The sequence below is a fragment of the Vanellus vanellus genome (assembly GCF_965231255.1).
Source record: "Vanellus vanellus genome assembly, chromosome: 3".
In the NCBI taxonomy this organism is placed as follows: Eukaryota; Metazoa; Chordata; class Aves; order Charadriiformes; family Charadriidae; genus Vanellus; species Vanellus vanellus.
In genome coordinates, this window is record NC_138907.1 from 66681351 (window position 1) to 66825529 (window position 144179).

Sequence of the window (144179 nt, forward strand, 5' to 3'; positions counted from 1 at the left end):
TTGCTGACATCACTCATGTCATTTCTTAATACTAAGGATTTTAATTTCCTTGCTTTCTGTCATATTCGTTTCAACTTTATAGTACTTGTTATTCTAGATTTGAAACTTGATAAAAGCATCTATGACCATGATAAGGAACTCAACAAATCCAGGAGAAAAATACAGAGATTTTAATGATGACCACGTTAAACACCGTATTTTGGAAATCTTATAGTAAACTTACCTTCAAATCAGCAGGCAACAATCTCGTTCCTCAACCTGTGTACACTACATAGGCATACCCTTTATACATAAACTCCATATTTCAACAAAACCTTTTTCTTTGTTTAAATACAAACCATCTTGTCTGTGTGTTAAGTGTTTGGGAGGGTGTGTTATATATCTAGAGGAGCAAAATGTATTGCAGCAGTTCTGAGTAAAACAACTCAGCTTGAAAGTTTTAGAGATGGATATTTATTTTTTTTTCCACCAAAGAATGTTTTTCTGCTCAAAAGCAAAGTTACTTCTCCTGTTTGCTTTGGGAATTTACTACTGATTTTAGTGGAAATGGGACTGGGTTCAATAGTTTGCTGTGCTGAAAAATTCTGGAAACTTGTATGTGATGGTGTAGCTGCGAGCGAATCTTCATAATTCTTTGGGAGCACAGATGTTACCGTACTTGTCCAAAGGATGCAGTACGTTTGGCAGCCTCTTTCTGCTACATTTTTCTTTCTTGTGCAGCTGTTTGCACAGAGGGTAGGGCACCGGGACGCTCTCTGCCTTCTGCAGAACAACACATTCCCCCAAAAGCACCAAGTTTCACCTCCTGCTCTCTTTCTGTTTTGTTTATTATGCTAATTTTGACATTATAAATAAGAGAGAGAAATTAAACGCAGAGGTAAGTTATGCCCTCTGAATTAATTGAATTAATCTGTCCAGGTAGGAAAAAAAGAAGACGACTGTTCATTTAGATTTGGAAAACTGGGTGCCTTTCAAGCTTTGTGAAGGCTGCCCAGGAGGGATGGTCTTCAACTTCTTATAGAAGTCACACAGGTTGAAAACCTATATCCACCGGTTGTTTTCTGAACTACAGCGAGCAAGAGAATAAGGCAGCGAGGGGTAAGGATTGGGAAGAGCCTTCCTTTCCTCCAAGAGCAGCTGTGTTGGCTTCCACTCAGCCAAATCAATACATAAGATGCAGAACAGCAGTTACGGGCTTAAATTGCTGCTACGAAGACCAGCCACAGAACAGAGCTTTCTATTGGGAAGAACGGTGATGGATTGGAGTCGATTTTATGTGAAGGGAGAAAGAAAGAGAAGAAGAGAAAAAAAATCTGAACTGATGGACATCCTAAAGGAGAGGTTCGACAGACATCTCCTGGGTCTGACACAGGTAAATGGTGATCCTGCCCTGGAGTCGGGCCTTTGCCTAGGTGGTCTGAGGAAGTTAATTCTCACCCAGGAAATGCATTTCTCTGATAAAGACTTTAATTTTGATTTTAGACAGTCTGTCTTAAGGAAAAAAAATTAAAAATCGACATGTCTATTCTCATTCTGACCACTATTTGACAACCTGCATTATTTATTTATTTTTTTTTTTTAGTAAAAGAGATGTTAATAATAAATCATTATTAATCCATTAGCATATACTGTCTCTTAGAAATTTGGTATTATGTGGAGATAGCACCAGACAGCATTTAATTAACCAATAATATCTGTGATAATGTCTCTACTATCTTGTTATAACCAGTAAAAAAGAAGTTGAATAACCTTGGTTTTCCAGATTTCTACTCATGTTTGAAATGATAAAGGCACAGCAGAGAGAAGCAGTTTAAGGTCATCTTTTGCACTGGTGTCATTGTGGTGAAACTCCACCTGGCACCAGTTCTTCTTCCTGGGGCCGGCTGGCTTCCTGCACTCTGCCCATACTCCAAATAAATGGATTTATCTAGCCATACGAGAGGAGGAGTATAGGAGATATTTTTAGATGAAGAAATATTAGAAAAGAGGAATTATTTATAGTGTTTCATCCAGCCAGATGCTCTGTGTAATCACCAAAATCTTTGGGATGGAATTTTTAACGGGTCTATGAGAAACCAATTTAGAGGTGTACCATAAAACACCCAAAACCAGAAGCATCAGACTCCTCATTTGCTTTGAAAAATTAATGTACGCAACTCTAAATTTTGTTTTTTAAAATTTTCAGGTATGGTTTGTGTGTAGTTAAAGTTGGAGAGATTTCTTTCCAAAATACGTACTATTTTCATACTCATTATATAAAATTATTTTCTTGTTAATTCAGGCCTGCACGTTACAACTGTAACATCTGTACATAAACTAAATGTGTTTGGCAGATGGTAGCTAGTCCTGGGAAATAAGAGATGCATTTTGCCTCCTCGTGCTACCCTGTTGAGGACCCTGTCGAGGATGCTCCTAGGTGTTGATAGGAACAGATATGATCGGTGAAAAGAGAAAAAACTGAGATGCAGACGGGGTGCCGACCGCAGGAAGGTTTGTGGGTTGAACTTGATATTGAAATGCTGAGCCAGCAGGACGGGCTCCTAGGGAACATTGCTCCCAGCACATATAAAAGGAGCTGGAAAACTCTTCTGTCTTAACCCAGGGCCAAGATCGCTTCAAGAAGAGGAAGGTGGAAAAGTTCCACCTGTGCCTCTGCCAACACCAAACATTTCCCGGGGGACACGCGATGACCTGGCTGCTCTTAAACATTTGTTTAAAGTATTTAACTTAGACCAAAAAACCCCCAAAGCCTTTAAGTTGGGTACAACTGTTTTGTCTTAACTTACTTGATTAAAGTTGGAGCAAAGAGTGTCATGCTTATTTTATTGATGTTTATTAAAGTTGCACTTAGCAGAACAGCAACATGGCCATGTAAATACACCAGAAGTTGTGTTATTTATCCTTCCTGTGCGCTCCTGTGCCTTTCTAAAAAAATATCAAAGGCATTGACTAGCTCTGAGAGGGGAAATATATGACTCCATTGTGTCTTCTGAAAAATGGAAGCCCTCTGAAAGAGACATATCAGTCAAAGTGGGGCTACAAGCTCTCCGGCATTTCAGTATATATTTAGTCTGCAATTTGCTTTATTAATTCATCTTTTGGTCTTTAAAGTTTTTTTTTTCACCTTGTCCTTTTTCCACCCCATCCCTCAAATACTTGAAAATGATCTTGACATTGTAAAGTGGAAAATGCCTACAGCTTAATTGATCATCATAAACATAGTAACTGCATGGAGGCTTTTATACATCTTTTTAATTCTTTTATGATGCATTTTATGTACTTGTTTTGCATTTTTCTTTTGCTTGGGGTAGTAGAGAAGAAGCCATAGTTGTTTTCGTTTTCAGGTTGGCATACCAAGGAGGTACAAATTCTTCTTATGAAGTAATATACGTTGGTCTTTGGAGCTGGAAGCTGTTTGGCACCAATAGCAACAGAGGTGGAGCATTTCTACCTTTCCTTTCTTGAAGAAACCTGACCCTGGCTCAAGTTACGATAGTTTTGGAGCTCTCCTGTGCTACCTACAACCTACGTCTTTAAATGCTCTGGTAATCTCAAACTAGTATAAATAAAGGCTAGTACAGTTTCAGCTCTTGTGATGAGTTTGGACTCACGTCAGTCGATGTTTTAAATGACTTGCCTGAGGACGGAAAAATAAAATCAATTATAAAAAAAAAATTATTTCCCCGATCCTGTGCTCAGGGCAGTAGCAGAATGATTTAGCTTTCTTTTCCACACTGGCAGGCTGGTTTCTGCAGACGTTGCCAAATTTCCAAATACCTTGACTCAAGTTCATAAAAACTTCTTACTTCTCTGGGGAGAGAAAATTGGAGGGCAAGAGTTTTATTAGACCAGTTGGAAAAGCCGACGAGCTTTACAGCAAAGAGTCTCTCATTTCTCTTGGTTGTGGTTGTTGTCTTTTCCCTTCTTTTACGAGTACCCCTGCGAAAGGAGGCACTTAGCTGCTGTCAGTCGTGCAGTGTAATACTGGGAGCTGATTCACCGTGAGTGCCACAAGGGGAAACCTCAGCAACGGCGTTTTTGCACAGTCGTACCTCCTCGGGTGTTGGGAAGAATTCATTCCCTTTCATTTGAATTGAACCCAATCTCTTTTTTTTTTTTTTTTTACTTTTCACTGATCGTATCTGTTCTGGCCCTGATCTTCCCTGAAGTGGAATACCTTTTAACGTATGTATCTTTCAGTGCAAGCACCATTTTAAACTGGTTACTTATGCTTCATATATATTTTTACTAAGTTAATACACATATAATGATAATTCTACCTGCCTGTCCATCTATCTGTCACACAGAGCATACACACAGCTTAAATGCTTTTTGCATGGGTTCAATAGCAGAAATTTTTTACAGTAGTTGCTATGTTCTGTTCTTCACAGCATTCCGCACAGGTACTCGGAGCCACGCTTGTATGTCATGTATTTCCATGCATTTCTTGCAGGACCATCAGATGAGTTTGAGATATCAAATGTTTCTATACCAATTAAATGAGGGGTGTCTGGCACGGGAGTGTTTTTCAGGTAAGTGGTGTGTTTGAGGAAGACAGTCGCATTGTTGCTCTGGATGAAACCTGGCATCGCTGTCAGCTCCAAGTGACTTTTAAGTTTTTTCTTACACAGCTTAGTTAGCTCACTGGCTGAGGGCCAGCTTTCTTCTGGGTAGTCACAGGTTGTTGTTTCAGCTGTGCCACGTTCTTTCTTTCCTTACGGTTTTGGGAATTGATGGGTGGAGTGTCTCCTATAGCGAAGTGCACTGGTTTGTATCAAAAGATGTCTACATTTTTGGCAAGTTTTTAATGTTTTATAGATCTTGTGCTTTTCTTCTCAAATATCTGTGGTATGAACAAGAAGGTGTCATTTTTTACATGGTATTTTAGTATACGAACCATGGTGTGTAATGGTGTGAGAGACCAGCCAGCAAGATCATCTTCAGCAACAGTAATAAGAGATTTTAAAAAGAAAAACACTTGCTGAATCTTTCTGTGCTTGGTCAGGTGACTGCCTTCCTCTAGAAGAGAAGCGGTGGGATTGAGTTCAGCCAGGAGAAGGTGGTAACCTGATGTTGCCCTGTGCCCCTGCCAGCAGCATTACGTGTTTTCTTCATGAGAGTTTGGTCTCTTAATGAAGCAAAAACTTTTTGGTGAAGTCACCAAAATCTCTTAATGTGAGTTTTGGGAACTGTACTACTCTGCCCACAAAGTGCCTCTTCTAACTCTACTAGGAAAGTTTTATTACATGAGTATTGTTCTTAGGATTGTAAACAGCAGCAAGCTGAGAAAGGTCGGTTTTGTCACCGTGTTTGTAGATCAAGCGCACAGCTCTGCAAAACCGTTTGGATGGTGTGTTTTAATGGAAAAATATCTGCTGGAGATCGGAAAGCAATAGGGCTGCGATTGCTGTACTCCTACTAGTCTAAATGTAGCCAGCGTGATGGGGCGAGCAGGGATGCCGAGTGCAGTTCCATTGCTGGAAGACAGGTTACCAGCACCCCCATGTATTGGTAAAGGGTCACAAGGGCTTTGGGAATAAAGGCTTCAGAGCAGCTGAGATGCAGCAGACTGACCCTCGAGCTGTGTGGAAAAAAGATCATTCAGTCCCACGGGAGATTTCAAGAACTCGAGTATTGTTTCCATTCCATCTTTCAGCCTCCAAAATGTCATTTTTCTCCACAAAAGAAAATAAAGCCCGGGAGCAATCTGGGGTTAGCTCCAGAGCTGTGGAACAGGGACGCCCTGGCCACAGGCTTTGCTGGCACAGGACACCCACATGCCAGGCTGTGGGGGGGCTGTCCACCTTCCAAGGCCGCTGCAGCTCACCAGAAATACCAGGCTGATTCCTGTGAGTGTTACCACTTTTACCAGACCCACTAGAACAAACCTCTGGCTTATCCTGTCTGAGGTACTGCAGTTTGTCCAGGTCACTAGATGATCCTGCTGCCTTGGCTTTTGGCTGAATTACTGGAACAATCTCAGCTAACCCCAAGTTTGAGTTCACTGGAGCCTGTTGTTCTGTTTTCTGTCTGTGCCTGTTTGCTGTAAGAGGAGCAGGGAGTTGGACAGAGGTGGAGGCCGGGTCTCCATAAGAGGACATACGCAGCTCTTATTGACAACAGCCTCCATGCTCTGGCTCTGCTTCCCTCAAGGCACCCGCATCCAGGTTGGCTGGGGAACCCTATTTCTGCTTGCCATACTGTACAGCATACTGTGTTCTATGGGATATTCCATCACCCTTCTCTATTGAACAATATCCAATGTTGCGTACTAGCTTCCAAAATGTTGTCAGTACCATTTTTACCAAACTGAGACATCATGGAGTACTTTAAAATGAGTATTTTCCATTTTTTTTACAAACATTTAGACAGCACATGCTATAGAAAGCACTAGTTAGACCTTGGTGACCGCTGTTATGGTTGAAAGGCAGTGGTCCTCCTACCAGATGTGTAATTCAATCATTCTTTCTGAGCGTGACGTTGTCATGTCCACATGACTGAAACTCTATCTCAGGGTTTCTATTATGCAAGAAGATAATATTCAGTCTTATAAGAAAATGAAGAAAAAAGCTAATTTTAAGAAATGTCTTTCATACCTTCTTTGCCCCAGCCCCCAGAAAACATAAACATACTTTTTTTTGTAACTGTCCTAAGGATCCCTGCTTTAACACGCAGTTTTACAATGGGTGTACCCCCACAGTCGAGTTCTGAGCACACATCTTTGGCTTTGAGAGGTATCATGCACTTGCAATTTCTCCTTAAATTAATCCACATCCACTCATAGGCATTAGCAATTTTTTTAGAAGGGAATCTAAATACTCAGCATCTCACCATTTTCTGTTTTGTCAGTCATCTGAGTTTGCACCTTTGAAGTTACTGCTATAATTGGAAGAAAGGTCATGCCAATCTATTCCCTTTAAAAATTATTTTCATTTCACCAGAATCTAATTATTGTTTTACTCTCATTTTTAATGATGTTTTAGGTGAAAGTAATTTTTGGTGCTTGTCATTTTTTTAAGCATTTTCTTGTCTAGTTGTTTTGTAGTTTGATGTATTCCTCACATCACAGTAGGTGGTGATATTCTGGAAGCCCCAGTGATATTTGTGATATATTTTGGTGCAAAAGACTAAAAAGGAAGCATTACTAATTTCCCTTATGTACTAGTTTGATTGATTTTCATAGAATTAATGCTTAATTTCTGTTGAGTGCCAGGCTCTTTCTCTTTTGTATTAACATGAACAAAACGCAACTCAAACAGCAGAACTTCATCTTAAAACTGATTTCCGATTACTTGGAGCTTTCAAGGGCCATTACGACTTCTTCTGGTCCGTGACCTTCCCCCTTTTGGGTGCTATGCTATTTTTTCTTTCCCTCCAGATCTGCAGGGGGGTGGGGAACATTGCTCCAAAACCACCTTTCCGATCTTTACTTTCCTACCGGAATGGCGGTGGAGTTGGCGGTGCGCGGAGGGGAAGCGGGTGCATCTTCTCCGTCGGCTGTGTTGGGGACCGCACGGCCGGGGTGGTGATGGCACCGGGGACGGGCGCGGGGGTGTCAAGGGACGCGGGTGGCGTTTTGAGCTGCGGTTTCGGAGCCGTCTCGACGCAAATGACACTGAGGGCCTTCGTTTTCCACTTACGGAGCAAAAATAACTCTCCCGACGGGGGACCTCCTGCTTCGCCGTCCGTCCGCGGCACCGCGCTCTCTCTCGCACTAAGTGAAGAAGCGGCAGAGAGCTGCAAAGCGCTCGTTTGCCTCCGGGCTTCCTCCCGCCGACTTCTTCCACTGCAGTTAAAGCTGCCGTGGGGCCGGGGGGTGATGGGGGCTGTCCAGAGCGAGCAGCGGGGGACCCCCGTCCGCCGCCTCCTCTCCGCTTCCCCCGTCAGGAGGAGGCTCGTTAACGCCTGCTCCGACCGCCTCGCCGGGGAGCCCCGGCAGCCGCGGCGAGCGCACGGCAGGTGCTGCCGGCGAGGCGGGGGCTCGGCCCGGCCCGGCCCGGCCCCGACGGGCGGTGCTGGCGGGGGGTGTGGGGGGAGCAACCGGGAGGGGGGCGGCCGCCAGCGCCGGTCCGGGGCGGGGAGCGAACAAAGCGGCTCCGACGGGGCCGGCCGGCACGGTGCCGCCCGCAGCGGGGGCGGGGTGACCGGGGCACCCGGCCCCCCCCTCCTTCTCCGCGCACACACGGACACGCACACACGCCCGCCGGGGCACACGCAGAGGCACAAGCGGCCGCCGGTGCGCGGCGGGAGGATGCGGCGGCTGCGCCCCTGGCCGCTGGTGCTGGGCGGGCTGCTGTGTGCCGCCGCCGCCGCCGCCGCCGGGCCGCCGCCGCGGAGCTACCCGCACAGCGCGGTGCTGGACGGCGCGGCCGCCTACCGCCTGCGCTGGGGCCGCCGCGGCAGCGCCCTGGCTTTCCGCCTGGAGGTGCGCACCCGCGGCTACGTGGGCTTCGGGCTCTCGGCCAGCGGCGGCATGGCCTCGGCCGACATCGTGGTGGGGGGCGTGGAGAGGGGCCAGCCCTACCTGCAGGTAAGGCCCGGCTCCTGCCCCGCGCCCCCGAGCGCCCCCGGCACCCCGCTCCCGCCCCGCGTCCCGCGTCCTCTTTGTCCGCCCACCTTCCCCCCGCTGTTTCTTTCTCGGGACGCCCCTCTTTCCCTGCCCCTCTTCTCTTTGCAGCCTCCTCGCCCCTCATCGCCGCACCTCTTTGCTTCTTCCTCCCAGCTTTTTGGTTATCCCTATTGTTCTGCGTTCCTCTCCCCCACCCCCGGAGGAGCTATTCCTTTTCGGTCCGCTCCCCGCCAACCTTCCCTCTAAACTTCTACATGGATTTTGTCAAAGGTGTCAGGTTTCCTTCCTCTTCATCCAGAAAATGCAACGGCCCTTTTCGCTCTCCTTGGGCACTCTCTCCCTGCCGGCCCTCTGAGCCTGGACCCGAGGAGGAGAGGGGAGGGATGGCAGAGTCTCTCCTGGCGAGGTGCGGCACCTTTTCCCTCCCCCAGCCGTAGCTCCTCGGTGCAACCAACAAGTGACGGAGCTTGGCTGTCCTGGTGCTGCCTGAGCTTCCTCGTTGTAATCCCACTGGCACGAGGGCACGATCCCACCAGCTTCCCAGCCTGTTGACCTCCTCATCTGCTGGCGCACAGCCGGTGCTACTTCTGCCCTTGGTGTTCCTTTCCTCACCTGGAGGTGTTTCGATCCAGATACCGAAAAGGACTTTCAGAGTGGCTCCTGGTACTTGTCCTTGGACTGTTAAGCAGCCTTAGAGGAGCCCAACTGTATTGCCATAATTCTCTAGGGATGTTTCTGTAGTTGTCTATATAGTGCCAGGGCTATGGCTGGGAACAGGAGTGTGGGACATAGGCTCCACCAGAGCTTCTCAGCGAAGCATCCCCTCCAAGAGGCACCGGTGGCTGGTGGGGTAGGAGCCGTGAGAAGGGAAGGGACCCACACCTTCGGTCCCCTCTGAGCAACCTGAGATCCAGCCTGGAGGAGTTGCTCTGGGGCACGGGGAGCAGGAATGGCTTGTCCCATGGGGGAGTGAAAGGGGAATCAGGCCCGGCATGATATCTTGTCGCCCTCAGTTGCCTGAATAATAACTTTTAGAGAGGCGATTTAAGAGCAGAGTAACACCCAGTTTTTAGAGTATGGTCTAGGAGGAGTTGTCTGTCTTTTCAGCATTGTGTTAGAGCTAGTTGATCTTTGAAGCTGCTGCTTAATTTTTGAGAGCTTTTTCTTTAAGAATATGGATCTTTATTAACATTTCACCATAAGAAAACTAAATGCTTAATATGCTCTCCCTACTATTTGTCAAGATTTTATAAAATCAAATTTTTTTTCAGAAAAAGGGAGCTTTTGTTTCCTTTTGTTTCTGTTGGTTTGTTATATGAAGTTTAGCCAAAAATGTATCTCATCTAAGTTCAGACTGATGATTTTCAGAGTATTTTTTTCTCCATATTACAAAATGAAGATCATTTGCCCCAAAACCTCAGTCTAAATAAAGCACTAATAGTAAAAAAAAACCTATTGAAGGGTCATGAAGCAATGAGCTCTTAGCTCACAGAGTGTAAGGCTTTCTGGAGCCTTACAATTCAGAAGATACACCTATTAACCATTAAAAGAAACCCAAACTTTGCGCTCCGTTAGTTCATAGATCCTGTTAGGGTAAAGCAAGCAAACCTAGTGTAAAGCCATCCAGGATCCATCACTTCCCTTGATAGTTTGTGGCAATGGTGAGTCTGTGCTTTTCCTGATTTCCTGATTTATTAGTTTGGGTTCAGGTTGCAGCTATGTTATTTTCTCTAATATATTAAAAACTCTCTTCCCTCTGCATACCACCTCCATAAAGCTATTTATACGCTGTAATCAAGTCACTCCTTATTTTTCTTTTGCATAAAATAAATAGATCGAGCTCTTTAAGTACCCCATTTTCCCCAGAGCTAAAAGCACTTTTGTGGCTCTTTTCAGCACCCCTTGCAGGTTTCCAGCATCCTTTAAAAATGGCCGCATACAAATTCCATTCTTCTTCCAAAGATTTTATTCACTGGCATCCCGTGACAAACACAACTGACACAGAAGAGGGAAGGACTGTAGCAAGTGCCTCCTGTTTCAGAACATCCAGTATTTTTCCTGAAACACTGATTTAGAACGTAAACATCTGCTGTGCTAAATGCTACGAGTTATTTTGTTGCACTTTTGAGGAGGTGAGGCACAGAAGAAACACTTCTGTTAAGCTTGGTTGCCACATGAGGTTTTCTCCATCCCCATTCCTTCTTCAGTTCTAGGCAGCAAAGTTTCTTTTTAAATCGTACTGAGGTCTTTTAAAAAGTTGCTCAGTTAAAATATTTCCGTACTTGCACCAACAAGGAAAAGCCAGAAACAAAGACAATGGAGAAACAAAATTTGTCCAAAGGTTTTTTTTCTGGCCGGTCAGCGGGGTTTGCTATAAACTAAGTAACTTGTTCTAGAATGCTATTTCAATAATATCTAATTCTTCCCTTTACTGGACACACAAATACAGTTAATATTTTAAAAACACGTTCTGTGTTAAATGTGTATCATCATCATCATCTACATTACTTACTGCTGAAAAAGAATTTTTCATAGATAGCAACCTTGAAAGTATGTGGTTTTATGCCTAGCTACACTCCATAAAATATGTACACGCTCTAATGAAAGAACTTACTTTTCTTTTCGGTTTTAGAAATATGTTTTTATTCCATGATCATCAGTCGGAAAATGTGCATCGTGGTCTAAACTCTTAGAAGGGTCATTTTTTGGTTTCTTTGAAAGTTTTGAGATGCTTGTTAGTGGCCTGATTTTCAGAAGATGTTCTGAAACACCTTTACAGCCTTTCAAGTGGGCATTGAAATTGCTAGTCTCTTGGGAGAATTTAGCCTCTTTTTCTCCCTTAAATTCTCTCTCCTTTAAAAATAGAAAGCGTTCTCAGAGGGTAGAGTCCTCTTCTGGGAGCAACCATGTAAATGTAGTTAGGCTACAGCCGTTGGTAAAGGTACAAGCAGATGCTTCGTAGGCTGTGCAATATCCATGTAACGAGGTAAAGGAAAACTTTCAGGTAGTTTTCAGAGAAGAAAACATATTTCCTCTGGCATTTATTCTTCATCCTCTCAGAGCAAGTAGATGCCATTCCCACTGTCAGCATGCAGTGCTTGCCTTGAAAAAAATCTGGTGACTCAGAGTTCTGGATATCTGAAATTGGGTTTTACTTTCTCAGTTTTTAGGTGTATCCTGAACTTGGGTGTAATGACTTACTTGTTTTGGTTTGCTTTTCCATGTTTGAGCTGTATTTAAGATAAAAGAGTGTCTGGCATAAGTAAAGGCTTAATTGGTTTGAAAGTCTGAGGTTTAATTCTCTCTAAATATATGAAGGTGAAAAGTGTTACCATGTCATGAGAGCAGAAAAACAGACCTTCATGGTGTACCAGAGTGGTTTTTTGGAGAGCATTTGAATGATCAGAGAATTATAGGTTTACTATGCTAAAGTTTCAGAAGTTTGCTATTTGGAACGGAAACCTAGACATATTTTGGGAGGATGTAGAGGACATAGCATGAGTGCATACATACATACGTGTATAGCTTTACTGTATTGTCGTGAGGAAAATACCTCTACCAAGCAGGAGAAAAAGAGGGAGAGCAGTAAACAAATTATTCTCCCACGTTACTGAGAGGCTTGTGGTGACCAAGGGGCAGATTATGTGGGGTGTGGGTAAGTGCGTTTGAGAACAAGTAGAAGATACCAAATGGGGGCTGGTGTTGGAAAGCCGGGAGCTGCCTTTGCCTCTACGGGGAGGGGGTGGACTTGGAAGGAGAGTTCATACTTAGCAAAATGTTACCTTGAAATATTGCCATGGTTGCTTGCAGCATGTGTTACTCTTCGTAAAAGTTCTTGGGGCAGCCTTAGCTTTTGCATCTAGTTTTCTTTCCTCTTTTTCTTTCTTTTCTTTTTTTTTTTTTTTTTTTTTTTTTTTAATGCATCTCTTTTGTGCTTATGAATTGACACAGCCTGCATTTTCCATGCCTTTTCCCTGGTCTCCACCCCTGTCTGGAATTGTGCATCCCCACCCACAGCACGTAGCTGCTGAGAGCCCCATTTTGGGGAGAGTAATCCTCCTTGATGAATGCCTATTTTGTGCAAGTTATACAAGAGGGTTGCATTGTTAGAATCTTCTGTTGAACTTGCACAAAAATAGTCCCTACACAGGGTGAATAGGGACTGTGTGTCTCTAAAAAGTACTTTATTATTCATTACAGCCTTGCTTGTTAACTGTCACCCAAACTAAAGAATATCTGTTATCAAATGTATCCCATAGAGTTAGCTTAATTGCTCATAGGGAAGTACTTGGAAGAGATTTTAAAGGACAGAAAACAGTGAGCATTCTCTGTACTTAACGATATGCTGCTTTTAAGTGCACTCATGCCAACAGCAACAAAAGAAGTGTTTAGAAAACAACTTGAAAGGCACCAAGAGAGAGATGCAAAGCGAGTGCCACACTGACATATCTCAGTTGGTGCTTTGTTGGAGGTATTTCATGCCTTTGGGCATTGGGGCAAAATCTCCAGATGACTAATGAGTCCCTCTTGGCTTCCATGTGGGGCATAAAGAGACACTCCAGCGTACATCTCCACTGGCTGGGTGCTTTGTTGTTCCCTTTCAGAGGTACAATGGTTAGGACAAGGAAGCAACAGTTGGTGAACAAAAGGTGAGAAGAATTCTGTAGCTCTTGTGTTTTGCAGGCTCTGGGGAGCTGTTTTGCAAGGGGTTTTTGTTCTTTATGGCATTTTTTCTTGTCCTTCGTCGTTTGGAAACACCAGGAAAATGAAATTTTCATACAGCTCCCCAAAAATAGGTACCTGGGGCAGGATGGAAATGTAGCCACCGTGAGTGATGCAAAGGCTTAAAATAATGGGGATGATTTAATTCTCAATATAAACAAGTATCTTAGAAGTAGGAGAGGGAAGAGGGGAGTTTTTCTGAGGCACATACAGAAATTTTGGGGAACAAGTATCACTAATGGTCGTGCTTGAAAATCCCTTAAGTGTTTATAAAACTTCCTCATAATTGAAGTAATTAAAATACTTAAAACAAGAAAACTTGTACTGGTTAAATGTGGCTCCCATGTAAGGAATGTTCCTTGTGATAAAGTACAGTTGTGAAGTTGGATCATGCAGTATCTCCTACTCACAGGTTTTCTTTCCTTTAAAACACTTTGCAACATGTTTTGTCTAGTCTGTCTGTGTTAGGACAGCCTTTAATCTAGCTTGATAGTTTCTGATATACTGGAATATAACCTCTTAAATCAACATTTACCCTTGACGTAAAGACTGGAAGAAGTCCTCGGGACTGTGATGCAAAGTCAAATTATCCATGCCAATAAGCGATGTCGTATTTCAACTTCTAACTGCTCGTGCTTCTTACACCTTTGCATGGTGAGTTAGGGAGCTCTCCACATTTCAGTGTTTTCCAGCCGTATCCTGGGCTACCAACCGTATCCTGGGCTGCATCAAATGAAGTGTGGCCAGCAGGTCAAAGGAGGTGATTCTGCCCCTCTACTCCACTCCACTCTCGTGAGACCCCACCTGGAGTACTGCATCCAGCTCTGGAGTCCCCAGCATTAGAAAGACATGGACCTGCTGGAGCGTGTCCAGAGGAGAGCCATCAGCATGATCCGAGGGCTGGAGCACCTCTCCTATGAGGAGAGGCTGAAAGAGTTGGGGCTGTTCAGCCTGGAGAAGAGAAGGTTCCGGGGAGATCTTATTGTGGCCTTGCAGTACCTAAAGGGGGCCTACAGGATTGCTGGGGAAGGACTTTTTACTAGGGCATGTAGCGATAGGACGAGGGGGAATGGCTTTAAACTGGAAGAGGACAGGTTCAGATTAAACATTAGGAAGAAGTTCTTCACTCTGAGGGTGGTGAGGCACTGGAACAGGTTGCCCAGAGAGGCTGTTGAGGCCCCATCCCTGGAGGTGTTCAAGGCCAGGCTGGACGTGGCCTTGGGCAACCTCGTCTAGTGGGAGGTGTCCCTGCCTATGGCAGGGGGGTTGGAACTCGATGATCTTCAAGGTCCCTTCCAACCTAAACCGTTCTATGATTCTATGATTCCATTTGTGTGTGGAGAAAGCGATATTTTTATATCTCCTTGGAACGCCACAGAAACCAAGGGGTGTCACTGCCGGCTGTAAGCTACCGGGAAGCTGCCCCAGGCAGCATTTGACAAGATAGAAGAAAACACTGAAGTGTATTGAAATGCCTTACAGTTTGAATGAGGAAAGACACGTCTCTAAGTAAATAAATGTGTTTCATGTGTAAAAAATACACACCCTCTTTTTGCAAAGAAAGTATGTGTACATGTACACACACACACACACATGCATTATCTGTTTCTGTAAATACACAAGTGGAAAATATGTGTCTTTCCGTATATGTTTAAAATACAGACACACCCACAATTATTCATTACAGATAAAATTTTTCTGTCCTTGTTGAAGTTAGTAGTACACCTGAAGGAAATAAGCCACGTTTACTCCAGTGTAATTCAGTTTAATTGGAATTGCACCAGGAATTGCACAGCTTCTGGGAACTGCCTGCGTGAGTGAGGTCCAGGCTTCCTAGCGAGGACTGAACCACTACAGCGTAGGTAATAAATAAATAAATAAATCAGTAAATTAATTGCGAACAGACTGCTCATGGGGCAGCAGCTGAACTTACTGATCCCAGTTACTTAAGGACCTTCTTGCAACTGCTTGATTGCTGTCACTATATCATTTCTGTGGATATCCTTTCATTTGGGGTCAGTCCTAAGATTGGATCAGTCAACTGGAATGCTCTCAAGGTGTTCTTATACAGAGCAGTGATGCTTTCAGACTCCTGCTTCACGTTAGTTTTCTGTGGGTGGGCTCTGCTTTTCCCTAATGTAAGAGCATAGTAAGATCTTCGCCTGAAACTAAAGCTGAATGTATTTGAGGTTGCAAAAAAGTTTGGTTTACTTGTTTGTAAACTCATGCTCTGTTTGCTTCTTCCCAAATACAATGTAAAACCAGCTTCTTTTTGGGGGTAACATCCAGTGTGTGCTGCAACCATGAGCAGCAGGATTCCATCTAAATTAAATGCAACAATAAAAAAGAGAACTGTTAACCACAGTTATTTTTTTGGAAACCCAGAAAGGCATAGCTTGGTGCTTATTTCAAACAAGCGTTTTGGTCGGTTCTTTTGTGTACTGTAGCAATTTATCCATCCTATTTATACTCAGATAGATCCTCTCCTACACCAACTTTCATCTTGGTTACAGCTTCTCAGTTCCTTTGCCAAACTTTTCTTCAGCCCTGGACATCAGTTTGGGTAGTTCGAGGATGTTCAAGACGCCATGGGCTTGCTACAGACTGCGGGTGAGGACTAGTTGCAACACGGCTTGCTTTTCCCTCATTTCCCATTCCTGACTTGTCCTTTTACTCGCTCGTAAGTTCGTGAGTGTTAAATCACTGCTGAAATGGAAGCGATCTCCTGATTAGGGAAGGGCAGCATGTACAAACCCTGGCGGCAGAGCAGCTCACAAGTCGAGCCCGCAAAGCCATTGCTGGATGGGGCCACAGTTTGAGAGTTATTTTATTCTCCTTGAGGTTGAAAGGTGCTGTATATAATTTAGGATGGGAAATGGATATCATAAACAAAACAATCTTGTACATTGTAAAGATCTGGGGAGGGAGTCCCATAAACACCTGTTGAAGTCTGCGATGACAGCTGGTGGGGCTTTCGGGGTCAGGCTTCCCTCTGCAGCTGTGCTTACATTCTCCAAGGATAAAACAGCCTCTTTTCACATCCTTAAGAAATTATTCTAACTGCTTGTAGAGCAGCAATCAGAAACCATATATGCTGCAAACCATTTTTTTAAGAAAGAGAGAGATTAATGGGATCTGAAAAACGGTATAACATGATCGGCTTCACATCTGGAAAAGAACATAAAATAACTTGTACTGTTGAGGATTTTTAATTTTCCATATGTTGTTTCAACTTCTAGTTAATGTGAGGAAGGAGATACCTAATTATTTGACTGATTGCACCACTTAGTCCAGAGTTTAAAATGCCAGTTTATGCAATATAATCATAGGCAGTGCAGAAACTTTAAATGTTTCAAATGTAAGCAGTTTGCATAAGCAAATTTTGAAATAGAAATAACATCTTTGTTATTGTGAAGCATGACCAATAACACTTCTAAACCTTTGTTTTAAACACTTACTGTTTAAATAATCAAAATAAGTTCTTACTAGAAAATAGTAAATTTTTAAAAAAATAAAACTGAAAAAATAGAGTAATTTCAGCCTTATCTTCTCTTTCTGTAGCTGCTCAAACTTTTGTAAAGTTGATGTGAAACTTGGCAACTTTATCTTCATTAATATATGATACATACTTTTGTGTGTATAAGAAACCAAAGAATCCGGATGCAAGTGTTGAATCAATACATAAATCCTTGTTTTCAGGTTTCTGCTGTGATTGTTTCAGAAATTCATTTTTAAGGGCTTGATAACTATTGCAGATCTCTGCTGGGACTTCATGAAATTCAGGGGGACTTGTGTCACTATAATCTATCCTACAAAAGACACACATTTTCTAGCTAACTGTATGGGATGGCAAAACCAAATCCGTGTAAAAGAGGTCATCGCATTAGAGCCTTTTCCTGCCTGGTGGGAAGGATAAGCTGTTCAAATATGAGGCACATCTCAACCATCTCTGATAGAGACCAAAGCACCGTAATTCTGTTGATGAAAAAATTGCACTCCCTTCTCTACAGAATTAAATCAGTGAAACTTGTGAATTTAGATGAATTCTGTCTTATGGTAGTCTGGTCCTGAGAGAGTTTTGAACTGTATTTAAATATCCTCCGTTCAGCTGAAGCCAACATCCCCTCTCTGGCCCCTGGTGGATCCATCCTCTGTGCTGTCCTTTGGCCTTCTAAGTCACTTTTCAAAGGCCTTCAGAGGTACGCAGCTTTCCCCTTTGACTAGGTCCAAGGACTTAAATGGAGAGCAGGCTGTCCAAATGTGGTGGGTTTGATTACATTTGTACCAAAGGAGCAAGACTTTTATTTATTCTTATTTTTCTGCTCTGAAAGGAAGCGTAGGAAATGTATAAAGATACAGACATATATCTATAAAGATACATCTACAACTAACTTTTTCTTACTTTTCCAAGATGCTGCTGAAAAGGATGTGGCATCACAGTTTGTCAGCGTGTCTTCATTTCTGATAACCTTTTGTTCATTATGTTGTGTACACAAACACGTGTCTTAAAGGCTTTTAAGGTCTGATTGGTAGGTTGAGCAGTGTCTGCGTAGTTTGATTTAAATCTTTGTGAACAGAAAGTCCTTGGCAATGTGGCCTTATTTTGTTTTCAAACTGGTAAACAAACCATTTTCATGCGAGACGTTGAGCAATCAAATTCTGAGCTGTTCAGAAATTTTTTTTGTTGTATTATTTGATTTTATTTTTGTGATGAACATCTGGATAAGTTTCAACAAAGGAAATACAAATAGCAACAGAGGCAGTTCGTTAACTCCTAAGTAGGTCCTGGCAAACGTATTGATGCTTGCTTCCTCTAGGGCAGTCCCACTGTACTCAATGGAGCTGTCGGATTTGGGGAATAAGTGGACACATCTCTGTCTTCCTGGGTACTAAATAAATTTGCTTCCCAGGTATTCTCAGCACCCTGATGTTCAAGGACTGTTTCAAGGTGGCATGTATCAGGCAGGCAAAGTAAGCAGAGACAAGGAATTCATTACTTCACAGAAATTTTCACATGGGAAAGATTAACGTTAGTCGGTCAGATTAGCATCTACCCACAAAATAATTTAAAGTGAGTCACGGAGCGTGGTGCTGTTCAGTGTTGACGGCAGGGGCAGGCAGCGTGCGCCCAATGCAGCGCTCCCAACCCAGCTCTCCTCCTGCGGGGAGCAGCGTGGTCCTCCCCTGGGGACTGGGATTTGGGACCACCTTCCCCAAAACATTCACTGGCAGCCACGCAACGAGCCCCTCGCAGTGAGCCAGAGCCGTGACCTGTCTTTGACTGTCATCCAGGCGAGCGAAATAATTACACTGACAATCACGTTATCAAGGCACATCTGAGCTAATGCCTTAATTACACAATTTCTCTGAGTTATTTTTGCATTCTCCCCGAAGGCTCATGGAAGTCAGGGCTATATCATAAGAGGTTTTTTTCGGTTACAGCTGTGCCCTCTAGACTTGCTAAGAAATGGTGAAGTTCACCAGGAAAATACACACCTAACTCTGCTACTCTGCCTCGCATTTCTGAGCTGTCCTTCACAACAGTTTTAGGCTGAAAAGACTTTCAACCTGTTCGCATGAGGAAAAGCTGTTCTGGAATTTGTGTTCCTCAGTAATTCAATGGGTGGGTGCTTATTCCAATACAAGGGTGCCTTTCTCCAATTTAATGTAACATTTCAGCAAAGATATCACATTTTAATAAAAGCTGATGTTCACAAGGTTACGTCTCTCGTCCAGACAAGCCCTTACTATTTTTATGGTGGAAGCAGAGATTCCATAGACAAGTGTTTTCAGAGCAGGGATGGTGTTGCATGTAGACATATACTGCCTCTTTCCAAGCTCTGACAGAGGATTAAAGTGGTGCATTTTGATTCCATAAAGTACCCGTTTTCAAGTACCATCCCAGAACAGGACCACTACTCCCCTCTGGAAAAGCAAATCCAACATTCTTTCTCTAAACAAACATAAAGCATCAGTTCCCTTTCTTTCAGCATACCACTTCAGGTCCCAGACCCCTCTTTTGTTCTTTTTGAGGGTTATTTTTCCATGTGTGTATTCTTTCACATATGCACTCATTCATTTGTAGTCATGAGAAGTGCTGAGAGGAAAAGAAGGACTCTTTTCGGTACCTTTCAAAATTTTTGAAATTTAGATTTGTTGCAGAACTGAAAAAATCCAAACAGTTTCAGTAGTTTTGGAAAGACAGAATTAAATCTGAATATTTTCATGCTGATAAAGAAATGGTCAGCTTTTTACTCTTTTCTTCCTTGAAACTTCATCATGACTGAGACGATTTTATACAAACTTTCATCCAAATTAATATAACTTAATGAAATGTTTGGGCATGCAGTTTTTTGTACGTCTATAAAAGGCAGACCGGCTTGTGAACTGACTGGCGTGCATGTGGTCTCCTGCGCACACACAGATTTCCAGGGTGGGGTTGAGTTTAAGATTACAGCTCCTAAATGATCCTTTAGCGAATTAATAAGGTATCAGCTACTTTTACCGGTATCAAAAGGATCGGACATAAAATTTTATGATTTTTCAGCTTGGTTACCTCCAATTTAGCAAAAGGGGAAAGTTAGAAATCTCTCTAAAAGTGAATGGAGGTCCAAATAGCCGCAGAACTAAATGCCTTCAAGGAACAGCTGGCATTGCATTCTTCTGCAAGGATGCTGCCCGATTCATGGTGTCTGCCGGTAGCCTGTTCGGCATGAGAAATATATCTGTTAGTTAAAAGCCCCTCCGAGCCCGTCCCAAACCGGGCAGAAACAGCCCAAACCTCAAAGGGGGGTGACCGGAGGAGGTGCATCGGAGGCGGTGGCCAGCCCTTTCCAGGTGGCCGGGGTGGAAGAGGAGGGAGGGCCGGGTCCCAGCTGCGCGGGGCCGCAGGAATTTGGGGTGAGGAGGTTAATGACCCGGCATCGCTGCTGCCGCCGCTCCTCCATTGCACCGCGCCTCTGCTGAACCCCAGCCGGGGACCATCTTTCTTACAAACAGCTCTTGCCTCCCCCGCAGAACAAAACCCCAACCCCAACCTAGCCCCAACCCAGCACCTTTTGTACAAACGGAGCACTTTCTGTGCTATTAAAGGCGGAGGGTTTCTGGTTCTGGGCGGTGTTCATTCAAGAGGTTTGCTTTCTGTGGGGAAATCAAAAGAAAGAAAAAGTTGTGTTGATGTGAAGAGTGAGTGAAATTCGTTCTCTCTGTAATTCCCCCTGAAGTTCATGACACCTCGGTCATCGTAAATTAGGCTTCTCGGTTGTTGAGTACAGCTGATATTTCTGCAGTTATTGCGGCTAAAGTTGCTCACAACATCCTTCAAGCTGCTTTTCCTGAAGATTTTTAATCAAAAAAATGTTCAGTGCCACCTTAAATTTATCATTTGATACAAAACTGTGATATTTCAACATTTTACGTAAAGATGTGTTTGAAGAGTCTTCAGTATTGGAATAAATTTTTATTTTTGGTTTAATATTAGATTTTAATAATGCCCCATCTTTCACTTTCAACAGGATTATTTTACAGATGAAAACAGAGTACTTAAAAAGGACCCTCAACAGGATTACCATCTGGAATATGCCATGGAAAACAGCACACATACCATATTGGCTTTTAGCAGAGAACTGCACACTTGTGATACAAATGACAAAAGCATAACGGTAAGACGCTCTGCCTATCTGTAGTGAAATGAAGTAATTAATGCAGGCCAAATGTATACGTGGTTATGGAGCTGGTTATTCATCTTAGCAAAAGGACCGAATTAGAGAAAGTCATTTTCCAAAACATCTGTTAGGTCAACTTAAATTAACCATGTAAAATACTTGTGCTAGTTTTATTAAGCTCTTATATTAAAATTTCAGTTTTCTTTGTCCTTCTACTTTAATGCATAATGTCTAACTTCTAACACAACAAGTGAACACAGGATTGAAACAGGTACCTCTGGGGCATCAAGTCCCGTATCCCACAGTTACAGTCATTCAAGGGATTCCAACTTGTGAAACACTTTTTAGGCCTTACGCTAACTTGTAACTGATCCTAAAGATAGACTTTTAGAAAACATTGGAGCGTATATATTTATAGTATATTTTTGGTTTATTTCTTTATTGAAAATGAAGAAGTTGAAGAGTTTTCTGATAAAACTCTTTCCATGGTAAAATACTTTTCATGGTAAATTCTCCCGTTGCCCTAGGGACTGCTGTGCTGTTTCCTAAGTGTAATTTTAAATTATATGAAGTTGATGCCTTTTGTATTGGAAATGACAGACAGGTTAGAGAAATTTCCAAAGCTTTCTATGCTTTGGCTTGTTTACTACTCATTTTGGAAGCATTGCTATAGTAGTTCAACACTATTTTCATTATCTCTGTTTTTACAATATATGCAATTAATAACAACGTGCGGAGCTGAAAGACGCAGGAAGCAAACCGCAGCTGTATAAACAGTCAGATTTCCAGGCACTCAATGGATCTATGGTTTTTGCACCTGCTGCAAATTGGCTCAGTATAGTTTAACATTCTGGGATACTTCAGGATTTATTAGATTATTTTGTCTCAAGGGTGATTATTGCAATCCGAGAATGGTTTACAGAGAATTGACCTGTGCTGTGGCTGTAGATTGATTTTTAAGATGTAAATCTGTTCTGTAATTGAATGTCTATCTTCCCTAGCATGTAAGGACAGCAGTTCACAGAAGGTATTCACATCTTTACAGAGCTGAGCCTGGGAACTGTTTTGGGAGGAAACCTGTTTGCTGGCCATGAGTGGCATGTCTAGAAAATTTTTTTTTATGTGTTTAGTTAGTTACCTCTTTATGAGTCTGTTCTGCTATTTGCAGATATTATTTAAATTTGCGGCATTAATGAAGGCATCTGTCCAAGACAGACTGAACTTCTGCAGATCTACAATGAACCCTATGAGTATACAACATAATTAATTTTAAAAGCAGTAGGTGACTGCTCCTCTGGTATACGTTGTCATTGTTCAAATACAGCAACACCTACAACGTACCCATCTCAGGAATTATGTGAACTATGCAAGGAAGATCTTGTTCCTATTCCTCATGGCTTTCTTGGTTGTTTTCTTTTTTTTTTTTTTCAGGAGAGCACAGTGCGGGTAATATGGGCCTACCACCACAAAGACTTGGGAGAAGCAGGTCAAAATTACCATGGGTCTAATCGTGGTACAAAGAGCCTACGTTTACTGAATCCTGAGAAAGAAGAAGTCTTGTCCGCCTCTTTGCCATACTTTGACTTGACAAACAAAGACGTAAGTTACTCTGGGTTTTGGGTTTATGTGGAGATGCGGATAAGGTAGCAGCCAAAGCTTTGGGCTTATGCAACAGGGTAATATGACTTTTATAATATTGCGTTCTTGCCCTTTTTATTAAGACAGGTGCCTGTGCCAGACAAGGACACAACATATTGGTGCCAAATGTTTAAGATTCCTGTACAACATGAAAAGCATCATGTGACAAAGGTGAGTGATTCTGGCTGAGCAAATTTAGAGGAGTTTAGATAACGATTACTCTTCAAATCAATTCTTGCACTTTCAAAATTTGTTTCGCTGCTTACTGGAGTGAAAACAGGACCTCGCGTCTGTCTTCACAAACATGGGTCAAGTGTATGTGTATGTGTGCCCAGGACCTGATTCTGGTGTGCCCTGGCAACTGGCACGCACAGTGACTGAGCCCCTTTCTTTCTCTTCTCCTATGTCCTCTCTCTTCTTGAGAAAATGAGGTTGAAAATTATTTCTGTCCGTAAACATTTTTGGTAAAACTGTCTAAAAGCAGGTTCCATCAAGTTTCTACATTTACATAAGAATGTCACGAATTTCTTTTAACAGAGACTAATTTTAGATTTAAAAATAATTAAATGATGAAGTTTGTTAAAATAAAGGGCCAGGTTCTTCTTTGATTCCAATCACCTCTCTTGTGATGACCACAGTGGAGTTATGCTGTGTTACATCAGGTGAGCACAGGCTTCATTATCTTCAGCTGTGTAAAAGCCACGTGTTATGAAAAAAGAGATGGATGTTGTAATTTAAGATAAATGAAAATGTGTAAACATCTACACAAGGTTCAGCAGGATCCAAGGTGATTTCAAAATCCACATGCATAAACGTGTTTTTCTAGAATATATTTTCTAGCTTTCTTTCAGTTTGGAACTGAAAGCTTAAGAGTGCTGGGAGAAAGACGGTTCTCACATTCCTTCCCAGAAGCAATATACTGAAGACCTCCTAAAAAGACAACTTTTTATTATTGTTCTAGACAACTGTTGTGGTTTGGGCCGGACTGACCACTGAAGATAGAACTGTGAGATAGCTCTGGTCCTTATTTTTATCTTTCCTTGAACACATTAATGTGTCTAAGTATACAATTCTATTCCATTTTTTGGATTATTGCCATTCATATTTCTCCAATGCATTCAATAAGATGAAATTTTAAATTAACTCAGAGAACTTAATATGATCTCCAGTATGTCTGAGAAATACAGATAGTTATTATGAAATATTGTGGGTTTCCACACCTTATCAGAATGGACAATTGCAAGGTCCAAATTTCTGCCTTCATGTATTTGATCTTTAATCACATTTGAAATTTGTCACAGCTACTTTCACAGATCTGTATGAAAAGCAGAATTTGCTTGTAATACAGTATATATGTCAGGATTCCTATCTTTCTGTTTCCAAGCGAGACGGCTTCAAAACTGTAGTATCAGAATCGTGTTTTCAATGTTAAGTTTGGTGAAAGTTTTAGATACATGCTGTTCTGCTAAAAAGTTCACTGGAACTATTTATTATTTATATTTTCTGAATTTATTTTTTAAGTGTTTTGCCTGATTGAAGGTATGGTTACTCGTTTTTTTAAAAATTGTGGTTGGTTGAAGCTAAAACAGGGTTTTAGCTCAGAAGTACATGAATAATTTTTCAGAAAAGTTTTATATTCTTTATGATTTGCAAAGAATATTACAATTTTAGAAATCACTTTATGAAATCAGCAATTTATTTTGTTTCTATGAAGTTAAAAATTAGACTAGAATCCTCAGTGATTTTCCAACTTTAGAGAAGCAAAAAAATTTCATCCCGCCACTTAGAAAATATTTAGAGAGAGAAAAATTACTACAGAAGGAGAGAAGAATTATGCAGGAACCCTTCCTTAGCATTTCTTTTCAGGGGCACAGCTTATATTTTCATATGTGTGACTTTTGTAGGTGACGCATAGAGACTTGTTGTGGAATTGTATCTATGCACTCTTGCAAACTGATTAAACATTTCTGAAAGCCTACTGATGCACAAGGAATGGGGCTTATGGCTACTCAGGAGGATATTAGCTATGCAAACAAAGATTGAATTTCACAAAGGGGAGGACAGATGAATTATTTGGCCTGATCAAACTGCTTGTGTTAGTTAAGTACTTACGTACATGTTGATTCTGGATTCGTTCTGTAGCACTATTTTCATACAAACCTACACATCTCATTTTTACAGACAGCAAAAAAAAGTTTAGAAAATGGTACAAATTCCTGTCTACTTAAGTAGTGTACACGTGAGCTGATTTTGGCCATTTCTGTCCTCCCGTATGATTTTGTGGAGTACTGAAGTGCAGTTCAGCCCTTGTTGGACAGTGTGTGCCATCAGCTCCATGGAAGTGTGTGCTTAGCTGTGCCTATGTGTAAATCTGCCGGTGGTCTGGAGTCTCAAGTAGGTGCAACAGCCACAATAATTTTTTTTTACGTACTATTCATCTGTTCTCTACCATTCTTATCTTCCTGAAAATTGCTCTGAGCATTTTATAATAATGTTTTTTTTTTTTTTTAATATCAGTTTTCATCAGGAAAGCACAATATTTTAATGAAGGAAACTGTCTGTGAAAAAATTAGACCTATCATCAAAGGAAGAGGCCAAGACTTTTAATCGTCTCTGGTTAATGAATGCCAGATTCTGAAGCCAGATTCTGAATTAAAAAGCATTTTTAACTTCCATTGACCATGCGTTATTTTAAAAAAGATTAACTATATGCTGTCAGGCAGAACATATTCAAAGCATTTACAAATATATTTTGTAAATACAGTCTCGTGGTGCAACAGCTGGGTAAGCGGTAACGCTTGGTCTTAGAGTGCATCCAGAGCACTGTTTTAGTTTGGATGAGAAGCATACTTCTGAAGTGAATCTTCAAGTTATTCTTGCCTATTTCGGCATGGTTACTGCCATGGAGCAGTCGTGGAGCTCGTGAACTGAATCCCCTTGGGTGCAACTCGACAGGAGGGTGCGCGCCAGGAACGCAACAGAAGTCCCCAAGATGGAAATAGGCCAGCGCTTGTACAAATAGAACATTTCTGATGCTGGATAGTGAGGATGTTCGGAACACACCCTTTTCCTCTTTTGCCCTTTTTCTTCTCATGGAAAAAAAGTTCCCCAAACTGAATGACTCTCTGGGCAACGAGAAGCTTTTTTTTTACAGATGTCCCAGTGTGCTGCCTTTACCTTTCAGGTAGCTCAGGCATGGTCCTCCACCTAATCGCTTGCATGAGCAAGTTGTTGATTTGGAGTGAATCAAAGGGCTTGTTTGGGTAGCGGTTGCAAGGCCTGGGTTCTTCTGTTAGCACAAGGTGAAGAAATAACTAGCGTAAGAGACCTCAGAATCAGTTGAAGGTAAATTATGTAAGACCTTATGTCTTTTCTTTCTCTTTACATAATACTCATACTACTTTCCAAGAACCTCAGCTAATGAGAAACAGCATATTTTCGTTGGCTCTTCTTGATCAAGCTGCGCTACATGACATGTAAACGTGCAAGAGATAAGATTGTAATCTTGCATTCATCTCATAGGTAGAATAAGGACATGGATAAGTAATTTCTCCTTATGCTGCATTTACTAATGGGGAACAGAGCTTCGCTGCGATAACGGGGCACCCAGCCAGGGTTAGGACTTCTTTGTTTAATCTTCCTTTGTTTCGTATCTCTTGCAACTTCTTCCCTAGGGAAGAGACTGTGTCTTCCTACGTGTCCCTACAATGCCTTCTGTTACGAGACCTTCTCTGATGCCTCCGGGAACTCCTGGAGAAATAACTCGTAACAACATTATGCCTGCTAAGAAATAAAAGAAAATAAGGTGATTTCTCAATAGCTGGACATAATAGCCATAAGAGTTATCCAGATACCAATACCAGGCACGGAGCTGGTTTTGTGGCTCTGATGGTATACATCACTCCTCAGCTTCAAGCAGCGGGGGCTGCTTGGAAATTTGTTAAACTTCTACAGGTTTTCCCTCCCCCGTGTTTTTTGTCAGCAGAACCAATTATCAGGGTAATAGATCAGTTTTGAAAACAGCAATGTGCAGAACAGACAAAAGGGATCGCTTGGAGGTAATAGCAGGCGACCCTCTTTCTTCAAGTTAGCTGTTTGCAGGATGACTCTGCAGTGGTCCTGGAGCGGTGGACCTTGGCTGTTCTTTGCGTGGGAGAGCGCACATCGCAGCCTGTCTACAAAATCCTCCTGCAGCTACATGTGCATTGGCCTGTTTTGCTGCTTCAAGCTTCAGGCTGTGGTATGTGCCTCAGGCTTAGTACCCTACAGGGATTTTTATTTTTTTCACAAGCGGAAGTTAGCCGGGAGCTTTCTCAGAAGTAGCTTGCTTAGGAAAAAAAGCATTCTACTTATTAGCCCAGACTTTCTGGAGATGGTTTTAAGGTTATTTCTTGCTGGGATTTTTGCAGTGCTCTGTAAATATCGTTATTTTGACTGGTCCTGAATATGCCTCTGACTTGCACCCCCAAAGAAAGTTCGCTGGTTTCACCGACTGCACCTGGGGAAGGACCTCCTGCTCCAGCAGAACCTCTCAGAAGGAGGGAGGGGGGGACCCACTGGTGGAGCAGACACACAGGCATGTCCATGCACCGACCGCTGTGTGAAAAGGTTTCTGCGTCCCCGCCGAAGCCGGGCGGCGGGCAGCTCCCTGGGTGTGGAGAGCCCTTGCAGGCAGAGTCCCTGCCGCCCCGGCGCTGGGAGCGGGGGCTCGCGGGGCGAGAGGTGCTTGCCGAGAGGAGCACCCATTGAAAAGGGGAGTCTCTGCAGCACCATCCCTCTTGTAAATCGCCCGTTTTAAGCGTCTCTTCCTTATTTCTCTTTCGGTTTATCAAAAAGAAGTTATTCAGTGGCAGCACTCTGGAGCTTCTGAGATCCTTTAATTCTCATACCATCAAGATGTCTGATTTTCATGATGTTCAATGTGTGTGGATACACGCGTGCTGACACGTCTCTCTCTACTTTGACAGTTTTAAGACTATTTGCTTGTGACTGTTTTTTTCTGCCTATTTGCTGAATTTATTTTTTGCTTACCGTGAGCTAGCATCATGCAGACATTTACTAACAGCATAAAAGGGAAAATTTGTTTCACATTAATGAGAAATAATTCCCTGTATTTTGGTAAATACGGCTTTTGCTGTGTTTTCAAAGCTTGTTTTTACTGCTCTTTCTACTTGTAGTTCTACAGATACGGCATTTTTATTACTGTCTTCAGCTTAGCTTTCAATAGTCCATGTCTTTTATTTGTTTAATTTAGTTGTATTACTCATTAATATAACTGCATCTGCTAAAGATTCATTACTTTGGCTTCACATTAACAGCAGGTCTCCTATGTGCTCCACTGTTTTTTTTCTGCAATAAGAAAACCTTAAAATAAAGTATTTCCTCTAGTGTCTTTAGATTTTCTGTGAATTCTCCATACCTGTGGTCTCCCACTACTCCTAACAAATTGTTTAATGCTATGTGTAAACTTCTGAAAATGTACAGTATTTACTGGTTAAAGAATGGTATGTATATTCTCCATGCCAAACACGCCACAATCGATTTGTGTGAAGCTTTTCAGCTTCATTGTATAACATGTCTGGGCTAGTTTCAACACTCCATAAATTTTCTCTCTTTATTTTCTTAATTTCTTTGAAATATACTGTGTTTTCCTCAGGGAAAGTAGTTCCCCAGGCTTCAGTAGTAATAATCCCACAGACAAAAACATGTTGGACACTGAATTTCACTATTAAGAGCAGGAAAACAAATACAATTGGGTCATGTATCTGTATCTGCATGCCTTTTATCTAAGAATTATTCATTTTCCTATAGTTCCAAACTTTCTGGGTTTTTTTGAAACTAGTATAGACAGAGGAATACTGGCAGAAAGGCTGCGATGAAGCTGTGCTCAAGAGCATAAAATGTTTCAGATTCTGTAAGAGCACTTTTTTAATGGGATGCTCAGTTTTAGAGGGCACTTGGCATCGGAAAGGAGGATAGTAGGTTGTATTTTGTAAGCTTATGAGAATGGAGTGAGCAGGTTTAGCGCTGCTGAAGTGGGGAAGAAGCCCCATGCTGGGGATTAGACTATGTGGTGAAAATTCAGTATCTCTTAAGTGCACCTCATGCATACTAAATTGAACTTAGGCAACATATTAAAGACGGTAAATTTCCAACCACAAAGATGGGCTTCCTCTCATCTAACTTGTCTTATCTACAGGTCTGAGCCAGCTCTGTAAATGACCTTACAGTAGCAAAAAATAGCCATTTGTATCATCCTAGAGGTGGTGTCTGAAATATATAAGATCAAGCATCCCCTGTATGGTTCAGTCTCTTTCCTCACTGACTGAAGAGAAAACCCAAATAACCAGCCTGTATTACATATGTAGCTCTCGGATCGATGAGTCAGGGGACATGTGTCCCACCAAAATGGTCAGGGAACAGAAGAGATTGTGATAGCAGCAAAAATTGCAAAATAAACCTTTTTATTTTAAATTTGCCTTTAGGAGAAATGGATTTTTCTCAACCATAAGCCTATGTAGTTTTTTGGCACTCAACTTAGGATGTGACTAGGGGAAACAGGCCAAGCATATCACCAGAAAAAAACTTAATTATTTAGCATTAACTGAGGAGCATTACATTGGGCATATTTTTATATAAGCACCAAAGTTTTCCATCGTTGATCTCCTTAGAACGGGAGCCGCTTTTCAATTAAAGAAAGAGCTGCATTAGAGCCCACCAGCAGCTGCCTGTTAATCTTCATGTTCAGTTTCAGAGCAATCTCTGATAAGGAAGTAAAAACTCCAAAAAAACTTGTTGCCAAGGGTAACTCTGCTTTTTGACAGTGGAATGCTTTAGTAATACCAAAGACCCCAGTGTGAAAATACAAAGGGACTCCAGTTTAAGAGACTGATTGATTGAAAGCCAGAAGGGCAGCCTGTAGCCTTCAGTACCTAAATGAGGGCACTGATTTTTAACTTGAGTGATACCAGACAGTAACTGCTTGTTGCTCTCTGGCTTGAACTTTTACGTTTGGCTAAATGTGATAACTGTAGCAAATTGCATCATGCAGCCTGACGTAAACAAATGTTCTGTATTTTCCTGTATGTTCCCCTGCAAAGCAATTTCAGCCTCGGTAAATTAGATTGGCAACCAGACGATCATCTTATGCTGCAGAGCTTGCAAGCTATCTGCCCTTTGATCTGGAGGGCTGTCTCTTCAGTGCAAGCCTGAATCGGCCCATTAGGCTTCTTTGCAGTGTTAAAGAATCATATAATTGAACTGGCTGGAAATTAAAAGTTTCCCAAGCAACTCTCTCAGGGAACAACGGAAATACTGTCTTCTCTCATATTCTGCTAAATTATTTCATATGTAAAAATTATTTCATATAATATTTCATTCTGTGATCAAAGATGAAACTACATATGACCACAGATTTTACTGTCACACCAAACTTCATATTTCTTATTGAAACATATTCTTATTTTGTGGTATTCTTCCTTCATTTCACTTGTATGTCTTTACAATACTTAAACTATGCAGCTATTGCTGCATTATTTATACCGTACTGGTATGCAAAAATAAATCTACTTCATTTCTGTCATCATCAAACTTGAACATCTAGCTAATTTAATCCAGTTTCTTTAATTTTTCTTTTTTTAATTAAAACAACAACCATCCATTATGGCAATGTATTGACTACGCCAGCATGTGGTTGGAAAATATGTATTTTATGTGATTTTTCTGGTTAAATGAAAGTCAGAAGTTATGTAATTTCTAGTTACATACAAGTGTTAGATGACAGGAGCCTTAACTTGAAATGTCACCAACACCGCGCTTGGAGAAGGGGAGGGTACAATTTCTGTGAAGCTCTCTGAGTTTCACCTCCCAATTCTGAGATGATTTGTGGAGTGATCTTCAGGAGAGGATTGCTATTGATAAACCCCACTTTGTCTTGTACCATGTCTTTGTTTCTTCTTCCTCATCCTTAGCTTTGTGTATGGTTTTAGAGTAAGCCTGTGATCAGGTAGTGCACTGGAAAGATAAGAAAATTGTGCCTAGGTGTTGCCTGCAGCCAACCGATCCACACTTCTTATCCTAGCAGGCAATAAAATATTTCAGAGTGGAACTGGGCCTTAGATGAGTGATTGTAAGACAGCTTCTGCGCAAATACCAGAACAGCAGGTTCATAGTTAGTAAAATCTGACTTGATGGGGCTTGCACAGTGTGAGGTGTCTGGATGCATCACAGAACAGATCTACCTTGGTCCTACTGACATCTTGACGTTGCTTCTTAAGATCAACTTTCTAATTCAGACAAGTCATATCGCAGTAACACCTTAAGCAAATTTTCTGTGGGGCCACATTTAATTGCTCCAATGTCATTTAAATGGGGAAGAAATTTAATTTCCGATCTAACTGTTTAAAGTGTTTCTCTTCAGTACTGACCTCTCACTCTGCAACCCCAGCATTAGCTACTGGGGTTAGTTTTCAGAGAATAATGTCAGGATACCCTCTCCATCTCTGCTTCCACTTGCAATGCACAGTAGCCGCAGTTATGTCCAGAGCGTAGATTCCTTTACCCCCAGGGGTAGAACAGAAAGAAAGAACATTAATAACAGTGGAAAAATAGACAGACAATAGTCAGACAATACCACTTCACCACATCCACACATAGCATACATGACATCAAAATCCACATGGATGGCAACTGAACCACAGGCAGATGGTGCATAGTTTCTCTTTGCACCAAGACTGAAGTGGTTTTACCTGGTACGAAAATAATTTACATTTTAGATCTAACTAAAATACACCAAAAAAACCCCAACCAACCCCAAACCCAAAACACCCTAACCTGAGAAAACATAAATTATTATGAACTGCCAACTAATGCTCTGAAGTCTCCTTTCTCCGACCACTCATTTCAGTGACTTTTCCATTACTATCTCTTAAATTGCTTGGACTGGAATTGTGTCTTTGTGTTTTATGAAGTGCCAATTACAGTTTTGGTTTCTAGAGAATTAATACAGTCTCAAGAGACTTCAAAAGAATTATGTCATCTGAAAATGGGCCTTATTCTGTGACTTCATGGGTGCCGATGAGGGGTGTTGGAGCCCTACACAAGGGTACCAGGGTCTAGCTCAGGGTGAGAAATTGCAGAAATCATAGTATTAACATAGGCATTACCTAACCACACTTATTTTGTAAGCCAGCTCACGTTTGTATGTTAACCCTGTAAATATCAATTTTTAGAGGGTTATGAGCAATAGTTCCCGAGATTTGTTCTGCTGACTCAGGAGGCCATGTCATGTCAAAATCACGAGCCTTGTGGTTATTTTATCCCATGCTTTCCCTTCAGCAAACTTAGGTGCCAGAATGTTGGTCCAGGTTGGTGACTGTTGTAGAAGCTCAGTATCCGAATCTTGTATTTTGTAGCAGCTCAGTATCTTGTAGAAGCTCAGTATCCTGAGGGATATGGGTCAGGGGAAGAGTAAAGTCAGGACCCTGAATTTTAGGACAGCAAAATTCCAGGTCTTCAAGGAGTTAGTCAATAGGACTCCCTGGGAAACTGCCCTCGGGGACAAGAGAGCAGAACAGAGCTGGCAGATCCTTAAGGACACTTTCTATTGAGCGCAAGAGCTCTTGATCCCCAGGTTTAAGAAATCAGGAAAGGAGGACAAGAGACTGGCTTTGCTGAATCGAAACCTGCTGGTCAAATTAAAGGGCAAGAAAGAGATGCACAGGCAGTGGAAGCAGGAACAGATATCCTGGAAAGAGCATAGGGATGCTGCCCGATTGTGTAGGGATGGGGTCAGGAAAGCCAGGGTGCAGCTGGAGCTGAACTTGGCAAGGCATGTAAAGAATAATCAGAAGGGCTTCTACAGGTACGTCAGACAGAAAAGGAAGGTCAAAGCAAGCATAGTCCTCCTGATGAGCAAGACTGGCTAACTGGTAACAACAGAGGAGGAGAAGGCTGAGGTACTCAACAACTTTTTTGCCTCAGTCTTCGCTGCCAACCTCTCTCCCCACACCTCCTTAGTGGATGGAGCAAAGTTCCTCCCGCGGTAAGAGAAGATCAGGTTTGTGAGCACCTGAGGATCCTGAACATGCAGAAGTCTGTGGAACCTGATGAGATGCATCCCAGAGTCCTGAGGGAATTGGCTGATGTAGTTGCCAAGCCACTCTCCATGATATTGGAAAAGTCACGGCAGTCAGGTGAAGTCCCCGGTGACTGGAAAAAGGGAAACATTGCACCCATTTTTAAAAAGGGTAGAAAGTAGAACCCTGAGAACTACTGACCTCTCAACCCCCCGTCTGTGCCTGGGAAGATCATGGAACAGATCCTCCTTGAAGCTACAGTAAGGCCAAGGACGTGGAGGCCAAGGACGTGATTTGAAACAGCCAGCATGGCTTCACCGAGGGCAAGTCCTGCGACGAACCTAGTGACCTTCTATGATGGAGTGACTACATCAGTGGACAAGGGAATAGCTATGGCTGTTGTCTATCTGGAGTTCTGTAAGGCCTTTAATACGATCCCCCACAACATCCTTATCTCTGAATTTGAGACGTATGGATTTGATGGGTGGACTGTTCAGTGGATGAGGAATTGGTTGGACGGTTGCATCCAGAGGGTAGTGGTCAATGACTCAATGTCCAGATGGAAATCAGTGACAAGTGGTGTCCCTCAGGTGTCCGTATTGGGACTGTTCAGTATCTTCATCAACAACATAGACAATGGGATCGAGTGCACCCTTAGCAAGTTTGTCGATGACACCAAGCTGAGTGGTGTGATTGACATGCCTGAGGGATGGGATGCCATCCAGAGCGTCCTGGACAGGCTCCCGAAGTGGGCCCATTTGAATTTCATGAGGTTCAACAAGGCCAAGTGCAGGGTCCTGCACCTGAGTTGGGGCAACCCCGGTATCAATACAGGCTGCAGGATGAATGGATTGAGAGCAGCCCTGCCAAGAAGGAATAGGGGGTACTGGTGAGTGAAAAGCTGGATGTGAGCTGGCAATGTGAGCTCGCAGCCCAGAAGGCCAACCACATCCTGGGCTGCATCAAAAGAAGTGTGGCCAGCAGGTTAAAGGAGGTGATTCTGCCCCTCTACTCTGCTCTGGTGAGACCCCACCTGGACTACTGTGTCCAGCTCTGGAGCCCTCAGCACAAGAAAGACATGGACCTCTTAGAGTGGGTCCAGAGGAAGTCCACAAAAATGATCCGAGGGCTGGAGCACCTCTCTTATGAGGAAAGGCTGAGAGAGTTGGAGTTGTTCAGCCTGGAGAAGAGAAGGCTCTGGGGAGACCTTATAGCGGCTTTCCAGTACCTAAAGGGGGCCTACGGGAAAGATGGGGAAAAAATTTTTAGCAGGGCCTTTTGTGATAGGACAAGGGGTAATGGTTTTAAACTAAAAGAGGGTAGATTTAGACAAGATATAAGGAAGAATTTTTTTATGAAGAGGGTGGTGAAACACTGGAACAGGTTGCCCAGAGAGGTGGCAGATGCCCCATTCCTGGAAACATTCAAGGTCAGGCTGGAGCACGCTGATCTAATTGAAAATGTCCCTGCTCATTGCAGAGGGGGTTGGACTCGATGGCCTTTAAAGGTCCATTCCAACCCAAACTAATCTATGAATGCCTAAGGCCTTTCTTGTGTGTGTTCCCTTTTGGTAGTCCTTCACAGAAGTCAGCATTTCCTTGTCAGAAAGCACACTTCCTAACAGTATACCCCAGTATGTGTAAAACAAGAAGCGGACACCTGTAAATTCTCACGTGCTCTGTCTTCGGGCAAAGCTGCGTGTTCACTCCCAAGCAGGAGGAGAAAAAGTATAATCTTATTAAGATACACGATCAAAGGGAATATTTTGCAGTCATACAAAAGAATTAAAACCTCTTCCATTGCCATCTCAAAGAAATGGATAGACATCACTTTGCATGAATGGTGATTTCATGAACAAAAGGGAGTACCTGCATTGACTTTATTATTTATACTATTCAAATTATATTTTCCTGTTGAATGTATATAAACTCTTTATAGACTACCCATTTTGGCTTTAGACCTGGAATGTATTTGGTTACATATTACTTTATTATTATATTGTTTTCGCAAGAAAGTAATGATGTTGCTGATTAATTGCCCATTAATTCTGCTTGGTCTGTGTCAATTGTGCTGAGACTCTATGGCCGTACCGAATACCACAACCACTCTGCCGGTGTCTGTGCTGCTTAGGAGCGCAACGAGTGTATTGCCAGGAAGCGTAACCGAATGAAACATGTTCTTTCTTGACCTGAGCTCTTTATCAGATTGCTCCTCAGGGTTATACTTTTTAACTGTTACTAAACGCCTTATCTTAGATCTTCAGACATACCTCAGGCAGAAACAACGTTTTATGAATATTTCTCTGAGGTATACTTCTTTTGGGTTTAGTCTAAATTACTGCATGCCTTTAAAGTCTGAAACTCTATGAGTGGTAGAGTTCCAGGTGAATTAATTAGGAATAAGAATTTAGGAATGGACTTGACGGCAGTGAGAACAAGAAGCCCTAAACCTATCTCTAGTTCTTATTTTTAACTGTTTGCTTTTATTCGGTACTGTGTTGTTTGATTCCTCTTTCCTAATTAAAATACTTGTTTTGCACAGTGAAAAATGTGAAATTCTGGATTTACAGTGTAATCATTAGCAGTAGCATGTGGGGACAGAAGGGTTTGTGTGAATTTAGAAATACAGCCTCCTGTCTATGCTAACAGCCCAGCAACAGTAACTTTTACCTGAAAGTACATATTCTTTTCCAGTAAAAATTCTCCAGCTTGAAGTGGAGGTGTGGTAATTGCTTCTTAATGCGGTATACTAATAAAACTATAGTAAGAGCCTTCATTGAATAACGCAGTCACGGAGTAAACAGATCCTTTCTTCTTTACGCCAAGAACAGGAAATATCTGTGCTTTGAATAAGGTTTTCCATTCATGTGGTAAGGACTTTTTCTCCACAATGATGTTAGAATTTTTGTTCTGCATTTTAAAGTATACCCAAAACCAGTTAAACCCAAATGCCAACAATATAGCTTAAATAAATAAATAAACAAGTCAGCACTGTTACTTCAACTTGGGATTATGTCTTATATTTGAATCTTGCTTTGGAAAAAAACTCCTCCACACATATTAAGGACAAATCATGCAAATTTAAATGCCTTAAGTTGTATGGAACCTCTATTTTTGGTCTGGAAGATTTCCATCCTCCAAGGAAACCTTACCTAATCACATTATGAGATTGGGGGTGGAGATGGTTGCTGTTGCCTGGACCTTTTTCTCATCTCCATCTCTTTTGTATTAAAATACAAGAAGCAAGATATGTCACAGGTTGTATTTTCCTCCAACTGGCAGATGCGAAAAATGTGTGTGAAAATAATTTGGATGAACATTTTTGTGTTTGAAGGACAACTCAAGTTAAGCAGCAATGCTGCCCGTGGTACACGACTATCAGTGAACCAGAAAGAGTGGCTTTGATCCGCCTCCTGCAATTCACTCACCAAAATATACACCTTTTTAAGTGAGCAGCACAGTATAAATTCAGAGGCGCTTGGGACAGACAGCAATTTAAAGGGCTTTGTTAGTAATGAAGACTGATTTAGGATTTGGACTATACAGTGAGAAACCCAGCAATGGGCACTTAGCTGTGTACATGCAACCGGTACGGCTGATCTCAGGAAAGATTATGGGAGCCAGTCCATGCTAGACTGCAGCCGGGTGAGCACTGGAGGTATCTCTTTCAGCCCTAACTACTCTGTGGCATTCACTTAATGCTTTCTGACATACGGTATGGGGTGGGGGCGCTGGGAGGGTGGTCCCTGCCTGACCCCGGGATGCCTGAACTCCGGGCTGAAAGTCTGCAGCAGATTAGTGTCCCAGACGTGACGCTGGCCTGGGCAGGCTTTTCTCCTGACATGAGATAGCTGTTAGGTTATTAGGGTTAAAATCCTAGTCTGCCCTGGAGTCATGGACTTAAACATCTACCCCAGCTCAGAGGCATGTTTACAGCTCCTGGGTTTTTGCTCAGCACACCTCTGGGTTGTGTGCAAGAAGCAATGTTAGGCAGAAAGCAACTAGTGTGTTTCTTTCAGAACATTTATATGGCAATAAAACCATATTATTATTGAGGGTTTTCTTTCTGGAATACGCGGAGTTTTTTGCTGAAAAAGACCCAACTTTATTAAGCCAAGTATTCTAAGTATTTGCTTTTCTGATGAAAAATCTAAAACCTTAAAAGAGATGTTTTAGATAAATATTTGTTCATTCCAAAACTACACTTCTGAAAAGAAAAAAAAAAATCATAAAAAAATCTTGATGATTCCTAATAAGAAGACATTGTGTCTACCTTTTTCTAAGTTAGACAAATATTTCAATGGATGTAGGTGGTACATGTTTGTGAAACAAGTACAAAGACCATAGTAATCAGTAAGAAGGTAATAGTTCTTCCTGAGGACGAATATAGAAAGCAGAGACCCTATAACTTGATCTTTTGCTACAAAAATTCTCTCAACTAAACTCAGCCAGTACTCAGTTTCACAACCATCACTTTTTGGTCTGAGTTAATCATGTACGTGGCAAACTTATATACATAAAATAACCAACCACAGGCTGGAAACTCTCTTAGATGCAACAGTGCCAGAACAAAATATTGTGTCAAATATTTGCTCTCAGATTTGAGATTATAGCATAATGTTTTTTCCCCGTGTTACTGCCAGCTACATGCACAAGGTGTTGTATAAGGCTGTGGCCTTAGTCAGAATCATTTATATGGCAATATACCATCCCACAGCATCTTTACAATGTAAGATTAACTTGAAGCTACCTTTCAAGACGGAAAAAATCATATCATATTTTTCATTGGCATTTCAGTGTAGAAGCATCACTCCAGCAAGATAAAAAACCTGTTGCCATTTTTGTATATAAAAATAAATTCAGTGTTTTGTTTTCTGGAGTTCAGTGGGCTATATTTTCTAACAGGGACGCTATGGGGAGACTGTGGATGTAGTTTACTACCTTTCATCATTTGCGCAAGCAGGCATGAAGAAGAAACCACAGCTGTTAACATCAAATAAAGCAAAGCAAATAAAAAGGGAGAAAAACAGGAATAAGCAAGAAAGGCTTCCAGGTTTCTGGAGATGTTTTTCCCGTGTTGGGAATCTAACTTCTCGGATCATTTGAGCTGTTTGCATTTTCATCCTGTTTAATACACATCCATTAGTATGCTTATTAGCAGCTTGAGATGCAAGGGTCTATTATGTTACAATTTTGGCTTGTTTTTTTTAAGAAACAAAGACATGCGGTGCGTTCAGTTTGTGCAGTGGGCAAAGGGATAATAGGAAATACAGAAGAGAGCAAGAAAAATTGAAGCTGAGTAACCCAGCACTGGCAGATATAAGCATTTTCTTTGTTCATGCGATGTCAGCCGGTTGACTAGAATAGAGCTTCTGTTAAACCAACAGGTGGAAAGCACATGTCTTATCTGTATCAACTAACTTGATAATAAATGGAAAATGTGTTCGTTATATCCTTTGAAATTCAGTATTTTGAGAAGTGCTAAGAGATACAGTACAGGAGCTCTGTAAAACCTCTCAACCTGCCTGATGAGTACAGGTCATGCTAATCCCACACCGTAACCGTAACCCATAATTTTGGTTGCAGAAGGCAGCGTCTGCGTTTTGCATTTGAATGCAGTGTATTTTAAATACCTCCATCTTTGGAAACCCTGATTTGATGTGGTGGTGGATTAGAGTATATCTATTACTTTTTATCTCTGTTAGTGGGAGTCAGATAGGTTCATATATGTCAGTGTGGTCGGTTAGAAAGATCTTTCGCCCAGGCTTTCAAGAAAGGTAGAAAGGATGCAGAAAGTAAGTCATCATGAATAATAAAACAGGAGCTTCTTTCTGTGGGTTTCATGAAAAGCAGGGGAGACCGTGTCTCGTTGCACACGCTTATTTTTTGCAGTCCCAAATGCTTTCAGCATTTTGATCTATGGTGGATATAGGCTTTTGTTATCTGAGCCTCTGGCAGTCAGGAAATGTCAAGCAGAAAATGCACTTTGCCTGCAGGGGAAGAAGTCACCGAGGTGCCCCGGTGGTGCAGTATCTCTGCAGGCTCATTCACGACATGGCAAAGAGATGAACCCTGACAGCTGGGTCTTCCTTGCATGTCAGCAACAGTGAAAGCGCCACAGATGAACCTCAAAGAATGAAGCAAAACGGGGAAAACAGGTGGTTATATGCATATTCCCTTTCAGTCTCATTCCAGCCTCTTTCTTGACTCCCTTGGCTAACAAGAGGTGGGTAGGAATTACGGGTAGGAATTACCAAGGAAAGAGGAAGGAACTACATTTCAAAGTCACAGGTGTCCTCATAATTATTGAAAGTGAAAGGCGGATTCCAATTTTCACCACAACTCATCTAAATTGCTCAAGTTATCGGTGGCTGAAACCGTCATTTGAGAGTCCTCTTACACTATAAGAACAGAGTAAACAAGGCTATGTATAAATAAGAATCCAAATAAAAACTAATTGTTCACTTAAATCTGCCTACTATGTCTACTTTTATCACATTTTTTTCTGTATTTCTCCTTTGCCCTAATTTACCACAGTAAATTCATGAGTATTCTCAAAGTTGCACTATTTCCCGAGACAAATTAACAAGAGTCATGGTGACCTTTCAGGGTTCCTCCACCAGTATTGTGACTGGAGATCTGCAAAAGCAGACCTTAGTTTAGCTTAGCTTTCAGTTGTGTGATTTGGGGATTAAAGACTATCGAAGAACCAAAAAGTTTGTGCTTAAAAAACTCAAATAACTGGAAACTTTGCACGTGTGCATTAATCAGTCCAGGTTTTAAAAAAGAACACCTATAGTTAGGGATCAAGGCTGATAAAGGGCTGTTAAAATAGGAATAACCTTGTAGGAGGTGAGCCCTTTCAAATTGTGTTATCATTCATTGAGGCTGCAAGTAGTCTGGGAATCAGGCCACTCTGATCTAGATATTTAATTGTAGATACCTGCTCTAGCAACTAATTTTACACCTGTGACTACTTACGTGCACATTTAAATGCATTAGCGATTTGCTGAATTTGGCCCCCTATTTGAGGAACTCGGTCATTGTTCATCATTGTCCGTAAGGCTGGCCGGAAAACAAGAATTTTGTTTATTTGGGAAAAAAAAAAAAAGGTTTGGGAAATTCTGTTCAGCTTGTAGCAAACTAAACTGCACAGATGCTCTTTGTGGAAAGTGAGGGAGGAAGAGGGAAGCAGCCTAAACAGCCAACTTATTCTATAAGCTAAAATAACAAATGGCTGAGTAACTAGGGCAGTACTCACCTGGGATGTAGAACAGCAAGTTTAAATCCCTGCTCCAGTTAATCACTACACTAGAGAATCAAATACTATTTCTTAATTTTCTTTTCTGCTGAAGTTATTCTAGTGAGTAAATACAGTTAGATATTCACTGGATCAGAGAAAGGGAGTCCAACATGTCTAGGGGGTCTGCTTCTCTTCCTTCTCTCATTTTGACCAGAAATGATGCTGTGATCCTTAGGGAGATGGCCATTAAGATATTTCCATACGTTTCTGGGAAATGAACAATTTGTGATTAATGAGATTTTCCTAAGATTTTTCTTCATAGATTTTTCACCAATCCGAATAGTTTCTTTTTTTCTCTCTGTTTAAAAGGGGAGAGAGAAAGGTGGCTCCTCTTTAACCAAGTTGTAATAAAAATGTGTAAAAAGTGCAACTTCACTGCTGCTTTTCGTTATTTATTTGTGCATCTGAAGAATATAAATTGTCCTACAAGATGCATCAGAAAGATGCTTAAGGATTTGTTCTAGTTTTTTTTTTTTTTTCTTTTCTTCAGTAAAGAAAGCTGAACAAACCTACTTTTTGAAGTGCTGTTATTGTTTAGGTAACCGACACTAAGAAAGCGATGACAGGATGTGAGTTTCTAATTTTGGTGATGTCCCATTGTTTTGAGGGGAAGTTGGTTTTGAAGTAGTGCTTGTAAGCACAGCAGGTGCTGGGATCTTGTAGCAGCAGGCAGAACTCTCACATGTTGGGACAAAAATAATCTTTTTTCTTGGTAGATCCAGCGATAATATTTCCATAACCGTTTCCCTGACATTATGTGGAACCTCTGAATTCTTGAGCTATATACTGCTATTTAATGTATAGTCTGTCATGATCTGAGTATGTTTTGGTTGTGCGGTATTTGGATAAATATGCAGGTATACGAAGGAGCAAAGGGAAGAAGGAACGTGAAGCTGAAATGAATTTCTGAATCTTTGTCAGTCAGTCTGATACATTTGGGAATAAACTCTTATCTGATGGGAAAACTGATGCTTATCTCCTTCAAGAATAACTTTTATAGCCATAGTACAGTAATTCATGGCGATGGTAACGCTAACTGAAATAGGGATTACTGAGAACAGTACAGAAGATCTCTTCTGAAGTATTTCAGTCTTGCCATGAGAACAAAACTTTCATGCATCCGTGTAAATTGGCATTCTTCCACTGACTTCTAAGTGCAGTGAAGTGGGTGGTTTTGGGCTGTGCACTTCTTGGACAGACATGCAGGTACTCAGCAGCAGCTGGACTCCCCGAGAGCCCAACTTCAATGGTTTTTTGCAGACTCATATCAACGAGGGTGGTCTTGATATGCACGGGCTCTGGTTGCTTCTTCCTGCCCTTCCTCTTTTGTAATTGGTGTAGCAGTTTGAACAAAGTGCAGAGAGATAAATTTCTGGTAACAATATTGTGCTGACAATATTTTAATAGTGCAATATACTGTTCTTGCTTACCCTGTTGTGGTTCTCTGGTAGCTGGGGTTCATGTGCGTGCAAAACAAATGGATGCAAAGTTAAGATGTGTATACATTTTTTTGCCTGTTTAAAATACCTTCTCTTTCCTCGTATTAAAAGGCAATACCACATCGCACCCTACATCTTAAGAGTTACGTTGCCAAAGCTTTAGTTTTCTTGTGAAAACATTAATGTTTATCTTATTCAACTTGAAGGTAGGTATGGTAGAAAGGGATGCAATCTTTGAAAGTAAAGCAAGTGAAAAACTTTCATTTTAATACTTTTTTCTATCTGCTGATATTTTGTGGAATACGATCTTTCTGAAAAACAAAATACTTTTTTTTTCAGAAGTATTCATGTTTGCCCCAGGGATGTCATCTCTGACAGAGATGATTTAACATCATCCATCCAAATAGAGAGTGAACACTGTTTAATGAGAATGAAATAATTTCAGCTTACCCTAAAGTTCGATGGTCAAATTATACTGGGGGCACTGGGGCACCCCTGAGAGCCCTCCAGCTCATGACTGCCATAAACAGGCTGGAGCACCCAACCTCTCAGGAATGACTTCATGTTAATAAAGTCTTTACAACTGAGTGGATTGTAAAATAATTCTAATTTCTTGTAGATGTCAGAAAGATGTGAAAGTCCATCTGGAGCTGCTGAGGAACGTGGGGTATACCTCCAGGCTCGCCCTAGATGTATGGAATCTCTGGGCAGCTCTAGCCTGAAATAGTACAAAAGAGGCAGAAATGAGGATGAAAAGTTCTGAGTAGTTCAGATACCAAGCTGGTTTAGCTGAACAGACATTCAGCTGGTTTATATCCCCTTCATGCTGTAATGTGGCTAAACAAGATTGTGCAGGGACAAAGACAAGTAACAGTGCCAGACTGGAGTGGGAGAAGAGAGAGCAAGACAGATGGCAACAGAGGTTTCGTCAAGATGATAGAATTTTCTTCATGTCCTCTGTTGATGCTCTTGGGCAAAGACATCTTTAATGCTTCAGGATGCAGAGTGTTGAAGTAACATCTCAACCTAACTACAACCTAACGGCAACTCTCCTCTTTTAGAATAAATGCACTATATAATTTTTAGTTCCATCTGCATACCTGGATTGAAGTAGTCACATCTGAGATGTGTTTTCTTTCTTTTTCTTTTTCATTTTAACATTAACAGGTTGAGCCATTGATCCAGAAAGGCCATGAGAATCTGGTGCACCATATCCTGCTCTACCAGTGCAGCAGCAATTTGAATGACAGCGTGCTGGACTACGGACATGAGTGCTACCACCCCAACATGCCAGACGCTTTTCTTACATGTGAGACGGTCATTTTTGCTTGGGCCATTGGAGGAGAGGTAGGATGAATGTCTGTCTAGCATGGTTCATCAATGGGGCTTTAGGATGGTGTGTGTCATAATGAAGCTTCTTCCTAGTATATTAGTGATTACTTAATCTGTCTGTTTTTAAGGGTACACAATCACAATCCCTAAATGCCTCACCAGAAAGTCCTCAACTTCTTATTGGCCTCTTAAGTATGAAATGCAATGAATATTCCAAATGACAAGCCAAAATTAGTGAAAATTGTATAGAGAGAGTTGATGCCTTAGGGGAAGAAGATGACTTGGGAGCATGGAAGTCTGTTGCTGTGTCAGCTTGGCCCATCTGATTGGAAATACACTGCCTCCTACAATGACCAGTATCTGTTACCTGTGGAGAATGACAGAAAGAAAAGCAAGTCTCTGTAGGTAACTGCATAAAAGACACGGAGGCAAGATTTTTCCAAATGAAGTTAGACGTGGATTTAATTCCTTTTGTGCTTCACCAGGACCTGGTTACAGTATTTCCCCATTCAGGCATATCACTCTGAAGTTTCCTACCCAGCCCAAAGAGACATCATCTCAGCATAGCAGTGATCCTGTGTCCGTGCAGAGCCAGCACAAGGACCACTTTGCTCATGGCAATGGGACATTTCTACAGAAAACATAGTCTCTGATGCCATGTTGAACCCAGGCTGTGTTTTCAGCTTATGCCATATGTTAATTTAGGCTGCAGTTGATGCTTTCAGCTGGCAGAAGGCGGCATTACTGCCAAAAGAATCCCACCCCTTCTTAACTCCTCGATTCACCGTGTGCCCACACAAACGATGGTGTGGGCACAGAGTGGGACAGGGGTGACGACAGTTTCTGGAGCCTTCGTTTGCCATTCTGCATTCCAAAACCATCTTGGAGTGCTGCAGTGTGAGGAAGCCAGAGGTGCCACACGAACCCATCAAAAGAGGTTTAATCCACTATGAGCATTATTCCTGATGTATGCTTTGTGCATTTTCGCCATCAGCTATGCTCTGACCTAGTATTTGTACTTTAAAGTGTCTTAATCTAAGTGAAATAAAAAACTCATATAAATAAGTTATTATTTGACAAGCACTATGGAGGCTTTTGCAAGGATGATCCCGTTGTTAAAGATCTGTAGAGGGGAATCTGGGTTAAATTCAGGTTTACTGGAGTATTCGCTTCACTTACTTCAGTTTACTCTTACGCAGAATGGAGGTGATAATTTTTATTACTATATACTACGATTAATTCATTGATGTCCATCAAGCATAATAAAGTTGGGATGTCAAACTGTACATTTCAGGAAGTTAGAATCTCATATTGCATATTAAAATATTAGCCATATACTATAAAATGATGCAGATTAATTCTGGTATTTGGTAACTGAGTTCACTTAGAAGACACTGGTATTTGAGTTTGAATCAGGAGTGAGCTTTTGAAATAAATCTCCCAGTTATGCCCACTTACCACGCTGTTTATCATCACGAGTGGTTTGAGAACCTGCACAGCCCCCTTTGGGATGAAGTTAAACTGAACGTGCAAGAGTGAACCCAGCACGTCCCAGCAGTCAATGGGGTTCAGTGCACGGGGTCTGACCAGAGCTTGTCCAAAGGAGCATCGTTTGGGGACAGTGGGTCCAGCACAAACTATTGCACTGTACAGAGCTATTTGGTTTGCACATGGCCTGCTAAGCTAAATGTAGCCATGAAAATCATCTTTATTATTCAAATCATTTTACTTAGAATGCAGTGATTTGTGCTGGAAAAACAACCTCATTATGTACAACCTCAGTGTTCACTGGAAATTACTGCTTTTAGAAACTGGGAACATTTAAAGTGTAGATCCACCTTTTCATAAGGGTTTCATTGTCAGACTAACTGCTTGATGATGCAATGTTTATACATTTAAAACGGAATTTTCCTTTTCCTCTCAAGCAATAAATGCAGGATAAATAATCATAAGATTACTGGATTATGCAGGTTGGATGGGACCTCAAGAAGACTCTAGTCCAGCCTCCTACTCAAAGCAGGGTCAGTGGCAAGGTCAGACCAGTTTGCCTCAGAGCTTTATCCTCTAGCAAGCGTGGGATCTACTATTTTGTGTTGACATAATTATTTAGTGCATTGAGTATATAATAAATATATTATGCCACAATGCCACGTTCAGAACGATTTAAAAGAAGTTACCTTTGTAAATTTTATCATGAATATGCTTGCATCATTGCAAAAAAGAGTGGATGCATTTATAAAAAGAAATTAACCCTTAGCCATGGCAAAAATACCTTAACTCTCTAAGCATGTGTTGATTTCCAGGGCTTCACCTACCCTCCTCATGTTGGCTTGTCCATTGGCACAGCAGCTGACCCTCAGTTCGTTCTTATGGAGGTGCATTATGACAACCCATCATACACAGAAGGTTTGTACCCTCACACTCTTTAAAACACGCAAGATGGGAAAATGTGCCAGACACAAGTGCTTCTCATTGCACGGCGCGGCAAACAGAGCAAATACAAAGCTGAGGCTTATTTTTCCCTGCTCGGTACTTCCTGGTTCCCAGTGTTTTTCCCACTGCACTCAAAAGCTTAACCTGAAGTCAGTGGGACATTCAGATATACAAAGAGTTGTGGACCAGGTGAATAAATCCCCTTTTATCACTACATTCTTCATGTTATCTCTCTCTCCTTTCCTTTTGCTGGGAAATCCAATCAGACTGAGAGAGAGCAGCACAGCACCCAGTGAGAGAGCAACACAGGGAATGAACCTTTTAATTTTTTTAGCATTTTTTTAAAAACTACCTGAACTGCGGGCAGTTTCTGTAGGTGAAATATAGACTTAGGTTGCTAGATCATTCACTGGGTAAAAGCAGTTTATCTTAAAAGATAAGCTTTTCATTTACAATGCTGTTTTTTAATCATCTTTCTAAAATTCATTTATATTTAGAAGAAGCAAAAGGAAGAAGCTGAGGAGCGCCAGAAAATCTAGGGAACTTTGAAGCTGGCTTTTGGAAAGATACTTTTTTGTTCTTAAACAAAAGATAATGAGCCACTGTACCTGAGAATATTCTGGTGATTGCTATATATGAACTGAGTATAATCCAATGCAGCACAGTGAACTGGCCTGTCTTTACATCCCCATGTGTTTAAATAAAATCCTCTGTGTGGCTTATGGTGTTCTGTCTTACTGTTACTCCCCCTCTTTTTGTTATTCGAGATGAACTGTCTTAAAACTTTCTTATTTAAAGACGGGGTCTTGCTCTTCAGCATGCACATTTATGCGGGATACAGTAAAGTTCATTTGCATCCTTGATGTTGCGTGCTTTCCCATCAGCTATTACCTGAAAGCCTGAGAAGTCGCATGCGGAAAAACAGTTTTTGAATTAGTCAAGTCCCCAGATTCACTATTTTATTTTAATTGTCTGTACTGTATGGTACTGTTGTTTTTGTTCAAGTGGCACATACAAACACTGGGAATCAATAATGTTTTGTTTCCTTTTTAAGCAACGGGGACAATTTTGCCTTGGTGGGATAGTCCTACATGAACACACAGTCTCACCAAAGACCTGGCAAATTCAGACAGCATGGGCAGAGTGGGATGTCTGTAATCCAGGTCTTGTTTCTCTCCTACCTGACATGGTATAAGATCATTCCAGGGGTGGGAGGGAGTAGACCTGGCTGCTCCTGCTGTTTCGGGTGGGAGCACACGAGTCCTCCTGCTACAGCACCCAACCTGCCACTGGGTCACCTGCATTTTCCCATTTCGGGATCTGCATTTTCCCAGCTTGAGTCTCGCAGTTAAAGGCTGCATTGTTAGCCTCATGTTGTGATCCGGGGTAATGTTTTGCTAAGTGACTCAGACTGGTAGTCAGCATTGGCTCCCAGTTAGACTCAAAAATGTTTGAACTGCTCCTAACTTGGCTGGGTTTGAATGTTTCTCTTTATGAAAACCTTAACATTCACTTTTAATCGGAAAGTTGTTCTCTTTTGAGATTGTTTATCGAAAACTCTTATATGTCGTAAAAATTTCTGGCATTTAGATGTTAGCAACGAGCTTGAAGGGGAAATGCCACAAAGGAAAAACTCAAGTTGATGAGATTGTACAAATAGCTTCAGAAAGGGAATGAGTATGGATTCCCAAACACGTTAAAAATGGGAGGCTGTAGGACAGTATATATCTATCACCTGAAATGTCATGATTTGTATATTGCAGAATGTCTCATAGTTGATTACCACTCTTAATTGGCTGTGTGCCTTTGTTCCTTAACAATTGTATAATACTCTTTCTTAGGTATTTTAGTGACTGGGTAGCTTAGTCCTTGCTCTGCCCTTCTGTCATTTGCCTATCTTAAAATAGCCTGCTGATTTCATGTTGATGTAAAATTTGGTTTCAGGCACTGCTATGTCTGTTATGTTTTTTAGAAGGCCGATATAGGTCCCTAGGAAGCCTCTTACCTTCTCTGAGATACTTGGCATGTTTTTTGCAGTTTTAATTTTCAAAACTGAAATTTGAAAAAGGACACCAAACAAGAAGGTAAAAGATGAGCTAACAGAATGTAGGGCTTGTGCAACACAAATGAATTTGGTTTTTGCTTGTATCTTTCATAATAAAAATGGCTATTGCAAGAGAAATAATTATAAGTGACTAGATAATAAAGGTAATTTAAATTCTAAGTAGATACACAAATAAATGCATATGGCTAAACATCTAGATGAATGAAGTTGATTCATATAATTTTGACTCTTAAAAAACACATCCTTTTTACATCAGCCTCTGGTTCCTTAAACTACTTTTTGAAATCAAGAGAATTCCTTGAGTGAGTGCAGCATTAAAATCCTGTGTAGTTCTCCTGTCTGCTTTACGCAAGGTGTTGGTATTATCTTCAAGCTTGGGGTTTAGGAAGCCAATTTCCATATGTTTAGTCAATGCTCTCTCAATAGGGGAGATTGCAAAAAGGGTGTATTTGGTCATCTGAGGTATGCTGTAATGTGACAAGCAATCCAAACATAGAAAAAATGTAATTAATGCTAGGGCTCAAGGTTAAGGAATAGATAAATTCACCAGTAGAAGACACATGGCTTGAAAATTTTAAAGAAAAACAAAACACAACAACTTTAAGCTCTGCCTTAAATATTTAATTTGAAAAGTACACATGCACCTTTTGAGGTCTTATTATTTCCCTGTATGGTTTGCTCTGCCTGTGATCTACCTTCTTTTCTCTGAGGTCCATGTTGGATAACTTAGTGGAAGGGACACAGAGGCTACGGGCAGCACATATTTTTCATTCACATCTGAGCACCACAGATATCAACATACCATGTTTAACAACCCTCCTGTGGGCTGCCCCTATTTATTACTTCCTCCATACGGTTTGACTCATTTCCAGGTTATTGAGGTCGATTCCTCAATTTTCATGTAAAAAACATAGGACAAGCCTTGAAAAATGTGAAAAGATTGGATTTTTTTTTTTTTTAAATACTGATTTACAGCCATGGCTGACTGTGTTCTTTTGTTGCAGGCTTGATAGATAACTCTGGTCTGAGGTTAATTTATACTCCAGTTATAAGGAAATATGATGCTGGGGTTATTGAAGCCGGTCTTTGGGTCAGCCTCTTCCACAATATCCCACCGGGCATGCCTGAATTTGTGTCAGAGGGTCACTGCACACTGGAATGTCTGGAAGAGGTATGTCTCTTGCCTGAATCCACTGGTTTTCATTCCTAGAAATAGTTTTAGACAGCCTCTTTGACTTCTTGGGAGGATTGATAGTTACCCGTTAAAGACATGTGAAGAAAGGCATCTGCTACATGCTGCCCTCCAGAATGTTGAGTCTTTTTGATCTGGGTATTTGGGGTGCTCAGTATTCAGGCTGCTTTACTGGTATGAATAATACTGGGTGACACAGTGCTTGCAATGGTTTCATTGTGTGTTCAATTTATAAGCACACATTGCAAAGCTATAAATAGCCCAGAATAGCTAGCCCAGAAAAAATGTTGAGAGAGACTAATTAAGATCTGTGCATGTGCGAAAGGCTCTTAATAGTGAAGTGAAAGCCTGAAAGGTATTCTTAGACTAACCACAGAAACTAAAGACCTGAAATGTTTTTGTTGTATGGCCCAAAGTACAAAATTATGCATTCATTAAACACTTGGTTTCATTAGGATAATCTAAATATCTTTACAGATAAGGGAAGTATTGTCTAAAATCTGTGATTAAAGTATCATGGGTGATTCTCATATAATTTGTCATTATGGAGAAACGTTGAATCAATGCTTGTTACGAGGTGGTTTGGAGTGAAGTGGAAATTAGATATGGAATTTAGATTTGTTCTTGGTGGTGCTAAATGTTGCATATTGTCACAGCATTTTTCAGCCTGAAAACACTTGAGTAATCTATTATAGCAAGGTTTCTGACCTTAAGGCTGTATTTGAAAGGTATTGTGATAACAGGTTGTTTCTAGTTTGAGCTCTGAACAAGAATCAGTGCAGCATACCAAAAGTTCAGATCTGTAGATCTCAGCTAGAACGGGAGTGATGTCAGATTTGTGTCTATTTGGAAAAGTTAATTTTAAAATGTTTTTGACCTGGAAAAAAGTTTCAGACATAAACCTATAGTATTTCACTACCAGTTGACTTGGAGATGGGGAGTAGATTATATTATAATTGCATTCTCTTAATTTAGAGTGCTTCCCTCGGCACAATATTGATGATAATATTCATAACTGTATAGAAATTCTTTTTCACAATCAACATCCACATTCAGCAGTATCAGCCAATAGCAGTAAAGTAATGAGCAAGTTCTAGTATAATACCCTTGAAAGTCTTAATCTATTGAGAATTATTGGAAGTCCAGTTGATTTTCATAAAACCTGTGTGCATTAGGAGTTAAAACATGGTGTTTTTAAAAAAAAATGCAGAAAAAACCCAAGCTTCTTTGTATATAAAACCTTTATTTCACATAAAGATCTGGTTTTACTCCAGACTGCATTTTGCTGTAAACTGAGGGCAGGTAAAATGCATTTATTAATATAAATTCACTCTGTACACTGCATCTGGGCACACTGATGATGTTGGTTTCCCCTTCCCAGGCTCTAGGTGCTGAGCGACCTGCTGGGATTCATGTGTTTGCTGTACTTCTTCATGCTCATCTTGCTGGCAGGGCTATCAGGATGCGCCACTTCCACAATGGCAAGGAGCAGAAGCTGCTTGCTTATGATGATGAATTTGACTTCAATTTCCAGGAGTTTCAGTATCTGCAAGAAGAAAGAACCATCTTGCCAGTATGACACTCTTAATTCTTTCCCTGAAGGTGTTTTAGATCACGTGCTTAACATTTACTCACATTTAGGATTAATTTTGCTACAGAATTCTTAAATGTTTTGTTCATTTTTCACATCATAGAGTGACTAACACATTAAAGTTGTAGTGTCTGAGGAGATGCTATGGAACTGGCTGGACGATCAATTCAAGCTATTCTTTGGGTGCATTGGGTGTCCACAACTACTTGATTTGAACTTTAATCTTATAGCAGACTAGACTTTAGTAAAGCCTTTGACACCGTTTCCCACAGTATTCTCCTGGAGAAACTGACTGCTCATAGCTTGGATGGGTGTACTCTTCACTGGGTATAAAACTGGCTGGATGGCCGTGCCCAGAGAGTGGTGGTGAATGGAGTTAAATCCAGTTGGCAGCTGGTCACAAGTGGTGTTCCCCAGGGCTCAGTATTGGGGCCTATTCTCTTTAATATCTTTATTAATGATCTGGACGAGGGGATCGAGTGCACCCTCACCAAATTTGCAGATGACACCAAGTTAGTTGGGAGTGTTGATCTGCTTGAGGGTAGGAGGGCTCTACAGAGGGATCTGGACAGGCTGGATCAATGGGCCGAGGACAATGGTATGAGGTTCACCAAGGCCAAGTGTTGGGTCCTGCACTTGGGTCACAACAACCCCATGCAGTGCTATAGGCTTGGGGAAGAGTAGCTGGAAAGCTGCCTGGTGGGAAAAGGACCTAGGGTGTTGGTAGGCAGCCTGCTGAATATGAGCCAGCAGTGTGACCAGGTGGCCAAAAAGGCCAATAGCATCCTGGCTTGTATCAGGGATAGTGTAGCCAGCAGGACTAGGGAAGTGATTGTTCCCCTGTGCTTAGCACTATCAAGCATTGGAACAGGCTGCCCAGGGAAGCGGTTGGGTCACCATCCCTGGAGGTGTTTAAAACATGTGTAGGTGGGGTGCTTAGGGACATGGTTTAGTGGTGGACTTGGCAGTGGACTCCATCAGTGGACAATTGGACTTGACGATCTTAAAGGACTTTTCCAATCTAAATGATTCTATGATTCTATGAAACACTTGAACAAAGCAGATTATAAAATCACGTGTGCCTTGTTGTGCCGTCTTTGTGCATCCAGCCAGCAGAAGAGTGGACACACCACTGTGTGGCTTTATGGAGCCGTTGGAGCCAAGTAGCACATCCTGAGTATTTGCACACAGCAAGTATCCAGCCTTGCAAACATGCGTCTACAAATCAGCCAAGTCTTCTGTTTGTTTCACATTTTTATTTGTTGTTGGGAGTAAAATTCTATGCTCATGTTTCACATGAGTTTTCAGTGAGTAAACAAAATCCTTCAGAAGAAGAAATAATGCAATTCTGTCTGCTGTTCTTGTGAGAAAAAATGTAATCTGTCTTTTAGAAACATCCCAACTGCAATCATATTATAAAGCAGCAGCTATCCATAGGTATTGCATGAAGAGTCTCTACTTTTTCGGTTGAGTCACTCATTTAAAAATTATTCACTCAACCTTTGTTAGTTCCAGCTGGCATCTATTTTTGAAGTTTTGACCTGAGGATAGAAAGTTTACTGTTGCAATGGTTGGATGCTCCAGATCTGACCACCGGAGCAGCTGGAGATGTACCTGTCCAGGTGCACGTGAACAAACACGTTACTTGATGGAATTGGTCAAATGCAAAATATCAAACAACTGGATTTTTTTAGTGATTGAAGCCAGTTAAAGGAAGGGAGCTGGAAAGATGTTTGAAATGACGGAACTTCAAGTATAGTCAGGAGCCCCATGATTTAAACTTCCAGGCTTCTCTGCAAGTCCCTTCTTCTCTTATGTCTCTTCTCCCACACTGGGTTACTTTGATATTTGTCCTTTAAAGGCAAGAACCTAAAATGTTAACTTTCTAATTTGATTTCTACAGTAAAACATGGATATTCAGGTGCAGCATTTACTCTTTGAAGTCCAACCGCTTGTACTCCACGGGGACTTCAAAGACAAACTGGTGTTACCTCCTCCAGCAAAGAAGTGTTGAAGAGTTGAGGAAAAGGGCTGGCAGAAGATGACAGGTTTGCAGAGAAAGCCTGTAATATTTTTAGGAAAATCCACACAGATTATAGAGAAAGGCCTCTTAAAATTCAAGAACAAAAGGGAGGAGACAGCAGAAAGACTAAAAGAGGTATTTGATAGCATCAGCAACTTAAAAATACAGCTCGAGTAGAAGCAGGAATCCTTTCTCTGAAGTGAGCCTTTTTCATGCCTTTTATTGTTTTCATCTTATGCAAAAATACCAGTACAGCTTTACATACATCATTCTGGTGTAATTTGGACCACAGACTAATCAATTAATTATTAATATTAAAAATTTTCATAGGAGTTCTTGTTATTCTCTTCTTCTGCCAGCTCTTCCGAGAGTGTATACTTCTTTCAGCTCATGGAGACAGCACACAGGAAAGGAGGAATTCTCAGTCTTTGAAGAGTGATTTTATTTTTTAAGGGAAGATTAATACAATGGGTGATAAGGGAAGATGCTGATACAAAAAAAAAAAATAACTGAAGCAAATAAAACTCTGTCATCCTTGCGATACAAAGTTGCCCAAAAGATCAGATTTTTGACGTCTGACTACGTTCTTCAATATTTTACTTTCCACTTGATTATTATGGTGATTTTGAGATTTGTATTTGATTAGGTACAGGGAATAAAGGTACTACCAAGCTGTAGATCAGTTTGTCAAGACAGCAAAAAGTTAATTGTATGTACCTGAGAAGGTAAGTATTCAGCCTTTCCCATACATATCTGTCAATATAGTTAAGTCTTTGCCTGCCACTCCTCTTCTCCCAGGCTTGGCAGATAAATAGTTGTTATTGTGATGTGGAAAATCTTCTTTTCCTCATTTGGCAAGTATTGCTGTTGAAGTTGGCAGGATAAATTAGCCTGGGGAAAGTTATCCAAAGTAGCACTGGATGAGTTTTGGAGCGAGAATCATGTGTACACATTGTCTACATTTATAATTTTCCTGAAAATGGGATTATAACTGGGCACCTCCATTGCTATTTTAGAAAAACAAACCAGATGATTAATAAGACTCTGTTTAAATCCGTGGGGGATCCCTGAGGATCTGGGATAATATGAATGCTAAGTGCCAAGGCCTTAACATATGCCAATTACCTTATCCTTTGCTCTTTCAAAAAGTTGTATCCACTGCTCTGATCTTTATTTCTTAAGTGTTTGCTGTCATCTGTGGTTACCTGAAGCTGGTGTTGATAAACTTCAGAACTGTGAACTTCCTAAACCTTGTGTTTCAGGGGGATAATTTAATCACAGAATGTCACTACAGTACTGTGGACCGAATGCGCATGACATGGGTAAGACAAGTTTTAGTGGATCAAAATAAGTACACACATAATAATGGGGACTAAAATCTTTTAAAATGCTTTTAAAAAGTGCGAACTTACTTGCTAATGCCTGTGTGCATATAATTATGTATTATCTTTCCTTTCATAGTTTCTTGGGTTTTATAGTCATCAGGGCTATTATGATCATATTATGATCATAGTCTGATCTCTTGCATAAGGCATTCAAATGACTAGTTTATAAAAATAAGCAAATGAGCTCATAGAAGATCTTTAAAAATCAGACTTTGCTAGTATAAGGAGTGCTTTCTTCATAACATATATTAACACGCAAATTCTGCATATTCTAATAAATTATTTCTATGGACTTGTTACACATTGTAAATGCAAGTTCTTACATATTGATTTTGACTTATGCCGTGACCGAGATGGGACCACTTTTGTGTCTAATGTAGAATCCAGGCTGAGGGCAGGTCCTTCGGGCTGGGAGGAGGATGCTGGGCACAGTGAGCCTCTGTGCATTGCCTTTCTCATGTGGCAGGTTTTCCACCGGCAGGGACCCTCCCGGAGAGCTGCTGCTCCCAGGGCAGCACTGGAGGAGCTCACGCTGTACCCTCACACCCTTACAGTCACAGAATCACAGAATAGAATCACAGAATAGTCAGGGTTGGAAGGGACCTCTGGAGATCATCTAGTCCACCCCCCCTGCCAGAGCAGGGTCACCTACAACAAGTTGCACAGGACAGCGTCCAGGCAGGTTTTGAACGTCTCCAGAGTGGGAGACTCCACAACCTCTCTGGCCAGCCTGTGCTGCAGCCCTGGGTGCACGGCCACAGCAACAGAGAAGGCAGGGCCATGGCCGGGGGCTGAGCATCCCCTTCAGGGCTTGGGGGGGTCCAGCTCAGGCTTAGCACGTGGCAGCACGCCGTCTCCCAGATGCAGCTTTTTAGGTTAGCAGAGGCCATTGCGATGTGTCCACTTGGTTTTGGAGGTGAAGCAAAGTCGGTTGTTGGGACATGAGCTAGACGGTGCCAACTGGCTGCAAAACCAGAGAGCGATGCCAGACCCACTATGTTTATGGGAGGGATGTAGCTGCCAGCACCTATCCTTCGCCAGAAGCTGATCCCACTTCCTCAGGAGAGGCTAGATCCAGACCTCCGGAGGTGAGACCTGAGGAGTTTCTGTTCAGCAAGGAAGACCTGGTTTTGGCACCCAGAGAGCACAGCAATACCTCTGCCTGTGATGATACCTCTCCCTCTCCTACATTGCTGGCATGTAGGCGCATGCAGTAGGTATATAAAGAAAAGCAAAAGAGAACGAAGGCTTTTGAGTTATTGTTCTGTTGTCCTGTTTGGTGACCACATGGTGACCACACTAGCTTTGGGCCCTTGGTTCGTGTGTTTTATCTTCTCCGTTCCTATTCCTGTGTTTCTGTGAGATTTGTGGAACTGTTCTCACGTGGCATTTAGGAACGTGTAGCTCATAATCTTGTCCATATTTACCAAGATCAATTTTAAGTTAGTTGTTTGCCCCACGGCTCTCAAGGGAAGGCTGTTTAAGAGTCTGTTTCTTCTGCTAGCTAAAAATCTTCCTCTGATTAATTATTTTATAGTTAGTGCTCATTTGTTCTTGAGTCAACATTATCTGTTAAATTAAATAACTCTTTTCTTTTACTTTTAATCTGCATATGGACTTACAAGGAGAGTTCACATAGATACATATTCCATCCCAGCCTCCATTTTACTAAGCAAAGCTCATTTAGTTTCTTATTAAACAGACTAATTATCCTACCAGATTTTTTCCACATCTGCTCCACTTTGAAGGCCTTTTTCTGAAATGTGGTAGATATACGTAACTCGGAGACAGCTGAAAATAAACCTGAACTCAGGTAGTGCTCTTCAACATAACAAGAGTCTTATTCTATTGATTTATAGTTGTTCTTTCTGACTTCTTTTAAGCTCAGGAGCTATTGCTTGAGCTTGCAGTGCATTTTGTAATGAATTCTGTAATAACTTCTTGTTAGTTGACAGCTTAATGTGCAAAGTAAACCTGTTGAATTGGGCCTCCTGATACACATTCGATTAGCATATAAACGCTAATCAGTGTTTTTATCTGTGGGATTCCATTGCTATCTTGATTAAAAGAAAAATCTCATTTTCCATTTTCAGGGTGGTCTGAGCACCAGGAATGAAATGTGCCTGTCGTATCTGCTCTACTACCCGAGAATCAACCTCACCCGATGTGCAAGTATTCCAGATATAATGGAACAACTCCAGTTCATTGGTGTTAAGGAAATCTATAGACCAGTCAGGCAAGTGAAATGTTTATATATATGCGTAGCACCTCTGTTTCTGTCTGTTGGATTACAGGGTCATTTTTATATGACCTTTACTTCTTTCTGGTAGTTGCAGGATCACTAATGCCACTTGTTTTTAGTCAATACGCTGTGCTGCTACTTACTTCCCCTGCCAAATTATTTTGCATCTTTTTTTTTTTTTTTGTTATTAATAAAACAGCAGTTTCTTCTGTTAAAGAAATAGTATTTCTCAATGCAGTTTTATTTCACCACAACCATCTGTAAAAAGACTGTGTCATATGTCATATCAATGTTTCAAATCTATTAATTTATCAAAAAACATCAGTGTTTCACATATATAGAGATAATTTTGCAAAAAAGGAGCTTGGGAGCACGGGTATTGAATTACCCTGGGTAGATTTGTTGTCAGTAATTCTGCTGAAGTCAATGGGTGCAACCAGATCCTAGAACTGTTGCTCACATATAGAGCTTTACGCTGCCTTGGGGACACTGACAAAAATACAGAAAAGGGGAAGAAGTTGTAAGTTGGAAAGGAAACTGAGAGACTGAGAGAATATTTAATTGTTCATAGTAAAAGATACATGGCAGATAAGTACCATGATGGAGAGAAATGAGAGAATGGAGGCTTTGGAAGAATAACAAGTCAGAGGATGGTCTGCAAGGTCAGTAGAGAGAAAAACATGGAACCAGTGGTAGGACCCTAGCCAAGAGGAAGAAAAGAGCTTTTTAGGTGAACTGTTGGCTACAGGGGCTTGCAATTCTGTGCAAAGATGCTATATCTCCTGAGTCTTGGACTCCTGCAGGCTGGTGAATTTTAAACAAGGTGTCACAGTCTCGCTGTCCTTCATCATGACAGACCTTGGCAAGAACAAAATGTTTCCCAGTGTGTAGTTGGATCTGGCCTTCCTGCTCTTCGATGTCAGTGGGATGACCTGCACAATATCGCTCACTAAGAGCAAGAGTGATTTCCAGAATCTAACATAAAATGTAAATTTTGGTAGGACATGAGAGGAAGCCCATGATAGACAGGATAAACATGTGTGAATATATAAAAATCGATAAGTAGCATATTTCAGTTTTGAAGTGTTCCTTACAGTTCTTAAAATTAAAGCATCTCAATAGCAGATCAGCAGTGGAAGTGACTATAAACAGTGAGAATAGTCTAAAGAGGAAAGTTCCCAAATGAATGAAATGCAGAAAAATAATCAAACAATAGAAAGCAGAATGCACTGTTAGTGGTGAAAGGTGAATTACACGTGTATTGTTAGTTGCATTAAACTAAGGTAATAGTAAGGATTTAAAATAAAATCGATAGACTGATAGTGTGTCATCACATTTAAATTTTAAAAGTTTTCTTTCCTTATAGAGTTTATCTTAACAAAACCATATAAAACTATTATTACAAAGTAATCTGTTGTACGGGCTTACTGGTCTTAGTTCTGAAATTTATATCCAAGACAGAAGAGTCTGAAGAAAGTCACAATGCAATCAATGTCTACTTCGTTTTCCGCACTATTTCTATTTAAAATCTCTTAATAGAGGGAGAACACAGTTTCTAAATTAGTCCTAGCTAAAAGAATCTTTCTGAGCTTAGAAAGAAAATACTCTAACAAATGTATGCTCTCTTGAGCGTTCATTCATGATAACTGTACTTAAGGAAAAAATGCACATTTGGCCTGGGGAAATAAAGATGTTTTGAATAGAGTAAGTATGCAGACTGTCTGCCGCAAATGGAATAGTAATTAGAAGAAGAGATTATTAATGCCTCTAGTATTTATGACCTAATCCACAATTCTTGTTTCATTAAGCTCTGTCAGCCTAAGGATATGTGACCTGATACTCATCTCTCTTGTGTCAGTCTTACACAGGAATTGCTTCACTGACTCCTCTAAAGTCTGTCTTGACTTACACATGAAGGCAAACTGGAAGCAGGATCAAGGCACTGTGGCTCACTTTAAAACTCTTTTTTTCCTCAGTGTGGTGGCACAGGCAGCGGTATAAATCATGAGGAGCTGAGATGAAAGCGATTGGGCCACAATAGTGTAAAATAAGTGCCTGATTAAAATTACGTCCTCCGTGCCTAGGTGATGCGTAGAGCAGAACTTTGGCATAGGCAGCACTTTACCCAAAGCAAGTGGGAGACAGCCTACTGCAAGATAGCAGTTCTGTCTAAAGTGCTTTGAAAAGATAACTCATGCTCCAACCAAAGTATTAATTAGGTTACTTAGATAAAGTTTTAGTTACTTTCATTCTTCCACTAGCTGTATTTGACTTTATGTTTTCAAAAACTTGGCCCATCCACCATGTTGTTGCCATTCATCCCAGTAGAGTCAAACAAGGAGAAAGCAAGAACAGTGGAAAAGGTTTTCTGTAGCTTTTTTTTTCTTTGTTATTATTATTGAGTTTTCTTTACTAAATGAAAGGCAAGAAATCTCATTCCTTCCCTTTCCACATCTTTGGCTGGTGAGGGATGGGATTGGCCCCACTTGTTCATGGAGAGGATTCCCACATGTGGGCAAATAGAGCTCTCACAGCAGCGCGGCAGGTCTCTATCCCACCCCTGGCGAAAAGTCCCCTTGCAGCCAGCATGTAGGGACATGCCAAAAGGCATTGTCCACAACACCAGTTATTCTCATTTGATCTTTTGGCACTGCTGCCAACCAACGCATGTTAGAGCAACTCCTGTGTGAGGCTGAGTTTTGACCTGTTATCCGAGTTATGACCAGAGCTTGGCAGAGCCATCTGGAAGCAGCTTTCTGATGGCAAACGTTTCTTTACAACACTGTCTGCCAAGCCTAGTAGAGGGTGTGGAATTTTTTTTGTTTGTTTTTTTTTTTTCTAAGAAGTTGCAACAGAAGATCTGTTTTGTATTGCCTGTGTATTCAGTTTGTAGATCAGAGAACAGCAATGTGATTCCTTTTCTTAAGTTGAAGTCCTTCATTTCTAAAAGCATCTGGCAGCAAGTCCTAAACTGCTGACTAACTTTTGTAATTCTGTTAAAATCAGTGAAACAGCATCAGTTTTCTGTAGCAGAGAACTTTTAGCTGAAAATGTGAGTTATGCATAATATACATAGTACATTTGATTTTCTGAGTAGATTCCCCAACAGATTTTCTCATCATTTCCAACTTGATGGTATTTATGTATTTTTTAAAATCTCTTCATTTATTTTTCTTTAGGACTTGGCCTTTCATTATCAAGAGTCCTAAGCAATACAAAAACCTGTCTTTTATGGATGCTATGAACAAATTCAAATGGTCCAGATCGGAGGGTGTCTCCTATAATGAACTTGTGCTTAAACTACCAGTGAATGTGAGATGTTCAAAAACAGATAATGCAGAATGGTCGGTAAGTCTAAATGTTGAAAAGGAGGCAACAGCTCCCTGAAACAACTGTGATTTACTACACTTCATTGTGAATTAATAAGTACCTGGTTATATGTCTTCGGACCATTTACACAGCTACATTACATTTACATACAATAACAAATGGTGCGAATGTTTTATCAATGCTTTCACCTAACTCGAGTTTTAGAAGTATTTAAAAAGAATAGAAAAATTGGAGCTTTCATCAGCACTTGGAATCAGCAATAGGAGTATGGAGTCTTTCAGTGTGTCTGGGACTGATCAGAGAGTTAACATGTGTGTCCGGATTAGGTGGCTAAGTTAAAGAGCTGTTTTCCCTTGGCTGCCTCCATCGTCAGGAACTTATGTTAGGGTCTTGCGATGGATGATTCAAAATCCCTAAATCGGTTTCTTCTCTGTGTTACTCTGTAGGGGGAAGCTTATTGACTGCACAGGGAAGCCTCAAAAATCTAACTTCTTAACCCAGGCATTTAGACTACCTTCCAAAATTTCTTGCTTTTTTGTTGGTCTTGTGTCGTAGAGATGTCTATAGTATTGGGCCAAAAAAAGTACATTTGGCTTGTCTGTTCCCTTTGCGCACCTTTGGAAGATTTTATCTTCTATAGTTTTCCTTTCCCAATTCTCTTGATGCAAAAAACTGTAAGACAAAAAATAATTCTGGAGTAAGTTATTATTCATTCTAAATGTCTACTGGCATTTTAACAGGACCATTGGGAAAAGCTGTCATCTTTAGTTTTGATGTGTGTTTATAAAGAACTACTAGTGCATGTCGTATCATCCCTGAAGGAGATGCTGAAAAATATATATTGCTCCTTGAACTCCTTTACAGAGTCCAAATCCAAGACTCCATTTTAATTTTTTGAGCTTTTCTGCTTAGAAGGGGAGATTGTCTCATTGTACCAGAGTATCTCCTACTGCGATTTTAGGACAGCCTAACAGAGCTGATACAACATACTACTGATGAAATACTTCCTAGGAAAGGACCTTTGCCTCATTCTCCTCACCCCGCAAAACAGCCCACACTGCCTCGCAGTGGGTCACACTGTACTTTCAAGTGGTGAAGAAATTGCCCTTCCTGCAGCGGCCTTCTCAGGTCCTTCCAACATCGATCAGACTGTTCTGCCCACGGGCTGTCAATGAAATACTGTGTGCTTAAAGTAATCAGAGATTCTGGGGTTTTTTTTCTAATATTTGTCCCTCTACAGACCTTCTCTGAAAAGTAGTTATTGACAGTACATGTGATTACTCACCAGTTTTGGTTAAACTTCTTGTTCTTCGTAACTGCTGGCCAGTAGCAGCTGCGTAGCCACTCTTTCACTGATTATTTGGCAGAGGACAAGTTAAGATGATGAAAAGCACACAGAAAATTTATCAGGAGAGGACAGGCTCCTTTTTTTTTTCCCTTTTTTTTTAAATGGTATGCTTTCTGGAAAATGCCGTTCCCCTTTATCTTACAGGATGAAGGAGCAATACTTATGACTTAAAGAACGCAGTCAAAGAATGAGCTCACTGGAACTGGGAGTGCTTAGTTCTTCCTTTTAATCACAGTTTCCTATTTGAAATGACTAGGGCATATTCATCAAAGCTAAGATTAGAACTCTTTCCTTTCCCTATTAATGACGTTACATTAAACTGGCCATCCTCATCAAAATCAAGAACAGATTTAACCTGAATAGCCAAACAATCAGTGAGTTGTTACAAGAAGGAAAAAAACTTGAAGCAGAGGAATTGAGTCGAAAATACCTTTATCCTTCTGTAGGGATGGTCTGTTGGTCAGTTTTAGCTTTGTGTTGTGTTTGCTAAGATTAAGTCAATATTTAGATATTCACCTCAGTGCAGGATAATTGCAACATGAAAAAAAAAAACAAAGCAAGCACATGCCCTGCAGGTGGGCATTTAAACTTTCAAAATGTTTGTGTCCAGGGGCTCACTTTTTGCATAGCTTCTTTTCTTTAATGTGTAGGGAATACATTTAGGAAAAGCATAGCCAAGCAGTGTACCCAAAGCTCTCTGGTTTCATGTCAAAGCCAGGACAGGCAGGTAATTACATCTAACTCCATAAAATTGCACTGAGTTCTAAGGGAAGAGTAAAAAATGCTCACTATATAGCAATATGACACTGCTGTAGGTGGCCCTGCTTGAGCAGGGACATTGAAGCAGATGACCTCCAGAGGTCCTTTCCAACCTCAACCATTCTGTGATCCTGTGAAATGAATGGGTGCACGAATAACTGCCTTGTACGTGCAAGTGTAAGCCTTGTGTGTACTAATGAACACATTCAAATGTCATCCAATATCCCTACAGCACTGTAAGACTGTAAACTCCCATTTTCATCTGCCAGAAAGATGAAAACAAAACCCAACCCAACCAAACAGCCCCACAAAGCAAAATAAGGCCATACAAATCAACCAAAAAAAGCCTAACCTTGCTTTACTAGAGAGGATGCCAGTGTGTACAGCTGTTCCCGAGCTGAGAACAAGGGATGTGCACACTGGCTGATCATTTGGCATGCAATACGTTAATAGTTTTACTGAGCTCGATGTCTCCACAGTAAGAGTCACAAACCCAACAATAGATTCTCCTGCAAGCTGCCAACTAGTTTGAGAGCAAAATACAGATTTCTAATCTTATGTGATGACGCTCTGATCAATTTTTTACTATTTTAATTGCAGATCCAAGGCATGACAGCTTTACCCCCTGAAATAGAGAGACCCTACAAGACAGAACCAGTAATATGCAGCTCATCTTCCTGTTTACGTTGCAGTTTATTCCTCACCCTGTTATTTGTTGGACATGTCACAGCCAGTACCGTAGGAAACATCGGGCCCTTTGTATAATAATTTTTATTCATTTGCGTTCTGTTTGCCATGCAAGTTCTGATGTGTTTGCACTGTTGCTATTGTAGATTTATTTTTTTACATATTAATAAACTAAATTTGCCAGTTCCAAATAAAACGTGTGCTTCCTCAGAAAACTGTGGGGTTTTTGGTTTTCAATGTAAAGTATGTACAAAACACAGTAGGTACACTGGCACATTGCATATTGAAATCTTTTCCCGCACCATTTTGTTACACTTTGTCCTGGCTCTTTCACACGGTGTTTTCAAAATCAACTCTGTATATGGGTAAAATTAATAAACTAAAAGCAACTTAGTTAACCACATTCAGCCTGGTGTGTGCTGTATTATTTCGTCTTGGCTCTTGACATCCGCAGGTTATGAAATTATTTCTGCGTGGACAAGTCTCGCAAAAGGATATTTGGGCACGTCTGACTGACACCTGCCGTAAAGCTACAGGAAGGATTCATTCGGGAAGGACATTTCTGGGAGCAACACATTGCAAACTCTCTCTCCACCTTAAGAGCAGCGAGCGCGATGGGTGTGAAAGGGATGAACCCCAAATCTCCCCATAGCCATTGCTGCGTGAGTCCTTCAGCTTGGCAGGGATTTCTCGCCCCCTTTTCTGTTCTTTATCTCTTCCCCAGTCCCTGGCAATTCAGTGTGTTTCTTTTGTCTTAAGGTATTTGTACAGCGAGTAAAGCTTTGGGGAGGGCACGCCTTTGCTAGATTTGATCTGGATAGCAGTCGCAATAAAGATCTATCTCCCAGCCAGGCTCTGGCACGCACAGGGAACCGGAGCACGAGCCTGCCAGGAGCTATTGTAAGCACATGCCGAGCACCATGATTGGCCAAACCGTTGATTAAGAGGTTATTTTTATGCCTCGTGTAATTTTTTTTTTATTTATTTGCTTATTTATTTGGAAATCTGCAACTTTTCTACTTGGAGTAAAGGCAGGGAAGATTCCCAAAAGATACCTAATTTATTACTCCCCAATGAAAGCACGCAGCACAGTAGAAAAAGACTTTGAACATCCAAAAACTCCCTTATTTTTGTAGCCACACTGCAGTTACAGTAAACTATAATTTTTCCACAGTGCTGCATAAACCTTACTGGAGCGTGGCTATAAAAGTAAGTTGGTTTGGACGTTGAGAGTGCTTCCCTGAGCACTGCAACACTTTCACTACAACTAAGCTCTGTAGACTTAGTTACATACAGACTTTGTTACATACATTTTATGTCACTGAGCACTCTTGTACAGTGTGGCGAGTCCAGATCAGATGAAGAACCTGACCGAGCTGAGATAAACTGGATTCCTGAACATTTTTGTTCATTGATTGTTAATGACTGATACCTGTCTGGGCAGTTGCACCTCTTAACGAGGGCGGGCTGTTCTAATGCAAAGAAATATCACATAAGAAGGAAAATAAGGATTTGGGAACTGTCTTCTCTGTATTTGAGAAGTGAGAAGGAAAGCATCACAAAGCTGGTAAGGGTCTTTGTGGGTAGCCAAAATGACAATATGTGTGTGATAATCAACACAGAAGAGATGCACTGAAGCGGCTAATGCTCCGAGATGAGACAATTAATGATGTATAGATTAATTTTCTAGGAGCTGTAACAATCTCATTACAAAGTTTATGCATAAAGGGAGTTTAAAATGAGCCATGAAGGTAGAGGTTCACTGGGCCTACTAAATCTGCTTGATGGTGCAGTCTCCACTTGGGGTAAGAGCAAGTCCTGCCAAATCCTGTGAAATTTCTTCACTGTTGTTGGGCAGCTGTTTGCTCTAAATATACCTGGACAGTGGTAGGTTCTACCATCCTTCCCACTGGTGCTGAATAAGGTAAGGAAAAGGTGTATGCCAAATAGCATATGGATTTTTTGGGGGTCAAACCCCTGAAGTTTCAATAGATGAATATAACTATTTAGATGTCGTCTTCCTGCCAGCAGAAGAACTATGCTTTTCTCTTTCGTGATCCCGAATAGAACTGACTGAAAAAACAGTGAAAAACAAATAATGGTCATGGCGGATTATAGGGAGAAAATCTTCCGAGTTATTATTTGTACAGATCTGAAAAGCTAGGGCATCTCCAGCTAAGACATCACAAAGTCCAGGGTGCACCTTATTGTAAAAATAGTCAGCAGGACCCTGGACCTTTCTTATACTTAAACACATCCCTAAGGTAAGCATGTTTGAACAGCTTTTTGACAGGGAGTGAGGGGTAAAATAATAGGGAATGAAATGAGAAAAGAGCATTTGTGTTGGACAGGGGAGCCCTTTCACATGCAATGCAGTCTCATTGGCTAGTAGACATGGGCTACCGGCACCAGTCCTATGTTGACTTGGTTTGCAACATAGAAAAAGCAGATGTAGGGTTATTTTCCATTCACTTGGCTGTTCTCTAATTTGATGCAGTTTCTTATCTACAGGGGTTTCCTTTCCATGGGCACTCATCCTAAGAACACGTGAACAGATGGGTGTTTGTTGCTGCCATCCAGTAGGCCACGACATGATGTAAAGCAAAGCCGGCTCAGAAAGGATGTCTGTGAGAGATAGTTGCCAATATATCAGGAGGACCTGCCATATATGCTAAAAGTTCATTTTTGTTTAACTCGCAACTGTTTTATGACTTACGGAGGAATGGAAAGGAAAATTTTGCTTCATAGGTCAATAAAAAGAGAGACTGGTGATACAGTTCTGGGATACTTCCATCTAAAAGGATCCAAAACAAATGTGAGCACATTACATTATTAAAGAAACGTAAAATAAGAAAACAAAAGATGAAGCCTGAAATTGTTGAAAATTCAAAGCAAGGATAAAGGTGAGAAATGCTACAAGTTAACGATGTCACCAAGAAAAAAACAGGTTGGGCAAACAGATACCTAGTCACACCGCACATGAAAGACTCTCAGGCACAGATTTTCATGTTTTTATTTCAATATTGTGCTATGATAAAGCATATACTCTTGCATTGTAATGTTACCCAAAGCTTTCATAACAGTTATAGTTAAAAGTAGATACAGTAATGCTGTTTCCAAGCAAACCAGGGTAGAGGAGATGTTGAGTAGACACTGGAAAATCAATGAGTTAGGGAAGATAAGTGCAAAATGACTAAACACAATACCTCCCTTTAACAGTTTTGCCATTCCAAGCTTTTCTGTGTGAAGAAACGTGTTAAGAGTTTCTAGTGAGAAGCTAAATATATAAATATTTTAAGAGGATAAGGAGTTGCACACCGGAATAGCAGTTGAAAATCCCATTCTCCTTAATTCCCCACGCAATGGTCCAGCTGCCTGTCACCTGTAGACCACCTATAAATATGCTATTAATAGTATTTAATCCCTTTTAGTTTTCTTATTTATTCATTATGAAGATTCTATTTAATGAACATATGTCTCTCCTCAAATATTCGCGTTACCTGAATCAACAACCATTTGGGATTTTGCCTGTGTGTTGTAAAACCAGGACGCAGGAAGACAGAGAAGGGATCACTGGAGTTTACATAGCTCTTCTATTTGCGCCTACATATGAAGGTGTCATTCTCTGCTCGCGTATCCCACCCATGAGGCCCATCGTACGACCCCGTGTCAGCCCATCCGTGCCTGCCTCGCAGTGACATCTAGGCTGGGTGCAAGCGTGGACCGACGCAAGGGCGAGAAGCAGAGCTGCAGCCGGTGGGAGGGCAACTGTGCTGGGGAGGTCTGGCTTGGTAACTGGACTGGCTGGTTAAAAAGAGGGACTGTGTGGCCGTATTATTTCAGATGCTGAAGAGGCCAGAAACACTGGCCTCATTCTCCTCTTTCCTCCCTTCATGCAGAAAGTGACTATTTTTAGGCCAATTATTACTTCTGGAATGTTTAAGAATTTCCACTCCTTCTGCCCTCTGCCTCGTATTTCTGATTTTTGGTACATTCCTGTCTTTGCGTGAGAGAGAGAGATAGCAAACATATCCCGAACCTCTTAGCAGAGGGCAAAGCTGGGAGAAGAAAATGACAGCTGTGACACAGAGAGGTCTTCCGGGCTGCTTCCTCCATCCCCACGGAGGTTTCCCTAGGCTGTGGGTACCCCCAGGAGCATCGGCCCCCGAAAGCCCAGTACCCTGCGGGCGCACAGAGCCTGGCACAGCCTGAACAAAGGTGAGGGGGGAGCCACGAAGTTTCCCTTCTTCAGCCCCTGCAAAGTGCCTGTGGGGCAGGTTCCTGCCCCCAGCTGCCAAAACCTAGAGCCTGGTGCTTGGTGCACTCACCTGGGATAAAGATACGAACGTAATTTATGTTTGTACATCAAAACTAGCAATGTAGAATATTTTCCCAGACTGAATTTTTAGTTTTGTGGCAACTCTAGTTGGCAGGAAAACTAGAGTCTTCCTGCGACTCGGGCAAACATAAGATGATTTAAGATGTCCAAACCCATGACTTACAGTCTGCTTCTGAGAGCTGGCCATTTTAGGATGAGTTGTTGCATCGTGCTCAAAAGAAGACATGCTAGAATTCAGTACAAGCTCTTCCAAACCACTGAGCAAAAATCACACCTATCACCACTTGAATGATCCCACATAATCAGATGTGGCTCTTCCTGTTACCCACTTCATTTGCATCATATCCACAGACTTCAATGTTAAAAGCATTTTCAACAAGTACAGTTACACTGCAACTTTTTTTACTGGTGTTTCTCTGCTAAATTTGTGACTGTTTCTCCTACTCATCCTGCTCTTCAAGGTAAGAAAATACCAGTATTACCTATATGAGTTAATGCTCACGGACAATCATTTTCTTCCGCACAGGGTGTAAGTGCCGGCATTAAATGGTGCCAAATTATTTTTAAATGCTGCCATTAGCATAATTGTTCTAAAATCTACTTTGCCCTGGTTTATGTAACTGCAGAATGCAGAGGAGAATAGTAACTCCTGCTTCCAGTACCTACGCTAAGTCTGAATACCTTCAAGGCAAACTGTAAAAACCTTCAAGACTACACAGCTGTGTCACAGCTGTAAAAATATGCAGAGAACGGGAAGCTTTTCCCAGACAACCATGGAGGGTGAACCATTGACTCCAGCAACATTTGTGTGCTCCATGTCCTGCCTTTCCAGTCCTTGTAGCACTGGTGGTGACCTGTTGTTTGTGACTTCAGCGGTGACTTCTGCGCTGGCTGCGCGTGGGGAAGTTCAGGGGCTCTGCTGCTCTTCGCCCCTTGGCTGTGGTGAGGAGTGCTGGAACCGGATGCGGCCACCGGCTTTTTCATGGCTGCCCTTAGCCATGAAACCGATACGGAGTAGGTGAAATACGTTGCCTTGTTTTTAAAATACACTCACAAAATTGGGTAAAACTGTATTTCAATATGCAACGGGAACTCTGAACTGAAGAAACTACATAGTTGGGCTGTATATATACTACACAGATTTTAAATATGCTTGTCCGCTGAATGCAAAGGTGTAAAGAAAGTGGGATTTTTTAACAGTGCAAAGGAGGATAGTTGCTCTGATAGACAGGGAAAATGTTCAGTAGCCTGTGAATGCTTGCCTTAGAAACAAAATCTTCATTATAGCATATAACCATCACACATGATTAGGAAGGCTGATGAACGGTGTAGAAGTGGCTGATTAAACACTTGTTGAACTGTCATTTAAAAATTACCGGTTTAAGCTGTATTGTTAAGATTTTTAAGAAGGTCTTTTGAATTGAAGATCCTCCTTTCTCGTTAAATGCAAACAAACCCTAAAAGTGTAAATAAATTACCTCAGAAGGAGGAAGGGTGGTATGCTGGGAGTGTGCAAGTGATAACATTCCAGGATCAGATGGTAACAACTGCCTTATCACCGCTTGCTCAGAATGAAATCATTGTGCGATTCTTTGCTTTCTCCCTTGACTGGGAGAGTCCAGGATGGACAGAGAACAGCTTGTGTTAGCTATGACAGGCAAAAACTTTAATCTCCCAGACTTGTTAGGATTAAACTATTTCTATTTACTTTTATTTGAGTTTAACTCTTTTGATTATGCTTTTAATTATTAAGATCATGTCCAGATCATACTGCAGAAATCAACTTTTTATTATATCATAGGCAGCATACAAAACACTAACTAAATAGATATATATTGCAGCAGTTCTTTTAGCTTGCAGAACATGTTTTTTGGGAAAGTGTTGACCATCTGTCTTGAAATATCACAGCCTTTTAATCATTGAAAAGATGCAGAATATGCAGTGGGACGTATTTTTCATTCAATTTATACCCTTTCCTTGTATTTTAAGCCACAGATGCTAAAAGCATATGTGGGTTATTTGTTTTTTTTTTATACTTACTGCACAAAAAGCAGCCCTTTTTCCCTAGCTGCCAGGCATCCCTACATATCGTTCATTTTACCTGGGATATGCCAGAACTCCTTAAATGGCACCAAGTGTTATTCCCTCTACCTCGCTTCAAGCCAGCAGAAGCCTCTCGTTGCTCTTTGTAGCAGAGGAAGACGGTGCAGAACACGGGTCCTCCTGGAGGGACAACTCTCCCCTGACAGTATTTCATGTGAAGGAACACTTTGCACAAGGTCTTAATAACAAAATATTTACTTTAAGCGCATGTCTCTTCACACTTGCTACTCTGTATGCCACAGACTCATGTAACAGTGAATCCGGGGCATCACGTCTGATCTAGGAAAACATAGTGCAATTTCACTACCAATGGCAACTAACACCGTGGTGCTGAGATGAGCTCTGAGAGACAGAAAACTATTGTAAAACACAAACGGACTGTATAAATACTCCTGGAGGATCAGAGAGTTACTGGCAAGGTAAATTGCGTTTTGTGAGGCTGTTCTCTCCTTTCCTATGTATGCCTCCCATGGGCTACACGCACATCACCTTGTAAGTGCTTCCAGCTTCTTCCATCCTAGTAAGCAAGAAACCATCTGGGAGCTGAGTGTGGTTCTCTTACTAATTAACCACCAGGCAGCCTCATTACAGCTGGTTTACAATTCCCTTACGGAATAGTGGCAAAGCAAAAAAAATAAATTACTGTCTTTTAGTTTTACAGGCCTGAGCAACCATTTCCTCAGCACATTGTCATTATTTAATTGTGATTTAACTTCTCTGTTTGCGGTGGTTTTTAAGAAAGATAGCAGTATTTTTTCACTGGAAATTTCTAATCTCTTGGAAGGAAACCTGGCAAAATTCAAGTTGGTGACTCCTTCCCCTGCTCTAACCTACAGACCAGGGAATAAAAAGTTCTTACAGCTTGACACAATACTGTGAAGAACCCTGCTTTGGGAAGGAGCAAAAATAATCAGAGAATCACAAATGGCTTTCAGGTTTATTTAAGCATAGATTATCAGTACCATGGAAAATAAATTAAAAATAACTACTTCATCAAGGCAAATAGCATTTCTGTAAGTTTTCTGTTGTTTTCCAAAAATTTCAGTTCTTAGGACTAAAAAACTATGTTGCGTAGTGTATTTTTCTTTTTCACTGGTTGTCTTAAGATTGTACGACTGGCTTGTCATCAGAGGATGTCTTAAGATATTTAAGGGGGTAGGGTTTGAAAACTTCATAACCTGTACAAAACCTTGCAAGGTATTTCTGAGGAAGACAGCAAACTTCTATAAATATCTATGTCTTTTAGACATCAAGTTACAAGTCTGCAATATGCTGTGAAAGCCATAAAAGCTGCTCAAGTGTTGGCCATTATTTGTGGCATCATGTAGTAAATCTGACAGAAGCTATTCCCAGATTGTACCTCCCTGGGGAGACTGTAATTGAAATACTGAACCTGGACACATTTTTAGACTTAACAGGTTGCATTCACTGCTGGTGGAAGGTGACACAAATCCATTATAGGGCTGTATGAGTCTACCTCATCCTTCAGCAGTGGAGGATTTGGTCCTTCAAGGCTGGCAAGATTCAGAACAGCAGGTCAGAAAGCTGAGAAATGCACCACAGGAATCAGATGATAGCAGGAAAAAATTTTAAAGATAAATTTGTCCAGCTGAACATACCTCCAGAGGTTAATGCTTTTTATTGAGGGTGGGGAAGAACTGAGCTTCGGGAAGAACTGAGCTTCAGAGAGAACTGAGCTGTAGAGAGAAGAGATCCCTATAAATGAATCCCGTGGGTATTTTGAAAGGCATGATGGAAAGAACAACTGGCTTCACACCTAATGCACTGAACTAAGCCTAGGAGTCCGGGTTCAGTAGCTTACCCGTGGCATCACCAGGAATATGTCTGCAGTTAAACTAATACACACTCCAAACCACTCCGAAGAGGGTGATGGTTGATAAATCTGAAAACGTTCATGTGGGAGCTGCATATCACAGAGATAAGAGGATGGCCAGAAACATCCAGGGAGTGTACCGCTACAGAAGAGGAGAAGGAATTATTAAAGGGAAATTGGGACAATTAGACAAACTAAAATGGTGGAAGGCTGGAAAAGACTATTAGCCAAGACTTGCTGATTATGAAATCTGTCCAATTACTTGTTCATCTCCTATGTGAAGTCCTGGGGCTTTATTGTCTGGGAAAGGGAATCTTAGATTTGACAAAACCTGTTTACTTTATGGAACATTCCTGTATTGGCAGGGAATAGTCCGCTGACAAGATAAGAGCCTTCCCTTGTAAACAGAAAGATAAAACATGTCTTTTCCAAACACCTCTGTTTTTCTGTAGGTATATTTTTGCATGCATCATGTTCATAACCAAAACTGTGTTAAAGCACTAGTATCTGTTTGCCAAAATTGATACTTGGGATGGTTCTTTCCTGTGTGTTTGTTAGTTTGTTTGTTGTTAATATGAGTTCACAAAGTGTGTCTTTATATATTTGCTTTTAAAAAGTGTTTGTATCACATTGGAAGAGGTTAGAAATTTTGGAAATTGCAAGTTGAGCGAAAGATTTCATATTGGAAAAATCTACGTACTAAATTCGCTAGTCAGCCTCAACCCCAGCACAGACAGTAAAGTAGATCCGTCTAGACAGTGTCCTCTCTAGAGTTTCATTTTCATTGAAAACTCTCAGCTTTCAAATTCTGCAATAACAGGAAAAGCAGGGCTGTTCCCTTTCAATCAGTACTTGCTGGACTGGGGGTTATCTTCATTTGTTTGGTTTTAGTTCCCAGCTGTTTTAGCGCTATAATTACCTTTCTCTGGCTTCCCTTTGCCTGTTCTACAGCACTGGTGAGAATTTTCCTATTCTTCCAATACCTCATCATGTGTAACAGCAGATCCTTGCTGATCTTACTTTTACTACTGAAGTTTTCATTTTTATTTTGTCTCCTAAGACGAAAAGCCACTTACTTTACTCTGGCAGGCATAAAGAAATAGTTATTTTGCTTGTTGAGCCCCAATGACTACCAGAACGAGGGTGCTGCTCCTGCCTGCAGAGTGGGGTAACAGCAGATGAGGAATTTAAGAGGTCTGAATTCTGGACTGGGTAGCAGGTAATCACTTCCCCACACTATGCTATGGATCTGCCCCCCTATGCCCACCCAGTAGCCTTTAAGCAATGTGTGGCTGAGATACCTAGGCAGGAAAAATGGACTTGCCAAGCACACAGCAAGATGTGGGGCTTGTACAAAGCAAGCTGTTCACGTCTTTTTTTGGTCGTATACCAGCTGGTTTTTAGTACACCACTTAATTTGCAATGGATGGAGGACTCTTTCCTATAAGCATTCAGGTACTACTTTTTTCTCCCTTCATGTTTTCCTCTTGGATTTTGCATTCAAACTCGAAAAAAAAAAAAAAAAAAGGAGAACCAGACTGAAAAAAATAACTGCTTATTGAACAGCACTCTCTGCTGCCTCCTGAGAGATTTACATGTGGTATCTGCTCTATAAGCTTCTCAAGGCTGAAACGGGCACTTCATAGGATGGGAGAAATGCCCCCTTCTGACAAAGAGCTAGAGGGGATGGTGTTAGACAGTCTTTGCTGCCAGTCCTAAAGCCTGCCGTTTTACCTCCCAAGCAAGGAGGAGAGCTCAGCAGTAAGGAAGGAAAGGAAGGTGGGGGGGCTCAGTGTACATGCATGCATTAAAACCCATCCTCAGCCCCCACCCGGATAATCTACTACTGACTTAGGATCCTGTGCGGGTGTAGGAGGTGAGGAGCTGACATCAGACAGCACCAGCGATGGGCTCTGTCAGCAGCACACTTGAGACCTTTACAACAGCAAAAAAACCCTCACCCAAACATCTGTCTTCTTCAAATAAAAATCTACTAAAGTCTTGCCCAGGGACAAAAGCTGAGGCGTTCTATGTGTAAACTATTACATCTTCTGTAATTTATACTGGTATAAAAATATTTGCAGTAGCTGGCCTGCTCCCAGAAGGAAAAGGAAATAAATGGTACCTAAAAGGAGCCCAAAAGGCACACTTGCACCAAGTTAGACTGGCAAAGTAGTGTGGGGACTGAGGCAAAAAAGGGATTGTGTGGTAGGACTAAGAGGGAGGAATAAGCAGCTGCAGCACTGTTTTGGCAGACGATGAAGTTGTGTGAAGCTATTCCCTAGATAAGGAGGTGCTGTTCCCAGGGAAGAGAGATTCCTTTTTTGGTGGGAACGTGATCTTTTGGAGTACCCGATGGTGTAAACAAGTAAAGTAGAAAATTACTGGCCTTGGTAGAAAAGTATATAAAGAGCACGCTTGCTTAATAAAGCTGATTTTGATTTCGATCCTGCATATCAGAGTCTGTGTCTTTCAATCGCCACAAATGGTGACCCCGACGTGATGCTAAGGAAGAAGACGACTGGAAATAGTCGTGGGGACGGAGCCCAGTGAAGCTGAAGACAGCCGGCAGAGCTATTGACAGATCCGGATCATATTTAAGAAGACACCTGTAGTAGGTGAGCCACTGGGGGCATGGGAGGGAAGTCTGGCCGCCCCGACAGCGACAAAGTAGTGTTATTTTTTAAAGTGTTTAACCCACCCCAGAGCTAAAGCAAAACTGCTAGGCAGACAAAACTCGTCAGTAAAAAAGCATCATTTAAACTCCTCGTTTAAACTTAATAACGTAAATAGCAGTAGCTGAGAGGCTGAGAGTGTGGGACAGCCCCAAAATGAAAGGAAAAAAAAAAAAAAAAAGGCAGAATGGATAAAATAGGAAGGAATACGAAACAGAGATTTTTAAAATTGAGGCCCTGCCATCTTGTGGTACCGAGGGAGAATAACTCCAGCGCTGTCCCAGCCGCCGGCAGCGCAGGGCGGTTTTCCAGCCGCGGCCCCTGCGCGGAGCAGCGCTGCGGCGGCGGGAGCGGCCCTGCAGAGAGGGGGGCGCTTTCCTGGGGCGCTGCTCCCCATCAGCCCCGACTGCTGTGTTTGAACCTACCAACGCACACACAATATGCCTACAACCGGTGTTTAAAGAAATGACGGGCCGTGGGAGAGGCAGGGGTTTGAATACTGTAGCGTTTCAGTACTCACCTAATGGAAATTATTAAAAGATTTTTGTCAGTTTTATCTGCCCGTTTTATTTGTCCATTTCATCTTCATCTTTCCATCAGCACACAGGGTGCTTACCCTACGTTCAGAAATATCATACGCATTTGGAGTTGCCAAATCTGGCAGCCCAACAGAGGTGAGGCTGTTTCTGCTCTATGTCCCCAGGTCCATCCAGCAGCAAGTCTGAGTGTGTATCCCCTACAGGCACACATGCATAAACACAACATATATATGCATATATATATGCATATATGCAAATATACATATGCATGTGGCTGGCCCCACAAAGCAACACCAACAGTGACACACATGCACGGACAACACAAACGGCCTAATCCTCTTCCCTTCTCTGGCAGCTCACGATGAAGGTCCAGCAGTGGGAAATACATACATATACATAATGCGAATTCCTCCGGTAGCTGGCCCCTGGACTTACGATCCCCCAAGGCCCACTGCCCTGCTCCATTTGCTGGTGTTCAGATACACACACATCCCCCCTCAACTCCCAAGCCCCTTGCCCTGCCCACCAGCCAGTCCGGTGTGATGTTGGCTGATGGTCACACAGTGACACACACACCCTCACCCGCTCCAGGTGCTGGCACCCAGACATGTGGCCCTGTGACCCATGGTCCTGCTCCAGCTGCTGGCACTTAGACACTCCACACACACACACACACACACACACGCACATGCAGAGGAAAATAATTAGAAATGGAGCTGAATGGGAAGCCAGGATGGGCTGCGCTGACATGGTACAGGGCATGGCCTGACAAGCGTACTCACCAGCAGCCTGTGGCCGGCCCCTTTTTCCCCTTAGCCCACTATTTTTCCGTTGGTTTTGGCCAAAGCACCTTGATCACTGTGTCTCCCTGCCTTTGGTTCTTCCCCCTAAACAATCCTATAATAAGTCCTGAAATGCTCTTCCCCTGCATCCCATATGAGTCCCATACCCATAGGCATAGCTCCCCTCAGTCTCTGGAGTGCTTTGGGGAGCCTCCCCCCTTAACTCTTGCAGTGGGTGTCTCCCCCAGCCACTCCCCATGGGGCTGATCACTCCCCTTGTGATGCACTGGGAGGGTCCAGGAAGTGCCCCTTTTCTGTGATGGATTATTGGGGTTCCCCACTGGCGTCACACCTCTGTGCTCCCCCTGTGTATGGAGATGAGCCACATGACAATGTACCTTTTCCTAGGCTGAATAGGCAGCTGCTGCATTACTTAAAACCTGCTCGCCAGTTCTCAATGCTATTCGCTACTTCCCACTGTTTATTCTCTACAAGTGATGAGGCAGAGCTCTTGTACAAACCGCAGCACGCAATGAAAAGGCACAACACGGGGCAGAGCCAACCTGTCACTGCCTGACTTTGCAACCTGGGAAATGTTCTTCAAAACCAGGTTTTCTTCTGCAATTTCATCTTTAAAAATAACAAGAAAATCAGAGAGACGCCACTAGGTGCTACCCATGGAAATGCTGACTGCTCTTTCCAGATGTCAACAATTCAGCAGCCAAATGCCTACAATACAGTTCCTCCTGGACAAGGAGAGAGAAGCGTCTGAAATTTGTGGCCATGATGGTTTGCACGAGCCGAGGAGCTGTGCGGGCAGAGAGCAGGTAGGACGTGACACACGACACACAGTGGCGGGTGCAAGCGGGGGTTTGTGCTGTGCTCACACGCTCTGAGATTGCGTTTCCAAAACAAGAGCTCGAGAAAGAGTGGGTAACTCAGTGCGGCTGGAGGCTGGCGGCTCCTGCAGGGCTTTGGGAAGAGGGGAAAAAGGTGCATCACCCAACAACAGGTTTGACAGACATCTGCTGGCAGCAGCCCAGTGAGGGGAGGCTACTGGACTTGCTGGTTTACCACATACACGTGAGGGTGTGCTCTAAGCCCACTCGTGCTGCCTGAGCACCCCTTTCCCCCAGCCTTCGTGCTGAGCCCAATTTCTACCCAATTTCAAATGAGAGGGGTGCTTCTGTGCCTCCAGGGAAAAGTGACCAGAACATTTTTTTTTTCTGTGTGAAAAACAATATATTTTTAACTAACCTCTTACTTGAAAACCAGTGAATCATTTTGGCTGATTTTTTTCCACAAATAAAGCAGCCTAAGGCAGGCACTAGACACGGAAAATTTTGTCCAAATGAAGAGTTCAGAAAAATTACAAACAACTGAGAATAGGACCTGCAAAAAGGAAATGATGGGGAAACCTTAGTAGTAACTGATGCTGTTAAGCAGTTTTACAATAACCCTACTGGAAACCTGAATAATTCGACAAAGCTCTCTTTCATTCTTTTTCACCTTTTTTCTTCAATGTTGATTTTTACCTCCATTCTAACTCACCTCCTATGGAGATATATAGCTGTACCTGAGACAGATTAGTGCACTGTAACATCTCCCTTCATAAGCTAATATAAAATATTACCACTCACTATGATCATCCTTTTCCTCAGCGTTTTTATTGCATGTGGAAGAATTAGCAAGATTTTTCTGAACTGTGATTATTAGAAGTGAGAATTACTAAGAACTTGAAATTCAATATTTTTCTCGAGTATCTTACAGACTTAGCAGGACTTTACCGTACATGTTTATTCCTAATTCAGTTGTGAATTTTATGGTCAACAAGTCTCATGCTGGTTTTGTATTACGAAAAACAGACGCCGAAATAGGAATCACCTGAAAAACGAGGTATCGCTAGAAGTTATAGTTTGCCTACCTTTCTTTTCTGCTCCATTCTCAAGTAATTTTATTGTAGAAGAGGGTAAATGCTGATAATATTTCATCAACTTCTTTTTTGAGACAGTAGGTGAGGGAAAAGTTACTTGGAAAATACTGCACATCGTTTCTATTGTATCACCCCTGCCTCAGAAAAGGTTCCCGCTTGCCCAAATAACACCAAAGTAGTGGAAAAAGAAGACTTTTTGAGGTGTGCAATGATACGCCTAAATCCACCTCCCCGCTGCCTGTCCTGGAGAGAGCATCCCCCAAGCTCCCCTGGCAGCACGGGGCAAGGGCAGCTGGCTGCCGGCCTTCCTCCACAAACCAGAGGCTGGATCACAAAAACAAAGCCAGCTTGTTATTGCCTCCAGAGCTGAGACAGCAGGTCTGAAGGTGAGAGGGACTATTTTATCCAGTTCTGTAACTTCATTCAGCTCGTTCGGCCTGGGATTTGGACTGCTTTCTATTCATCTCCCTTTTCTGTTCTCCGCCCCATGCCCCGGTGGGTAGGTGATGGGACACACAGGCTCCCTCATCTCCCTCTGCCTGTTCCTGTGCTGCGGGCAGCCAGGGCAGAAGTATGAGTGGGCATTGCATCAAGGGTAAAATGGAGCGCATGACATCAGAGGTGTGATCGTAGGAACAAAATCCCTATTCAAGGTGAAAAACGGGGTCAATGTGTAGCCTGGACTTCCACACAGAGCCCAGCTGAGAAGTATTTTAATCAAATACAATAAAACTAATAAAGATATATGCTACAGCTGTCAGTGGTGAAAAGACTCCATTCTCTTTCCTCCCACAACGGATCTCCGGTGGTAACTGGAGTTCACCAACCAGCACCCATCAAACTAGCTCTCCTCTTCCAGGCCTTGTTTAGAAGAGCTCTAATACTCCCACACAGAGAATCTGGGAAAGCATCTAGCCAGTTGTATTGTTTAAAAGAAAAATGTAAACTAGAAAATGCAAGACAGAGCACTTCAGTGCAGCCACAGACAGTTAAACAGCAGACAGGCGAGACGACAGCACATACTAATTTTGCTCACTGTTTTGACTCTCTTGATCCTTAATATTTTCTTTTGGTAAATGTGAGCTTACTGTACCTCTGCCCACTCTGGAGTCGCTGCAGATGAGAAGCACCACTACAGTGTTAAGGGGCTGCCAGGACGCTCTCTTCCCTGCAGCAGCTTTCCCAGATACCCGTATCAGTCGCTGGCACTCATCCTTTCTGTGAGCGCAGCCTCGATGCGAGGCCTCCTTGCATCTTTAAGCAAGCAGAACGGACAAGTGTGGCAAAAGTTACACTCAAGGGAATTTGTTATGAACTTGCCTTAGGTGCTTGCTAAACATTTATGCATCAGCTTTCAGACCATGTAATTCTCAGGCAATTAATCACCCTCCCTGAAGATAATTATGCCCTCTTTGCTGTAATATTTTCCCCTCTTTAAATTCACATTCTTTCCTTTCTTTGGGAGGGCCCAGAAATGTCATTTTTCCATTGGAACCAGTGAATTAATTAAGCTCGTGTCTGTTAATTCGTGCTTTCTTCACTCAACCTGGAAAAGGTTGTTTCCTAGGAGTTGTAGAAGCTCGCGGGGCTTGTTTTGGAGTCTTGTGTTTGCGCACTTCTCACGTCTTACTGACGCTGCATCCTTCTCCAGAGCTCTGTGGAGATAGTCACCCTCCAATTCAATAACACAGTTGCACCCCACCACTACAGAGTTTGTGAGGAAAAACAGCTGACTAAGGTACACTGGCTGCTGCTGATCAGCTGTGTTTATCTAGACTGAGTTAATAAATATGACCGAGTCAGGATGGTGAGTCTACTGTCTGTGGCAGCTGGCCAGGAGCTCCTGGGCAAAGAGAGAAGCTCAGTGACACAGGAAGGCAAAAGGCGAATGTTTGCTGTTGGTACACAACTGCTAAAATAACTTACGCAGATCACAGTGGGCTGAACAATCAGCAAGGTTGATGTGATGACCTGGGAAAAGGCTGGCATCCTGGTATGATATCTGGAAAAACAGAGGGATTTTTTTCTTCCTGTTTTCTTCAAGCTGCAGTTTGGAAAAAAAACGGCGAAAGCAGTCTGATGGGGAAAATATTTTCTCTGTACTGGGGGTGTCCTGATAGTAAATATTAATCAATAGCAAATGCTATCTTTCTTCTCTCTCTCCCTCTCTCTTTCTCTTTTCCCCCCTCTCCATAACACCCACACTCTATTTTTCACTATGTACACACACACACACACGTTGTTGAAGAACTGATAGTCTTCATTATCTGCAGGATGCTGTTTCTCTCACCACGTATCACAACGCAGTACCGAATGACCGGCTTACAGCAAACAGGACAGCAGCACACGGATAGTGTTGCCAGCTAAGGCCCTGGGCTGGAAACCAGAGTTCCACTGAGAGATGGCGAAAAAAGAGAACTGGATACCTGACAGCCTCTGACTAGCAGTCAGCCTGAATCACTTATTGCTTCCTTGAAGTTTCTTGGATTTCTCTTGTGCACCTGGATACAGACCGAGTCAAGATGTTCTGTCTGCGTTTGAGCTTACCCAGACGGTCTGTGATCTTCAAACTGGTTTAAACCAATTTTACCTTAGAGCTTTAGCCACCCTCTTGTCTTTGTCTGTATGAGTTTCTCTTTTAATCACAAGTGTTGCGGAACAATTTATTTTAAAGCTTGCAAAAACGCACTTCATTTAACCTCACCAAAATTAATTTATGACCACATCTGTAGAAAGACATAGAAGTTTTGCAAAGAACAAACTTAAAGCAATACAAGAAACATTTATAGTACCTTCTGCTATGTCTCAGGAGTGTATTTAAAAGGTAAATTTTGATCCTCTTCAAGACAGATAATCTGAGGCATCCACAATTGACAACACCACCAAAACCAACACTTAAAACCAGCAAGAAGAACATCTCAAGAATCTGACTTCCTGAAATTTCACATGACAATTTCAGGTGATCTTTCTGCGGGTTGTCTAATGAAAGAACTGGTCACTTATTCACTCCGTTTCCTTGAAGGGAGTTTTGACTCCCCAGATTTCTGACAGGCATGTGTTACTTGTCCCAAACTGGGTGCTCAAAAGCACTGTCAAGGAGAACTGGTAATAATTTTTGAAAAATATTTCATACCTTCATATATATTCAGAAACAATTCTGATTCAGTCCCATGAGGACTACTAACACATGTAAACTTTAAAAAACAGGCTGCACGCTCTAGACCTAATTTTTTATTCAGATTTACTGCACCATTCATGAATTTGTAAATCTCTGTCGTTCTCTCAGTCCACCTATCTAGCCTGTCTACTCACTCACTTCTCATATGGAAGCCCCTGTATATTTCTGATCACCTGTAACAGCTTGATGATGCTCAGTTCTTCAGAGGAGTCACATGTATTTTGAAACATGTCATTTCCTGCCACTGTATCATATTCGCGCACAAGTTTACTAGAACTGTTCTCTACCATGGTTCCTCCCAGTTCATGGCAACCAGACATCTTTGCCTGTACCTCCCTGGCTTACTCATGGAAACTTTTAAAATTTCTGATATTAATGATTCAGAGAAACCTATTCTAAAACCTCCTTTCCATTCTTCCAGTTGTGAGGCTTTTTTAAAATGATGCATGATATACTATAGGCATAATAATTCAGTAATTCCACAGTTGAATTCCCTTTGACTAATATCATTTGGTCCTGACTTTTTAGTGAAGAGGGTAGTTACATCCCTGAAACTTAAAAGAGAGCACAGGCCGCAGAGTGAAAATATTTGGAGCAATCACCAGAAAATGACTTTGTATATGTTTAACTTGAATGTTAGATGCAGCTGTACCCTTTTGAGTAGTTAGATTTTGAGTAGTTAGATTTTTAATAAACAAAAAGTTTGCATTTTAAGGACACAAAATCCCCTTGTCTTTTATCCCATTGCCCAGTTGATAGACCTTAAAAATCATAGAATCGTGGAATCTTCAGAGTTGGAAGGGACCTCTAGAGATCATCTAGTCCAACTCCCCTGCTAAAGCAGGATTGCCTAGAGCACATTACTCAGGACTGCATCCAGGTGGGTCTTGAATATCTCCAGAGAAGGGGACTCCGCAACCTCCCTGGGCAGCCTGTTCCAGTGCTCCGTCACCCTCACCATAAGGATGTTTCTCCTTGTATCTGAACGGAACTTCCTGTGTTCCAACTTGTGCCCGTTGCCTCTCATCCTGTCACTGGGAACCACTGAAAAGAGTCTGGTTCCATCCTCTTTCAACCCACCCTTTAGATACTTGTAAGCATTAATAAGGTCTCCCCTCAGCCTTCTCTTCTCCAGGCTAAACAGTCCCAGCTCTCTCAGCCTTTCCTCATCAAAGTGCCTGGCCAGGCCTGTAGGAAGTGCTGGCAATGACTCTACAGCTGTGGTCAATTTGTGTACCATTCCTATGGCAAAGGACAGGAGAGAAGTTACAGACACAAAGGTTTAGGCTGTTGAAAGCAAGATCTTCTACAGTAGCATCCTTTGAACTACCTCCTGGAGGAAGAAAAGTGATGCAAAATAAGAGGCAGGGGGATTACTGGAAGGATGACGTTTTCCAGTTCATCAGGTGTTTGATACACTCTAAGTATAAGGGGAACCTGTACAGAAAGAACGAACTTCATTCAAACCAAGCTGAAAAACAAGGTTGTTGGTAAGCTTTTAAGCTGATGAGCATGGGAAAGTCATGAGGTATGGGAGAGCATGTGGTTCAGGACAGTGTTTCCCCTGCTGTAGACCCATGAATTCCCTGTCCTCAATGAAAGATCTGTAAGAGGACGAAACCCATCAAACATGAATTGGAAAGCACAGTACTGTTGAAACAGAGTGCCGAAAAGACAACCAGAGTAATGATACTCATACTTCTACACAAGTGTAAGAAGACTAAGAAACGAGATAGAGAATTTGTTATGTTTAGACCTCAATGAAGACACTGTTTTAATGGGAACTCTGTAGTAGGAAGACTATTGATTAGATACTGTAATACAAATACACAGAATACACAGAAAATACAGAACAAAACATGCTGGCAGTAGAGCAGTGCTGTTTTTCATGGACAACTTAGAATCAGCTCAAATGGACAAACTAACCCCATCAGTGAATACTGAATAAATCATTTGATCTGTGTGGATCGAAATCCAGGCCCAAGAGGAAGGATACAGCCCGAGGCCTATATTACTGCCCTCCTGACCTGGGCGGTAGTGGGAAATCAGAGACGCAGCATGAGCACGGCCTGGCACTCAATTGTAGTGGGATATGCCAGTTACCATGAAAATCGGACAAATACTGCTCTGGGACATGAAGCCGGACACATATTTTTAGATATTATTGGTGATTATTTCATGGCAGAGTGGTATAACTGCTGGTATGAGCCACAGCTGTGTACTTAGCTTCAGCATCTCTACAGGTCAAAAAAGATTATAATACCCAGAGAGCTGTGCCAACTTTTCACAGCAGAGTATCTCATTAAAGTAGTTCTGCAAGCATCTGTGCTCGGCCCTGTGCTCAGCATACTCAGAAATCCTCTGGAAATAGGCTGGGAAGTGCCAAAATTTGCTGATAATACCAAGTTATTTAAGGTGGTAAAGATGAGAGTGGACAGTGAAACACCGCGGAAGTCTTATCAGATTTCCAATATAGTAAATAGGAACAAGGTATCCAAATGGTTAGTCAGATCCCAGATGTGCTGGATGGTCTTCTGAGCTTACGACCTCCCTTTATCACTGGGAGTCCAAGGGAGCCAACTCCTGACTCATCCTTATATTAATGGGCATTAATCCAAGTTTTAGTACTGATGTTGCATAGAAGATCTCATCTCATCTTGCCATTCCTCTCATCAAGGAATGACATCGGGTTCTTTTTGTTCTGTCAATCCACTGGGTTTTAGGGGTGTAAGTAATGGGCAAGAGCTGCATTAATTCCTTCTTTGGGCTTTCAGCGCAATCAGGGGAATAGAGACCCAGGGTCTGGTCCTCAGTCAAGGCCTCCCAGCATGCCTGCATAAACACCAACAGTCTTCAGTTTTCTCCAAATATTCCCTCTGGGGATTTCCAACGCACATTGTAAAGTGAGCACAACTGGTCTTTTAGCAACTTACTATTCCTCTCCTGAGATTTGCCACATGCAGATGAGAAAGCGTGGTTTGTTGCTGGCCAATTCTAGGTAATAGAAAAGTTTAATATCATGGATGGGAGACTGCAAGTTAGAGCAGCTCATAAATTTGCCCTAATTTGTGCTGTGGGTACCATCACTGCAGCCAAGAATGAAAATGGCTCACAAATAGGTTTGAGCCAGAGATAGTGATCTGGTGAGCTACGGCAGACCGTGAAAAACTGCAAAGTTTGTACATGGCTGGTTCAGAAGAGGTGAGGGGAACTTGATCTCTGGAAAACAAAATCATAAACAGTTCCTCTATTATGTTGTATCGTAACACAAAGAGCGATTTGTAGCTATTCCTGTGTGATAATTTAAGAACAAACTGTTGATTTTCTTGTAGTCAGTTTATGCAATTCATGCCATACATTTTTAAAGAGTTCAATGCACACTTCGGTTTAAAGTGGGTTGAATAACATTTTTCTAAGACTAAGGGGTATTTTGTTTCAGCTTATAAAATAGATGCTTCTTGCAGTCACAGAGCGAATGTTTTTCAGTTACCTGATACTACAAAGGGATGGTTCAAAGTGTTGTGCTGTGGGTGGAGGAGCATTGCCTCTAATCACTGGAAAAAATAGTAGATTAATTAGGGTTAGTATGGCATTAGATGTAGTGCACTCCTGTGCATCTCAAATTTTTTTAGAGATCACACTTGACGTTCTCAGCCAGTGTGGAAGTACCTCTGGAGACATGCAAGACTACAAAGCCTGTCAACTGAGACCTCCAGGTCGCATCTCAAATATCAGACTTTTCAGTGGAGAAACAAATGGTGTCCCTGCCAAGATTTCTGTCTTTTCTTCCCTGAAAGACATGTGTGCGTAGCTCTTCCTGCGCTGACAGCTTGCCACTGACCAGGAGTTACCTCCTCCCAGCAGCAGAAACCTGTCCAGTTCTCCTCCCATTCACGAGTACCCACTTGAGTCCTTCCTGTCCCAGCTGTGGAAAAACACCCGCTCCTTGGCCAAGAACACCCAGCTCTCTTGGACCGTCCAGACAGAGCCGACTCCAGGGCTGTCTGTGAATGTGAGGAACGGACCGTAAACAGTACAATACTGATGGGGTTGGCCTGCGGTCAAGGTACTCCGAGCTCTCTAGCAGGCTGCTGGGGGATACACCTATACTTACATCTGGATTATCGTCAAAATACAAAGCCTTATTATTCCTTGCCTACCCTGGATCTCAGTACAAAGTGCGCCCTAGGTGATTGATTTCCGAGAAACGTAACATTGGATCTGTGATAATGAGCTACAGGCAACATACAAAATGTTTATGTTCCACCGCAAGGTCCAAATTTGTGAAATAAATATTTGCTCTCTTGTATGTCTGTGGGATCCTGCCATAGAGAACACTATGTGCTATAATGTGTTTCAGAGCCGCCCATGGCAGGGCTTGGACAGACCTTTCACTGCTTGTTTAGCGTGGCATTTTCTTTAGACTCTCTTCCCATTTTCTCTGCTCCTTTGGAAAAACATTTTATACTGTATTTCTGTTAATGTATCATATATTACATAAACTATAAATTGTATATTGAATAAGGTATAGTGTATTTCTTTTAAAGGTCAGAATCCTATTGTGCTGAAATGTATTCAGACACATCAGACAGGATCTCAGCCCAGAGCCAGTAAAATTCAAGGAATACTTAGGAACTGAGGTGATGGAGAGAAGCAAGACTGGAGTACAGATAGGAATGTACCACATCGACCGACCACATGCCCATTTAGCAAGTCTTACATCATCGAGAAAATAGATTATTAATGTTGTTTGGGTAAACAAGTAGTTCCTACTGTTTGTCATTAAAAAATATCAAAGTGCATGTCCCCAGATTAACTCATATCAAATCACAGAATCACAGAATCACAGAATTATCAGAGTTGGAAGGGACCTCTAGAGATCATCTAGTCCAACTCTCCTGCTAAAGCAGGATTGCCTAGAGCACATTTCTCAGGACTGCATCCAGGCGGGTCTTGAAAATCTCCAGGGAAGGGGACTCCACAACCTCCCTGGGCAGCCTGTTCCAGTGCTCTGTCACCCGAACCGTAAAGAACTGTTTCCGTGTATTTGAACGGAACTTCCTGTGTTCTAACTTGTGCCCATTGCCCCTCGTCCTGTCACTTGGAACCAATGAAAAGAGCCTGGCTCCATCCTTCTTCAACCCACCCTTTAGATACTTGTATGCCATAATCAGGTCTCCCCTCAGCCTTCTCTTCTCCAGGCTAAAGAGTCCCAGCTCTCTCAGCCTTTCCTCATAAGGGAGGTGCTCCAAGCCCTTAATCATCTTAGTTGCCCTTCGCTGGACTCGCTCCAGCAGTTCCCTGTCCCTCTTGAACTGGGGAGCCCAAAACTGGACACAGTATTCCAGTTGTGGCCTCACCAGTGCCGAGTAGAGGGGGAGAATGACCTCCCTCGACCTACTGGCCACACTCTTCCCTATGCAGCCCAGGATTCCATTGGCCTTTTTGGCGACAAGGGCACATTGCTGGGCCATGGATAATTTACTGTCTACCACAACCCCCAGATCCTTCTCCTCCAAGCTATCTCCCAGCAGGTAAGCCCCTAACCTGTACTGGTGCCTAGCATTCTTCCTCCCCAGGTGCAGGACCTTGCACTTGGTTTTGTTGAACCTCATTAGGTTCTTCTCTGCCCAGCTCTCCAGCCTGTCCAGGTCACGCTGGATGGCAGCACAGCCCTCTGGGGTGTCAGCCACCCCACCCAGTTTGGTATCATCAGCAAACTTGCTGAGGATACACTCTGTCCCCTCATCCAGGTCATTAATGAATATATTAAACAAAATAGGACCGAGTATTGACCCCTGGGGGACACCACTGGTTACAGGCCTCCAACTAGACTCTGTGCCGCTGATCACAACCCTCTGAGTCCTGTCCCGCAGCCAACTCTCAATCCACCTCACTGTCACCTCATCTAGCCCATAAATGATCATCCTACGTTCACTAATAGCATTTTAAAAGTTAGAGACTGAGTGTTCTTGCCAAAAATCCATTGTGCTCTTGTTTCAGCACCACCATGTTTTTTACTTTTATGAAATTTAGGTTGCTGAGTATGAAAATTTATTAGGGAAAAATTAAGAAGCACTTCAGACCATGGGAATTGTACAGGGGGAAGACCATAGCTTTAGGAAATATTGGTCTCAGCTTGAATTTTTTATGTATCTCCTCACTTGAAAACGTCATCCTCCTGTTTTGCCTTTGAGTAGCTATACTATTTCTTTCTGCAATGTATGAAGTCGCCTATCCTACCTGAAGGTTTCTACCTAGGGGAAGCACTTTCTCACGCAATTTGTCATATTGCTGACATAAAACTGGAGTTCATATTACCATTTCTTTAAAATTTATCATTACAATTTGTAATGGTAAGTAATAATGCTAAAAATAATCTTTTATTAAAGGTGAACATTAAATGAGGGTTTGATGCTCAGTTAATATTTCATCCTTTCAATCTTTTTTTTTTTTTTTTTCATTTTAATATACTGGCATGTTCCTGAATTCAGTCTGTGTATCTGTATCTGTAAAATAATGTTATTTGGGTATATTGAGGATTTATAACAATGTTACTCTCCAGTGAAAAGTTAGAAGATAGATCTTCATACATAAGAATTTTAAATAAGGCATCCTTTATATTTGGCTAATTTCTCTTTCTAGGACTTGACTTAACACAGAAAGAGGCAGACTAAAATGGGACAATCAATAACATCAACAGACCAAAGACATAGAAAAGGTAGTAAGAAAAGCAGTGTCTAGTTCACTACATGCTCAGTGGTCAGCACAGAGCAATGTACCCGCCAGAAGTAGATAGAGGGCTCTGTCTTAGCTGTTATTTATTGATCTGGTTTGGGAACACTGTAGTGCTGTGTCCCCAAAGGCATCATCTTGGATCAGCTGATAGACGATCACAGTACGGAGCAATCAGAAGATAGCTGCTCCCTTTCCACGAGGAAATAAACGTTTTAGGGGGGCAAAGGAAGAGGAGCCATCTCCCAGGCTTGCATATTACAGCAGGGTAGCCCTTGCCTTGGTATTGGGGAAAGTCTGAACACTGGCCCAGCTCAAATGCCTCTCGCCATGCACGGCTGGCTTGCTGACAGCCCTCGCCAGAATCATAACCTCCTCTAGTTACAGGGGTAATGAACAGGGAATGAAGTTTTTAGCTATCTTCTGACAAAGAGAAAGCTGCAAAGTCTGCTTCCCCTTGTATTTCAGACAGTCAGATGCCCTCTGCTATTGAGTGTGCTGCTTGCTGCCTGCTGAGGGTTGGGGAAGGAGGAAAACCTCATTTATATTCCACCCTAGGCACAAAAATGCTTTGCTTTAGCTCTGCTTGCAGTGTTTTTTCTTTTATCTTTCTGCTTCTGCACATTTAAATTTTGAGATTTGATGATGTTCAAGTATCTCATAGATGATGGCTCTTTGCTGGAGACAGCTGGAGTCTCATTGACAGTGACTGCAACCAAGACTTGTAATTCTCAGAGGTACTTCTGAGAATTTCTTTTGTCAAATTAGATTTTGTGCATAAACTCAAATTTTATTCCATGTCTTACATTATGCATACATACACATATGTCCAACACACCATTTTAATCCCTGAAATAAGTTGCAAACTCTATGTGAGCACAGTCTTTGAATCTATTTGCAAAAACTTCATACACTTGAACACTTAATACTCTTTTTTTTTTTTTTCAGCATGTATTTCACCATTTGAGATGCGTTATTCTTGGTGGTTTACTATTTACTAGATTACCATGTTACTGACTAAGAATAGGTTATCAGTAGTGAGAGCAAAATTTATAGCTAGTAATAAGGATGCTTTGGAGTCCAATAGCACGGCTTTGGCTACCTCATGCAAGCCTCCCAGTGCCACACACCAAATTGTCACAACCAGTAACCACTGAGCTGTTTCACAGCTATGTTGTCAAACGTCTTCTCTCTTTCAGCCTCTCTTGAGTGAACTATGATGGCTTTACTATTTGTGAAAATTCTGGAAAATGCCCGTCTTCCTCTGCATGAGTTTCTGACTAAGCCGGTACAAGCTATGAAAATAACCATTTACATACTTTCCAAATGAAATTCAGATCAGAAAAGCATGGAAATTCTTGCAACTGCTACCGGGAAACTGTGAAACCACAGCAAGACCTGACCTTGACTTGTGCGATCTGTGTTCTCAGCTGAGCTATATTCATATTTTCCACGTTTTCAGTAAAAGATACATGCTCTGAGTGAAAGTTTCTGCCCTGGCTCAGCCCCTTTTCACACCCTGAAAGGAAAGGTCCTGTAAGGGACCAGGGCTGCCATGAAAATACATGTCCTGGGGGCAGAGCCGGAGAGAGGTGACTCTCCCCTCCGCTCCAGCCATCAGCAGGGCCCTGCTGCCAGCTGTCTTCATTCAGATGTTGGAAGGAGAGGAACATCCAGCCACTCATGTTAGCATGGAAGAAACATAATGAGGTCTTCTCAGGCTTGATATTCTGTTATATTAATAGGAGCACAGACACTAGATTACGTGGTCACTCAGCTCAGCGCTCTGTGGGCAGGTGCTGTCTTCAGCTGGGACCTCCGGGTGGCAAAGACTTGGACAGAGTGGAGTGAGCTTAGTGGGGGTCTCTGAGGTGGCCAGGCTGGAGCACCCCTCCCGTGCAGGGAGGCTGAGGGATGAGGCTGGTTCAGCCTGGGGAAGAGATGGCGCTAGGGGCCTAATAGCAGCCCCCCAGCATCCGTGGGGAGGGGGTCGAGAAGATGCAGCCAGACTGCACAGTGGGAGGCTGAGGGAAAACGGGTGTGAGCTGAAATGAGAGGTTCAGGCTGGATGGAAGGAAAAGCGTTTTCATGCTGAGGACAACTGGACCCCCCTGCGTTTTCCCCGCCCAAGTGGACACAGTCCTGAGCAGCCTGGTCTGACCACGCAGCCGGGCCTGCTCTGAGCAGGAGGTTGGAATAGAGACTTCCTGAGCTCCTGCTCAGCCTGAATGACCCTCTGGCTTAATTCTGTGATTCTATTACATATAAATACTTACATAATAAATAAGAATTGTTCTTTAGAAATGACTGCATGTTCTAATGAGTATTTGACTATTAAAGTTGTCAATCTCTCCCTCTACTTATCAGACTGGAAAAAAAATCTGTAAATAGTCAGTGCTGTAACATCTTTGGATATCTTCTTCTTGCTGCAAAAGAAATTACCAAAGTTTACCATTGGAGGGAGATAGTGATGAATCTTTTGCTCTCAGACAAGGTATAACAGTACATGTAGAGAGGAAAGACAGTAGAAACAAACACTTCTAGGCCAGGTGGCAAACTTCACATTTAAATTGATAGTAAGCTGCTGAATGCCACTGCATTCACTATTACATTAAACTCTAGGAACAGATTTGCTCTGCAGCCAGATGAAGTAGCTGGTCCCTCCCCTGGAGAGACTGTGGCCTAAGGCTGCAGGGTTAAACTTTTAAAAAGCAACTAGGCTGATGTGAATCAATGGGAATTAGGCTCCTAGAAGACTGCTGCTCAGGATAGGATTTTCAGTGTTGTATTGCAGCTTTACTCTTTTAGAGGTCTTAACTCCACTGCCTGAAGGGTAAGAATTCTGCCCTCCTTTCACAACGTGCAGAGAGATCTAAATCCTTATCAGCTGGATCCACAAAAGCCAGTGCGTTTATAAATAAACCAGAGGAAATATTATCTGAAATTCCACTTCTTCCCAGTCTCCAAACTGCAGGCAATTGGTGATTTTCTTTAGTCAGAATTCACTACCCGGAGCTCTCTTCCATCTCCCGCTGCCTGTGCCATGCTAAATTCACATAGATTACAGCCGTGGTGGCCTTTCTGAAGCAATATGGGGGGTAGCAAAAACAGGACCAGAGAAGAGAAGAATGTGAGATTTAGTTCCTTTCCTTTGCCTGTAAGATCTGGAAGCAGTATTTCTTACCTCCTGGATAACTATTAAACTACATGAGCATTAGGTGTTCTGAGACAGCCTATGGCAAAAAGCAGTATTTTACAATGCAGAGCCCGGAAGAGCTGTGAGCCAAGGAAGAGAGATTTCTCTCCCAGAGGTAAACCCTCCATACGGCATAGTCAAGCAGTCAAGAACTACGGCAGGTGAGATACTTCCCTGGCCATGGGAACACCTAATCCAAGAGTCTATAAAAGTCATTCATTCTCTCTCTGACCTAACGAACATGTGGTTATTCACTGCAGTTTACTATTCAAATCATCAAAGAGGATCTCAGAGTACTCTATTGCCTGGAATTTATAGTGTTCACCTCTAAATTTATTAGACATGCAAAGGCCTTTCAGAAGAGGATGGAATTGAGCCTAATCCTCTCATATTGCAGCAGATCAGAGCTTTTCTTGCAGTTCAGTGGGAAAAGGAGAATAGAGGTGAATATGATCTGAGGCAAAAAGGTAGAAATGCTTCTACTGTGGCCATACTTCGTTAGCAGAAATGCTTCAAAACAACTACCAGATCAGATGCAAGAAGCAGACCAGCCCTAGATTGAGACAGATTGCGTTAGGGTTGAAAAATATGACGGACAGAAAATGGAAGTGCTTGCAGGGTCTGAAAGCAGTTGAATAAAGGCCAAGAAGAACCACATTTGGAAATTAGGCACTTTCAAAGCAATTAGGCTGGAGTTATGTGCTTAAATCCACCTGTGAACCCAGTCTAAATGCTCATAGTCAGAAATTGAATGATCATTTTTTAAGAAGATGCCAAGAGTCAGCTGAGATATGGTCACTAGCCAGGTAGGTGTGCATGCCTAGTGCATTGCAAATATGAAGCAAAATTAGATGTATTGTCTCACCCTCCAGATAACATCTTTGTAGCACATTAGGTTGGGACAGTAATGACCAATGATTGTGTCTCAGCTGACAAGGAAATCACTTACTGAATCAAGGTCCTAGACTTCAGCTTAGCAAGTGCTAATATATGGATTTAACTTAACTCATGCTAACGCCACTGGTTGCTTGAATCAGTCAACTTCCAGTTCAAACATGGACATAAACATTTGTAGCATAGAGTTAAGCCATAATGTATTTTGGTTCAAATTTATCCGTGACTGACTTTCAGGGCCTGATGCTGAATTGATTTGAGCCAGTTTGTAGTGAAAAAGAAAACACTTAAAAGTGGGAAGGTTTTCCATTCCAGTTCCTCTATCTCCATCTGAACTTCATTGATCCAGCACAGCCTGCGTGTTTGCTTTTCAAACATTGGTGGGTGGGAAGTCGAGCTACTGTCCTCCTATTTGTGTAACAACACCTGCTTTTCTAGTAGTGGGAGAACATTACCAAATACATGGCCAGGTTCCTCAGTTAGAAAGAGCTCACTTAATGCTGGTCCAAAAGTGTCTGCTTTAAATATGGTCTGTATGGACCTGTGCAGCATCCCAGCACAGCGTTAGTGCACTGAAACAGGGGATAACAATAGTGAGTCAAGGTATGAGGGAGAGATGAGGGGGAAGGCTGGCAAAAACATCACGCTGCAGTGCACGCTTTTTCAGATATAAGCAGTCCCTGAGATGACAGGCCCCTGATAACAGGCATCACTTTGGTTGATCTATAATGCTGGTAACTGATTGTTAGATCTGTATACGTGTGCGTGCAGATGCACATACACATGCACATACAATGCAAGTGATACACATATGTACCATACCAAAATTTGGTGGAGGCGGATCCAATGAACTGCAAATTTCAAACAAATGGTTAGGTTAAATTCTGAACAGAATAAAAGTATATTGGATTGAATAGACTTTCAGATGGAGTTTGACTGCCTGATGACATCATACGGCAAGTGGAGATAGAACAACAGCTTTGGGTATAGGTGCCAGGAGGACCTGGATGATGTCAGGGCGTTATTTGTCTGGGCAAGGCACACATCACACATAGTTCCTTCCAGATTTCAGCCAACACAGCTTTCCCCATGGGACTCTGCAGGCGGCATAAATGAAGAAAGACAAGTTATTGCTCCCTCATCTCTCCAGACACTTTGAGACACTGGCTGATCTGGATCTGGGGAAGCGATAAAAGCGGTTCACAGCTGCCTTTCCCTCCTATTATGCTCAGGTGCTTGATGTATGAACTTTGTGCACAGCGGATCTGTTTCTTCACCATCGACTTCCCTAACATATGGGAAACAGATTAGGAAAGGAGGGCTGGAAAGTGAGATACTGTAATATCTACAATTTTGCCTGTAAAAAATGAGAATGCTATGGTGTATTGTACAGAGTTTTGATGTAATGGTGAAAACTAAATACGTGCAGGTACATGCAGAGAGTCTACAGATTATTTTTTTTTATATCTTCTACTATTCAGAGTTTCACCCTCCCCCTTCCTTGTCTCTTTTCCTCTCTGTTCTTTGCAAGGTCAAGAGCCTCCACTACACTGAAGCATGCACTGGTTGCATCATACTCACTACACTGCGCTCCACAGCATTTTACAGCTGCCACATGAATTGTACACTGAACTTGGACAAGGTGGCCGATACGGCTAAATACAGTCAGGTCTCTGTTACCGAGAACATTCAAATCTAGAAAACAAGTTGTCAGAGTAATTGCTCCGCATCACTCTCATGAAACTTCTGAGTGAAAGCACAAAACCACCATAAATCTTTCCATCCTTGGCAGTGGGGCAGTTCCCCCTCTAAACAGACTGTGAAAGATACAGTAAAATCAATGAAGAGGCAAAATGTCTTTACATTATTCAGAGATTGCAGTTGGCTATTTAAGTAGGCTTTTTTATGACTAAACATGAGGCTGAAAGATCTTCTTACGTTCATCTGAAAGATAGCAGCTGCTGAAGTGATTGACACACCTTTCAGATTTAGACATTAGGGACTGATTTGCGTTTGATGGGAATAACAGGTTTCTGTTCTGAAGAAACAAAATATGTAATAAGAAGAAATTTAACCATGACTACACTAGGCCACATCTTGCCGCAGTCATCAAACCCAATATAATTATGCTGCTGTAAAATCATAGAATCATAAAATGGTTTAGGTTGGAAAGGACCTTGAAGATCATCGAGTTCCAACGCCCCTGCCACAGGCAGGGACACCTCCCACTAGACCAGGTTGCCAAAGGCCACGTCCAGCCTGGCCTTAAACACCTCCAAGGATAGGTCCTCAACAACCTCTCTGGACAACCTGTTCCAGTGCCTTACAACCCTCAAAGTGAAAAACTTCTTCCTAATGTTTAATCTAAACCTGCCCTCTTCCAGTTTAAAAACATTCCCCCTCATCCTGTTATTCCATGCCCTAGTAAAAAGTCCTTCTCCAGCTCTCCTGTAGGCCCCCTTTAGGTACTGGAAGGCCGCAATAAGATCTCCCCAGAACCTTCTCTTCTCCAGGCTGAACAGCCCCAACTCTGTCAGCTAGGGGAGGTGCTCCAGCCCTCAGATCATCCTTGTGGCTCTCCTCTGGACACACTCCGGCAGGTCCATGTCCTTCTTATGTTGGGGACTCCAGAGCTGGATGCAGTACTCCAGCTGGGGTCTCATGAGAGTGGTGCAGAGGAGCAGAATCACCTCCTTTGACCTGCTGGCCACACTTTGTTTGATGCAGCCCAGGATACGGTTGGCCTTCTGGGCTGCGATCGCACACTGCTGGCTCATGTCGAGCTTCTCGTCAATCAGCAGCCCAGGTCCTTCTCCTCAGGGCTGCTCTCCAGCCATTCCCTGCCAAGCCTGTATTTGTGCTTGGGATTGCCCCGACCCAGATGTAGGACCTTGCACTTGGCCTTGTTGAACTGCGTGAGGTTGGCTTGGGCCCACCTCTCTAGCCTGTCCAGGTCCCTCTGGATGGCATCCCTCCCCTCCAGCGTGTATTCCTTGCCAAAGAGCTTGGTATCATCGGCAAACTTGCCGAGGGTGCACTCGACCCCACTGTCCAAGTCACCGACAAAGATGTTGAACGGTACAGGTCCCAGTACCAACCCCTGAGGAAAATCTAATCTGTTTGAATATTCTTACAGTTTTTTGTAGTATTTTAAAATAAGTGAAACAATATTTAAAGGTTGCATTTCCAAATGGGCTTTATTTCCTTGCATTCAGTTGCACAGACTTAAAAATTAACACAAATGTACTTAAAAGTAGGTTCCTTGGCCCTCATGCAAGGATATAAATGGTTTTATTTTCCCAAAATTTGAGTATCTTACAGTTGCCTTTGGAATGAGTAAATCAACAGGAGATGCCTGGATTCCCAGTGCTTATGAAATTCAATCTATTTCTTTAGGTGCATAAGTAAGAATTTAGGGCTCAGACACATGATCTAATTATGTGGTTTCACAAGTTGACACTCATCTTATGATGTGTGATAAACTGTCCTTTCATTTAACGCAGTTCAAGTTGGCCTTAGTACTCAGAATTATTTCTGTCACAGATGTAAATGGCAAAGGTCCCACTGTCTTGAGTGGAATACGTTCACTACAAGCCCAAGAAGTTTTGCTTCAAACTACATGCGCATTGACATGTCTATATGGCATTTATTCTGGGTTTCTCATCTTCTCTCTTGCACCTGACATTTTTGCATGCTCTTTTCCAGCTGCAGCTGTGCCAACAAAAAGGTGAGTGCCCCAGCCTCCTCCTCGCTTTGCTGCTGGAAGTTATCACCCGCTCTGATCTGCTGACCTGGCTCCTCGTGTGACTTCCCATAACTTGTTTCAGCCAAAATAAGCTGCTGTAACAGTGCCCCCCTTCTTTAAATTCTTAAAATTGACTCATGTCTTTTTGATGGATGTTGGTTAGGGGCCACAGAGAGAAGGTGACGAGCATGTGGGGATGAGGTGCTGCTTCAGTAAAGTCTTCAGCTGGTGCAGCTACAGCCCAAGAGGGTGCATAGATCAAGTGTAATTGTTAATTGAGTTCCTTGTTTCCAAGAAGCCCTATATTCTGGGAACAAGCTGTCTGAAACAAAACTGTTGATACCCCCAAGGAATTCCTGCAGGCAAAATGAATGGTCAGACTGATAAGTATGCTAATATCGGTCCATTTAGATTAAGTAAAAGAAAGCCATTAAATAAATGGCATAAAGAAAACAAAATTAAATAAAAGAAAGCCAGGATGTGATTTGGGATGGTGAAGAAGAACAGAACAGGAAGAGAAAAATAAAGGGTTGGTGTAGAGAAAGAAGTGGCTACTGGACAAACAGATGTGTTTATCTTTGAGGTATTTTTCAATTTTTGTGTTTTTCTTTTACACATATACGAAGTCAGCATCAGTCATATTTGTCTTGGTTTCCTGTAACTATTATTTAAAACTAACTGTGTACCTCGTTGGAACATACAAAGAAGACTTGGTACAGACAGCTTTACCAGGCTGATGACTAATTTTACTTCTGGTTCCTTTCTGGATGACTTTTTGTGACTGGTTTCAATGAAAATTCAGTTTATACCTACAGTAGTCAAGAGTATGTTTTTCATTTCATGCACTGTTTCTTCCTTCACTTCCTGTTAGCCTGTGAGACAGACTTCTTGGAATCATAAACTTCGTGAAATTCATTGTATCAATAAAACCCAGGACTCACAAGTAAGCCCTGCTAATCCTGATGCGCAGCAAGGCATGAAAGTCAATAGGTTACTTTGCACTCCGCAGCTCTGTGAGAATAAGGTTGAAGTAACTATTGAAAGCATCCTTCCACATGAAAAATCTTTCCTAGGAAGGAAGTGAGGTCCGAAACACCTCATTCTGCAGAGACGGTGAAGATTTGGTCTCTCATGGGACCAGCAGACAGGAGACTGTCCCATCAGTAGAGCTGTTTTCTATCAGTCTTTTCTACTTCACAGTAGCCATCAACAGGGGAGAGTCCACAATCATGAGGGGTGGGTAAGGAATGGAAAAGGATGGTTACTGCCACAGATCACTGTTATACATTATTATAATATGGGTATATATAATTATACATGAGTATTATGGGTACATATTTTTATATATGTACGCTTTTCATAGTTTGCAGCCATGGATAGTCTCAGGCTAGAAACAGGATTCCTCTCTAGGTGATAAATTTTGTTAATTAGAAGCCAGCTAAGGCACAGAGACCCAAAAGGTAGTGCAGAAGCAGAGGAATACCAATGCTTCTGGTAGCTTTGGTGCAAAGAACAGTGCAAAGGAAACTTGAAATGGGGCAGTATGTGTCATTGCCCTGGATTATCAAGACTGGTTAACATTACACAGCGCAGCTGACAAATCAAAACACCGAGGCAGTTTTTGTTGTTTTTCAGACTGAGTCATAATTATGTATGGTACACTTTCCAGTAAGAGGTTATCTTTGCTCTTCACAGACAGCTTACACATGGATTGCCATTCAGCAAGGAATTTGGGGCTATTGTGAACAAAGCCAAACTGAAAGGCAGTATACCAAAGTAATTTGCGGCATGGGTTTAGTGGGGAAAACAATGACGGACTGCTGAAGCAGTTAGCCCTCATAAATTCAAAGAAATGGATCAAAATGAATATTGGATGACATTTCCGATTCAAAGGCTATAATCTCATTCCTGAAAATGATGTAAAAATTATGATCGACTTAGTTCTCATTCACCAGCTGAAGCAAGACTAACAGTGATGTTTCCCAGCAGTCAAAGGTACACAGAAGCTGGCTCAAGACACTGGCCATTTTTGCTGAAGTCATGCAATTTTCTCAAATCCCGTTGCCACAAGGGGACAAAGACTTAGTGGAGCCACTGTGGCCGAACTTTGTTTTTATGTCAGTGGACGGCTGACATGGTCGGAGAATAACGTGACACTGATTCTTTTCGGTATTGCACATTTATTTCATGCTAAAAATAGCTCAAAGGGTTAATTTTTTTGTTTCTGCTATATGATTTTTTAACTTACGTCATGGACTCGTTAAATTAAACTCTCTTTATCTGGAGAGAGGTTTAAGCTGAAGCTAACTTCAGCCTAAATAAGGCAGCCTCCTTCAGCTCATTAGAGAGCCACTGGGGAGAGACAGGGTCGTCCCCGACTTGCTCTGTAGAAGGCAACCTAGAGAGATTAGCTTTTCTAGATTACCATTAACAATTGCATAAAAATATCTCTTGGATTGGGGGTGCCAGGGGGAACATCCCTCCCCATTCCCCATGGTGCCTTTTTTGGAGCCATTTTGCTTTATTTTGTCTAATCCTGTTTTGAACCTGGAGGTTTGCTCTGACTTCTCACCAGGGCTCCTGTGGCAGGCATGCCTGCTCTGTAGAGTGACATTTACCTGTTTTAAACTGAACCGTGTTCTACTAGTGGAGAATTTGAGTCAACACCTTCTCCCTCACCTTCTCCACTGCCTTCCTCATCGTACAAACCTTGGTCATAACCTCTCTCCTCTCCCAGATGAGCACCTCATAGCCATCTTCTGCACTTTCTGCACCTCATAGCCATCTCATCCCCTAAACTGACCTGCAAATGTCCTCAGTCCATCGCTTAGGGTTTTAATGCACAAAGTACAAAACTCTTACGTAGCGTAAAGCAGAGTTTTTTGGAGAAAAAAATTATGCCAGAGTAACAGCCTGGAGACCAATGGGTACCTAAGGCTGCTCCTGGGTTTGTAATACTGAGCTGGCTGAAAGTCACCATGAAAAACCGATCCCCAGCCTGCCACAGCAGCGCATAAACGCACACCTTGTTGCCCACTGGTTGTTTTGAGGTATTTTGTTTTGGAAGAATTTAGGCCTGGTGGTGAAATCAGGCAGCTCAAGTCCATGATTCTCCATGGTATTATTATGTTTCCCCTTTTTCAGGAAGAAATAGGCGCTCTAAACAGCCAGCTGAAAACAGCCTCCCCCACACAGCTAAGTAAACCATCATTGTCAGGAATGTGGGCACTCTCCATTTTATGCCAGCCTGTGTGTGCGCTCCCTGCTGAAGCATTTCCTCTAGCAAAACAAATAAGCTCCGCAACGACAAATATTACAACAATCAGTCGATTGATGGACTGAAACGCTCCTTTGCCGTCATGCAGTGAATCTCCGCATGAAAAACACAGGGCCTGGAGAATTGCTTTTCCTGCATCTTATATCAGCACTGTATTTTTTCCATAATCCAGACCTGACATGCATTGCTTCTTAAAACTCAGAGAACGTAGATATGGTAACTCAGTATAATACTATGTTGAAATCTGCTCTCACTTATCCTTGTATGTGTGACATAATCAAACATACCATTGGTTTGTCCTGATAGAAGCATGGTCCTATCTGAAGAAGCCAGTGGGGTATGTGCTATGATGGTCCTTCTAATGTTTTACAAAATAGGAGCACCTCAAAAAGAGTTGGCTGTCTTGGAGTAAAACAGACATTTCAGGTCATGAGCCATTGCCACAGAGTTCCTATCATTCGCTTTGAATTCATGCTGAAAGTGTCACAAAGCACAGGGATATTTTGGCTCTCTTAAAAATAACGTATATAGCAATAGTACTTTCCCTAAGATGGTGCACAAATGCAAGCAAACGTGTTTTTTTCTTTTTTTCCCTCTAAACTAGCAGCAGCGGCTGTGCGGTCATTTGGTCTTCTTCTGTTTAAAAAATACAGTACATTCCTTAATCCCAGCCACCTTGACCACTAGCTGTTGTGTTTCCTACGTCAGAGGAGATGAGATCATTAATACCACCAGTAATGATGTCTGCAGAAGCTCCTCTTTTTGCCAGCTCATAGGACCAGTCTGGATGAACTATGAAACGGATCTACGATCCATTTAAACTCCTCACTGTTTAAATTGGCTATTAGAGATCTGCCTTCACTGTTGTTCTTTGGCTTCTTCCTGGTAAAAGAAAAGATGATTCTAGTGAGCTATCTTGGTTGAGAAAAAGTGCGTGAAAGCAGAATTTTGCAAAAAATCGTTCAATAGGGAAGCAAGAAGAGAACATTTTACAGAGCACAAAGAAAGAAAAAGGGGAAAAATAAAATAGAGATCTGAGGGAAGAAGAAAATGGTAGATCTGCATGCATAAGGCCAGTGGAACAGATTTTCATTAGTTTATATCTTGTCGTGTCCTCATCATCTTCAACAGAGGAGTCACCATGTCCAAATATTGCTGAAATAAAAGGGAATGATAAGGCATTATGTGATTTAAGTGTTGGAAACTGGTTTTGCCCTAAAGGTGTACACCAATAAATCAGATTTCTTCATATTTTACTGACCTTTATCCGTAGGAAATAAAGAAACCAGGGAACATAGACAAAACCACCAATTTATAGATAGCACAAGAAACACCTAGCTCATTCTACTGTGCAGTGCAGGACTTATTTACTTTAAAATGAGTAATGACGTGTCTTTGAAAAGCAGCATTCAAGGCTGATATTTAACTCTTCTCCCCGGGAAGGTCTGAAAGAGGCAATTCAGACCACAGAACAAGAGAACTGGCTGAATCCCAGGGGGATGGCTCCTGGCTGTCTTCTTGGATGTGCTATACTGGAGTTTGTGAACATGATGCTTCAGATGACCCACGGTCTCCTGAAAAGAGCTGCTGCATCCTGGCAGGATAAAAAATAATATAGGAGACAAAGCACGAATTATTCTTTCACTTGCTGACGCCAGAAAGGAGAGTGTCGCAGCCAGTGACCTCAGCCCTCCAGCTCAAAGAAGGGTGAGTGAATTTAGGAATGACTGGCAAGACTTTTGCTGTTGAGGGTGTCTGTAAGGAAGCTGCCTGGCAGAGCACAGGCCTGTTGCTATCCGTGTCCAGCAGGCCTGAGGAGGCTCTGCAAACATTGCAGGACTCGGCATGATAACAAATCATTTGAAGCAGAGTGTAATATGGATTTTTTTCTATTGTTTTCATTAATATGTTTTTTCTTCATTTGCTGTTCAATTAACACACAGGCTGTGACATCCCAGGAGAAATCTACCTGGACTTGTGCAAAGCATTTGACACTGTCCTGCCTGACATCCTGGTCTCTAAATTGGAGAGACGTGGATTTGACGGATGGGCCATTCAGTGGATAAGGAACTGGTTGGACAGTTGCGCTCAAAGAGTTGCGGTCAATGGCTCGATGTCCAAGTGACAAGCAGTGACGAGTGGTTTTCCTCAGGGGTCAGTAGTGAGACCGGTACTATTTAACATCTTTGTTGGTGACATGGATGTTGGCATTGAGTGCACCCTCAGTAAGTTTGTCGATGACGCCAAGCTGTGTGAAGTGGTTGACACAATGAGGGGAGAGATACCATCCAGAGGGACCTGGACAGGCTTGAGAGGTGGGCTCGTGCAAACATCATGAAGTTCAACAAGACCAAGTGCAAGGTCCTGCACATGGGTCAGGGCAATCCCATGCACAAATACAGGCTGGGCAGAGAATGGATTGAAAGCAGCCCTGAGGAGAGGGACTGGAGGCTGTTGGTGGGTGAGAAACTCAACAGGAGCCGGCGCTCGCAGCCCAGAAGGACAACCGTATCCTGGGCTGCATCAAAAGAAGAGTTGCCAGCAGGTCAAGGGAGGTGATTCTGCTCCTCTACTCCGCTCTGGTGAGAGCCCACCTGGAGTACTGTGTCCAGCTCCGGAGCCCCCAACATAAGAAGGGCATGGACCTCTTGGAGTGGGTCCAAAGGAAGGCCACAAAGATGATCGGAGGGCTGGAGCACCTCTCCTATGAGGAGAGGCTGGGAGAGTTGGAGTCATTCAGCCTGGAGAAGAGAAGGCTCCAGGGAGACCTTCTAGCAGCTTTCCACTATCTGCATGGTGCCCACAAGAAAGCTGGAGAGGGGCTTTTTACAAGGGCATGTAGTGATATGACGAGGGGTAGTGGCTTCAAACAGGAAGAGGGTAGATTTAGATTAGATATTAGGAAGAAATTTTTCACTCTGAGGGTGGTGAGGCACTGGAACAAATTGCTCCCATCCCTGGAGGTGTTCAAGGCCAGGTTGGATGAGGTTTTTAGCCACCTGGTCTAGTGGGAGGTGTCCTTGCCCATGGCAGAGGGGTTGGAACTAGATGATCTTTCAGGTCCTTTCCAACCTACACCATTCCATGATTCTGTGATTCTATGATTCTCAATACAGTGATGCTCTGGGAGCTAATCCTAGTACTATAGATATAGTGCATGATGTTTTGGCACAATGCTCCAGAGGAACACACAAGAAAAAGTGGGCAACAAAATGGTGTTTTCTGATCTCAGCCTTCCCACCTTCTACATTCATCAGCACTCAATAGACTGGTGAAGGCTAGCTCTATTCTAGTCAGGAACCAAGTGCTTCAATAGACTCAGTTGCAAGGTGTCCCTTACTATCCAAACACATGGGTTGTTTGAAACTTTCTTTTCCTTACACGCTTTCTATAAAACAAAACCTACAGCAGCATAGTTACTTGGATATTCTTACAAGCTTTACACAGAGTTAAATTTTTCTTTTGTTGATTCTGCAATGAATTGACTTCTAGTACCAATGTGATTTTTTTTAAAGTAACGTAACATGTTACATCTCTGAAGCACCGAGTGTTTTAAGGTCCTGTTGGCTGAAATCTCACAAGTTTTACTTGTCTGAATGTACAGCTTTGCTTCTGTGGATGTGGCCAACTGTCTTTAGTTCAGGGTCCAAAATGTCACTCAAAATCTCATTCATAATGAACGATTTGTTTTGTTTATAGCTGGATGGTTTCAAAATTATGCTTATCATCTAAACTCCTGTCTCTTGTACAGCTTTTAAAACATCGAAATGCATAAAAAATACAACTTGCTTACTCTTTTTGTTCTATATTTGCCAATAGCACCTGACTGGGGAGCCTAGGAACAAAGCACAAATGGTCACGGAGTGATACGGAGAATGAGGAACAACAGTAATACAAAACTCCTGATACTGCTCAAGTGTCAGACAATGACTAATAATCTGACATCTGGGCACTAAGTCCTCTGTGGACCTCTTTGTCATTTCCCAGTATGGATACAGTGGGTCATATGGAACCATGTACCATTAAATTAGTCATGTGCTCCCACCATTAATTTCAAAAGTACATGAATGCAAGCAAAATTTGATCTGAAATGTATAAAATAAAAATTGAAATATACCAAACCAAGGATGGTTCTGGGATATTTACTCTTGTAGTTGCTTTTTGAATTGCACAAGTTATCGGGGTTTTTGTGAGATACCTATAAAAGTAAGAGAGTTTGCTGGCTTCACAGAAAGCTATAAATCCCAATGCATTACTGAATGGAAGTGGTTCACAGTCTGCCACTGGGTTGATGGTGATAAACAGGACTGCATTTAATGGTAAAAGTCTTTTACCACCCAAAGCTCAGTCAAACCGATTTCTTGACAGAAAATTGTTCTTCAGACAACAGAAAATGATATTTGATGTCACCAGCACAAAACCAGATTGCCCTCTTTCTGGTAATCATCAGATGCTTTGGTTTCTCAACTTGAAAATAAACAAGCTTCAAGGAATTTGAGGTTTTATACATCTCACATACTGTTTTGGGGTTGTTTTTTTTTTTTTTTTTCAAAACTAGATAAATTTGCAAATATTTTAAATAAATTTTAAATATTTTAAATCTTGTAAAGTAGCGTTCCACTCTGGTAAAGAAGAATGGAAAGAAAATTCTTTTTTTCATAGACTTTAAACAGCTCTCCAGCTCATAGTAAATACTTGGGTGCAAACAGCTGCCAACAATTCTTTGGAAGAACACAGCACTTTTCAAAAACATTTTGTTTCCTTCAGAATATGGTGATCAAGAAATAATTTTAAAGTCTTGCATGCATTATATAAACTTCTTTTTTTGCCTTCCTTTAATCTCACTAAGAGAATTTGATTTGCTGGTTCGCAATTTGTAATCTGAAATTTACTTTTGTCACCGTTTGCCATACAATGTTACGTAGCTTTCCTTGTGTGTCTGGAGGGATGACCCGGCCCTCTGTTAAGGATGGAGATTGTGGGACCAGCTGTTTGTGCTATTGTGCTGTGACAATTTCCCCCCTAACTGCAGACAGGCCCCAGTGTGGATTTTTTCTTGAGTGCAAGGAACAGCAGCCCCTTCAGCTGGTTTCTGCTGCATGCAAGTCGTGTGGGAGCCTGAAGTGCAGTTCCAATGGGACTTAATGGTGATGCAGGCAGGCTCAGACATAGATTATCCACATAGCTCTAGTATTTTAGAATGGCAGGGCTCTAAATTCCGCTTCTGTGGAGCCAACTGCATGAGACAGATGGTGTGGTGAGAAGTATGCTGAAACCTACAGGAATATGCCTGGAAATGTCCTGGTAATTTAGGAGATACCTCTGAACATCTCCACTGAGGATATGAAACCAAGATGCAGTGATACACCGTGACTCAATTTTAAGTGTGGGTCTTCCTCTTCGCAGTGATTTTCTGAAGCTGTTTGGTGGAGGACTGTGGATGGGTTTTACAATTCACCAGCTAAACACAGTGGAACTTCTTCAAATCCTAGGAAATCCCATTGGACAACTTTTTTGAAGTGTTAAGGTGTCCATATTGTAACTCCATCATCAGAAAAAAACAAAGTTAATCTCAACCTGCCAAGTCAGGGGACATGCTGCAAGGGTAGTCTGGGGGCCTTTGATATAAAGGTTGGAGTAGGGTGCATGAACAGCTACGGGAGAGTACCACTACAGGTTGATCCTGTTTTCATCAACAGCTGAGAAAGAGAGCAAGAGAGCTAGCTACTTCTTTCATAAAGATTATATGCAAATTTACAATTCTGCAGTGAACTCTGACTATATTGACAAACACAGATATTAACCTCTGAGGTGCTTGTCTGTATCTGTATGAACAATGTACTAGCATCTTTGAAATCCCATCTGGCTTCTCAGTCGGCTATTACCTAAGCTGGAAAACGTATACCCTAATGTCAAGTCAGTTTATAAAACCTTGTGGTGTTTGGTTCCCAAGAAACATCAGAACTCATCATTCTCACTATGTGCAACCTTATTTTTTGAACCACTTTTGCTAGCAGGGTTTGGTTTTTAAGTTCGGAAGGAAGGGTTCACATTATTTTCAGCAGAGAAATTTCAATTTTGTCATCTGTTTCATCATTTAAATGAACCCCAAGTCTGCTGACTTGAAAAGTATGCTGAAAAGGCTTTGTATCTCCAGAAACTTTTCTTGGGTGTGTTAGGTGTCACACAGCAGAGTGATTTTTGTACTAAGAAATGCAAACCATTTTTGAATTGACTTTTACTACTTTTGGTGTATGTAGTTCTGTGTATTGATTGTGGATGGTCCCCAGAGACTGATTGTCTGATAAGCCGTGAAAGGAATGTTTAGTGTTCAATAACTAGTGTTATTGATGGATTTATTTTTTTTTAGATGTATGTGGTGTTATTGTTCATCTACCTTAAAAAATCTGATTTTAACTGTGTTAGCAATGATAACTGAATGGTAATAGCTGTGACTTTAATTAAGAATTATCCGAATGAAACTATCTCTCTTCCTCAGAGTGTTTTGTCCTTGCTACATTTCTCCGAAACATATTGGTAGAGGATATAGATAGAAACATAATTCTGCAAAGAAGTTTGCTGAGGCACTCAATACAGCTGTATCAATTGCCTAATGAATACATCCATCTTCCCAACAATGGGTTGATTTTTAAATCACTGGTAGATAAAGGACAGTTTTGTATTTAAGGCACAGGACTTAATTCCATTAGGTAAGGGTCAAATTTAGGCTTGACTAAATGTGCTTTCAAGTTTGAGTGCACATATTTATATTATAGTCTGGTGTGTTTCCATTCGTGGCTTTATCTTTTACTTCCTCTGTGACACTCGGACAAGTTACTTTACATCTATGTGCCCTGGTCTCCACACTGTAAATTGGGGGCTGTGCAGGAAATTAGCCCACAAAGAGTTCAGATCCCCACTTAATTAAAGGTTGCAGAGACAATTTTGTTCCTCAGAGAAGAGAGTGGTTTTTATTACAAACTATTATTGTGGTAATTATTATTTACTGTAGCTACTAGAGTCCATTGGCTTCCCCTAGTTTTATGCCAGTGTAAATCATATAATGTCCGTGAAGCTTTCCTTCATTTAAAGCAAGGCCGTTGGGTACATATGGGCTGCCAAGTGCCCTGGACAAGCTGTCAGTCAGGCACTTCTCAGCTTTTGAGAAGTATTGAGTCTCCAGTATTAGTTTTATTTCTGCTCAGTTTGCACAAGCTCCTCATGTCCATTTAGAGAGGCCTGCAAGTAGGCTTGATAGCAATCAAGAGGAACAGCAAAAAATATGGTCCTCTTGACGAACACTTATGGGAAACACAAGACTCCTAACTGGGAAACGTGAGATATTTCACTGTGCGGGAACATGAGTAACAGAGGAGAAAGATCCTCTGTGTTTTACCTTCCTCCTGGGGCTAAACAACATGTTCCCTCGGTAAAGGATATCAAAGGCAGCTGAAGGATATCTTATTAGAGCTCAATTGCCAAGGAAGGCGGGCAGGAGTGACCAGAGAAAGCTGCGGCTTTGGATTCCTGCAGAATAACAAACTCCCGACTTCCTGTGCTGCTCTTTCTCTTGGGGGTGTTTGGGTAACCCGCCAGCCCTCACCTGGTGGCAGCTTGAAGGAGGGTGGCCAAGTGAATAGACCTGGTGATATGAATGATGATTAAAAGGTTAAAGAAACCCCATGTGACCAGCAGGAATCATGGGAGCATGAGTAGACCTGGTACTCTAATAAACAAACAGCGACGCATTTACTTCAGTAATTGGGTATACACACCGTGTACAGGCCTTTACCCTGTTTACTGCTTCAGTGTGCTTATCCCCAGCTGCCGAGACATTCTTTCATCAACACAAGTAAAAATGTTATTTGCTTGAACGGGGTGAAATAAAATAAAACCCGATCCCAGACTAGGAAGTTTTTCTCCAGATTCTTTCCACCTTCCTTGGCACCTTTGATGTGTGACCCTTGCCACCCACCACCCTCCCTTCCAGCCGGCCCTCCCTGGAATAGCCTCCCAATGAAACGATGGGCCCCAGGACCAAAGAGGAGGCTGTGGTTTCCACAGATGACTGCCCACTGCAGGCACTGCTTACTTGCGGTGTTTATTTCAATCCCTCCTAGCTACAGTGCCTGGAGTTGGAAGGGTCAATCCACAGTTTGAATTGGCATATTTTTAAGGTCTTTTCTATTATGAAATATTTATGAGAGGAAACAAGGTTGGACATTCCTGCAGCCAGTCCAGTGTAGGAACGCTATGTGCCTTCCTCCCCTAAACATGTAAATGCAGTCAGTTATTTAATGGAAGACTCGCATACCTTGTTCCTTTACATTTCAAGTGAGCTGTCAGAGGAATGTAAACATTTATTTGGAGCAAGCCCTCAGGTAAAGGATTACCATGTGCCGCAGAAGGAAATTCCAGCATGCCCACCAAAATTTATGCTGTGGAGAGAGCTATGAATAGAAAGTTTGTACACTGTTATGAATATGGATAAAATACATCACTCATGGCCTGGCTATGGCACGCAAAATTGGAAAACACATATTTTGGATCACACAATATTTTCAAAAATATATTTAAAAGAAAATAAACATGGGATCTTGTGTGTTCGTTTACTGTTTGAAGTACCTTCGGGGAAGAGAGACATCAACAATTTTTCTTCCAGACCACTCACTTCTCTTGATAACAGGGGGTTCTTTGGGTGAAAGGCAGCAGCCTCATTCCTGGGATCTCTTTGTTTCCTTAGCCAGTGCCCATTTATTGCGAGTTTATGTTGTGTTCAGAGCTAGCAAAAGCAAATGCGTTCAGAGGGCTACGTTCAGTCTTAAAGGTCAGAATTCCTCACTCTCGGCCACCTCACAAGGTGACCTTTTCATGAGTGTTACATGACCCTTGTTCACCTTGCAAATGAGTGTAATTAGCATTTTTATTATTGTTATTCTACAACCAGCCAGTCATCACTGATGTTTTGGTGTGGTCAGCATCAGTTTCTTTTGAAGTGAAAGGACTTCTGCAAAATGTGTTAAAAAGAGATGTTAAAACTTTTGGAGTTAAAATGTTAAGATGTTAAAACTTTTGAAGGACAGCCCCAGCCTGCAATCCAGTGGCCTCTGGACACCTCAGCAACCTTGAGCTGCGCTACGCAATGGTCCTGTCTGTGCTCTGGAGCTTGCTACTACGACCCGAGGCCACATAGACCTTCTGTACTGCAAACCCCTACATCACCCCCCTCTACCTGTATTTACAGTAGTGCTGCACAAGCTCCCTTAGATGGGAGGGACTCATGAGGGGTGGTCTGTCCTTCCTCTGGGTTTATGCGTTTGGGCCAACTCATGAATTTGTTCTCGGGACCCTCATGCTGCCTTTTCCTCCTTACTTTCCCCCCACAGCATCTCTTTCCATTGCAGTTTCTTTTTGCATGTGTGGAAGTGACAGGAGAACAATACTATGCTTAAATGAGATCAAGTAAAATAACCTTATTATTAGTGAAAGAGGAGTGTGAGACAGTAAAAGAAAACGGTATTTGGCAGCAGGAACGCTTAGAGTGGTCTCAGGCCCAAGCTGTCCAGAGTATGTTGATGCAGAGGAAGGGAGGAGTTTGATGTGGGATAGTGAACTGCTTTGATTAACTTTCACTGTTATCCCAAAGCGAAGTTTATTTTTAACTGGAAATTGCGCCTGACAATTGAATGAGAAACTTTTTGAAAGAAAAAGTTACCAATTTGAAGTCTTAAGGTTCCTCCTGCCTCAGGAACGACAGCCCAAACCTTGCTCAGGGTTAGTTGTGGCATCCATGTTTAAGCTGAGTATCAACCAGCTGCCCAGGAACACACAGACATGACCATGCCCTTCTCTCCAGGCTGTTCATACCCAGCACAATTTGACCCACTAGTTTCCTACACCCACCTGCCCCTGTTGTTCTCCAGCCTCCCGTCCAGCACAGTGCCCAGAACTGACTCCACTCACCTCACAGGACACTCTGAGTGCAAAGTGGTACCTAAAGTTATCGTCAATGAAAGACAAGGAGGAGGTGTGTTTAGTGATGAAACAAGGTACAATTAAAGAGGTACAACTTCTCTCTTCCTACATGTTAAGCAAATGGTAGCTTAGTTAGTTAATTTAGAATCACTTAGTGCTTGATAATTAGAGAAACAACCATTGAGTAATAGCTTTATAGGTGAGTTTCCATGTGAGGCTGAAGGGAACAATCAATCTCAGCCTTTTTGCCTTCAATCATGTCTTTTAGAACAGAGGTAGGAATATAAATTCTGAAATTATGGTGATGAGAATATTATTAAGAGTAGATATTTGGAAACCGGGAGAGTGAAGAGATGGCCTTCATGACTTTTGCATTAATAGACTGTTTCCTTTGAGCATCAAATGCCTTAGTTGTTAATTCTTAATCTGATTTAGCAGCTGTGCACTCTCTGACCTTACTGTAAAGGAAAAACAAAGTACCACTCACTTCAGGCTACTAGCACTGAGGTTAAAAAATTCTGATGCTTAGGTGAGGATTGGTTCTTAAGGCAGCAAATGGTGACATTAGAATGAAATATAGCACCGTAACAAGATAATGGTTTCAGGCTACTCAGTGACATGGTACAGTGCATGTCATGTTTGCTACAGCAAATGATCAAGGTGTTATTGCCATTTTCTAGCTAAGGAAACTTAGACAACAAGCTTTCAGTGGTGGTGGCATAGAAAGAAACGAAACTCTAATGTGCTCGCTCGCAGGCTTGCTCTTGAGGTGCAGATCATTCGAAACCACTTTGAACTTCTAACATCCAATGAATTTTTAACATGAGACCTTACACGAAATATCTGTCTGGCAGACAGGCTACTCAGTTTGATCCTGAAGTTCATCAATCACATCATTGTAGGTGCTGAAAAGTATCATCACAGGCCAGCACCCACATTTGAAAGCTAAGTGTGGGAGCAGGGGAGGGCAGGGAACAAAGAGACTTTCTATCCTTGTGCCCACTTGCACAAACATCGCAGCGGGTCTGAGCCTCTGCACTCTTACTGTGTGCTTCTGTGGGTGTAAATCACATGAAAGAGATTCTTGGAAACACTACCTCGAGGAAGGCTGCAGCCTGCCCGCGGTTCCTGGGTGGTGGGCCCCTGGGCAAGGCACGGCCCTTCTAATTATGTCCCGTTAGGATCCTCAGGGTGGACCTAAAGTTAAATACCACAGTTTGCATGGAAAACAGACTAAGATGTAACTGAACCAGCACACTCGCTCTGTAGGCTGAGGGTTGTAATTTGATAGGAGACTCAGTTCATGGTGTGATGAACCCATGAACATCCATGTCCCACTGCAGGCAACCTGCTCAGCAAGTGAGAAACAGAACAGACTGTCCCAAAGGGCTTCTGACCTGCTGACCAAATGATAACCAGCAGACCTTTCAGACCAAAACTGGCCAGAATTCAGGCCCAAGTTTTTGTGAAAATTGTTTCTAGAAGAAAGATGTGTCATACAGTAATTTACTGATAAGCCTGAATCCTCTGGACCATGGTGACTTCACCTGCAGGAACGTTTATTGGGCACAGTCTGAAGTTAGTGCCCACTGTTGAATTTTACAAAAAGTTCTGGTGTCCTTGAAGCTGACTAAGAGTAACAGGTACCTGTGAGTTTGCCTATGATCCTCTGTCTCCCAGTCAAGCTGTTCTGTTTGTACATGGAGTCAAGTTCACAACACATAAATAACGACACTAAGAGACAGGCAGCACTGAGAAACAACCATGGTTTTAAAGGTGACTGATGTCCGGGTCATATAATTTGCTATGGGATGCTTGCGTATACAATGCACGTGCATCCTGATAATTGGTCTCTGATTGTACATCTACATGGACACTTTACCTTGAAAATTAAAGCCCTCGGGGGATTTTCCATCAGCGCTATCCTACTGAGAACAACCTAAGCTCTTTTGTGGTCCTTTGGAACAACTGCTGTAACAAGAAAACATATATTTGATTAGCAACAATTAACTGGCAGTTCTGATTTGCAAGATGGGGGCTGGAAGCAGACCTATTTCCCTGGGGGCCAGGTGAAGGCATGTGGCTGGGCAAGGAGTATGCTGGGACGAGCTGTCACGTGAGCTGAGGTCCTACAGGGGGTACAGGTTAAATACCTAAAACTCTCCCAATGCGATACTTAAACTCCCTAAGAATTTTTTTTTTTTTTTAAAAGAAAACATCTAGATTCTTTAATCAATTTTGTGGTTTGGTGGCAGGAATGGGATCTTCACTCATTATTCGATAATGTTTACAATATCATGTTTACTGTTATTTTATGGATTTGTTTTAATCTCCTCATTTGACAGTTCTCAATGGCAAATTCCAGGTACACCTGTGAATCACATGGTGTTGTTTCTTCTTTTTTGTGTAAACATAGCTGTTCTTTCAAACTAAAAAAAAAAAGGACCTCAGAAGCAACTTACAAAATAAATATATGTACAAAATCTTATACATGGGAATGTCACATATTGCCAACACCATGTAAACAGATGCCAATTAAGTAGTAGTGTAAGTTTGTACAACAAAACTGTGTTGAATAGGAGAGTAATAGATCAGGAGATTTAGTTCTTCTGTTGTTCTCATTGATAGTTTTTAATTTTTTGTTGACTCTAGTTATAAGTAACAAACACATTGATTAAAGACAGATTAGTTTAACACATGGTTCAGAGAGTGAGCAGTGAGAGAAAGATAATTTGCAGTCAGTAATTTTTAAGATAGCACAATCTGTTTCTTCTGTAGGAGTTATGGTTCCTGGGGTATTTCCAGCCCAATTTTGTAAATGCATCAAATTCAGATGGTTTTGTTACAGAGCTAGGATAAGCATCCAGATTTTACAGTTTTTTACAACATTTCACATCTTTAAAGCTTCATGTTGTTGCTGTGAATGTCCATGTTGATTATCACTGGACGTGTAAGAGACATATTTGGGCATATAGCTCTTTCAATACTGAATTGAAGGCTTGACATTAATTTATGAATAATAAGATGATAGATACCATATGCTTTTGTCAAAAAATTGAATTGCTTCCACATAACATCTTCATTGTTAATATGATGAAATTATCTGTAGCATTATTATGACTGCCACTTTTCTGGGTTGCGAATATGTTCAAATGTAAAATACTTTTTGTCACTACTAGCAACGTGAATTTGTTGTGGGTTTTTTCCCTCACAAGGGAAGGAACATTTTTCTTACTTTTGCTAGTAATAGTGGCTACTGATATCAAGGAATCGAGTTTGAAATGTGTAATTGTATTTGAATTCCCTTAGTTATATGCATAATTCACATACACAAAAGTCAGTTAACTGCAAAGAAGAAAAGGCAATTTAAAACAGTGCAGACGGATGGTGGTACAGTTGCCCCCAACATACTAGTTAAAAGCGGTGCTATGAATCTCATGAGTGTGGTTTCATAAAAAAGCAGACAGTTCACAGGAAACCTGACAATCTGCTCATTTTACTACAGAGGATAAAGCCCTAACTATTACTTAACTCAGCATTTTCTCAGTTTCAGTTAATGAAAGAGACAAGTTAATTGTTTGTGGATGTGTTGTTCTTTTCAATTTCCAGGCTTCTGATTTTGATGACTGAAGTAGACTGCTCCAAACATGAAAAGATTTATTTCCCATAAGGCACATCACAAATTTCCTGGCAGAGCTAGTCTAGAGTTGCTCAAAATGTTTGTGGAATACAACTGCGATCACAGGCTCCGGCAGAAAAGTTTTACAGAGGGCAGAGGTGTTAGCAGAGGCCTGGAATAAGCTCCCTGGATCATCACGGATCATTTACCACCTGAAACACTGAGCACAGAATACCGTCCACCAGCAGATGCCCCTGAGAATTAATGTCTTCTCCTGAAGTCATTGAGGAGATACCAGCTTTGAGGAGAGGAGCTGAAAAGTGTTCCCGATTTCTGTAGATGTTTCATACTTACTTAGTGGCTCAGTGTACTGTTGATTAGCAAGGAAATTCTGACAGAGGTAAAGTTTATTGTTTTTTCCAGATAGATTTCTACCTTATTTTTTAGTTCAAGTTCAGTTATCTGGAAATAAGGAAGGAAATACTTAAATTTAGCTTCACAGGTCTGCATCACTTCAGAGGAAGGGACCAGTGACTGAACTCCATTTGCTCCTTTGTCATAAAGAAGATGTGATGTTGGCCTCCTAAAAAAAAAAAGACTATGTAAGAGTGAACGACACACTTAAAATTACGTTCTGCAGGAAGTCTAGTGTGTTCTTATTCCCAGGCTGAGAAATCAGATAATCTTTGGACAGGTAGTCTTCCAGGTTGTCTGATTTTTGTTACTGTTGTTGTTGCTATTGTTGGCTTTTAGTCTAATGTAGTCATCTCTGATGTCACTTCTCCCTGAAGTGTAGCAAAACTTGTAGTACATGGGAATACTTGATAAGCCAGAAAACCATCCCTAAATAAAAAATGGCTTGATAAAACGTTGTGATAAAAAACAGATTGAATTTTACACAGATTTGCATAACTAGTAGCTTTCCCTATCACAGAGAAATAAATGCTGTTGTGCAGATAAGAACTCTTCTTCCACTTATATACTGAGATTGCATAGAGCTTTGTGTTGAAAATATATTGCTCTATTCGAAAATGTGCATCGACTCAGGAAGGTGAACTATAGAAGGAGAAATAAAATATGAAGTTTTCCAACTTTTCTTATTTTTTATGAAAACATATTTTTAGCTGAGATCTGGGACATCCCACAAGTTCTTGTCACCTGCCTGTGGGGATTATGTCAGGAGCATGGTTACCTTGCAGTGAATGAAGACAGATGGGCTTATCCAGAAGAAGGTTCCTGGGTGGCCTGAGTCACTTTCTAGAGCCGCTTCCTTTCATTGTCTATAGAAGTAAAAAGTGACAACCATGCTTCTAGCCAAGGAGTCCCAGCTGGGCGCTGGAAGCCAGAGGCATGAAACTGAGCCACAGGCCTGGCTGGTTGATTGGCTGGCTGGACAGATGGAGGTTTACAACGACTCGACAGAAGAGTCAGATTAAGCTGGAAACCATTTGCAGAATGAATTGAGGTACCGCAAAGTTTAATACTGGCAAGTCCTGTACAGGTGGGAGTCCCCCTACAGCACTCTAATCTCCTTTACAGCAGGATATGTTGTTGTGAAGTAGATGTTACCTGCTTAAACTGAACAAGGACAGCCATGACTGCCTCGCAGACAGCTCTGAGGAATACATGAATGACCACAGAGCCCAGAACTGAAACTGAGTCTGCCTTCAACATTTTAGAAATCCAATTTACCTTGATTATCTGCCCCTGCATAACTTTTCTTTTGTCTCCTAGGGTGGTAGATTTTTTATTCCATAGATATTTGAAAGAGAAAGAGAGACAATGAAAAGGAGAAACGGATATAAGACAGAAAGTCTCCGCATCCGTTAGTATCAGAATGTCTGATACACAGGTTGTCTGTGCTAAGGTAGGTCACAATTCAGCCTAATGCTCATTCTTCGTGCAGCTTCCAGAGACAGAAATCCTAAACTTTTGTAGCTTGGACTGTATTTATATAAATTTGCTCTCACCTTGCTTATTAGCACTGGAATGATATACTCCTTTTTCGGTCAAATTCCATGCTCCTCCTTCCTGTAAAAACCATTCTAAAGCTCTGTGTGAAATTTCTCCTTGCTGGGTCCACTTTTAAAAGGATCAGACTAGAAGGGTACCAGCAAAGCAAATGTGGGCAGAAGATAGAGATAAGCAATGTGAAAAGTTTTTTTTGATATAGCCACTTCTACTATGGTTATGTTTTGAACTCCATAAGTCTGTTGCTCCCAAATTCTTAAACTATCATTTACCAAAGCATTGTGGCACACCAAAATTGTTTGTTACATAGAATAATTCATTAGCTTAAGTATTCTGCAGGACTGGAATTTGTTCCATTTAGTCCAAGTTAAATTATAACCTCGCCCACACTTTTCTACACATTTGCAAAGCATGTTTGCATGTACATTCCTATAGATTTATAAATAATTATGTTCCATGTGTGACATAAAATTTCCAGGGAAAGCATCAGTATTATTATTGAAAAAATCTTGGAAAGGATTAAGAATAAATTAATTGTGTCTGATTTACAAATATTTGCTTGTATTTTTATAAGCTCTGTGGAGGGATAGGGAGTATGATAGGTATGTCTAGTACTGCAAATACAGAGTGCTTTCACTGTATTATTTTTGCCACTTAGTGGTGAGAGGTGACATTAAAATGATTTAGTAAAATTTAGAAACTTGTAGAATCTCAGTTAATGAGATCTCTGTTCATTATTCTTGGCCCCGGCTCAGTTTACTATATGATGTGCCTTGTATCATGAGACTATGATCTAATTATTGAAGTCACTGGGCATCAATTTCAATTTGGCCTGATCTCTTGTTTTTTTAGGAAGATGGACTCTGAATTAATAGATCTTTGCTTAATCTGTTTGCTGTCCTAGCCTCTAAGCCTATAGTGGAAGAACGGTGTTGTACCTAACCTAATATTCTAGTGAGAGTTTACTCTGCAATAGACCCCAGTCCTTTTTTATATTTTTGTACTTGCAAATGAAATTATTAATTAATCTTGATAATGACTAATTTTACAGATCCTGCAGTAAGCCTTAAAAAAGCTTGACCAGCCTTTTCCTTTTCCCCTTGAAGTCACATCACAACTTCAAAGAGAGCAGAAAACAGGATTTTATGCATTTGGAACAGCTAATACCACAACACAGGATCAGTACAGTAGCTAGTCTGGACAGCTGAAAAATATGGCGGGAGCCACTTTCTATGAATATGCATTAGATCACTGATCACCTAGCTATTCAATTCTACCTCTATCTATTGCATTACCTCTATACTTTCTATTTCTCTCCGTTTTGAAATTATTCATCCAGTAGGCTTCTGTGGCAAAAAGTGGGCAAGGGTGAACAGCCAAGTGACTATTAACCATGCTCTACTTCAAAAAATGTCAAAATGCTGCTGTAAATTGCAAAACTGGTAGGTCCAGCTGCTTTACGAAAAGCCAGATCCTCCCAAATATTATTAATTCTGTAATATTTTCACAGCAATATTTAATTTATTACTAAAGGAAGGAATGTGATATTTTCCTAGCATTTATTTAAAGCAGCATGATTTTTTTTTTATGACAACAGCTGGAATATAGTAAGTAACAGCTTTCTGTCATGCTTTTCAACAACCCAGTGCTGGCTTTGCAGCAAAGAGTTTTGAAAATACACCATGTATATCATACTTATGTGTCTAGTTTTGGCTCTTCTTTCTGTGTTATGCTGCACAGGTTCAAGAGAAGGTGAGGAATGAAAGCTGACGCTGAGACCAAAGGAAGGTGAGCCAATCCCATGTATAAAATAGATCAGCGTGTGTGGTTAATTTATATTCAGTTTCTAAGAGGCACAATAGACCTCTTAATTTTACCCAAATTCAGAGATACTTTTGAACACGAGAGCTGTCCTGGGGAGTGGAAGGAGGTGGTATGGTATGGTATGGTATGGTATGGTATGGTATGGTATGGTATGGTATGGTATGGTATGGTATGGTATGGTACGGTAAGGTACAATATAGTAGTTCTGCCATCCTCTAGGGTTTAAATCCACCATAATAAATCTTCTACAGGTTAAATCCTGCTTTCCGGATACTTCATGTCAAACATAACCAGAGCTGGGTATTGAAGATAAATAAATAGCATTAATGGGCTTCGGTGAAAATCTGACCAACTGAGCATAATGTAACAGTAGTTTTACTTTAAACCAGCTCCAATTAATCTGCAGTGGTTACACTGAGCAGATGAAAAGTCTTTAATTAGGCAGCTAAAAGACACTGCAGGAATATTCTCCAATACCTAATGAAAACATGTAGAAAACAAAGGAATGGAATTTTTTTCCCCTCTTCCTTGTTCTAAGGAATTAGAAGATGGTGTAACAGAGGTTTTGATTTCCCCCTGCCCAAAAAAGCGGGAATTATTAAAATGGCAGATCAGCAGTTTACCAAATAGTGATAAAATGGGCTCCTCTGAATTTTTTATTTTTTTGTTTATGCTTCCCATAACAGCAAGATGGTGGTGCAGCTGGAAAATTATCAAGCCAGCTGTCTACCCTATGGCAAGTCAGTACCCCACAGATATGTATTGCATTGAGCTGTGTGTGTCACTATGCTTGTGCATGGCTCTTAGAGCTCTTCTGAGAAAGCCTTTCAGGTAAGATAATCTAAATATCACATGTTTTTTCAAGTCATTCTCCAAAGATGGAATGTTTTCAAAACTTGGCTTTGCTCTTCTTGCTCTTCTCAGTATCCCAGGAAATCATGAGCTGTTCCCAGCAATGATGAATATATACCCATTCAGCCGACAGGAACTCAAAACAGGTCCCTCCCTGAAAAAAAAACAAATGAAAACACTCATATAAATCTCAGGCAAACCATATCAGTGATACAAGAAAACACATCAAGACCTCATTAATATCTTGTGAACACCAGAAAAACCACATCAAGCATGTGTACATAGCATGAGAGATGTCAGGCAAGGGGCGGGGGGGGGCGGGGGGTGGTGTTGAGCCACAGTTATATGGTGTCAGTGTAGACATCCAGAGCTCAGCAGTGAAACAGAGTAGTTTAGTCAATGCAAAGTATATACTTATGAATTGTTTTAAGGCAACGTTTTAAAACTCCTCTCAGCATATTTATTTAATATTTGGAATAGCTTTTATTGACTACTGATAAGAAAAGTACAGATTTCCCAGCAAAACATAAAAGAAATAGTGATTAATTTTTAAACATATTTACTACTGGGAGATAATTCAGGAAAGAAGTTAAATGGATTACCCACATGCATGCTATCTTACGATAACGTTATCTGTGCTTCAGCTGCTGAGGGATGTCACAGTAATTTAACACCATAAAACCTATGAAATGCTTGAGACTAGAGTCTAAAGCTCTTTAGTAGAGAAAAGAGGAGTATTAATGCAGCATTAGGTATGATTTCCACTTTAGGGAACTGTACTAACAACAGTGCTTTCCGTGCTTATAACACAAATATCATTACCCATCCCTGCCCTACTAGAATCTAATAGGGTGCCAAGGAGTTTTAATGCATGCTGTCCAGCAGGATTTGCCTTGGGATTTTTGCCATGATATTCAGGGAAAAGCATTGGGAACACAGTTGGTGTGTTGAAACCCTTGCTTCAAATATTAGCTTCTTGTTTCCTCATGTGCTATTGTCTGCCCATTTGCTTAGAACTTAAACAGAAGCAGGAACGCTCTTTGCACTATTTGCATTGCGCTTACCACAGGGACACAACGCTCCAGGCAGGTTTTTCTTGTTGCTACTTATCAAAAAAATCCTATTATCAAGTAAAAATGGCTGCATTTTGATTTATTCCTATACAGAAAAGACTGAAAGACAAATCTTCCTTCTATTCTATTGACAGAGCCCATATGTAGCTGCCATGATAGTCCATTATCAGTTAGAGAAATGCCAGCTTTATTTGCTAAAATGCTAAAACGTTTCTCTGATACAGGGCTTCTCAGTTCGATTGGTGGCCTAGCAAGTCTCTTAGTTTTTCCATTACATTGTTTATTTATACTCTGAAGGATGGCTGGAAAGCTCTTGCTACACGTGTGACTACATTTACCATTCTCTTCCTCCCATTTAACAAAAATAGAAATATTATAAATGTCATATCAAATATATATATTGTTCTGCTTCATGAGGTGTTGACCATTAGTGTGGGGAAACATAATCATGCAACAGAGTGGGCTTGGTAGGCTTAAATAAGAGCTGAGACCCCAGGAAACTGCTGTGCCTGAGTTTGCAAGATGAGGAGCCCTGGAAGCTGCTTGCTTGACAAAATAAGACACTGTGGGGATGGAATAGGGTGGTTTCTGTGCTCCTCAGTGTCTGGACAACATTACTTTGACACAGTACTGCAGGATCATATGGGCATTTTATCAGTCCTGGGCAGAAACAACGGGAAGGTGAGAGGGCAACTGAAGAGCAGAACATCTACTTTGTGGTGGACAAGTGAAGATGGAAACCCGGGCAAGGGCAGCTGGAGCAGGAAGGGAAGGTGTGGGTGAGGGAAAGAATTGTTCCTTCTATCCAGGCTTAAAATTCCAGCTTGGTTTTAGCAACCACAGGGATTTAATGCCCTTTCAGTTGGTGGGGTGAAGCCCAGTAGGTGTCCTCTGGTGACCCACTTTTGGGTCATGCCCCAATGCTTGTAATCTGTTGGTCTGACAGATCTCACCAATAGGAAGTTTATTCTGATGTGGTTCTTGAATGGTTTAGGAGATGTTTTGGAGGGAGGTTTGATGTAGGTCATGGAGCACTGATGTGGTCTGTCTGTGTTTTTCCATCTGTTTTTGTTCAGGGAGGGACCTAGTTTGAGTTCCTTTCACCACATGGCAAGTTCCTCATTGCACAGATTTTTGCATGATCCCCCTGCATTTTAGGAATGTCTAAAAGCCAGACTTGACAAAGTGTAGGAAGTGTCTGATCCTGAAGAGCTGCTGGAAAAATCTCGCCCAAGATTGCATGCCACCACCACCAGCATTGGCACACCAGCGGCTAGATTTCAGAAGGTGTTGTGTAACTGAACTTTTCCTCCGGTTTTCAGAAATACTTAAGCATTTGACCTGTTTCAGTATGTTTGAAATTTTTGTTGATTGCTTTTCGGGCATCACTGAAGTGAGATGCAGTGCATCGAAGCTGAGACCCTGCTCCATTAGCTTGGAACAGGCATAGCTGGGCAGCTAGATGCCGTGTGGTCAGAATTACCTATCATTTTCTTCTGGAAGAGGTAGACGCGCTCTGGAAGCAGCCTGGCTTCCTGAACAAGGAACGGGAGAAAGCGCTGAAAGGAGGCTGTGTGGGTCCTCTAAATACCTGTAAATGCATCTGTGTCTTTCCAGCAACTGAATAAAGAGGATGAGCATCTTGACTCAGTCTCCCCAGACTCTTTTGAAAATCTGATCTTAGTTCAATAAGGAACAATTGAACTTTCAGTCTATTTCCTGCAGTCTAAGACTCATTGATCTCTGCAGAAGAAACATTTTTAAAGAATTTCTTTTTAATTTTCCTCCTTACTTTCCCTCTTCTATTTGTGTTCCTAAATGAAAGACACAGCCCATCCTAACTTAGAAAATTTACCATTAGTGTAAAATAGAGCACAAAAGCCACTTGTAGTATATACTGATAGGAAACCTATTTGTCAGGTTCACTTTAGACATGAAGTTTACAAAATGTTGTGCCCTGTAATAGCAAACATGAGACAAAAAGTTACAAAGTACAGACAGTAAGCCTATCTTCATTTTTTGGACAGCAGCTGCTGTCCTCATAGTGGGGCTGTGAAATTGGGAGAGAAGATCGATAGGGTAGAATGTGGTAGCAGAAGAAAGGGATGAAGTAACTAAGATAATTATGATATCCCATTTCCTTGGTGGGTGACTCAAGAACTCATGACTCATGCTTTCCATGATGAACCAAACGGCATGTACTGACTTTTCCCAAAGTTATTTGTAGGCACACACAGCAAAATGATGGGATTCTTGTGTTTGTTTTTTATTTCCGCTTGTACCTATATATACAATCACATCGCCTACTGTTCCATAGACCACATAATTGACCTGTGGCTAACACCGGCTTTGGTAGATCTCCCATAGATTGGCTGGTAGCAGAGTAAAGAGCTGTTGAGGAGAGACAAAAGAGCTAATCATAGCTTGCCAACCAGATCAGTAGTTCCAACGGTAATTCAGCCTCTTTCTTGTAACACATAAGTGACATTTCAGTGCCAAGGAAACAAGATTGCACCAAGACGAAATATTAGCAGGTAGGCAGGAACTTTCTTTTCCAGCGTCTGGAGATCTTAAATCCGTGTTTCATTACAGCTTAATGTGCTTGGTGGTGTAGGGCGGAGCAGGGTAACTGAGGAGTTCTTTGATCTATGTGGATAAAAAGCATCATATGCTGTGGCAGTGACAACATATAGCTTAGTGTAGATGGTGTGAATTTAAGACTAACATTATTTCTTTACTCTGCATTACCATTTCTCTACTAGAAATGACTAGGTTCATGAAGCACAATAAACAAATCGATCCCTAAATATGGAAATAATAAATAAAAAATCTTGGGCATTCTGGCATGTTTGTGCAGAAGGCTTTTGGCCCATTTGTGGTGTCACCAGTCTTAAAAGCCTTGTAGGCTTGCAACACAAAAGGAAAAGTTTAACATGAGAGCCTTGAGGTTTTACAGGTAACTGCTGTTGTAAACCACCAAAGGGACAATGGTTGCTTGCTGAGCCAGAATGAACTGTGCTAAGCTATACTTACCTGGAGGTTGTCGTACCCTGGCACAGTAACAGTAAACAGAAAGCAGTACTCAGAAGCCACTTAAGTGGCTGTAGAATCAGAACAATGTGTGACAGGGAAGAATGGCTTGGCAGCCAGACTTGAACCATGTTTCAAGAGCAAAATTGAGACCAACCATGCTTCCAAATGATGACTAAATTGAGACTTTTTTTTGAAAACAAAGGATACATATTACAAATATTTTTCTGCTGATTCTTCTTTTTTATGCAAGATAATGTTTAAAATTAAATTTGAAAGAAAAAAAAAAAGCATGTTCACAAAAACAAGCTAAGGAAAAGTGTTCTCTAGTTTTTTAACCACTGCTTAGAATGGTCCTTGTCATGACACACAGTATAATTGCTAGCATAGGTAATAGTACTGCCTTGATTTCACAAACTACTTTTGAGAGAGGTAGAGAACTAGATTTAACAAAAATTTTCCCTTCCCTACTCCAATGTTTTCTGTGTTAGCCTGGAGGAAAACCTGTCGAGGATGATATGTATACAAAGATAACATTTTTTATTTAAGAGGTGCCTGACCACAAACTGTCCTAAGGAGGCAGATTTTTCTGAATGCCACCTGGAGAGGATTGAGAGGTGGGCCCATGTGAAGCTCATGAAGTTCAACAAGGCCAAGTGTAAGGTCCTACATGTGGATCAGGGCAATCCCACGCACAAATATAGTCTGGGCAGAGAATGGATTGAGAGCAGCCCTGAGGAGAGGGACTGGAGGGTGTTGGTGGGTGAGAAGGTCAACGAGAGCTGGCAATGTGCGCTCGCAGCCCAGAAGGACAACCGTATCCTGGGCTGCATCAAAAGAAGTGTGGTCAGCAGGTCAAGGGAGGTGGTTCTGCCCCTCTGCTCTGCTCTGGTGAGAGCCCACCTGGAGTACTGTGACCAGCTCTGGAGTCCCCAACATAAGAAGGGCATGGACCTCTTGGAGCGGGTCCAAAGGAAGGCCACAAAGATGATCGGAGGGCTGGAGCACCTCTCCTATGAGGAGAGGCTGAGAGTTGGAGTTGTTCAGCCAGGAGAAGAGAAGGCTCCAGGGAGATCCTACAGTGGCTTTCCAGTACATAAAAGGGGCCTACGGGAAAGCTAAGGAGGGACTCTTTATCAGGGAGTGTAGCGATAGGACAAGGGGTAATGATTTTCAACTGAAAGAAGATAGATTTAGATTAGATATTAGGAAGAAATTCTCTACTCTGAGGCTGGTGAGACACTGGCACAGGTTGCCGGGAGAGGTTGTCATGCCTCATCCCTGGAGGTGTTCAAGGCCAGGTTGGATGGGGCTTTGAGTAACCTGGTGTAGTGGAAGCTGTCCCTGCCCATGGCAGGGGGGTTGGAACTAGGTGATCTTTCAGGTCCCTTCCAGCCTAAACCATTCTATGATCTGACAATAGATGAGACATACATGGTGGCCCTATTGCTTGGATTTGGGCTAAAATTTGGGAAAACAGCATATAGAAACAAAGTTTAGCATTCTGTACTGGGACAGTTTGATCTTTATTATTGTATAATATTCATTTAGTTTTTGAATATTTTTAGCCTATGAGAAAAAGGGGTTGGTAGCGAACTTTCCTCCATAAAGGAACCTCAGCTACTGTTATGTTTCCCTAAGTGGCTAGTAAGTTCACATACACTTGATGAAGGTACTTTTTTGAGACTACGCCTTTTTTTTTTTTGCCAATTTTTCTTCCCTCTTAAAAAAAAAAAAAAGCTACCCTTTTATATATATATTATTTCATAATTCTTTGGCAAGTAGCATTGATAGACCATTGCAGAAAAGGTACAAAATAAGGAGCAAGAAATGGAGTATAGGGCAAAATGGGGAAAGAAGTGTTGTGAGCTGGAGTGAGGAGAGTAAGTAACATCTGAGAATTTCAGCAAAAATATTTCCTAGCCAGAGTGGGAGGTCTCAGAGAGGGTTGAGAGCCTTGCATGTTTGATGGAGGTTGCAGGAAAGACATATTTTCACTCCAAAAAGAGATGTTAAATTCTATAGGTTGAAACAATGCTGAACTGCACATGCTAGCAGACTACCTAAATCTCAGGCCAGTGGAAAAGCCAAAAGAAACATCAGGCAGTCTGTATCTTTTTAGGGAAAAGCCTTTAGAATTTAATGAAATACTACAAGAATGATGTAGGGATTTCCATAATTCACAATTAAATCCTGGAAGGATAGTTTGAATATCTGGTAGAGATGGTATTATTTTCAGTTACATTCTGAAGTCTTTAAGCTCAGAGGCAGGGAGGATCAGTCAAACTCTCCATGAGGGACAATGCAGCAAGAAATTTAACTCCTATGGACATTTCCAAGCTGACACTGTGTGTGCTTCATTGCTATGTATTTCCATCCATTTGATTAGGCTGCTGAAGGCAAACGTAAAATATCTTGAACAAGTTTCTGATTCCTCCATCAGCACTTAATGGGTAAATCAAATTTAGGCTAATAGGAATACAATTAACAACATCTGAGGTACTACTCCAACTAGGATTTGATTATGACTGATTATGTTGCACACGTCAAGATCACTGCTAATCTTTGGCATGAGGAACTGATTAAAAGGGATTTTTTGTTTTTACATCAATTATATTTTTCCTTAAAAACTTCCCACAAACAATCTGTTAGCATCACAAAATGTTTTGTAATCATTGACGGAGGTCAGGTTGAAGCAAACATTTTGAGTGAAAAGACTCCAAAAGTTTTCCTAAGTATGATGACATTCGGATAATTATATGCAATCTTCTTTTCCACTTTGTAAGAAGGATAGGTAATGCCCTGTCAAAACACTCATCCGTACGCTCTGCACTTTCTGGAAAGATCATTGTACTTGCACTTGCTCTCACAGTCCCAAAGATGCTGAATTAATTTTGAAGGAAAAAAAAAAAAAAAAAAAGAGGAAAAATGGTAACTCCTCTGCTGCTGCTTGTTTTCCAAATGGATCACCATAAGGTAGATCCAGATTTCTTACAAGGCAACTTTGCTTTTCCCTGTCCCTTGGTCCCCCTTGAAGCTATCGTTTCACAGCTCACAGACGGAGCCTGGCCTAAGAGTCAGGGGTAGTTTTGCAAGCAACCACGCTACTCACCTGGTAGGTGGAAGCTCTCGGCCTTCAGGGACAGTACTACTTTTGCATAACAGAGAAGAGAGCATCTATGGTCTGAACCTCATGGTGAGAAAGGGAATGAATGAGAGCAGTAACATCTTGTTACTGTAGGAACATAGAGAAGTCCTGAGGGCTCAGCCACAGCTCCAGATAGGTCCTGTCATTTTATGGTGGATTCTTGCCACTAAAAAGGAAGTATTCTGAAATGAAGCATCTGAGTGAAATTTGTTGGCTTTTCTCCTATCTTTGAGGTTTTTGATGACATTCGTAGGCTTCCTCCCTCCTCTTTGCCTAAGCCACCCGCTGCATTCTGATTAAATTGTTGACAAGTGTGTGCCACAGACTAGCTTGGGAGACTCCCTGCCACAGCATGCGGTGAGTCCAATGTTTCTTTTATGGCAAATATTTTTTTCACTGAATCAAATGATCATCACTGATCTACAGGGATCACCTGAATGTGAGTGTGAACATTGTTACACATATGCATGTTCCTTTCTAATTTCATTTTTTAGGGACAGCTATTTTAGAAGTTTCTCCAGCTCAAATATTCTAGAGTTGATTGAACTTCTCTTCTTTGAAAAAATGCTGATTTGATGCCACAGCTCAGTTTTGCACGGTTACCTTTCTTTTGCCAGTTTATTCCTGCTAGGGAGGAAAAAAGCCTTCCTAAAAAAAGTTTCTTTAAAAAAATTATTTTCATTAAGAAACTAAACAGGTCTTAAAAGTATTCAAATGCTTAAACATGGAGTAGTTTTTTCTTTACAAACCATTTGAAATACTGCGTTTGACTTAACTTGAACTTCATTTGCCTTTTTTATTTGTCAGATGTTTGACATAGATATTTTTTCATTTTGGTTTTACTGAAAAAAATATTTCTGTTTATATTTAATTCCAAGAGACTGAAAAATCAATTATGCATGATGTATTGGAAATAGTAAATCAGACAATCTGTTTAGTGCCTTCACTGCTAAAATAAAGACAGCTAATTAGATACAGATGATAACAACAACTCTTCTAAAGCTAAATACTAATCCATCAAAAAGAATGGTTTTCTGATATCACCACTTGGTTAGGGCTTGGGAAATCTGAGTTTGATTCCCACTTTTGCACATCATCTCATATAAGTTATTTCATCCCACTTAAGCTCATCACCTCAGCACAAATAGACACCTCCAAAGTTGAGTCATTTTTCTTGTGTCAGATGCTTGTCTAGGATAAGACCCCAGGGGGTGCCTATTTCTCTGTACTGACTACAAAATTGTTGAGATTAATTCCTCTTTTTCTGGCTCAGGCAAGTCCTTTATACTTGAGAGAAGGGAGTCTTTGGACAAAGATCTTTTTTTCTTCATCACCTTCCAAAGTTGGCTAAGGTAGTCTGCTCCCTGTCAGAAACTATACCAGAGTTTGCAAAGGGCAATGGTTCGGGTTGGTGCCAAAGGGTCTCTGTCATTATGATGGAATGGCCTGTTCATGTAAAGAATGAAGATACAAGTCTCTCAAAAAATTTGTCTAGCAAAGGTACAAAACAGCATTCTTAATAAGTTCTTCGCTGTTCCCCCTTCTATGCTCAAAATAGTGTGGCTGCTGTGGCCAGAACCATGTCTGCCTAGACTGTAGGACACAATTTCCCTGTCCATTTTATTCAGATGCCTTGGTCAAATCCTTGTATGGCCCAGGCACTCTAGCATGAGCAATCATAATTGACAGGAAGATCTGCATTTAAGGTATGGAAGAAGACATGGGTCTTTGGGAGCTGTACGCACAGTGACAATGAAATTGTACCAAAAAAAATTGTATGCCGTTAACTACAGTGCCAATGATGAGCATTCCATCACGGAGAAGCACTGATGTTTTCTGGAGTTTGTCCCATGGCGGTATTGTGCAGGTGACTAAAGACCCCGGTGGTCTCTCATGAGGAGGCAGGCAACATCTTTGAGCAACCTGGTCTAATGGAAGGTGTACCTGGCCATGGCAGGGGGGTTGGAACTAGATGATCTTTAAGGTCCCTTCCAACTCTAACCATTTTGTGATTCTATGATCTCATGGGACTGAAAGAGATCACAGCCTCATTTTACTAGATACAGCCTGCCTGTTTACCAGATCACAGCCTCAGCCTATCCCAGGGGCAAGAGCTAAATATTAGCAAGAAGCAATTCTGTACTTCTGGCCCCTTCAGGGCCACAGCGTGGAAGAGCAATTATTCTTCCATCAACCAAAGCCAAAGGATTTAACACAGGCAGAAATAAAACTGCAATCTATGCACAGATTCTGAAGTCAAAACTCAGTATCTTCTCCTGGGAGATGGAAAAGGGGACTTTGTCTCCCCTAGCATTAATCAGATACTTGAAAGATAAGTATCCTGTCTAATCTAGTTGTCCAGATGCTATTGAGTGGAGAATGATTGGCACCTACAAGGATAACGTGCCATATCCTAAAGTAGGTGTCACCAAAAAGTCTTTCATATAGGCTAAATATAGACTTGTCTCCCTCCGTTGTTGACAGAGGAAACATAAATGACCAGCTTGGGCTAAGTATGTTCCTTGAAGACGGCTGAAGTTAGGTGAGATACATCTGACTTCCAACAGTCTCAACCCACACACAAAGTCTCCACTTTGTTCTCCACAGTTACAAAATGCAGTTTCAAGACATTCTTCTAAAATGTCCTCCCTCAAAAATGCTCTTGGTTTCAACATTTCAAGCTGTTGCTGCCCAGGGCTCATTAGTCTGGGAAAAGCGGTCTTAGCAGTTCCCATAGATCTGGGCAGAATTCCCGCAGATCATTGTTCTTTCCAGTCATTATTTCATGAGCTGCTCTTGAGTCAGAGTCTGCCTTCATATATCACACATAAGCTTATTCAGAATCTCATGCCTACATTACAGGGCAGAAGAGTTACCCTGAAATAGTAAAAGCCATATGCGGCATACTTAAATACTAAACAGATTGCTTATTTGTGGCATCATTACTGATTAAGAGAAATTTTGGATTTGGGGAGATGTTTGTAATTTGGCACCTCCCTACTTAAGTCCTAAAATCCTAGCTAACCCGTGGCAGGTATATGGTACCCTTGCTACTCAAGCATTTGGAAGTTCATTTTATTCAAAATGGCAGCTGTCTGAAGATGGTCTGCAGAAATTGGCACAATGTTGAATTAATACACTGAATGTAGGTGCAATTGAAGGAAGAGTCATAGTGAGATTTCCAGTACCCAAACTGCTCAAAACTACCTGCTACCATTGTTACCATTTGCACTGTTATCATTGTTCACATCCAAAACCACATCAGGTGTTTCTTCCTCTAGAACAACTTTCTTGGCAGCTTCAGCAAAGCAGCAGAGAGTTGAATTGCCACCGAAATGGACTGTCTACTCATCTCTAAGGACGTTTCTGCAAGAACAGACTGGAGGTATGTCAGTAGTATGAGAAAGCATTGCCACTGCAAGTGCTTTTACTGTTCTGGGAATTTTTAAAGGACTTAATGCCTACCACTTCAGTCCTATTCCTGCGCACAACATTCACTTTAAATTATGCGTATAACCACAAGTATGTATTTGCCTACTCAACAGAACTATTGTTATTGTTTAGAAAGGGGTAATGTTGCTCAGCAGAAATAATTGCTCCAGAGCACAAACATTTTGGAGTTTGGAAGATGTATATAAACACACAACTAATACCAGTAGTAGTAATAATAACAATAATGATAATAATAATAAAATGCATCATATGTTGCATCCATCTGCCTATTATGAACCAGTTACAAGAATACTGAAACACTCCAGTGACTCTTTTTGTACCATTTCTGAGCTGGCTGAGACAGAAGATCCCTGGAATACATTCAGGAAATCCAGATCTGGTGAAAATGTCTGCCTATTTCCAAACGAGGGAGGCTTGTAAATGCATCCAAGCTTTTGGATGCTTAACCAAAACTGAACTTCTTCTGCAGTATGCCTGTTAAAGGTTGGTATGATGTGGAACTGTCATTGTGAAATTCAGAAGCATGAAAAACTCAGCTGGTTTTACTGTAAAGTTTAAACTCAGCCCTTGTACATTGAAAAACTTCTGTTCCCATTCTTGTTTACCCCTAACACCCAGGGGAAATTATACCTCCTGACATACGTAATGCCAACTGGGAGAGTTCCTCATCAAGGTGAAAGTGTTCCAGCAAAGTCTGTTTCAAAACCTAAACACAAAGTCCTTTTGTTTTTAAAAAAAAAGGAATGGCAAGGTAGACGGTAGCAGTGGAATATGAAAATAAGATTTACATGAAATGCCGAATGCTGAGAATTGCTATCACACTGCCTCTCTTCTTTCTACAGACAGCTTTAACCTATTTTCACTTACTGACATTTTCAACGTCAGCAGCGTTTGCAGTATTTGCATGAGTCAGATCATGGGTGGTCTTTGTCTTGTTCTCATTAACTGGAGGTCAGCAAGAACTCAGCGGTGCAGTTTGTAATTGAGATGAGTCCTTAGAATAAGGGAGAAGCTGTCGAGCATAAGAGAAGAGAGTACGAACAAAAGACAGCAAGTTCTCAAATAAAACAAGGGATGTGAAACAGTATTGTTTCCTGGAGTCTTGCATTGGTGCTGCTTCTAAACTGGAGTTGGAGTTCCTTGCACTCCCACACCTCTTCCAGGAGCATCCTGTGCACCACCTCCCCGTACCCTGGCACTTCAGGAGCTCCCTGAAGATCTGATAGGTTCCCACAGATCAGACAATCTGTTCATCTTAAATTCTTTCTTCCTGCTGTGGTCCTCTCTGCTTCCTTCTTCTCTGGTCCCCACCATGAGAGGCAGCCTGAGTCCCTCACGCTTTTACACCCCTCAGCATCCTCTGCACGTCGATGAGTTAACACGTTTTGGGAAGACAGTCAGATATGAAATGGGAAAACTGAAATTCGTGAACATGTTAACAGCTGCTGTAAATCTGTTTTGCCTAGAGACAATACTAAGCCATCGGAAGCTGGTACCAGTACTAACTGCATGCTGGAGCTCCATGACTTCCTTGCTTGCCTCTTTCGGCTTTCACCAAAATCATTTGTGTTCATCCCACTGACATTCAGATTATTGTCTGGAATTGGAATTGTTTGGAATTGGTTCCACTTACTGAAATATAGAAGTGTTAAGAAATGGGGGTTAGGGTTTAATTGCCTTCAGTCAGTGATTATTTCAGCATTTATAGGAGTAACAGAGACCTCATGAAGAATAAATAAGACCATGGCTCCCACAAAGGCTCTTAATGGACTCTGCTATATATCGAGTTTGCAGGATCTTTCTTCTACTTCTTGCTTTCAAACAAAGAATTTATATTTATATTCATTCTGGGTTTCTCAGGATGTTGTCTCTGTGGCTGACAGCTCAGCTTGGCCTCAGTGGTACCTCTTCAGTAGTGGCTCCAGGCTGGGTCCTGTTCCAGCTGAGCAGCCTGAAGGTCCCTCTAGAGCCCTAAAAGTGTTTTAAAAAGATTCATTCTCTTCCCAAAAGTGCTTGTGTGACTAATCACCCCCTTCAAGTTCTGCTTCTGCCAGTGCAAAATGGTTATCCTGTATTTTGTACACAGGTTTCTCTTCTTACAAATGATCAGGCAAGATGTGAAGCAGAAAGCTGGGCCTCTGGAGCAGAGGGTTACCTTGGTGGTAGTCTGTCCCCGGTTTCTCTTCAAATGCCCTCAAATCACCCAGAAGGTGTTGAGGGAAAATTATATTGTTTTCACAATCCACAGATGGTGTGACATTTCTCTTCTTCACTGTCACGTTGTGAGGAGAGTTGAGTAACTCTTATCCGCTACTTTGGGAGTTAGAGTGGAAAGTATTCCTATAAATGTTTCCACGATATTTTTCCTTAATTAAACGTTTCACTTCTCATACTAAGGAATTCCCTTGGCATTAAACAATAGAAAGAGCCTGAATGCAACTTTGGTCACAGGCAGAATAATACTGTAAAAAAGACAAGATTTTCTAATCTTTCTTTGCCACTTTGCCACTATTTTAACACGAGACAAAGGTGAGAGTGCTGAATGCCCCAGCAGCTCGCCAGCAGGTTTGCATGTCAGCTGCCACCTCGACTGTGGCAAACACGTAATTCTGACAACTCCTGGGTGAGAAGGATGACGTTTTAGTGAGACGGTGTTTCCCCTGCTTTCCCTTCTTGGTTTGCGACTTCCTTGGCGGCGCAGCCGAGTACAAACGCAGACGGATGAACACTAGATGGAGACAGATGCTCCTGCCATTGGGTGTAGGAGATTTCCCGTGGCGAGCTGACATTTCCTATCAAACAAGGAGCTAAGGCTAATGAGGTGCTGACTGTTCCGAAGCAGCAGGAGGATTTAAGCATTAGAGAGGTTTTACTCCCCCCACGTCATCTCAGACCTCAGCAAGCAGCTTTTTAAGGGCTAAATTTGAGCTTTGCTGTCATGTGAATGTCGTATTAGTTCATAGCAGAGATGCAGGGTATATGGGACGTTGCATAAATCATGCGTTTTCGAAGGGGTGGATCCAAGGAAAGGGTAACTTTCATTAATCTCTTTCTACTTTGTCTATGCTTGCGATCAGAGATCTTTGCTAAAACCAGAATTGTATTTGTCTTTTGTCACCTACCTTCACTTCTCCATAATATACCTGAAGATATGTACACAATGCAGCACTGGAAACAAAGTGTATAAAAGAAGAGGTGGGTGAAAGGTTTGGAGTTGCGATGAGATAAACATCTGGAAGTGTAGAGCTTTTTCATAATGTATCAAACTATCCACCTGCCTGAAGCTTTCAGCAGTCTTGTGGTTAAAAACCCCATGTGTAAACAGGGCATGATAGATGGAGGAATGCTAATAATTCTGAGTCAGAGATGTCCTTGTCCTCCAGATGACCATCCATGAACTGTTTGTTTTGAAATTCAGATCTGGCTTTGAAAAAAAAAAAAAAGAAAAAAAAAGAAACTAGCTACTATTAGAAACAAAACCCCAGGCACTTCTAATCTCAAGGGGACGTCCAGTTTCCAGAAGAGTCCCAACGGTTACACTTGCTTTTTTTCTTTTTTTTTTTTTAATTCATATCTGATTTTGATAATTGACAAAAACTGTGAAAGAGAAAATGGCCTTGTCTGCAACTGCCCAAGAGCTGGCCCGTGGGAGGCAGCAGAGCCTGGTAAGTGAAAACAGGGATGCTGCAGGACGTGAGCCTCCAGCTGAGCAAGTGTGAGTGACTCACCACCACACCGGCACCCCCGGCTGAAGTATTTCACCCTGGGGTCACTGGGAAGTAGCTGACACCCACGTGAAAAAAAGGGACAAATATTGCCAGACGGGGATGTAAAGTGAATAGGTGTCCTCTGCCAGCTGATACCCTCTCTCACCTAACAAGGTCTGTGTGCTCATACCTGAGACTCAGCTCTGAGTTCTGCTCTGGACATGACCAACAATATGACTTTGAGGAAGTCTTTTCATCAAGGTGAGCCTTTACTTGCCCAGAAAAGAAAAAAAAAAATTAAAAAAAAAAAGTCAGTTTTGCCTGAATCAAAGTGAAATAAAAACAGTATGAGGATTTCTCCTGAGGTAAATGAAACTTTATGAAATGTGGTAGACAATGATGCACTTTATGATGACAGATAAGAAAAGGCCATACAACAGAGGGGAAGAATTCACAAAGTTGAATCTTTCTTTTATAAATTATTTGTTTTTCCAGACATATGTTATTTGATTTATTTTTTATTTATTTTTTTCATGAGGAAGGTAATGGCAAGAGTATGCATTTATGTAGGCATACCTGAGCTTCAAGATTTTTTGGAAGTCTATCTTTACGACACAAACAGGTGTAGATACAATAATCAACAGCTAAGAAGAAAATGATGCAATGGGAAACAGCTGTTGTTAGAACTGATCACATTGTTGAAACCAGTACATTTCATGAAAACAAGACCAATGAAGAAAAACACAGCCTGGTGGTAAATACATTAGCCAAATATATTGGGGTTAAAGCCCATTCTCTGACTGACTTGAAAGCATTTGGGATGAAAAACTAAACTTAGGTCCAATTCAAACAAAATCAAAGATGAGAACAACTGAGAACAACTCTTTTTTTTTTTTTTTTTTTCTCAGAAATATGGGGAAGATTTTGCTGTCTTTCTGCTGCAGAATGAAAACCAGTTTCTGCTATATAATTAGACATGATACCTTCTGAACAGCTCTGCGTGTTTTTGACTCACTTACCCCTTACCTCCCCCGTTCCCTGGCTTTACAATCAAAGAAAGCATGGGGAAGCTGTCAAGAAAACACATTTATTCTTTGGAAGGAGCACTCCAGTCCACACAAACACCTCCAGCTCAGCTCTGAATTTCATTCATGCACTCAGTAAATTACTTCTCTGGCACTTGTGAACTGAGGTAGGTTGCTCTGACAAAGAAACAAAATAAGGGAACTGCACTGAACGTAGAAGTAAACGTAGAATCAGAGGCTCTGAGGTAAAATCCTTCACCATTGATTAGTACCAGCAGGAGAAAAGTAAATGGAGCACTGGCATTTTGAAAAAGCTGTTACGTTTGCCTCACTTTGGCTTTTTAGGAACCGAGAAAGATGTGATCTCTCCTGAGTAAAGGCTCCAAGAGAAAGTAGAAGGAAACCATTATTTTTTGCCTATGTTATATAATTTTAGATAAGGTGCAGCGAGAGTTGCAGCCTGCATTTCTGATTTCAGAAAGGACACGTTCATGTATGGTCAGTCACCTGCTAGTCCAATACTTAACCCCATAGAATATAATGTTTGTTATGACCATAGCTTCAAAAGCAGGGATTTATTCTACTAAATAAAGCATCCTGTCTTTTTTTTTTCTTAAAAGTGTATTGATAAACCTTTTTTTCTTCCTTGGAAAATTGCATAAACCCAGCTGCACTGGCTTTAGCTCAAGAGATTAATTAGTTCCAATAGAGGCAGTTGAAAGTTTTTCGAAGTTTGTCTTAGACGAGTATTCAAAAGACTGATGCTTATTCAAAAGTTGTCCAAACTATGTGAACCTGTTTGGCACAGAAATACTGAAAGATTAAAACTGAGAGCCTTTCACTACATCGAGGAATGATTGCCCTTCTTGTAGTGAGAGATGCTTGATTGCTGCAAACACAGAGTTGGAGAATATTTGTTCACATTCCAGCATTCAGTTTGTCTGTAATTCTCTCCCTTGACCGTATTCACACAGAAAATATTTTTCTTTTCTTTTTTGCATCACTGTTTGAGAAATGTCAGTTCTTTACTTGTATCTATAACTGAAAAAGGGTGCTTAAGCACAAATAATTAATTTGCTTAGAAACTTTCAGCAGTCCAGTCAGAAATCAAAACGTAGAGAACGGATCCCACCCCTTGAACAATGAATGCTGAACAGGCAAAACCAGTATTCATGAAAATCCAAATAATACAAGCAAGAGTACCAGAATTTGGGTTACTATTGCTAAATACATATGCAGAAACTGAGCTTGCTGCAACAGATTCTTGGCCAAATAGTTTAAATATGCCAGATAATTTTTATTCTGTTTTTGCCAGCTTTGCTAATTCAGAACTACCTTAGCTCTTCTCTGAACCTGAGAGTATGAAGGGTTACTGACGATGGAGGTTTAAAGAGTGACTGACACTGAACTGAAGAATAGTTTCCCTAGATTTTAGATCATGTTGCAAAACCCCATTCATTGTTCTTACGCTTTTGGGGTTTTCAAAGTAAATTCATATTTTGAAAACTCATTATCACTGCCAGTTTTACTGTGTCAGGAAGGGCCTTCTCTGATGTTACCGTAATGAGTCCTTAAAGAAACATGAGGGAAAAGTGTTGAGCCACAGCTCATCAGCTTTAATTGTACCAGCATAGAAAGACAGGGACCAGATGTAAAGTTTCTTTACAGCACCTCAAAAGCAAAATAAGCCAGTGACCATGGTGAAAATACTCAAATTTCTGTGAATTCAACTTATATAAGAGATTTGGACCACTTAATGGGCCAGTTCATAGAATCGTAGAATCATAGAATACCAGGTTGGAAGGGACCTCAGGGATCAGATGCTGGTCCAACCTTTCTTGGTAAAAGCACAGTGTAGACAAGATGGCCCAGCACCCTGTCCAGCTGAATCTTAAAAGTGTCCATCACTTCCCCGGGGAGATTATTTTAACGGCTGATTGTTCTCAGTGTGAAAAACTTTCCTTTTGTGTTCAATCAGGATCTTCCCTGGAGTAACTTGTACCCATTACCACTTGTCTTTTCCTCGTGACTCCTTGTAAAAAGGGAGTCTCCATCCCTTAAAGGGTGTAGCCACCATTTAAATACCGGTACGTGGTGATAAGGTCTCCCATAGACCTTCTTTTCTCAAGGCTGAACAAACCCAGTTCTCCCAGCCTTTCTTCAAATGGCTGCCTTCCCAGTCCTTTGGTCATCTTGGTGGCCCTTCTCTGGACCCCCTCCAGCCTGTCCACAGCTTTTTTGTCTAGCAGGGATCAAAACTGAACACACTATTCGAGGTGTGGCCTGACAAGCCCTGAATAGAGTGTGATAATGACTTCTTTATCTCTGCTGGTGATGCCCTTGTTGATGCAACCCAGCATCCTGTTGGCTTTCTTTGCTGCAGCAGCACACTGTTCCCTCACATTGAACTTGTTGTCCACCAGGACCCCCAGACCCCTTTCCACAGAGGTACTACCCAGCTGGGTAGATCCCAGCCTGATCTGCGCTCCTGGATTACGTTTTGCCAGGTGCAAGGCCAGTCTTGGAGTCTTGAGGAAACTTTGTATGATGTTGCTGTTGTTTAGGAAAGAAGGTAGTGTTAGGGAAATACCAGCTCTCAAAAAAGCAACCCCTCCATGGCCCAGGCATACTTTTTTGTCATGGAGGATACAGTGCTCCCTGTTTAAAGATGGTGCAACTGTGACACTCTGCTTGTTTGCAAAGTGTCTAAGGAAATCACTGTCTCCCTGAATCTCAGTGCCTTTTAGGACCAGTCCTGGGGTGATACACACAGACCCCTGGCCGGTGCAATGGCTAAACACATAAAGTGCAAGTAGGACAGAAAAAAGACAAATACGCAGGCTGTGTAAGCTACATCAGCACTTATTCATAAGTAAGTTTGTTTTTTCTTGCAGATTGCCCCCTTTTTAAGGTGCAGTTAGACACTTAAGTTATTTGGCAGAGAAAGGGAGAGCATGATTTGTAAATCAGAGAACCTGCTTCCTCTCTCAAGCCATGCGTCATTGCCTTGGGGGACTGTTACCGTAACCAAGCTCTAAACTAGTCAGTCCTGCTGTCTAGCCACAAAAGCTTTTTAATACAAACACTGCTGAATGCTGCTCCTGAGAACAGCAGATGTCTGCAATCAGCTATTGACTGACTACTGAGTTTGTCTCATGGGCTGGCCAGTACTTTTGGTTGACAGTAGATATCTAGGCTATGAAGTAATGCTGTTGAGAAGAAGAATATAGACATGGAGACTGGTACTGTCTCACAGGAGTTTGCTAATCCTTTTGCAGCACAGAGACAGCAGACATGAAACCAGCAGTAGGATCAAGCTCTGGAAGATTTGGTTGTGATTAATCTTTCGTGGGGGTTGAGTACCTTCCTGTAGCTCCTTTGCTTCCATGTAGTTTTGATAAAACCTTCATAGATGTGTTATAGCGTTCCCCAACAACCTGATAGGCTATTTCCAGCTCTAATAGCTTTAAACAAAATACCAGGCACCTTATCCAGTTTCCACTCAAACTTCTTTTGGAGCCAAGAGAAGTTTGTCTGAATGAGAACAAAGAATCTGAGTATCTTGCTCTCCTTATCCGGGGGCTGTCACCACCGGCACCTGTGAGTGACCGTAATGTCACTTATGGCAGATAGCTTAAGTTCAAAACTCCTCTCTCCCTCCAGCTCCACTGCTTTTCCCATTAGGCCCTGCTCTCTTCCTTTGCATTGCAAGGACGGTGTGCAAACAGTGGCAGAGGAAACACAGGTTGCTCTGGTGGCAGGTGCGGGGATTTTCATAGCGCCCAACTTCTATCAGCAGCCCTCAGGCAGACACCACTTGGTGCTGGTTCAGCATCGCTCATTAGTACCAACCCAGATTTCTCTCTGTCCTCTGTACATAGAATCATAGAATCATAGAATCAGTGAGGTTGGAAGGGACCTTTAAGATCATCAAGTCCAACCATTAACCTACCCTGATAAAAACACCACCACTCCTAAACCATGTCCCTAAGCACCTCATCTACCCTTTTCTTAAACACCTCCAGGGATGGTGAATCCACCACCTCTCTGGGTAGCCTATTCCAATGTTTAATAACCCTTTCAGTGAAAAAATGCTTCCTAATATCCAATCTAAACCTGCCCTGACATAACTTGAACCCGTTTCCTCTTGTCCTATCACTTGTCGCCAGGGAGAAGAGGTCAGCTCCCATCTCTCTAAAACCTCCTTTCAGGTAGTTGTAGAGGGTGATAAGGTCTCCCCTCAGCCTCCTCTTCTCCAGGCTAAACAACCCCAGATCCCTCAGTCGTTCCTCATAAGGTTTGTCCTCCATGTATTTCGGTAGCTCCTGGAGGTGCCAGCTGGGATCCAGGCCCTGCTGTGTTGCAGCAAGGCACACGGTCCCGGTCTTTATACTGCAGAGATTACTCTCATTTGTGGTTACTACCCATGTTTCCACTCACCGTATTTTTCTCACTGACTGACTGAGTAGTTTAGTGCTTTTTCTTTGTGTTGGAGCAGTTCAAGTGATGTAAAACTTTGCCTGATGGAAACTATCACCACTCCACAAAAGGTATACTTCTGTAACTTTTATAGGGAATGAAAGCCTTGTAACTAAGGTGCAGCTGTATTTCCATGCAAAGGCTCGTGTTCCATCTTGTGAAGAAATTAAAGCTGACTGACTTATTCCAGTTTCACCCTGTTTCTAAAAGTAAGTTAATCACTGAAGCAACTGAAGTAATATCACAGAATTTAGCTAAACAAAGAAGATTTATAAATAGCAAATGCTGAAAGCAATGTATTTCCAGGGAATATATTGTGTAACCTATGAATGCATCTTCTAGTTTAAATAATGGGCTTGCTGATGAAATGGAAGCCTGCCTTTGGCAACTCGTGAGCAGACAATAGCTTTAGATCAAATAGATCAATAATATGCCCAGCCGCTGTGGAAAATTATTACAGACACAGGAAAGGGACAATATTATGTTTTCAGCTGGTTATATTTGTCTAGCTTAGGCATTAGACAATCATACTACTATTATACCTTTTTATACTACTATTATACGATTATACTACTATACCACTATTATACTTCGACAAGAACAGTGTGCGCTTTTCTGGCTCCAACTACCCACTGAGGTAATCGTAATCTTGAGTACTTTGTGCAGCCGCCTGGCCATGGAAGCAGAGACAGCGCAGACCCTCTTGCTCCAAATACCGGCTGTCCTTTTAGTATGCTTACTGATCGACAGGTCACAGTTGAACTACAGTATATGCAGCCCATGTATATGTGTCCCACAAAAATAGTGAAATTGTTGAGAGTAAGCTGTAAGGTTATTGATACAACAGTTTGTTAAAAAAAAAAAAATTAAATGTGGAATCATTCATTAGAATGACTAACAGTGATACTAGGAACAAAAAGTAGAGGATACGTGTTTGATCCAGCTTTTCCCAATTACCACTTTGCTCCCCTAAAGTCAATCTCACCTCCCTAAAATCTACTCTGTTTTGTGTTTTAGTTGTCACTTTTTGATTAGTGTAGAAACGCACAGCTATCACCGCAGTCCTGTACAGACATTGTTTGATGCATTAAGTATGTACGAAGAAGAACCCTCTTCCTGCCAGAAGTATCAGAGAAAAAATGAAATAAGTGAATTGCCTCACAGATTAAGCACTGTGCAATATATATCCAGCAGCTCCTTTGGAGTCTTGGCTCTTGCACAGCACTTTGGGCAGGAAATGACAAGTAGGAGGAAGAAAATAAGAAAGGTGGCCAAATGTATGTAGAGTGGAGTATCAAAATTAGGGGTAACATTAAGAAGGAGGAAAATTGAGAAGAGAGGGTAAGGAAAAGAATGTGTTTTCGGGTTAAATGCCTTTGAGAAAGAAGCTTTTGAACAGTGAGCAAACGCTGTTTTATCCTGCTTTGCCCATCTCCATAATTAAATTTTCCTTCTGCTCTGATCCATCCGCAAGTTAGGAGGAACTTCTGAGTTTTAGGCTAAGTTTTCAAGTCAGGAGAGGTAACAGTGTGTTCTCAGCATGCCTCATCCTTTTCTGCCTTTTGCCTCATTAGCAACCAAATCTGTTAGAGCACACCACTCAGGAGACCTTTTAACTTCTTAATGTATCCATTGCCTTTCATGCAGATATTTCCCATGCAGAAACCGTGCCAGAGAGATTTCTGAAAAATCTCCATCTGTCGTATGACATGCTGAACGCCACGAGGTAGCTAAATCCCTTCTCCAGTCTGACTTGCCAGTGAGATGACTCTGCAGACAAGATGTGAAACTGTGTGGGCTGGATTTTTCCTGCAGGCAGATTTCCACTGAAAGACAGTTGCTTTCAGATGAACATGGGTCCGTGGGGTGGCAGAGAGTCTGTTCCTCCTTGAATCTTTGTCTTTGCATTGTTGGTGACCTGGCTTCACACTGGGCAGCCTGATAGGAGATGGCTTTTTCCCCTAGGGGAAAAGTTTTACAAGATGAACTGGAAAAGTTAAAAGTGGCAAGGCAAATTTCCCTGAATAGAAATAATTGTTCTTCAGGAGAAAACTGCCTCTCAATACTCGTTTGCCCATCAGCTGGTAAAAGAGAACTCTGAGCCAGATCAAGGACTCTGGAGTGCTACTACTAGTAATTGGTAGTCACTTAATCTCCCAATGACAAAACCAATGAAACACAGCTGCCCCGTGTCTTTGAAATGTGGGTAAGATGTTATCTTTGAAAGGTGGTACCAAGCAGATGTTAACAGGGATCTATCAGATGATTTGGTCTCTGAAAAATCACAGCAATGACACAATTTAAACCAGATTTTCGCTTGCCTAACTGAAAGTAGACAGGTTTGAAAATGTTGGCCTGGATACTGTCAAGTTCTGCATATTAAAGGCTATGTGAGATACAGAAAACACTCAAGATCTGCTGCTATCGTGCAGATGATTGCCAGAAAACCCAAGCAAAAATATAACCTTGTATCACACATTTTAACATGTCCTATTCTTTCCTTCTCCAGCTGGGCGGTTGTCTCACACATATGCCAAGAAATGAAGTACAGTATGTACTGTACCTGTAGTTTATGCATCTATTATTTGTGCAGATTTTTTCCGGGAGTAGATCATTTTGGGCAGGAGTTGGTTGCCAGCTAGGAAAGGAGAGAACTGAAAACAAAATAAAGTCCCTTAGAGTGGGTGGCACTAGTAAGCAGAACAATATTGGTCTGTGCAGGCAACAGGATCTGGGTTTCGTGGTGTCACTGACATCTTCTCTGAGCATGGTAATAGAGGAGAACTATTATGGGAGCCACAAGTCCGGCATGCAATTAGGGTTAGGTGAAGGGATTGAGTAATCCTGCAATGGTTGCTTTTATATAACTTGTAAGACTGTGCCCGGGGAACAGAGATGTAACTTAATACCACAGCAGCAGCTCTTAACACTGTGACTGCCAAGGGTCAATTGCTATTCCCATTTAAAACCTTGTTTTGCAGCTAATTTAGAACCCAGACACTTTAATTCACAGCAGGCTAAAGCTTGGCATGCACGCTATTTTTTTTTTCCATTTTGAAAACTTAAATTAATTAGATAAAAATAAAAATAGAATGTAATTATAACTATTGTTATCATTAATTTAGATCCAGACCATTCAAAACAGTGAAAGGCACTTGATGGTTTTAGATTTGTATTATCTTCACTTAACACAGGTTCAATTTATATCTCAAAGCATACATTAAGTGAGTCACTGTACTGGAAGTACTGGAAGTCTTTTCCTCTGCAGTCTGTCTACTGTTCTACTTAATGTACATTTAATTTACATCCCATTAATTTATATTTAATCTGATACATTAGTTCTGGTTCTCAATACCTAATAATGGAACATTTGAAGGAAGCTTGACATTATTTTGCTTTAGAAGACTGATCTTTTCTTTCTTGTTCTACAGAGTATTTTCCATTCAGGTTATTTTTTAGCAGTGTTAACCATTACTCTGAAGCAAGATTTTTCATTTTTGAATTGTCATCTACCTAGAGATTTTTGCTATAGTACATGGAAAGACTTACTTTGAGCCCAACTGAATTTCTGTTTATAATTGTTATAAATTTCTTTATTACTTTATCATCTACCTCTGTGGCATCTAACCAACAGTAAAAATAGAAACTTGCCTGAACTTGGCAATCTTGTGTAAAGCAAAAAAGACCCTAACACACAACAGAGGGTTTGTTTGATTAAGAAGTCAGGACGGGATACATTAGATAATGACTTAATTCAATCAGATTACACCCAGATTGCTCCTATGGTCCTGAGCAAAACTGCGAGACTGCAGGGGAGGTTTATGGGGTGGTGTGCGCCACAGCTCGTCCCCAAAGGAAGGCTGTAATATTCTGTGGGAATGCAAAAAGTACCTCATGATAACAGATCCACCACAGTGTAACACAGCGGGAGCTGGAAGCCATAGTTATAACCTATCTCTACCCCCACTGCACCAATTGGGAAGATCAGGTATAGTCAAAGCCTGAACACAAGGATGCTGTGTGCTGCTCTACTCAAAATAGCCACAAACCTGGCCACAGAACATAGACCAAGGACGTGGCTCTTTAATCCTATTTTTCGCTAATCTATGGAACTGCATGGAAAACACTTGGAAAACATGGAAATGCAAAAATACATCAGTCTACCACAAAGAAGTAAAACTTTTCTCTCCTTTCTTGGATAGCCTCATTAGGTTCAGCAGCACTTTTTTCAGAAGAAATATGGAGTAGGACCCTGATCTCTCTATGGCTGCGGTTCTAAGATGGGGCTGTAAGTTAGAGATCATAATTGTACATAGAATGTTTCAGCTGAGTTGGGATGGCTAATTTTATTCTCAGTTTTAGCTCTTGTCTTTGAGAGTTATTAAAAACAAAATGAGCTTTGTAAACATGACTAATGAACATCACAGTATGCTGGGGGAGATTATGTGATGCTGGAGGGTTATCCCAGATCGGATTATGGCGGTTTCATGTTTATATGAGTTGCATAAATCTATAACCTTTATCTTCACAAAAAAAACATGTAAAGGATTATTTATAGGGTCATTTTTCTTTCAAATGTACTTCTGTAACAGTGTTGTATTATATCCCTCCATACCTTTGCAAAATGTTTTATTAATCAGATTTTTCTTATTGCAATTATTTAACTGTTGTGCATGTTTACACTTACTATTTCCGTGAATTTACAGAAAACGGAAAACCATTCATAACACAAGAAAGAGGCTTTGAGTGCTAGGTGGCAAACAGCAAGGGGAGAAGTGAAGAAAATTAGTCAAAAACTGTTGTAATCATTTGGCCCCAGGAGACATTTAATTTGTTTTTTTGTTCCTATTCCAATGTATTATAACATTATTGGTGTTGACTTCATAGGTCAAGTGTCACTAAGAAACTGCATATTTTGTTTAGCATTATGGGTTTCAAACCTGCCAGAGAGTCAATATTTATCAGGGACACTTCATTTAAAATTTTTGTTTTCTGCATAGCCTTATCCACACTCTAAAATTGAGAACGTAGTCAGTGGTCCACTGAGTTTACCTCTATCTGTAACAGTGTGTACCAATTCAAACTGCCGGCTGCCAAAAGCAAGACAGAGCTTGTTAATTTATTATTAAATATCATGGTTTTGCAGTTATTGGACTACGCATAACCAAATTCAAGTTTTGGTGGTGGTTTTGCTGCTATTGTGGGACTTTCAAACTCGGAAATGAAGAATTTGCATGTGGTTTTTTAATATGCATTATTAAGAAAAAATATTGAAGCTATTCCATCTGTTTTATGACTTCAATCAGGCGCATTCTATTTCTTTTCTCAGTCAGAGAAGTCGCAATGGTACTTTCTTTAAAGCTACCATAATTTTGAAATTATTCATTTTTTAGGAGTAGCAAAATCTTTTCAGAAAGAACAAGCATTTAATTTCAGCAGCATTCTGATTTGCCTTCATATTGGTTTCCATTAGCTGTTCCATTTCTTGGTTTTAAGTTGCATTAAAAATGCCAGAGAAATCCAAGATAGAACCTAGTCCTGAGATTTCCAAGTGACCAGATGGAAGAAGTAGAAATCTCACCAAAATGCCTGTCCATTGCCCAACCAATTTCACAGGCTAGCTCTTGCCAATACTAACCCAAACCCAGCTGAAATTCCATCTGAAGTCTTTGAAGTTCTCCTGGAAAAGTAATTAAAAAGAGTGACTTGTTAATCACTCATTAACTTACAAGTAACTACTTGAAACCTTATATTGTCACTTGGTTGAACTGTCAATAGGGCTGTTTCCATTTTCCTTGACGTTAGTGTTTTGACATTTGGGATTCTCAGAACCCAACATCAAGATCTAAATATAAATAACTGCTTTTTTTTCTCCTGGTGAAACAGTCGTGTACTTTTTCCATAATTGACTTCATGATGTTCAGACTTAAAACATTCGGAGTTCAGCAACTCCATGTCAGAGCTATCTTTGATTGTGCAATGGCATAACAGCAAAGGCTTTTAGGAGATGGGCACAGCAAAGGAGCAGGGGAAGCGAAGCCAATTTGGAGTTTCCCTGATTCAACCCTTTCGTTGATGGTTTCTTTTAGTGACCAGCTGCCCAAAGAATAGAGAAAGCCATAGTTATGAGGAGCCATAAGTTTTAAGAGCCCTTTTTTTTTGGCTTTGTTTTTAATAGATGTTATCTGATACAACTCAAATATAAGAGGCAGGAAAAGAGGGTATAAGGATGAGTCATTAGGCAAATATGCCAGCCTTCCTGCCGATCAGAAGGATTCCTCTGAGGTCAGCCACAAAAACCCTCCATCTGTATCAACAGCCCAAGAGAGAGCCAAGAGCACATAGAAAGGGCACAGGAAGGACCTGCAAATTAAGAATGGTTCCTTTTGAGACCTGTCAATACCTTCTTACACAGAAAAACGTGTAGAAGGGAGTCCACAACTGGTGACAGCAGTTGTTAGGGGCAGCACCTTTCATACGAAGCATTGAAGGGAGCAGAAATGCTGAGCAGATGTGATGGTGGTTTTCAAAATATGGGAAGTTATAGAAAAAGCATGTGGTCTCTTCTATTTGGCCTTTTTCAAAATACAAGAAAGATGGTGTGCCAATGAAGTCAAAAGGCAGCAGATGTGAAACAAATGGAAATATTTTCAGAGCTCCTGATTAGCGTGAGGAATTCACTGTCACTACACACCACTGAGGTCAACAGCTTAAACCCAGGCAAATTAGAAAAAAGTGAAAAACCTGGTAGCTACTCTCATGTCTAGCTCAGGGGCTCCCCATTCTGCAGAGTGCATCTGCTCTGCTTACTATTTGAACAGCCAATTGGTTAAGATGTTCCTTGTAATATAGACTCATAGAGTCTAGTTGGGGGTCTGTAACAAGTGGTGTTCCCCAGGGGTCAGTACTGGGTCCAGTCCTGTTCAATATATTCATCATGACCTGGATGAAGGGATAGAGTGTACCATCAGCAAGCTTGCTGATGACACAAAGCTGGGAGGGGTGGCTGACATGCCGGTGGCTGACAGTCTGGAGAGTTGGGCGGAGAGGAATCTAATGAAATTCTATAAGGGCAAGCGTAGGGTACTGCACCTGGGGAGGAATAACCCCATGCATCAGTACAGGTTGGGGGCTGACGTGCTGGAAAGCAGCTCTGTGGAAAGGGACCTGGGAGTCCTGGTGGACAACAGGATGACTATGAGCCAGCAATGTGCCCTGGTGGCCAAGAAGGCCAATGGCATCCTGGAGTGCATCAAGAAGAGTGTGGCCAGCAGGTCGAGGGAGGTCATCCTCACCCTCTACTCTGCCCTGGTGAGGCCGCATCTGGAGTATTGTGTCCAGTTCTGGGCTCCCCAGTTCGAGAAAGACAGGGAACTGCAGTTCCAGAGTGTCCAGCAAAGGGCTACTAGGATGATTAGGAGACTGGAGCATCTTTCTTATGAGGAAAGGCTGAGGGACTTGGGTCTTTTTATTCTAGAGAAAAGAAGACTAGGTGGGGATCTTATTAATGCTTATAAATACTTAAAGGGAGGGTGCCAGGTGGATGGGAACAGTCTTTTTTCAGTGATGTCGTGATAAGACAAGAGGTAACGGGCACAAACTTGAACATAGGAAGTTCCATTTAAACATGAGAAGAGACTTCTTTACTTTGAGGGTGGCAGAGCACTGGCACAGGCTGCCCAGAGAGGTTGTGGAGTCTCCCACTCTGGAGACATTCAAAACCCGCCTGGACGCCATCCTGTGCAACCTGCTGTAGGTGACCCTGCTCGGGCATGGGGATTGGACTAGATGATCTCCAGAGGTCCCTTCCAACCCTGACCATTCTGTGATTCTGTGATAAGTAAGCACGGTCATGTTTGCAGAATGGGATCTTCAAGCAGGATTAAAAACTCACTTTAAAAATTCTTATAAAAATGGCAAAATTGTCTGTGACAACTGATTTCAGCACTTTGCCACCAAACATTCATTACAGATTGCAGTTGGAAACTTTATTCTGAGTTCCTAAGGCAGCCCTTGTCTTCCTGTGCTGTTGGATTTCAGGTAGAGAAGTGCTTCTGCTGCCCCTTGCGTGACTCTAGATTAACAGGCTGGCTAACTGTACAGACATTTACCAAAATCTTAAGAAAAAACAAGAGCTGAAATCTATGTTTAATGTTTCAGCTGTCTGCAGATTGAAGAATAAAGTAAAAATTTAAATGAGCTCACCAAAAATAATGAAGTCTGGCTGAAAACCAGCTGGGCAAGAACAGAGTTTAAAATCTGGAGTTACTCTGAGTACTGAATCTGATTCCAGTAAAGCTTTAGTACGATTCCAGCAAAAATCCAATTTCCCTGCTGTTGTTTTCTCTGGGAACTACTTTTTAAAACCAGTTGTACCTATGCCATCCCTTCCAGAAAATGGTTTGAAGTACATATAAACAAGGATAAGATTGTGACCACCATTTTCCCTTTTGAATGTCCTGATAATTGGTGCAGGCTTTATGAACAAGAAACAGCTGACGTCCCTCCCAACTGTTTTTATTTATCCAAGAACTCATATCAAAAGAAATGAAAACAAGTACCAGTGTCTAAAACCTAATCTAAGTAACACCCATCTCCAAAACACAACAACAGGGGGTTGTGTTTTGGTCAAATCTGGGCCTCCAGTTCACAGTGAGTAGGCACTGCCCTAAGATTAGGCATGTTTCTTTGAGACACTGTTTACTGCTGAAATCATAGAATCATAGAATCATAGAATCAGTGAGGTTGGAAGGGACCTTTAAGATCATCAAGTCCAACCATTAACCTACCCTGATAAAAACACCACCACTCCTAAACCATGTCCCTAAGCAGCTCATCTACCCTTTTCTTAAACACCTCCAGGGATGGTGAATCCACCACCTCTCTGGGCAGCTTATTCCAATGTTTAATAACCCTTTCAGTGAAAAAATGCTTCCTAACATCTAATCTAAACCTGCCCTGACATAACTTGAACCCGTTTCCTCTTGTCCTATCAC

At 41.6% G+C, this 144179-nt stretch overlaps 1 protein-coding gene across 1 annotated transcript; it reads left to right on the forward strand.

The window, feature by feature from the left end:
• Window positions 1–1271: 1271 nt before the first annotated feature.
• Window positions 1272–62181, forward strand: MOXD1 (monooxygenase DBH like 1). The gene is made up of 12 exons (XM_082481629.1): window positions 1272–1372; window positions 20806–20952; window positions 22387–22554; window positions 22681–22764; window positions 42578–42757; window positions 45046–45148; window positions 48245–48411; window positions 49814–50005; window positions 53309–53368; window positions 55525–55667; window positions 58853–59021; window positions 61711–62181. The coding sequence occupies exons 1-12, from the start codon at window positions 1322–1324 to the stop codon at window positions 61873–61875; spliced, it is 1629 nt and encodes a 542-aa protein (XP_082337755.1). The 5' UTR covers window positions 1272–1321; the 3' UTR covers window positions 61876–62181.
• The last annotated feature ends 81998 nt before the right edge of the window (window positions 62182–144179 follow it).

Coding starts and splice junctions, on each gene's coding strand:
- MOXD1 (XM_082481629.1), top strand. CDS start 1,322: ATGGACATCCTAAAGGAGAGGTTCGACAGACATCTCCTGGGTCTGACA. Junction 48,412..49,813: donor CACTGGAATGTCTGGAAGAG/GTATGTCTCTTG, acceptor TCCCCTTCCCAG/GCTCTAGGTGCTGAGCGACC. Junction 59,022..61,710: donor CAGATAATGCAGAATGGTCG/GTAAGTCTAAAT, acceptor TTTTAATTGCAG/ATCCAAGGCATGACAGCTTT.